A 143070-nucleotide genomic window follows, 5' to 3' on the forward strand; every position below is an offset into this window, starting at 1 on the left:
CACTTCCCGGATCCCAATAAGACTGCTCTCCCATAGCCGTCTAGCTTGGAGGGAGGTGGGAAGCTGCTCCTCCTGCTGCTGCTAGGGCCTAAGCTCTCCCTGCTGCTCCAGCTGCTCCTCTGGCTGGGCCAGACACCCCCCATTCTCTGTTACCTGGTTCCTGGACCCCCCCACTCTTGGGAGCTGCTACTGCTGCAACTGCAGTCCCGGGGGGGGGGCTGCTAGCCCACTCCCCAGAGAGGAGGAGTGAGGGACCCCAGCCACTGCTGTTGTGGATACCACCACCACCATCTGAGAGGGGTCCTTTCTGCCTGCCTGGATCACCACCTGGAGTTCCTGAACCTGCTGCTGCTACTGCTGCTGCGGAGTCTGCTGCCTGGAGCTGCTGAAGCCCCGAGGAGAAGAAGAAGAGGACCATCTACCAGTGGGGGAGCACCTAGAAACTTTGCAGACCACCGTGGAGGGGGCCCTCAGACTGAGTAATTTTCAAACTGTGCTCTTGTGGTGGGGGTCTTGACTGTGTTTTCAGGGACACAGGGGGTGTGGTGTGGAGCTGCCCCCTAATCCATCTGTGTGTCCCCCCCCAACCCCTACTACAGCTACCACCACCACTGCCCCCTCCACCACCCCCACTGGCTGTATAACATCTGCCTCAGCTCCTGCCTCTGGACTCAGCTGCTTGCTTAGCTTACCATGCCCTATTTCCACCCTTTGGGCCAGAAGCAGCAGCCAGCTTAAAAAGACTTGTGCAAGCGCACATGGGCACATGTGCCCCCCCGGACTGCCTACCCTCCAGCTTTGCCCTTTATTACCTGCCCCATTTGCCACTTGCTTTGCCTCCTCTTTTGCTCCAGCCCCCCTTACTAGCTTCAGTTTGTTTGCCTGCCCCCCGCATTTCCTTCTGCAGCCTTTGTTTATTTGCCCCGCCCCAGCCTCTGAAGCTAGCCCCTTGGTTTCCCTGTTCTACCCCCAGACCGCTTAGCCCCTCGCTCCATGTGCCCATGCCCCCTCCCATGCGCTTGTGCAACTCCCCATTTCAGTTGCAACCCTCTTCACTGCACTTTCAATATTGTTGAATCCTGCCCCCCATAGTGCACCAAGAGGAGCCGGAATTTCCACCTTGTGTCGGTGACTGACCCCTAACCCCTGATTGCCCCCCGTCCAGCCCACCCCTTTTGGCGCCCTCCTCCTGCAGCCTGCAGCCTAGCGGGGAGGAGTGGTCGACCTGCTTCCCCTCTCCCCTCCTCCTTTTGGTGTCCTCCCTTTCCTCCTTGCTCATGATGGCAGGGGATGAGACGGGTGAGACCTCTCCAGTAGCCCGAGCTCCCCCTCCCCCGCCTGCCCCTCCGTCACCCCCCCAAGCTTCTACCTCTGCTGCCAAACCATCTGCCATCGCCCCCGCTGGGGCACCAGCAGCGACGGGCACCGGGGTGACCTCCACTGCTGCCACGTCTCTCACCCCCTCAGATTTGGGGGGAGCCCCCCCAGCCGGCGGGAAGGGCCAGGGGAAGAAGAAGGGGAAGGGCCCCGCTAAAAAGACCAGGCCCTCCATGGCAGGGGCTGCCCCCAATGCCCCGGCCCCATCTCCAGCTGGGGCGCCCCTCCCCGCTGTTCCCTCCACCAGCTCTGCAGGTGTCCCTCCCCCGGCCCCCAGAGCATACGCCCAGGTGGCGGCAGCCCCCCCGCCTGCCGCTACATCATTTCTCCAGCCCACCGCCTCCGCTACCATCTATAGCGGCCGGGGCCCCTTTCCCACCATGACCAGGAAGCACGGCGTCCGTTGCCTCCTGGTGCCCGCCTCACCCCACGTGGAGACCTATGTGCGGGCGTTGGCGAGGGTGGTGGGGCCCACGGCCACTGTGGCGGCCTCCAAAATGTATGGCAAGGTCGTCTTCTTCCTAGAATCGGAGGCCGCTGCCCAGGAGGCGGTGGAGAAGAGCCTGGCGGTGGGGGGCGTGTTCGTCCCCTTAGAGCCGCTAGAGGACCTGGGCGTCCGCCTGGTCCTGACCTCCGTCCCTCCCTTTCTGCCCAATGCCGCCCTGTTACCCGCCCTTTCTACCCTGGGGAAGCCCATCTCTGTCATCAGCCCTCTCCCGTTGGGCTGCAAAGACCCCGCCCTCCGTCACGTCCTCTCCTTCCGCCGGCAAGTGCAGCTTCAACTGCCGCCGGCGGCACGCGACGGAGAGGCACTCGAGGGGTCCTTCCTAGTCCCCTACCAGGGGGCCCATTACACGGTGCATTATTCCACCGGGGAGGCCCGGTGCTACCTCTGCCGGGCGATGGGGCACGTCCGGAGGGACTGCCCCCTGGCCCGGGAAGAAGGGCCATCCAGGATCCCCGAGCCCCGGCAGGGCACCGGCCCCGTCATCGCCAACGCCCCTGGCTGCCCGGCACCCGAAACCGCCCCTCCTCCTTCCCAGTCCACCATTGCTCCAGCTCGGGCCCAAGGGGCACCTCCCGCACTATGCTCAGACGAGCGGGAGAACCCCGCCCCCGCTGTTTGCAATCTGGCGGGGCCTGTGGAGGAGGGTGCGGCAGGTACACCGCCCTGCATGGGAGAGGACCCGCCCCAAGGGGAATCTTCCCTCCCTTGTTCTGCCCCACCGTTACCTCCCTGAGCCATCGCCTCTGCCCCCTGACACAACCCCTGCTAGCCAGCCCCCGGATGATGCCATGGAGGGCTGGGCCTTAGTCAAGGGGAAGCGGGGCAAGCGGAAGGCTCGAGCTCCGCTCCTCCCATGTGACGCGGAGGCCCCCCGGAAGACCAGGAAGGGGGGCACCGATGCCGAGCCTTCCGCTCTACCCACGGGTGTGTTCCACCCATCAGAGCCGGCTGGGGAAGACGTGGCAGCACTGGAAGACGGTATCTCCCCTCCACGGGAGTCCCTCCCCTCCAAGACCCCCGAGGCACCATCTGAAACCCCAGTGTGCCCCGAAGTAACCATCGCGTCAGGTGCCGGCGGGGAGAATCCCGGGGTAGCGGAAAACAATTTCCCCTCTATATATGAGGAGATCGAGGCCCTGGGTCTGACCCCGGTCACCCAAGGGGAGGAAGATCCTATGCCAGCGGGCCTCGATCTGGGCGACTTCTTTCCGGCCCCCTTTTCCCCATACTCCCTCCCCGTAACAGTTGCTTCTGCTCCCACCTCCGAGGAGCCCCTGGACTCCTCCATCAACCCGGCTGCAGAAGGCATCCTGCTGAGAGCCACCGAGCCAGTTGAGGCGATGGCCAGTGCCACGCGGCTGGAACCTGAGCCACCAGGGGCATCCCTCGCTGGTGAGGAGCATTCGACCTCCTTTCCGGGAGAGGACCCTACAGAAGAAAGTCCACCTCCTGATGCCGTGGCTGCCAAATCCACCAGACAGCTTGCGCCCGGCATCGGTGAGAGCCCTCTCCTGACCCAGAATCTCACCTCTACCCCTGCCCCTGCCCTTCTCCCGCCCACCTCCCGAGATATTATTGCCACCCCTGGGACAGTCTCCTTCCCCTTTCCAACAGATGACTCCCAGGGAATGGCCTTTGTGTTTGCCCGTCCCGACCCACCAGGGGCTGCTATCCTCCCTCCGCCGCCCCCTATCACCCCAGCATTCAGGTCAACCCATCAAGAGCCCCGTCGGGGGTCTGCACCCTGTCTGCCCGTCCCGCTGGGCCAGGGGGCTGTACCAAGGGCCCCATCGGGAAGCAACCAGACCGAAACCCCAGCCCCCCATGCGCTGCGAGAAGAGTTGCGGGAGTTCCTAGAAGACGTCCGTGGCTCCCGCAACAAAGTCCAGCTTGCCCTCCAGCGATGGGGGGACTTTAATCAAATCCTCCGGGCCGCAAGGGCCCTCATGGGGGAGGGGAAAAGGACCGGGAGACAGGGCGCCGCAGCCTACCAGCGGGTCCGCCACTTCCGTGACTCCTTACTCACCTACGGGGTGGGTCACGGACTGCTACGCGGCCCGCCGGGAGCCACGAGCATTCCTGCCGGCGAGGATCCCCCCCAGCCCTCCTCATGGCACCCTTTACCATCGCAACATTGAACACCCGTGGCTGTAAGATGGGTCTCCGCAGGTCCCAGGTGCTCTCCTTCCTTCGAGAGGGGAGGTACTCTGTGGTTTTCCTGCAGGAGACCCATACGGATCCGACCGCCGAAGACAGCTGGCGGCTGGATTGGGGAGACAGGGTCTACTTTAGCCACCTCACAGTTCATACGGGTGGAGTGGCGACCCTGTTCTCCCCCGACCTACGGCCCGAGGTGCTGGGGGTCGCCGAGGCTGTGCCGGGTCGCCTGCTGCACCTCCGGGTCCAAATGGAGGGGCTCGTAGTCAACCTCGTCAACATCTATGCCCCAGCAGCGAGCCCAGAGCGGCTGCAATTCTATCAGCAGGCATCCGCCTTCCTCGGCACCTTGGATCCTCAGGAGTGCCTGGTCCTGGGAGGGGACTTTAACATCACCCTTGAGGAACGGGACCGCTCGGGAACCGAGCAGAGCCCGGCCGCCGTGGCCGTCCTCCAGGAGATAGTCGAACACCACTCCCTGGTGGACGTCTGGCGCGACCACCACCCGGATGACGCTTCCACGTTCACCTTTGTCCGGGTGGAGGCCCATCGGTCGCGCCACTCCCGGTTGGACCGCATTTATTTATCACGCTTTCATCTTTCACGAGCCCACTCCTCCAGCATCCGGCCGGCCCCATTTTCTGACCATCACATAGCCACCGTGACAGCCTCCCTCTGCGCGGAGAGGCCGGGGCCGGCCTATTGGCATTTTAACAACAGCTTGCTGGAGGATGCGGGCTTCGTGGCGTCCTTCCGGGAGTTCTGGCTGGCCTGGCGAGGGCAGCGGCGTGCCTTTCCCTCGGCACGGCGGTGGTGGGACGTAGGGAAGGTGCGCGCCCGGCTCTTCTGCCGTGACTACACCCGGGGCACCAGCCGACGGAGGGATGCGGCGATAGAGCAGTTGGAACGGGAGGTCTTAGAGCTGGAGAGGCGTCTGGCCGCCAGCCCCGAGGATCCACCCCTCTGCGGAGCGTGCCGGGAGAAGCGGGAGGAGCTCCGGAGCCTCGAGGACCATCGGGCCCGGGGTGCCTTTGTTCGATCCCGCATCCGTCTCCTTCGGGAGATGGATTGCGGCTCCCGCTTCTTCTACGCCCTGGAAAAAAAGAGGGGGGCTAAGAAACATATCATCTGCCTACTGACTGAGGATGGCACCCCCCTCATGGATCCGGTGGAGATGTGCGAGAGGGCGAGAGCCTTCTACGCAAGCCTTTTCTCCCCGGAGCCGACCGATCCTAACGCTTGCAGAGTGCTGTGGGAGGAGCTCCCGACGGTCAGCGTGGGCGACCGAGACCGGCTAGAGCTGCCCCTCACTCTGGCCGAGTTCTCGGAAGCCCTCCGTCGCATGCCCACCAATAAATCTCTGGGCATGGACGGGCTGACCGTGGAGTTCTACCGCATGTTCTGGGACGTCCTGGGCCCAGACCTAGTCACCGTCTGGGCCGAGTCTTTGCAGAGCGGGGTCCTCCCTCTTTCGTGCAGGCGAGCTGTGCTCGCCTTATTGCCAAAGAAGGGGGACCTCCGCGATTTACGAAATTGGCGTCCCGTCTCGCTCCTCAGCACGGACTACAAAATCGTGGCAAAAGCCATCTCCCTGAGGCTAGGGTCCGTGCTGGCGGACATGGTCCACCCAGACCAGACCTACACCGTCCCGGGCCGCAGCATCTTCGACAACCTATATCTGGTCCGGGACCTATTGGAACTTGGGTGTAGGGATGGTCTGTCGTTCGCCCTCCTGTCCTTAGATCAGGAGAAGGCGTTCGACAGGGTGGATCACGGGTATCTCCTGAGCACTCTGCAGGAGTTTGGATTCGGACCCAGGTTTGTGAATTTTCTCCGGGTGCTGTACGCTTCCGCAGAGTGTCTGGTAAGGCTCAACTGGACCCTGACCGAACCGGTCAGCTTCGGGCGAGGAGTACGGCAGGGGTGCCCCCTCTCAGGCCAGCTGTACACTCTGGCGATCGAGCCCTTCCTCTGTCTCCTCCGAAGAAGGTTGACAGGGTTGGTGCTGAGGGAGCCGGAGCTGCGGCTGGTCCTGTCGGCGTACGCTGATGACGTGCTCCTCGTGGTCCAGGACCCGGGCGACTTGGTGCGGGTGGAGGCTTGCCAGCCCATCTATTCAGCAGCCTCCTCTGCGCGGGTCAACTGGGTCAAGAGTTCTGGCTTGGTGGTAGGGGACTGGTGGCAGGCGAGCTCCCTCCCACCCGCGCTTCAGGCCATCCAGTGGAGCACGGGTCCGCTGCTCTATCTGGGCATTTACCTTTCTGCCACGCATCCCTCTCCGCCGGAGAACTGGCAGAATTTAGAGGGCGGGGTGATAGAGCGGCTCTGGAAATGGACAGGACTACTCTGGTGCCTCTCCCTTCGAGGGAGAGCGCTAGTGCTTAATCAACTAGTCCTGTCCATGCTCTGGTACCGGCTCAACACCCTGGTGCCGGCCCCGGCTTTCCTGACCAACCTGCGGACATCGATTCTGGAGTTCTTTTGGTCAGGACTGCACTGGGTCCCTGCAGGGGTTCTCCATCTACCTCTGGAGGAGGGAGGGCAGGACCTAAAATGTCTGCTTACTCAGGTCCATGTCTTCCGCCTCCAGACCCTGCAGAGGCTCCTTTATGGTGCAGGTAGTCCGGCGTGGAGCATACTGGCGCACGCCTTCCTGCGCTGCTTCCGAGGGCTCCGATACGACCAGCAGCTCCTTTATCTCCATCCGAGAGGTCTTCCGCGAGACCTCTCCGGGCTGCCGGTCTTCTACCAGGACCTCCTCCAGACCTGGAAACTCTTTACAACGAGCAGGTCCGTGGCGGCCACCGTGGGGGCAGATCTCCTCGCGGAGCCCCTGCTACACAACCCCCAGCTCCGTTTGCAGGTGGCGGAGTCCCGCTCGGTGCGCCAGAGGTTGGTCCTGGCAGAGGTCACAAGAGTCGGAGACCTCCTGGACTATGACCGGGGAGACTGGCTGGATCCCCTAACCTTCGCTCAGCGCATGGGGCTTTCCAGACCTTGTACTCCCCGGCGCATACTTCAGGAGGTGAAGGCCGCTTTGCTGCCCGCTGCTCGGGTTTATCTCGACCGGGTCCTGCACGAGGGCACACCCTGCCCACCCACTACCCCAGGCCCGCTGGACCTTTTAATTGGACCCCTGCTCCGTGGACCCAACAGATCCCTTCACCCCTTCACTAGAAGCCGGCTGCACGAGATGCAGCCGGTCTGCTTTCAAACCGCGCCAAGAAAACATCTCTACATGCTCGTGCTCCACACCCTTCATGCCCGCACCCTCGTGTCCCGCCCCGATACAAAATGGCGGGACCTCCTGCCACCTTCGGAGGGTGAGGAGCCCCGGTGGGCCAGCCTATATTCCACCTTAGTCCCAAGGCCCGCCGGGGATGTCTGTTGGTGGCTCCTTCACGGAGCCGTGAGCACGGGCGTGTACTTGGCGCGGTTCACCACAATCCCAGACACCTGCCCCTTTTGCGGCGTGAGGGATACCCTGGCACATGTCTACCTGGAGTGTGCCAGGCTGCAGCCCCTATTCCGGCTCCTCACCAATATTTTATTACGTTTTTGGTTGCACTTCTCCCCTCACCTTCTCATTTATGCACTCCCTATCCGTGGCCCCACAAAGTCACGGGATCTCCTGGTCAACCTCCTCCTGGCCCTAGCTAAAATGGCCATCTATAAAACCAGAGTGAGGAGGTTGGCCGATGGAGTCTCCTGTGACTGTGGGGCCTATTTCCAATCCTCGGTCTGTTCACGTATCCGGGCAGAGTTCCTCTGGGCGGCGTCCTCTGACTCCCTTGACGCCTTTGAGGAGCAGTGGGCGCTGTCCGGGGTTCTCTGCTCGGTGTCCCCGTCCGGTTCCCTTCTTTTGACTCTTTGACCGCACTCCTGTCCCTGTTATTTTATTAGTTGTCCCCCGGAATTTTTTGGGTATCTAGGTCCTGTGGATCCCCCTTTTAGGCTGGGGGGGATCCTTTAGCAGTGGACGGGCTTTGCCCGCCCACTTCCCGGATCCCAATAAGACTACTTTTCTCTAGCCATCTGGCCTTGCCCTGTCACAGTATTGAAATGATGCATTGAACTACACTGGAGTGGGGGTTACACGTGCCTGGGTACTGTACAGACACCCTCATGTTGGTCTAACTGTTCTCTGCCTTGTGGCTTTCACCCCCTCCCCTGGTGCTCAAAGGCCATGTCAGACTCTCCAGTCCTCTTCATGGTCACATGGAAACAGAGCCAGCCCATAACCTCGCTACATCCTGCCCCACACACCCTGAGCCCGCTCCACCTGGTCGGCTCCCCACCCTCCACAAGACGGCGACATCACACAGCTTAACATGGAAGAAGAGGGTTTTAGGTACAGGCACTTTTCTTGTAAATTACCTTCACCCCTCCCCCTTAGTCTTAATTTTTCACTAAACCAGCATCGTAAGGCCGAGGCGAGAAAGCCAGAGCAAGAGGCCCTGGGCTAGCAAGAGGTAGCCCATGTTCTGGAGCACACGGCCTGCTGTGGCCTGCACAGCAGTGTGGTTGGTCAATCTCTTTTGTTTTAGTGTTAACAAAGTTCATCTTGGTGTATGACTCTATACTAGTCACAACAGACATGGTGAATCACATTTGTGGGTCTGGGTCTTGGACCCTCCCTTCTATGGGGAAGCGTCACTGACTTACCATCCACGCAGACACAATAACAGCATCAAAACAAGCGCAGGTGTGTCGGTGTGTGGGTGGGGTCGGTGTGTGGTTGTGCGTGTGCGTGTATGTGGGTATGCAAGCAGGGGTGCGTGCATCTGTCTGCCAACCAGTGGGGCCAGCGCTCCCAGATGGATTGGGTGAGGTGATTTTGGCCCCTGCAGCAAGAGCTGTCACCTCACCTCTGCCCGTCTCCTGCCCAGCAGCTGCTTCTGTCCTCCAGCCTCCAAATTAGTCCTATCTCACCAGTTCCCACATCAACTCTGCCCCCCGACCCATCTCTGCTCCCCCTGGGGCTCTTCACCCCTTCTCCCAGGCTTGAGGGGGCTGCAGCAGAGCTCCTGACCCTATTCCCAAGCCAGGTGTTGCAGGAGGGAGAGGGGGAAGAAGCGCCGTCCTGTCCCCAGTGCTCACAGGGGGAGAAGGGGCAGAGCTACCCTTAGCGGCTGGGCTCGTTAGCTCCCCTGCCCCCATGAGAACAGTGTGGGCTCCTGAAGGGTGGGGAGAGAACTCTGCCTGTCTTCTGCAGCAGCCCTGATTGGCTGCTCTACCCCAGGAGGCGGGACAGTGGGGCAGAATGAAATCCCATCACTGCCAGGCATTGTGAGACCCAGGCACGCAGCGCTATAAAGCTGTTCACAGCTCATCTCCCGGCCTCACAGCGATCCCAGGCTGCTCCGGGATCACTCCCTTGGTTTCTAAAGCCAAAGGGTTAAATGTCTAGGTACCAAACCTGTGTGTAGATCAGCCCCAAATCTCTGGGGGGAAATGGAGCACATGAAGGCCCCTGCATCCCTCGGTCTGCTGGGGAAATGGAGGCCAGGGCTGCACAGCTCGCAGCAAATGGGATTGCAGAGCAATCAGGGGGTGAAAACCCGCTTGCTGCACTGGAGAATAACAGGTCATTTGTCAGCGATTCCAAGGCTAGCAGGGACCATTGTGATCATGTAGTCTGACCTCCTGTATAGCACAGGCCAGACAACTTCCCCCAAATAATTCCTGGAGCAGAGCTTTGAGAAAAACAGCCAGGCCTGATTTAAAAATTGTCAGAATGGAGAATCCAACACTTGGTAAATTGTTCCAATGGTTAAGTACTTTCACTGTTACTAATTTACACATTATTTCCAGTCTGAATTTGTCTAGCTTCAGCTTCCAGCCATTGAATCGTGTTAGACCTTTCTCTTCTGGACTGAAGACCCATTATTAAATATTGTTCCCCATGTAGGTACCTATTAAACACACACATCAGAAGCAGGAGCAGCAAAAGCTCCCTAAAAGTGGGGGGCCACCTGTGCCCAAACTCTGGCTCCCCATGCTGCCCCCAAGACCCTGCCCCTGCCCTGCTTCTTCTCCCTGAGCTCCTGCCCTTACACTGCCCCTTCCCCTGAGGCTCCAACCCTCACTTGCTTTTCTCTGCCCCTCTCCCCTGTCTCTCGCCCTTACGGCTGGTAAAAAATAAAAATAATGGGGCCATGGACCCTGGGCACCCCCTGTTCTGGTGCACCGATCACAAGTTAGTCTCATCCAATACTTGTGCATCGGTACTGTCAGTGAAGGGGCATTCTGGAGGTAGCTCTTGCTGTGTTTGTTGAAACACTGGAGATAAACCTAGAAGTGTAGGAGCTCTGAAAAGAAAGCCCTCTGGCCAATTCCGAACTACCCACACTGAGCATCACCTACCCAGTCTGATCTTTTCCCTTTCAATGCTTTAGGGCACTGTCCTGGGCATTTTAGAACAAATCCTACATCACGCCAGTGAAAGCACTGGCATCTAGTGACTGCAGGGCGGACAGCAGCAGCTTTCAATCGGGATAGGTTAGAAAACTTCTCAAAAATACAATGAACTCCCCAAAGGTGACAGATCCATTGGGCAGATAAGGGTCTGAGAGCATTAGATCAACTCCTTTTTGGGGGAAAGGGGTGCAGATGGGGGGGGTTGCAGTTCGCAGCCTGGAGGAGGAAGAAGCCACAGGATCCAGGGACTAGCAATCTACTCCCCCAACCCAGGAAAGTTCAGCTAAGTAGCAGCCTGGGGTAGTGCAAGCCCAAGGCTTTGGCCTGGAGAGGCATAGCAGGAGCGTCCACCAGGTGCAGAACGGGGTGTGTGAGCAAGGCAGAGGAGCCCCAGCCAAGGGCCGTGGACTCAAAAAAGCTCAGAGGAGGAGCTGTGTGACTCTTATGTGTGTGTGTGTGTACACACACACACACACACACACACACACACACACACACACACAGAGCTGTGTGCCTGTCTTAAAGTACCAGTGAGCCAGCTGGAGCCCAGCTCAGGGGCTCACTCGTTGGCCATGGTGGGGAGCCCTCAGCCCTTTATAGACAACTGATAAATCCATTGGCAAACTTTGCAGCACATGAGCAGCCAGCTGGCAGGCGGGTGGCAGGGGCTGGTGGAGACGAGGTGCATGCACATGAGTGGCTAGGCTGGGGGAGGGCCTTGGGGAAGGGGCCGGCTGGCTCGGCCGGCTGGCGAGGGTGGGCTGGGGGCAAGAGGAATGCCTGCATGAGAGGCTGGCCGGCTGGCTCACAGCAGGTGGGTGGGTGGGGTCTGCAGAGAGGAGGTGCAGAAGCAGTGGGTGGAGGGGGTCTCCGGAAGGGGGCGAACAGGCACGAGTCATGGGCAAGGGGGACAAGCGGGGCTGGGGTGGAATGTGGGCAGGGCTTCCAGGGGAGGAGGCTGAGCGGGGTGTGGGCCTTTGGGGTCTATACTTAGATTTCATGGTTCTATGCTGAGATTTCACCAATAAAGTATCACGTGTGAATGTCTCAGGCACTATAACAGCCTTAACTCTGTCTGTCTTGCCACCCAGGGGAGCCCACCTTTGTGATAGATGGTCCCCTACACCAAAGATCACAGCAATATTTATGTTAAATCCTATAACAAACCATCTATAGAGTTCTTAACTAGGGGAAGGAAATGAGAGAGTTCTTTACAAAGTTAAAGCAGGTAAATACACACACAAATGAGTTACAGTCTTAACTGGCAAAGGGTAACAGAAGCTTCTATAATAAGCAAGCTATATATGTCTCTTGGGCTAACCCAGGCTAAACACTGGGGAGCTCTTGCTTATGCCTAGAAACCCTGGTCCCCAGAGTCCAAGCAGCATCGAGATACAGTTTCCCTGTGTCAGGGAATAATTCATTTGCACAACTCCTCTGTATGAGGCGAGAGCAATCAACAAAGTCATTGCCCGTTGATGTTCCACGACAGTTAGTCTAGTGTCGCTGGGCCGGCTAGGCTGGGCAGGAAATAAGACCTTTTGTTGGAAGCCAGAATTTCGCTCTCATTCACGTCTCTCTCCTGACTGGTGACTCCCAGGTCTGGCGGCTCCCAGGGCAAATGCTCAGCTAGTACCTCACAGAGTGGGCTACAGCGGTTACGTGAAATTAACGCAGACAGCAACTCACAAGTGCTCAATTTGCCCGAGTAGCCCAGGCTTGGTGTCCCTACTCAGTGGCTACACCTGGCTCCCAGCATCTCCTTTCGCTTCCACCACGGCCAAGCTGGAGAGGCCCAGTGGCAGGGCACTGCACCAGGGACTGCCCCTGTGCTCAGCCAGGCTCCAGCTGAGGTGCCTTGGGGGGCACCGTCGCAGTGCCCACAGATGGGCATCGCTTACCAGAGGCACTTGCCAGGAGGGCTAGACAGAGAGACGTGTGCAGGAAAGCCATGCTGGGTCAGAGCTCACAGCTGTGCCAGGCTGCCCAGAGCCATGCGTTTTATACCCTCTGGGCACCCTGGGACTGCCCGTCACACACGGAGCAGGGCTAAACCCAACGCGCATTTTCATACTGTGAATGCTATTGACACACAGGTGATCTGGAGTAATGTCTGCCTGGATTTGACACTAGCCAAGTGAGGCATGGGCAGAGGTGGATTAGAGGTTGGTGGGGCCCTGGGCCAGAGCAAGTGGGGCCCCCCCTCACCCCTTCCACCTGCCCCCAAGCCCCAACCCTACTCCTCAGCAGAAGCGCCGGGTGGGTGGGTCAGTCAGGGTGTGCCCATTTTTCCTGGGCACGGGCCCCATTGGCCCAGTGGCTAATCAGACACTGGGCATGGGGACTTTGGCATAAGCTGGTGCCTGCTTTGCCAGCAACACACCAGGTCCCTGAGCACTCAAGTCCAGCAGAGCTGGCTCGGCCTTGAGAGTTCACAGTCCCTGGAAAGAAGGCACCACCAACACCTGCTCCCGCTGGCCAGCATGAGACCCTCACAGGTGCACTGGACATGAGCCAGGGAAAACCAGCCCAACGCCAAGGCTGCTCTGAGCTGGCCTCTGCCAGAGACACTCTGCGCCTGCCAGGGGCCACGCCGGCTGTTGGGGCATGTCTGAGTGAGTAGAGCTATAACTGTCCTGGTGGAGGAGATCTGTGCTCGTGCCAGGACTATGTGCCAGGCCCAGTCAGGGCAGGGGCTGGCCAGGCTCCCCCCTGCAGCTCGGCCAGGCACGAGCCCTGACCCAACACTCACAGCTCTGCAGCTGTCCCTCGGTCCCAGCCCCATGCTAGTCCAGCCCTGGGCGCCCTCCCATCTCTGCCAATGCCTCTCAGACCCACCCTGCCTGCCCCATGCTAGTCCAGCCCTGGGCTGACCTGATGGGACTCTGCCAGTCATACCCCATGTGCCAAACTGAGGGCTAGGCTGAGACTCCACCAACTCATTTCCCATGTGTCCTAAACCCCATGTGAGGTGTCGGGTGGCAGGAGGGGGTGGGGGTGGGGCTGGGAAGGGGCAGCCTGCCACCAGCTGTGCACCTTCACTCCGATCCCTGTTTTTCATTAGTTGTCCCCCGTAATCAGTTGGTCCCTGAGTCCAGTGGCCCTCCCGCTAGGCTGGAAGAGGGGCCTTTAGCAGTGGGTGGGCTTGCGCCCGTCCACTCCCCAGGTTTTTCCAATAAGACCAGCTGTGCACTCTCTCGCCTGGATGCACACCCCCTGCCAGCCGACACCTGCTCCTAGCAGCGCACCCAGGGCAGCGGGTGCAAGGAGATGCTATATTTGGCCTGTCACTTTCCGCTCAAGGCCTGGGTGGAGCAAGCGGGACAGATGCCCAGCCCTGCTCCACGTGTGACAGGCAGTCCCAGGGTGCCCAGAGGGTATAAAGCGCATGGCTCTGGGCAGTCTGGCACAGCTGTGAGCACTGACCCAGCATGGCTTTCCTGCACGCGGCTCTCTGCCTGGCCCTCCTGGCAAGCGCCTCTGGTAAGCGATGCGCATCTGCGGGCTCTGCGACCGTGCCCCCAAGGCACCTCAGCTGGAGCCTGACTGAGCGCAGGGGCAGTCCCTGGTGCAGTGTCCTGCCACTGGGCCTCTCCAGATTGGCCGTGGTGGAAGCGAAAGGAGATGCTGGGAGCCGGGTGTAGCCACTGAGCAGGGACACTGAGCCTGGGCTATGCAGGTAAATGGGCCAGCGAACTGCCAATCTGCCCCTTTGGCCTGTGTGGAGACAGCTCCGTGGGACCCCCATGGGGCAGTGCTAGGTACTGCTGCCCTGTTAGCGCCAGGGGACCTGTGGCAGTCCCCGGGCAGCACCTGTTCACACAGACAAGGTGTCCTCAGCCTGGCACTGCCTGGGTGCCAGCTGCCCCCCTCCCAGCTGCACTCCTGTCCAAGAGGACACTGCCAGAGGGGCTCCCCTGCTCTGCTCAGCCAGCTGCCAAGGGGACCAGCCTTCCTGTTGTGACAGCAATACCTACTGTGCACTGAGCCCCACGGCTGGGGAGACTGGCACGGCCCCTCTGACCCAGCCAGGACCCCCACCGCCCACGGGTGGTGCACCCAGACCCCTCAGTGACTGCCAGCCCCATGGGCGGTGCGCCCAGTCCCTCAGTTACTGCCAGCCCCATGGGCAGCTTGCCCGGACCCCTTGGTGCCAGACCCACAGGCAGTGCGCCCTGACCTCTCGGTGACCGCCAGATCCCAGACCCCTCAGGGAGCTCACCCAGATCACTCGGTGACCGCCAGCCCTCAGGTGACTCACCCAGACCCCTCAGTGACCACCAGCCCCACGGGCAGCTTGCCCAGCCCCCTCGGTGACCGCCATCCCCCAAGTGACTCACCCAGACCCCACAGGCAGCTCGCCCAGCCCCCTCAGTGACCACCAGCCCCCAGGTGACTCATCCAGACCCCTCAGTGACCACCAGCCCCCACAGGGAGCTTGCCCCTGCAGATTGGGACTGGCCTGAGCCCAGCAGTGGCTGCTGAGCAAGCTCCCTAGACGCTGAGCAGGGCTGGTTTTCGATCTCCAGGCTGTGGGGTCCCCGCAATCAGACCAGTCATGAGCAACTTGCAGAGAATCGTCAATGGGGAGAACGCGGTGCCCGGCTCCTGGCCTTGGCAAGTGTCCCTGCAGGTAACGCTCACTCCTCATGGTGGCCCTGTGCCAGGCAAGGCAAGGACAGGGGCCTGGGCACCAGCTCAGAGCCCAACTGCCCCAGTCTGACATGCTGCGCAGCACAGACCTCACCCAGGGCCCTGCTGGGCAGCGCTGGCTTGCAGGGTCTGGGCTGGGTCAGTGCAGGAAGCCCCCAGGCTGGACTGCCCCATCACTGTTCTAATGGCATGGGTCAGAGGGGAGGACCCGAGCACCCCAGCCTGCATGGGGCTGGCGTTGCTACTTGCTCGAGCCCTGCCTGCCCCCTGCCCAAGCCCTGTCCCCCCTCCCAGGGGCTGGTATCACGGTCCCCCTCCCCCCGCATGTTCCTCTGCATCCCGCTTGTTTGACAAAACTGATCAAGGAATTTCCCACCCTAAATAAGATGCATTCAAAGGGTGGGAAATTCCAGCTGTCAGGGTTAAGCTATGGGATCAGCTCAGGCCGGGGTCCCCCGGGATGGTCAATGGCCTGGCTAATTCACAGGCCAGTTCATCCACTCTGGAATTAGAGCTAAAAAGTGCTGCCCAGGGCCAATGGAGCAGGACCAGCAGGTGCTTGGGAATCTCCCATCGTAGCAGGGCCTTTCGTGGTCCTGGCCGCATCTTAGGAAGAAATCCAAAGCAATTTGGCTAGTGCAGATACAAGCCCTGCCTGCAGCACCCAAGCCTGGGAAGTGGCACCGCCAGGGCGATCGCTTGGAAAGCCCCGAGCGTGCAGGGCCCAACTAGCGCACCCATTGCATTGTGCCCTCCAGCTGGGCATGCTCGGCTAGGCTGGGACAGCGCCGCTAGGAGGGAGGAGTGCTAAGCAGGCATTTGGCCCTGGGCCTGGCGGGGTCCACGATGGCTGCAGTGGGATCCCCAGGAACCTGCCATGGCCTGTGGGGACCGGGCCGTGATCCCAGGGACTGCCAGGAAGGAGGAATAATGGAGGGAGCTGGGCCCCATGCCCAGGGGCCGGACGCTGCTCCCAGCCTGCAGGAAGCTCTGGATGGCATTTTGGTTTGTGGTGGTGCCAGCGACCCAGAGGCAGAGCCTGCCAATGCCAGGCTAAGTGCCAATCTGCAGTCAGGCAGCTCAGGGCCCCCCCCGGGCCTGGAGTGCTGGGCAACATGCCAGGGTGAGTCCCTCAGCCCATCCCAGGCTCCCTCTCCTCCGCGCCATTCTCATTCCAGACCAGCACCAACTTCCACTTCTGTGGTGGCTCCCTAATCAACCAGAACTGGGTGGTGACAGCTGCCCACTGCAAAGTCAGGTAAGGAGACGGTGCTGCAGGCCAGGCCAGTCGCTGGAGCCGCTCTGCGTTGGCTGGTGCCACAGCTCCACCGGGGCACAAGGATAGCCCCAGTGAGCGAGACCCCCCAGCTTCCCCACACCCAGTCCCAGCAGGGCAGCGGGGCACCTTGGGCTAAGCAGAGCAAGCCGGGGGCCTGGGGGAGCTGGGCGCAGAGATAAGACCAAAGGGCAGGGGTAGGATCATGGCTCTGCTCTCCAGGTGAGCAGAGGGTTCCAGAGCTGGGGCATTGCCGAGGGCCTGGCAAGAGGAAGGGGCGGGAAGCTGGGCCGCTAGCCAGGGGTGAGGTTGTTTTCCTGGGAAGAATGGAGCCGAAGAGCCCTTCCTGCCAGTTCCCTACTGCCAACCCAGGGCCTGAGACCCAGACGCTGCTGCTCCATCCACAGTTAACAAACACCCCTGCGGAGGAGGGGCCATGGGTGGGGCCCCCCACTCCACCATGGCTGAGCGTCCCTGGTGCCATCTCCTCTGGCTGGACTCTGGGCCCCTCTGGGGCTCAGTGGAGGAGACGCTTGTGCCACAGGGCAGCTCCCCTAGGCTGGGGCAGGCAGAGGTGGCCACTGGAGGGCCCAGGGGATCCTGGTGCAAGTGAAGGTTACTAGGGCAAATCCCTGGGGGTGGGCTCAGCAACCCCTCCCCAGGTGTCCAGCCCCACTGGCTCTCTCCCTTGCAGAGCCGGGACTCACTTTGCTGTCCTTGGGGAGTACGACAGAAGCTCTGGAGCTGAGCCAGTCCAGGTCAAGACCATTGCCAAGGTGAGTTGCCACTGAACACCATCTGGGGTGCTGCAGAGAGGGGGGCAAGATATTGGGCAGTCCCACAGAGCCCAGGGGCAGGCACCCCAGTTCTGTGCCTGGCGCTGGGCCCTGGTGGGGGAAGAAAAGGGGCTGGCAGAAGCAAACCCCCTTCCCAGCATCGCTTGGCAGTGGCATGGCCAGCATGGGAGCCCATTCTCCACAGAGCAGGGATGGGTGTAGGGACAAGTCACGTTCCTTGCCCAGCTCCGCCCGGGGCTCCCTGGGCGACCCTGGGCCAGGCTCTCTGTGCCTCCTGGAGATGGGCCCGTTCCCAGGTGATGGGAGCCCAGGAGGCCCTGGCCTGGAGCGAGCCCTTGGGGAGTGCAGCCCAGTCCCTCGTACTCACCCAGGCCAGTGCCGCGGGAGCCCTGGGAACGGGCAGTTAGCGAGGTGAGGGGGGAGCTGCCTGGAGGCCCGGTGCCCAGCTCAGCACTGTCCCTCAGGGCAGCACCGGGGCAGGCAGGAGCCAGCAAGCGAGTGGGGTGGGACTGCATTGCCCCTAGGGTGACCCTAGCTTCCTCCCCCCGCCCCTGGTGCTAAGGGCTGCTTGTCCCTCCTCCATCCAGGTGATCACCCACCCCTATTGGAAGGCCAACACCATGAACAACGACATTACCCTGCTGAAGCTCTCCTCCCCCGCCCAGCTGGGCACCCGCGTGTCCCCCGTCTGCCTGGCCACAGCCAGCGAGTCGCTGTCGGCCAACCCCACGTGCGTCACCACTGGCTGGGGGCAGACCAGCGGCACCGGTACATATGCACAGCCCCTGGGGGGGGCTACTGGGGGTCAGACATGGGGAAGCTTGTGCCTCATGCCCACCCATATGGGCTTCATGCAGCACCAAGCGCGGGGGCACCAGACCAATGCATGGCAATGAAACCAGCGGGCACCACAGCGCCTGGCCTGGGGCCCGGCAAGGGCTCTGCTGGGGGTCTACCTGGAGCTGAGCGAAGGCAGGGGCGGACGGGTCCTAGGCTGCCAATGCTGCAGCATCCAGCCACCCGCACCGCTGTGTGCTCAGGGCCCGAGGGGTCCAACCGCACCCCACCCCAGCCATGCCACAGAGAGCCCAGTAGGGGGCAGCCCAGTGCAGGGGGCATCCTGCCAGGGCAGGGCAGGGCAGCCAGCAGCTACTTCGCTGTGTGTCTGTGTCTGGCTGTCTCCACACCTGGCCCTGATCGGGGGTTTGTTTCCCAGCGAACGGTGGGGCCGTCCGGCTGCAGCAGGTGGCCCTGCCCCTGGTCACAGTGAGCCAGTGCCAGCAATACTGGGGCAGCCGCATCACCAGCTCCATGCTCTGTGCTGGGGGGGCCGGTGCCTCCTCCTGCAAGGTAAAGATCTGTAATGTCACCCCTACAAGGGGTGTTAGGCACAGGGCAGGGTGGGTGGGGGAGGGGAAGGATGCAGGCCAGGGTGGGTAGAGGATGGGGGAGGGGCACAGGCCAGAGTGGTTAGAGGATGGGGGAGGGGCACAGGGCAGGGTCAGCAGAGGAGAGGGGGAGGGGCAGAAGAGGGGGAAGGGCATAGAGCGGGATGGGTGGGGGAGGGGCACAGGGCATGATGGACATAGGAGAAGGAGGGGGGAGATGAACAGGTCAGTCTCAGTAGAAGAGTGGGGAGGGGCACAGGGCAGGGTGGAGTGGTGGGGGGAGAGGCAAAGAGCAGGATGGGGAAGGGTACAGGGCAGGGTGGATGGGTGCAGGGAGGGGTACAGGGCAGGCTGGGCGGGAGAGGGGGAAGGATCTCTCCAGAGGCCCTCGTCACCACTCAGCTAGCACCCCAGGGAGCCCTCCTCCTGCCAGTGCCCAGGCACTGCCTCTCTCTTGCACCACGCGTCATCCCTGCTCTCTCGCCAGGGGGACTCGGGTGGCCCACTCGTGTACCTGAAAGGGGGGGCCTGGACCCTGATTGGGATCGTCTCCTGGGGAAATGGCAACTGCAACGTCCGGACACCCGCCGTGTACGGCCGAGTCAGCGCCTTCCGCACCTGGATCGACAGCGTCCTGGCCTCCAACTAATGCCTGGCTGGGCAGAGCCGCCCAGGGCCCCGACACCTTGCCGCAGAGCGCCAGGGAGCATGGGCAGTATTGGCCTGGGCCAGCGGGCAGCCGCTCGGGGCCCTTGGCTGAGAGCCCGGGACTTTCCCCTGCAGGCTCTGTACAAAGGAATAAAGGGTCTGTTCTGTGCAGCCGGTGGTTTGTCCAGCTCCTCTGTGCTCAGCCCCTGCAGCACCAGGGGTGTCCTGGCTCCCCATGCCCAGCCCCACGCTGTGCAGGGAGGGACCAGGTGTGTGAGGAGCCTGGGGCAATGGAGCCAGCTGGGGGGGGGGTGTCTCAGGAGAGACCAGATCCTCTGCCCTCTCTGACAGTCCCAGCGCATTGCCCACACGCCCTTCCCCCCGGGGAGGTGGGGGGGGGGTCATCAGTCCCAGCGTGTTGCTCACACATCCTGTCGGGGGGGGGGGGAGGCTGACTGTCAATTGGCTGTGCCATACAGATGCCCCCCCTGCATGCTAGGGGGCCAGCCCAATGGGCCCTGCTCAAGTTCGGCCCCCATACTGCCATGCCAGGGAAGCTCCAGCAGATAGGGTTTGCCCCAGGGGAGAAGAGAAATGGTCTGTGCAGGCCAGGGCCCTCTGTCCAAGTGACTATGCTCCCTGGAAAGGCTGCTTTGCCCACTGCCCAGGACGGGATGGGGGCTCGGTGTGAGGCAGTCGCTTTGGCAGCTGTTCATCTGCAGGCCCAGCTGGATGCAGCAGAGCACCAAAGTGGGGGTGCATGGCCAGAGCTGGCTGAAGGACATGGGCCCTGGGCCATGCTCTCAGGCTTAAACTCCATCCCCACACCCTCAGGGCAGCCTGTCTACACAGGCCTTCTGGCCCCACCTCTGAACCCCAAGCCTCTAGGCTCCTCTCTGGTACCAGCCGCCCTTGCTCCAGCTCTGCTGAGCTACTGCCTGGCTTGTGAGCCACCCTCACCCCTCTGCTCACAGCAGGTGCAAGTGGGGGGCCCAGGGCAGGAAAGGTCACTGTGCCGAGTAGATTCCCAGGCAGTGCCCAGCCCAGCTCTGGGCAGCTCAGCCCATATGGACCCACTGGAGAAAGAGGGAAAGGGCGAGCTAAAACAGGAGTTCGGGATCCCACTAGGCTGCCACGTACATACAGACAGCCCCAGGGACATCGGCTCAGTACGGGAAAATAGAGCCCCCCAGCCCTGCCCCTTTGTCAGCTCCGCCATGCCCCTGGTGCCACCAGGAGTCTGCCTTGTAGCCCCGGGAGGCTGGTTCTCCATGGGCCCCTGGTTCCCGCAGTCCATGGGCTTCTCCAGTCCCACCTGGTAGGGGAGATGGTTTCCCAGGCAGGGGGCTGCTGGTCACCACAGGAGAGTGCCCTGAGCCTAGGGTGGATGCTCTGAGCCTACAGGGCTATGGGTGTTTGGGGGGCTTGTGGCAGTGCGTGCAGGCCAGGGGGGTGACTCAGAGGAATTAGGCAGGACGTGAGGGGGTGGGGAGGACTGAGCCAAGTGGAGGCTGGGCAGACTAGAGGGGAGAGGTCGGGACTAGGTGGAAGCACCAAGGGGCAACAGTCCTCTCCCCTCCTGCCTCTAGGGCTGCCCAGGGGCCCTGTTCCCATGCAGGAGGGGGAGGGAAATGGGTGCCCTCATCTCCCCCCCATGACACCCCTTACCCCAGCTCCCCGCTTACAATGATACCCCCCTGCAGGGGAGGCAGCACTGGCTGCTTGCAGCCCCCCAGTTCTCTGAGCACCAGGCATGTGACAATCACCAGCAGAGCCCAACCTGGTGTCACTGGCACCAAATCACAGGTCTCTGCTCTGAACAAAACCAGGGACGGGCCCCAGTTCCTAGCGCCTTCCCCTGCAACTGGAGCAGCGGGACCAGAGCCAGCCCCAGAGGAAACCCTGGTCACACACCCCAGGGTAGGGCATTTACACACCATCCCCTGCTCCCACCACACCAGGGCATTTACACAGCACCCCCTGCCCTCCCCATACACACACCTAGGCCTGGGTATTTACACAGCAGCTCCCCCCCCACACACACACACACCTGGGCCAGGTATTTACACAGCACTGCCCCCCACCAATGTCCCCCAGGCCAGGGCATTTACCCACCCCTATACACACACACCCCCCAAGCAGCATTTGCTAAAATTAACCATTTTCAAACCACCAGGCCCAGAAAACTCACATCCAAGAGGTTTGAAGGAACCACTGAGCCAGCTGGGGGACACGCCAGAGGACCAGCAGCCTGCTAACATAGTTCCCACATTTAATAGGGATGACTCAGGGCACTACAGACGGGTTAGCCTGATGTCAGTCCCATGTAACCTAATGAATCGGCTAATTCAGGACCCAACTTTCAGCCTCTGGCTCTTTGTTGATATGGCAGCCAGCTGGCCTGGGTCCCCAGAAGATAGGTCTGTCCAACAAACCTGTGATCATTGCTTGACAAGATTGCAGGGCTGGTTGGTAAAAGGAACTGTGCTGATACTGTATATTTGGGTTCCTCCAAGGCATCTGGCTTAGTACATCATGACCCCTTTGTGACACTAGCAGACCAAGTGCCAGCTCACGCCACGGCCTGAGGCCTTACTGACCATTGACAAATGCAGAGCTGGAACCCCATCTGGCTCGCCTGTGTGAAGTTAGAACAGACGGTTATAACAATGTGCATAGTCTTTATGAAATGCTAGTAGGATGCTGCATGTATTAATCCTACTTATCCTATCTGTAGCCCATGTTATCAGGTAAGGTTGAAATGTTTGCTTCATAACCATAAAAACGTTTCCTAAGCCTGTGAATGGCCCACAGTCAGGGGAGAAGCCCAAGTGTGAACACTCATTCACCACAAGAGGTGTCACCTCCTCCCCAACACAAGGTCTATAGCCATCAGACAAGCCATTGTGCACAAAAGACTGCTGACTGCTTCCCCCACCGCCTGGAAGAAGGAACGTGTCTTCATGCTGGGGGAAGACAATAAAAAAGGAGAACTTACTATTCCTATTCTGCTTGAATGCTGAGGGGCAAGGGTTTTTAAGCATAAGCGAGGAGTCCCCAGCTGCTTTGCCTGGGTTAGCCCTAGAGGATATACAGTCTGCTCATTAGAGTCTCCTACCACTGGCATCAGTGCATTTATTTATACCAGAGCCAGGACCCAGCTCCCAGCATCCTGGGGTGGGGCAGGGCAGGGTGTCCCAGCTTGGGGCAGGGGTGCTAGGACTTCCCTGTTGGGCAACAAGAGAGCAGAGCAGAGGAGCATGGGAAGATCCTTGCCCTGCAGGCTAGTAGCTACACATTGGGCTCCCTGCTGGGAATGGAAACATCAGGCCAGAGGAAGATGCCTGCTTGTGTTTAGCAGAGCTATCGAGTGAAAGGGGTGGGAGCACAGGATCGGGGCCAGCAGCTATCTCACATCATCTTCATTTCAAAACCCATAAGCTTCCAGCTTGTCATGGACTAGACAAGGCCTTTAGGCAGCCAAGTGCCTGTCAGCAGGAAGGGGTTGGGGGCCACCGCAGGGAGCAAGCTTTGGACTGGTTCCTTTAGCATCTCCGGAGCTTGGAGAATCAGGCGAGAGAGCTATCCAGCAGGACCTAGGGGCAGGAACTGATCCAATGAGACATCCTGGGGAAAGGCAGCTAACAGCTCTGAGGCAATCCCAGCAAGCAGCAATGGCCGACATACAGGTACTAATGGGGAGCAACAGAGACAGGGGTTTGTAAAGGCCTGTGTGGTGGAGGGCTGCGTAGGCAGTCGCACCGGGCCAGGGCCAGCATCTTTCTCTAGGGCTGTGCTGCAGCTCCACCTGGAATGGGGGTTCACACCTGGGCCCCCTTTACCAGAAGGAGCGACAATGGAGGGAGCCTGCTGAAGAGCAGCCGCCCTGAGCGGGGGCTGGCGGGATGAGAGATGAGGAGACAAAGAGCTCAGGGCAGAGGTGAACCTGCTACCAACTCAGGGTGTCTGCCCTTCGGCCTCCTTGGAGGCAATCAGGGTGACACAGGAGCAATAGGATCAAAGCAAGAAGGGGAGCTCCTATCTACTGGAGAATGCCCAGCCAGCCAGAGCTGCCTAGGAGAGGGCTGAGTGCCTCATGGGAAGGGCAGAAGATGAAGCCAAGACTTCGTGCTACTGGCTAGGGCTGCTCATGGACACCAGGTTATCTATTGGCAATAATGGTGAGCACCCAAAGATCTGCTGTGCACTTCCGCAAACACACAATCCTAGGTCCTGCCCAGACAGCACGAAGAGCACATTGAAGGAGACCCAACTCCATTGGCTTTCAGTGAGAGATGGGTGCCTAACTCCCTTTGAGACCTTTGAAGATCTCACCTCCGTAGGCCTTCCCTCCATTGCCAAATGCTTGCAGATCCTTGGCTGAAGACAGCCTACAGAAATGGCAACCACTATTATTTTAATGGGGACAATGCAACGTTTCCTTAAGAGAAGTAGCAAGATCTCCTCGTAAAGGGTCCCCGACTCACTACCGCACCTGGTGTGTTTGGGAGAGGAGTGGAGTGCAGGTAGGCATCACTCAGCCCCAGATACATTCAGCAACTGTAACCCCATAAAAGCCCCCTCCTTTGGGTGTCCGGCAGAGAGCAGGCCCCAGCCAGGGAATGAGGACAAAAGGTTTATTGGATACACCAGATACATTTACACATTTAACAGACTGGATACACAAAATAAATAATTCTATACACTCATTTTAACATTACAGGGTAATTACCATGGATCAGATCTCACTCTACAAGAGATTCCTTAGTGTACAAAAGGAATCAAAGGCAAATCACAGAACCAGATACTTCTCAAGACAAACAGCGCATCCTTTTGAGAGGAGATAAAGTGGGACATGATGCGAGTACCTTCAGCAGCTCCTATGTGGCAAGGGACGACCTGGCAACAAAACTGGAGCCAGCACGTCAAGACCTCCTGTCCTGAGGGCTTCCAAGAGGCATCTTTGTGTTATGAAAGGTAACAGAAAGGATCACAGCATCTTCATGTGTGCTCATGGCAGGTGTTCTGCCTATCGGGTACCTACATTTGGCCCAGATTTCTTCCACAGTCAAAAAGCAACCACAGTGCAAAGTTCTCAGAGCAGCAGCCAGCAGCTCGTCTGGTACTGAGGAGAGAATCTACAGTATGTTGTGCATAGGAGGACAGAGGGAAATGCAGATGGAGAAGGGAATATTGTCAGGCAGGCAATGGCCTCTCCTTCCAGGCACTGTTCACCAAGGGAGCGGTCAGAGCGGCAAGGGACAAAGCTGTGCTCTGGGCTCGCAGCACCACCAGAGAACGCCCTTTCTATTGCACGTCTTTGGCAACGCCCCTGCTCAATAACGCACATGTCTGACCCACAGGCACATGCCCCTGTAGCGTTAAAAGGCTGCATAGTTATCTAAGCTTTCTGGGGGTGGAGATGAATAGTTTGGACAAAGCAGCAGAAGCCTCATGATCGGGAGAGCATCAACATAGTCCACACAAAGTCTGGTACGAGGCACCAAATAGCACAGGCACTTAGTGATAGTTTTTCAAGAGATACAGATTTGGAAACTGCAAGGGCATGTGTGACACACACATACAGATGCCCACTAGGCACATGCAACAGCCCTTTCAGTGTGCAGTAAGGAGCAGTTTCTGTAATGCTTTCCAAGTGTTTGATTCTCTAGGAAGCCACTGTTGGCTCCCGTCTCTTCTAGTCGCACACTATTAAGGATTTTTAATATTACTGCAAATCAGATGAACGTGAGCTATGAATCAAAAGTCAGAGTTTGCAGGAGGACGTCATGTAAGATGTAACATGGCCTCAGCAGGGCTGCATTACCCACACACCAAGCTGGGTTGGGTGGTTGGTTTGCATAAGGGACAAGAGGGGTTATATTCTGACATGAAGCTATCTCCTTCCTACCAGACGGGTCCTGGATAAAGAGAAGGCAGGTACTGAGGAGAGATGATCTATGGGCCCGAGCTGTGACCAGAGACAGGGATGCTCCTGTTCTGGGTGGGCACTTTGGTAGCAATACAAGAATTGTTACTGATCCTGGCCCTTCCCATCCTACTGTAAACATTAATGAGGGCAGCATGCCCCTAGGAGAGTCCAGGTGCTCCCCTGAATGGGACTGGCTGGTTCTTCAAGATATTGGACCAGATCCTCCGGGTCTGTTACTGTGCAGCTCAGACATCACATAATGACTGTATTTTGGTCAGAGGTTGGCAGCGGGCAATTTCTCTTGTGCAGTGTACCCTCTGCTAGCATGAAACTGGCAGAGGTGACACAGCATCTTCCTATGCCAGCTGCTCCCCCTTCATGGCAGAGCAGAGCTCTGTCCACCTCTCCTCCCCTGGCACGAGCAGAGTCTGGCCACAGGGAACAATCTGCCCCATAGCTGTATCTTGGCATCTATGGCAAAATACTGCAGTCAACAGGGCAGCTTTAATGGGACTAGCCAAAGAGCTGGCTCCACCAAGCTGCCACTCCAGAAAGGAGCCACGCTTGTGGACTTGAAGCCCTTTTCAATAATCAGTAGGTGATGTGGGGTCTCTTTAGTGAGCCCAGAGCCGAGAAACAGTAAATTCAACATCACTCCATGGTTTTTAGGCCAAGCGCCTCACTTCATGCACATTGTTAGCCTAGATTCTGATGAAGGCATCAGAGAGAGACAGAGCCTGCTGTCCTGCCCAGATCAGCCACAATCATTTTGGAGGCCACATGAGGATATTAAAAACTCTCTTTACTGTAAGTGCTGGGTCACTAGAGAAGTGCATGTCTTTGCGCCCAGCCTCAGTCTCCCCACAGCCCTAATACAGTATGTCAGGCATCAGTATTTCAACCAAACATGTCCACATGGCAGAGCACAGAGTCCAAAATGTGGGACAAGGAGCAGGATGGAGGAGGAGGAAGGAAGAAGCAATGGAAAGTTACCAGAGAAGACATTAGAAGAACTAGACCACCCAGCCCAAAGGAGTTAGAATGTCTGCAGGCTTTTTATTCCTAAACCTGTTGCAGGAACTTCATTGCAGCTGGTTTCCAAGTCACCACCCAAAGCAGCACACCAGCACTCCCTAGCTGATCTCATCTACTTCTTAAACCTGTAAAGCTTGTGGGAGCAGAGGCCATGCCTTCATCTGTGTTTGCATAGCTCCGAGTACAATGGAGCCCTGAACCTGACAGGGGCTACTGGGTTCTACTGCAATCTGAATATTATGTAAGATATCACCATTATTTTGGAATACTTCATGAAGCAGCACTGACCTCTTCTGCATCAGCTTGGCATTTAGCTGCCTGGCGTTGCATTGGGAGGGGTCAGGAGTAGACTAATCATGGCTGCGTCCATGACCATTTTGGCTAATAGCCATTTTTTAACCCAATTATAATTTTGGCCTTCACAAGTAACTCTTCGAGTAATTTTGTATCATCTGCAAATTTTGCCTCCTCCCTATTCACCCCCTTTCCCAGATCATTTGTGAATGTGTTGAACAGCGCGGGTCCCAGTACAGATCCCTGGGGGACACAGCTCTTTACCTCTCTCTAGTATGAAAACTGACTACTTATTCCAACACTTTGTTTCCCATTTTTTAAACCATGAGAGGACCTTCCCTCTTACGCCATGACTGCATAGTTTGCTTAAGAACCTTTGATGAGGGACCTTGTCAAAGGCTTTCGGAAAGTCCATCTCCAATACATTCATAAGTGGGATCCAAAGTCGCATTCTCTGTTTGCAGCCCACCTACTGTTCTCCTTGGAAGCCCTTTGTTATTTCCACTAATGCTCCAAAATATAAAGGATCCAACGGACAGCATTCTGCAAAGCCAGATCCACATCCTGCGAAAGAGCAAGCAAGCTGAAACTCCTTGTCAGAGTGAAGAGACCATTTCACACAGTATTGCTAAGTTCCAACAGACACATGTATTTCCCTTCACTCCTTAAAGGAGCATTTCCCAGGGAATAGGGTGGAAAGCAGCAATTTGAGAGCTGGTCCCAGGAGGACAATATACTAGGTCACACCAAGTGATTGCTTCCAGTCTCAGTCTGTTTACTTTCAGCTTTCTCCTCACATCCCATGAGATTTCTGCAACAGGGCAGAACTAGTTGGATGCTGGTGTTCACTAGCAGGCAATGGAAGACTGAACAGATGTCCTATTCAGCCAGCTTCCTGCCTTTGTCCATGTGAACATTTATTTGCACTCGTATGTGGCAAGTGGCTGCTCTTCAGACCTATACCCATAACCACATGAGGAGAAGACAGCTTGTCACTCCTTAGGCACTACTCTCCTGTTTACAGGAGGAGCAAACAATGTCACGTGACTTAGGTGACCAATCACACACCAAGGATAACGAATAGCAAAGCAGCCAAAGTGAAGTTTTCGAACAACCTGTTGGCTAAAATTCGTTCCCAGGAGCAGTTTGCTGAGCAGTTACAAAGAGCACAATTGTAAAAATCAATGATTCGGGAACAGAAGGGACAAATTCATCCAATTCTCCATGTGTACAAATAATCCAACCACTTCTCCCCCAGGGAAGAGAGCATGGTTGGGCAGAAAAACCTTTTCAGGTGCAAAATGCAAATGAAACATTCACAAGCTAATGTTCTCCTGGTACAGGTGGAAAGAGGGAGTCAAGGAGCTCTCTGCCCTTCTACCCCTGCATTAGCCCCTCAAATAACCAGCTAGCTACCTTCACTATTTGTGTGACTCCACAAGCCTAGCACTCTATGACAGCAAACACTGGGCCATACGCAGATAGAGGGAAAGGCTGGGGCGGCTATCAGAGATGTCAAGTAGCGTAACTGTAACGATTCTGCTCAGACATCTGAGGAGAGCCCAGTGGCAGACAGAAATACTCCTAACTGGAATTCAGACGCTAGTGTATCACAATTTCTGTGCCAATGGTTCAAGCACACATGGCCAAGAATCATTCCCCTGCCTTGCCAGTCCAATATGCTGCTCTGCTATGGACAACGTCCAGTCAGGGGACAGAAAACTGGGCATTATAATCTGGGCAGTTTCGCCAAAGGAATAAAAAGAGAGGTGCACTCATGTTAAAGACAAGAATTATTCAATGGCTCTGACAGCTCCGTCTGATCAGATTGAGAACACGCCCCCTAGAACCTCACCAAGTCCCCTGCATACCAAACACGGAGATGCCTCACTCGTAACTATAAGGAAACGAAACGCAATGGGCTCTCTCTCTGCAAGACGATATACTGCGATTTGCCACTAGGTGTCACCCTAACTTCAGTCATATTTCACTGTCAAATGCGGGGAGAGGGGCAATTTTCACTTACTGAGCAGGAGATTTCTCTCTGGGTACACTGTGTCCCAGAGAGCTCCCAGACAAGTGAGATGCAGACCTCACCCCGGGCACAGATACACAATTACTGCGTTATTTATGAGATTATTCAATACTGGAGCAAGTGTCCCAACCTCACACTAGGCCAAAACTCAAGAATCCTAGTTAAGAGGGGAAAGAGGGAGACAGGTAAAATGCATGCAGGGACTCCTAGGCAGATTGTGGGAGAATGGGGGCAGTGTTTAACCTGTGAAATCCACAAATGAGACATTTCTGAAGGGAGAAACTCCCGAGTCTCAGGTCAGATCGAGGGAGTTGAGATGCTTGCGTGAAATAGACAAAGGCAGAGAGTCCAGAGAGTATGCAAGGCAGAATTCCAGCACAGCAGATCGAGGGCATGTGCACAGCTGCTCAAAAGCACAGCAGACTAACTGGCCTCATTAGCAGAACTATCTGCGACTGCAGCACATTTTCAGAGACAACCCAGCCCAAGCTACTTTTGTAACCTGCACTCAGCTAGTGAGATTCCTGCCACTAGCCTCTGCTGGGGTGGGAGGTTCCAAGAGGAGCTTGGACTACCTCTCCCTCCAGGAAACCTCCACTGTCCCCTCTTTGCTTACATATGGCTACTGTCTGGGCATAAGCGTGTTAGAACTAAGAGGAGGTGAGCCACCCAACTGAAACCAAGAGGTGAATGGCCAACACGATGATCTGCACTGCTCCTGTTGTGTGTGCCCAAGTGTACTCAGAGGTTTCCCCATGGAAGAGACCAGGTTGCATCGGTGAGAACTGGAGCTCTGCTTGCAAGAAGCCCAGAAAGAGTGTGGAATCATCCTGTCTCTCTTTAGAGGGACACTAATCAAACCAGCAAGAGGCCAGTTGGTCTCAGGATCGCAGCCTGCATCACAGATGCAAGGCCTGGGTCACGCCATCGTGCAATGTCACATGCACACCTGAAAGCAAGACAGACCTTGTGAGCCTCACGCTGAGTCACCAAGAACTGGCTTTGTCCAGAGCGGATACGACCTCTATAAAGGAATTTTGTTTCCCATATTAGGCCCTACATCTGCCACAAGTGATGTCACACTGGACCTTTCTGGATGATGTATCCCATGATAACTCAATTGCCAAGGAAATGGGCTCTATGGCTGCAGCGTTCTGAAGAGTAATGACTGCCAGCCTGGGGGGAAGACTCTCCTGGGTGAGACAGATGTTCCCACAGATTCTGTCCCAGTCAGGAACAGAGACGGGGAGGGAACACATTGGATTACACCAGAACTCAGCACGTGGCAACCTGGCCTTTTCTGCAGCTTCATTTATCCTACACAAGGGAGGAGAAAGCCTTTGGAAGGACTTGTGGGTAAGGCAGTGGGGTCTGGGACTCTGGAGATCAGGGTTTTAGCGCCTTCTACCATAGGGAATGACACACCCTGCACAAGGTCATGGCAGAAATGACTCTGCCTTAAGTCCAAAGAGGAAAATAAGAACCCGAGTGACCCGACAGAGCAGGGAGCGCCTGGAGTAGTGCTTCCTGAGGCCTGGCACGTGTAACCAGGGCTGATGCTCCAGGTTGAGTATCTGGTAGGAAAGGCTCCCATCCCAGTGTTAACAAGGTGTTTCTGTGGTGACATGACTGCCCCATCCCACTCCCTTGTGCACACCGTAGCCTGCCCTGAAGCTATCCAAAGGCAGGCCTGGGGTGCCAAGCAGGCCAGGCACAGGCAGAATCAGCGTGCATGGCCGAATGGGAGGCAGTGGGTAATGGCTGGGGCATTCACAGTTTTGGCCTGGTAACGGGGCACAGTTGGAACCATCCGTCAGGTCCATGGTGCAACATTAGGGTGAGAATCCAAAACCCTTAAACCCAGCAGCAAGAAGGAACGCCAGCTCGCCTCTGAGGACGCCCAGATCAGAAGGGCCCCTGCCAGCACCAACCTCTGCTTCCATTTGTCCTCGTGCTTTTTGCCTCAAAATATGTCCAAAGTGGCCTCTCCTGACACCTCCGCACCCTCCCTTTGTGCCTGCCTCAGCTGCTCTGCACTGGCTCACAAGCCTTACACTTCCCGAGACAGAGATCAGATCTTCCTGAGTGCTAGCGCGGGGGTGGGGGTCAGGGTTAGCCACGGGGTTTGCTTTAGAAAACACGTTTTTAAAAGGTGTCCTGTGAAGCGTCTTGCTCCTGCAGGATTCTCATCCTCTCTCCTCCCCACAGTTAGGAACCTGCAGTCAGGGCAAAGGGGAATTGTGACTGCAGATGATCTGTGCTCCAGGGCGCCGATACTACAATCAATCCTTAACCAGCATGAATAACCTGTGACGCTGTCACAGTCACCGGGGCCTTTGGGGGGAAACCTCTCTGCTTCATGGTCCTCACTGAGTCACAGCAATTCCAACCCTAGCTGTGCGTGTGACTCCCACCAGCATCAATGGAAAGGCATCATGAAGTCCAATATAAATACTGTCCAAGCATGTATAGGGACTTAATCTGGAATCAATAAATAACTAAAGGCAGCCAAACTCCTGGGCTGGGGAGGGGGCTTTTCTCTTTGTGGCTCCCTAATTTGCTGAGTACTTGAGGCCCTGAACTTTGACCTTCACTCTGGACCTGAATGAGCACAAGAAAGGCTTTCACTGCTCCACTTCCTGCACCAAGCTCCGAAATGCAGCCCATCCAAGTGAGGAGTGACCATTGTGGGGGGCTGGGGTGCAAAGGTTCCATTTCCCACGAGCTTCGTGCACATGTAGGGTCACTCCTGCAGGAGGAGCCTAGGTATTCCCTGCCGAGTGGGAACATTGCACACCTGCACCAGAGGAAGTGCTCCTGGGAAGACAACTGGCAGTTTCCTGTTGAGTTCTCAACCATTGTATTGCTGCTGGTAGCGCAGGTTGAGCTCCCGCAGCTCCCGTTCCCGTACCCGCCGCGACTTATTGGATTTGGTGGAACGGCTGGAGCGTGTGGACTGGGCCGATTTGGTGCTTTGGCAGCGAGAGGACGCCCTCTTGAGGAGGTTCTGAGAGATGGAGCGATGAAGGTTCTTCATGGATGAGGAGGCTGCCATGCTGACTACCCAGGGGTGCTTTAAGGCTTGAAGAGCTGTCATCCTGTCACTGGGATCCACTGTGAGCAGGCGATCAATGAAGTCCTTGGCCAGATTGGACACGCTGGGCCAGGGCTGAAAAATTAAAAGGAAATTATGAGAACACAATATTCCCCATTACTTCGTTAGACAAGCATCACCTCTCCCCGCCCAAGGAGGGCCAGCCACGCCCCTGAGTGCCGAGCACTGATTTATTTCACTTGTAGGCATCCCCAGGGCACTTCCCCTCACTCATCCATCCTCAAGTCCTGAAGTTATAAACTAGCGTGGTGTCAGGCCACAGAGCATCGGAAGCTTCTGTCAGCCCCCACCAAATGACACTGCCGAACGGGGTCAACCGCAGATCACCGTTCCTCCTCCTCTGCGGGACTCTGAGCCCCAAAGACTGAAGGCACCAGCCAGATCTTGACTTCTGTTCCCCTGCTCTGCAGGCCACTGGCCCTTACCAACAAAACACATATTTGGGCCTGGTTCTCAGCTGGTGGGAAATCAGTATGGCACCAGTGGAGCTATGGTGGAGGATGCGACCCTTTAGCTTTACATTCCATGCTAGTGGTCTGGGCCGGGGTTACAATCCTTTCAGTATGTTGTTTTGGGGGGCACAATTTCTTTAAAACTGACAAACGTACATTTCAAATAACCCTGACCCTGCTGATCCGACCCCCCTGCTACGACAGCCAGTTGCTCCGATGTGTCACACTTCAACAGAATCTCAGAAAAGCCTCCCACCATTCTGCATAGTCAGAGTCCCTGCTTCCCTGAAATTCATCTTCCCCACTTGACAGAGCCCGCTCATTAAATGTTCGTCAGCCTGGTCAGCTGAATGGTTTGTTGTGAACAAAGGCTCCTGTGAATTTAGCCTTTTTCCTGCCCACTGGCAGCGTGTGATTTCTAGAAATCTGTTCATTTTTCAGTTCTGGGGATAAATAATTTATCTGACCAAATTTCGACCTATGAGCTGTTAATGAATAACCCACGGAAAGTATCTGCTTGAGTATTAGAAATGTGGAATTCACCATTCAAACCCTGTGACTAAAGCATGCACAATTGTTTCTGTTCCCTGATGACATGGTCTAGCCTTTATACACCACTGTGCTTCCACCTGAAATTCTTTTAGTTGCTGCAGAAACAGATTGTGTTTGCTGATTAAACCAGTATTGGCCACAGGCCCAAAACATGCCTCCATGAACATAAAAAAGGAACCACATGTGATTGTCTGTCAATGCATGTTCCCATAACTCACTCTGCTCTTCTTTTCAGTCGCATACCTAAGAAATCTCAGGATAGACTGATGTAAATCAAAACTGAGGGGGTATTAATACTGCCCATGTTTGCACGCTCTCTCTCACACGGATACATACACACGCCCCCCCCCATGCAATGCAAGGCTGAAGCAGGTTACTCCCAATTTCTTATATGCACCAATGATGTATTACTTAGTCTTAGCCCTAGTCTTATTCTAGATTTTCAGATGTCACCGTCTAACATGACAATTACAAAATTAAAAATATTTGTTCATGTTTTTAAGAATAAACTTTTCTGATCTCACCCAAGGCGCCCCAATTCCTGTCACTGTTACTTTGAGTAAATTACTCTGGTTTGAATGTGTGTGAATGACAATACCTTTTGAGGTCACTCAGAGTGCCTTGTTTACTCAGATGCTGGACAGCTCCAGCAGGGAAATGACTCATCTCCCCACCCAAAGCTTTATTTCTCTGCCAAGAGCCACTACGTTTCAGCACCCAACCACAAATGCATACTGGTGGCAAGACCGCACCTTTAGGCACAGCCCTGAAAAAAAGGAAAAAAAAAAAAAAAAAAAAGAGCACGTAGCCTGCCCTGCTCCAGAAGGATTGTGACTTGGACACGCCCTCGCCAAGAGTCACAATCCCTCTCCAGCTCCCTGCCTCACAAGGAGCATCGCTAGTGACCAGGAGCTGCGCTCCACATCAGACTCAAACCTAAGACAAGGCAGGTCTTCAGCTGAACCTAGTCTTACTCCCCTGCATGCATAAGACAGAGAAGGCTCCAGGCTGTCTGTGATCTGAATACATGACCTGGGTTGACTATGTCTAAATGATAAAATAGGTCACTGGTTAACTCCAATTAGCCGACAAATCACATACACGTTCCAAAGACTGTGTTCTCAAGTCAACAGCTGACGTTGTAAATACAAGGAATTTTTGTAACTAATATCAGTAACTTAGGGGGGAAAAAAACATCCACAAAACATTGCAATTTGAAAGAAAAAAGTGTGTAACCCAGTAAAAATTCAATACCCCTCCCTTCCCAGGAAGACATGAAAGTGCTGCCATGCAAGTTTACAGCAGCACAAACACATGCAGCTACTCTTGTTTGTAGTGCTTTACGCTGTGTATTTTTTTGTGCGTGACAAAATATGGTAGCACAAAACAGACAATTTTGAAAATTCCTTGTGTGCTGGAAGGTTACGGGGACAGATGGTGGAGGAGGTAGGAAAAAATCTGAGCAGAAGTCATAGCAGAAATAAGGTGAAGGAGGCAGCGTAGCTGGCGCATGATATGGGATAAAACTGAGATCTGCGGATTCCATCAATGCGATGGCAGATCTATGAAATCGTGTGTGTGTGTGTGTGTGTCTGTCTCTCTCTCTCTCTCTCTCTCCCCCACCCCATGGTTTTTTGTCATTTTCATCACTGTAGTATTGTAAACACTATGTGATGAATAAATACACAGCAGCATTCAAGAAACACCTGGCCAGATCCCTAGCATATGAGTAATGAAATGAGCTAGACACAGTCATCACAACTAGGCCAATGCACAGACATAACTATTTGGTGTCAATACATATATTAAACAATAAAAGTAAACGTAAAGTGTGCTAGATGACCAATATATCTGTCTTCTGCTTCTCTCTCTTTCCTTATGCAGGAAAGAAGACCCCAGCTATTTTAAAACGTGGAGTCCACATACCATTCACAGTCCAACAGAATGCTCTTTATTGTGCAAAATGGCCAGAAAAAGTTTTTTAAATGTCCTGAAACTCCATAGGCCTGCTCTCTCTCCCTCGCATTAGAGATGCAAAGCCTTCAGATTATGGCTAACCTAAGTATTAGCTAATAAGAGAAACTAACAGATATTTATAGAGAGGTTAAGGCCAGAAGGGATCACCAGAGGGCAAAGGATGATACAGCAGGGGGCTAGCCTGGAAGATTCAATTCCCTGCTCTGTCAGACTTCTTGTGTGACGTTGGGGAGAGTGCCTAGAATGTCATATGGCCCATCAGCAGCTGTTTTTAGCAAGCATCTCCAATGGTCAGAGACGGGGAGGGCTCTGAGTTACTACGCAGAATTCTTTCCCTGGTGTCTGGCTGCAGGGTTTCACCTACATGCTCAGGATACAACTGATCACCATATTTGGGGTCAGGAAGAAATTTTCGCCAACTGACAAAATCTCTGAAACAAGAGGTTGAAGCTGTGATTGCTCATGATCAATGGCTGGAAAGCACTATATTTAAAAAACAAAAACAAAAACCAAAAGAACTACGGTCATTCAAGAAACCATCTTGACCAGTGACAGTGGAACAATTTGTATAGTGAGGGTGCTAAAAGCTATTAACAAAACTGTAAACCCTGTGTACAATGGAAACCACTTCAAGCCAGCACTCCTCCTAGTTCTACCATCCCTGGTATTGACTGACTGATTGCTATAAAGATCATTTATATTGTGAGCCAAAGAATATGGTCTTCCTGATGAGAGAAATTTCCTTATATCAGATGGACTCAAAATACCAAGAGAAGTTGTTCAAATTCATGTAAAGTCTTTTGACCTTAATCAGCACTGCCTGTTGCAGATATCACTGACAACAACAGGATCTTCATCCTCTCTCTTAAATGTAGGCTTACAACCAACAAAGTTTATAGCCTCTGAAAATATTGCTCCCATCTTAAGAAAGCCACTATAGTTCATTGCAAATAAATCCATTGTGCTAGGTCTTCAACAACCATACCAGACTTAAATCTATAAAGTGAGGGAAATCAATCATTAGTCGTTACACTTCACATAAGACTTGAGGAAGAAAAGGAGGACTTGTGGCACCTTAGAGACTAACAAATTTATTTGAGCAGAACTGTGGGGAAAACTTGTATAACACAATCTCATCACCATTCTGCCAGTCTCTGAACATTGTTATTAATCTTTCATTTCTGAATGAATGCTAAATTCAGCCAAAATCAAAGAAGTCTCCACACTACTCTTACCACCCAAACCCTACTCCGCCTTCCCCCCAAAACTGAGTTCAATGTATTATTTCTGCAGTTACAGATTTGCTGCACACTTTCACTCAGCTTCACTCTATTCTTTTGGTCCCCAAATTACAGCAGGACTTTTCACACTGTTCTGCAAAGAAAGGCTAAGAACCTCAGCAGAATCCAATGGCTGTTAGCAGCAATTCCCTAAGCGTGAGAAGCTGTTCCACTGCCCTCTGCCTGGGGAAAGGTGCTAGGGACCTCATTTCACATGGCATTCGGCCTTGCTCATGAGACAGACACAGGATACAGACCAGGTTCAGAGAGGAAAACTATTGCTGCTAAGGCTGAAAGACTGAAAGTCAGTGGGAAGGTAATGCCTGTACCTGCCAAAAGTCCCTGTCTATTCTGCAGGGAGAAAATGACTCTGCTGCTCTCTTGCAGCAGCCATGCCATCTCGAATCGTGCATCAAGGTAGCAATGCCATACAATAGATCACTAAATCGCAGCATGACAAAGGGAAGAGTTAAAGTCTACCTCAGCCCAATACTTCCTCTGCAGTAGAAACCTGGTCTTGGGCTCGCAGGGCTTGTGCTATTGGGCTCAAAATAGTGTAGTGTAGATGTTCCTGCTTGGGCTGGAACCTGTCCTCTGAGACACCTCCCCCCCCCCCCGCCTCGCTGGGTTTCAGAGCTCAGGCTCCAGCCCAAGCAGGAAAGCCTACACTGCAATTTTTAGCCCTGCCATGCGAGACCCACCAGCCCAAGCCAGTTGTTCTGGGCTCAGAGTCGCTGCAGCTGGGTTGGTTTTCTTGTTTTTTGTTATTTTTTGTAGTGTAGACGTTCCTTTAGAGCCCTCCCAGCTGTAACTAGTGCTGATTAAGCCTCTTTGCCTGGCTGGTGTCTATACCATTCACATATGAATCACCTTCACAAAGCACATCTTCCAAGGAAAGAGGAGCAGTTAGAAACTGCTCCATAAACACAAAATCACCCCCCCAGTGAATTCCATTCATTAAGACACGTTAGCATGAGAAGCCACAAACCAACGCAACCTGAACCCCTTCAAAGAAGGGCGTAGCATCTAGCTCTTCATTCTCCAGTCACAATAAGCTCCAGGGTCTTAGTAGGGTGCAAAGAAACACCATTCAGAAGAATGTCCAAAGAGCGAGAAAAGCTGCCCTACTAATCAGGGAGTCTGAGCTGCTCACAAAGGAATAACACTGAATTACAGATGGATAGCTAGAGTGTCTGCAAAAGTAAAGAACGTGGGTGCTAGCCAAAGCCCTGAAATACAAACACATAACACCTGCTGAACAGCAGAATCCTTGGGAACTGAGCAAGCCACCTATTATCAGCTGAAGATTCAGGACCAAGAACTAAGGTGGAAACAGGTCTAATCTTTCCTCTTATAATTTGAGGTGCCTATTTTTGGAGAGCATACAAGTGCAACTCCTCATTGAGAGCGGTTTGCTGCCCACCCTCTGTTAGAGCATGGCAAGACCCTGTGTACTCTGCAATTCTGCACCCAAGGAACTGGCAACAGAATCCACCACTTGACACAGAACTGTGCTCCAGAGTCCAATCGTCCATTAAAATGTATCTATGTTTCTAGCCATTTGGGTTCTTCTTTGCAAACCCTGGAAGCATGGGCTGAATATAATCAATGCAGTGTTGTCTTCCTCAATCTGGAGACAGCATGACACAGCAGATTTTAGAGAAGTGCAAACTACTCCACTCATCTCAGTGGGGATATGGAGGGAGCAGGGATGCTTGTGTTATGGAAGGAGAGACAGCAGATTAGGCTCACTGTATATAAGGGGGTCCAACAAGTTCATCTCTACTCTTCCGAACTCCAGCACAACAGAGCCTGTGCTCCGGGGCAGGGGAGCCGTCGAGTGCTGATCTCTGACCTGTGCCCGCCAGACCAGGTCTGGCTCTCAGAGCAGAGGAGTCTGTTCAAGCTGCACAGCGTTAACAGACACTGGAGAGCCCCTGGCCCTGGAACTCAGAATGTCTCAACCCCAGGAACCTTGGCCACCTCTCCCCAGCTGAGCTGAGCTCTGTCCCATGGGCCATCTTCTCACAGCTTCCTAACTGCAGAAGACAAAACTGTGGTTTCAGTCCCACTGGAAACAAAGAGCCAAGAAGTGGCCATCATGACGAGAGGCAGCCTCATTTTCACATGGCAAGTAAAATACCGAAGTGTACCATAGTTCAGCTGAATCAGGCTCCCAGTTGGAGGAAGAGGGAGAGGGTCTCATCAAAATACCCATTAGCCTAGGGGATGGTGCACAGTGCTGGGAGGTCAGATTTCACCTATTCCACTCACTGCTATTTATATTAGCATGCACTTCAGAGCCCTTATACAGAAAGCATGAATGGCATCAAACCAGCCATATGTTAGGAAATAGAATCTGAAAATGGATCAGATTGTGAAAAAATCCTTAACATTTCATTTTAAAATGCATTTTAACTCAAATTAACAGATTTAGATGAAAATCCACAGAAAATTCAGTATTTACAATATTTATTCATTCAATATTTATATGCTGTAAATGTTAGGAAGCTACACTATATTGTTTATACAAAACAAAGAAGTGAGAAACCAGACCCAACCTTAATATAAAGGCAGGATCATGCCTCTATAGTAATAGTGAATGCCTGCAGGGTGGCTATTTTTCTGCTCTAGCCACAGAAAGAGATGGACAAAACATGGTCTTTGTGGCTCATCGTGGCTTCTTTTGTCCATTCTTGTGAAAAGATGACCAAGTTTCTTGTGTGTAGCAAATCATGTATGTTTTTGCACGTGCACACACACGCCAGCTTCCCCCATTTTAGATTATAGCAATAAGTCAGGCCAGTGTGGGCACTTCTCAGGTGCATTACCTTGTGCTTTCAATCTCCAGAGAGCTCCTCAATAGACACTAATGCACACTCTGGCCTTGCTTACTGCTCTTCCACTGTGGAATGTCAGTCTACATTTCTTTAACTCAAAAAGGCTTTTTTAAATCAGGTCAGAGGCTGAGGAGGGTTTTATTCAATGTATCCTTCCATTGTAAAAACAAAAAGAGCAGGAAAGAGATTTTAAATCCCTTTTAAAAATGTTCAGAATAGATTTGTATCTCATTTTCAGATTCAGAGCGTCTTCAGAGTCCATCTCTTCCCACAACCCTAGCTGTAATTATCTTGTGTCCTGTAGTTCATGGAACACCACAAACCTGGCCGCGTTCAGGAGATATACCCCTTCACTTCACCATGCCCTTGCACCGTCCCAAATTCAAGCCAATCCTTTATTTCTCACAGTTAGTGCCAATCATGTCGCTCAAAGAGAAAACACTCAAGTTTATTTTTTCCCTGGCTTCAACAGCAATCTTCTTTCAATCCAAGCTGAAGCCAGAGCTAGCACAAACCTGGTCATACTTTCAGAGGTGTAAAATAAAATTTTGATCTGCATTAACACAATCACAGGTCACTTTATGTAGGTATTCATTTGCCACTTATCACCACAATGCCCGAGTCCTCCCACAAAATTAAACATACCAAAGAGAGCTGCTGTGGGAGGCCCTGGTCATGGAGGGAGAGGAGCTCACAGATAGCTAGGGTCAATCCCCTGGAGGGCTTTAAATACCAGGGCAGAGACCTTGCACATTACTTTATATGCAGTGCAGAGAGCAGTGCACTGGTGTGATGTGTTTGGTGTGACCATGCTGCGATAAAGATTGGCTGCTGCATTTTGTGCCATTGGTTGCTGTATTTTGTACCACTTTGTTCAGCTCAGCAGCAAAACTAAGATGGTCAGTGTCTAGTCCATGTCACTCTCACCCACTAGTCTAGCACTAAATTATTGTGGGTGGGCTCCTAACATTACAGGAGAAGCTTTACATCCAGCAACCAAACGGAAAACTTCCATGACAGTTTTTTAAAACATTTCTATTATATCCAGGTTTGGAAAACATTTTTAACTATCGCTACGTCTGGAGCCTAGATTACTTCATGGTGCCATCCCTTCATTTTTTTCACCCAGATTTAGGATGCCACTAAGCTCGTGTTTTACATTCAATTCCAGCTACCCCATACCCGTTCAAATAGCAAAGGGGACAGACATGGCTCTTCACACAGTAGTGAGGGGCGCTCCATCATACTCCCCCGGCTTTACTACTAGTAAAGCAGGTGAATTGCACCTTACAATGCCTGATTGGACACTCATTATTGGGATCCTAACCTGCCTCAGGATGAGATTTGGCACTTGGGACAAAGAAATAACCACACAGAAAATGTGATTTCATTTAGTTTGGCATCATCCAGGCCAAAGATACAATACAAAAAAAGGGGAGTAGGGAAATTATAAACTGCAGTTTGTGCTCTGAAAAGTGACTCTAAAATTTGCCCCACCAGGATCCATGACCCAGAAAGTCCAGATCAAATGTGTTCTAATTAGAAGCGAGACAAGGATCCCCCTGCCCCCAACCCCTTTTTTTAAAAAAAATAACCGACAGCCCTGCAAATTCAGCCTGGGGTCCGAGACTTACACTGGGCTCATGCCCATATTCTGCTCTCAGGTGCATTTCTGCCACTCCTTTATCTTCCAGAGGATTTCAGAGGTATACAGTCAATGTGAACAGTTCAATACATTAACAATTCTATCAGTGCGTGAGCCATTCTACAATCCAGCTCACTGTATCTACACACTGACTCACTAACATGAATAAAGAGCAGTAAATATTTTTGCAGAGAAATAAACAGATCCAGCAGACATACGTCTTGTGAGAGGGGGCCCGCAGATCTGCTGGACATGAATGCCCATTTTACAGTTACTTTTCAAAGGAAAACTGCATTTTAATTTTAAAATTAAAATGTGTTTGGCAGTTGATTTATAGATGACATGCATGGGGCATTTGCAAAATAAACAAATTAAAAATGTTCCCTACTCCATACTCTCTAGTGAGCCTGGACCCTGTAAAATCATGCCAGGGCCGAAGTCACTTTATTCGGCCTCAAATCACTGCACCAAAGAAACAGCAAAAAGAAAATAACTTTTCACGTTTGAATTGTTTTCAGAGTTTCATTTTTGCTGCTCCATCCCTGCCACCCTGCTCTGCCAATGCACTTCAACCCTACCCCATAGCACCCCTGCTGCCCCAGTCCTGCCACCCTGCTCTGCCAGTGCACTTCAACCCTGTCCTATAGCACCCTTGCTGTTCCGGCCCTGCCACCCTGCTTTGCCAATGCACTTCAACCCTGCCCCATTGCACCCCTGCTGCCCCAGTCCTGCCACCCTGCTCTGCCAGTGCACTTCAACCCTGTCCCACAGCACCCCCGCTATTTCCCTCTGGACTCCTGCTCAGCTCTGACAATGCATCATTATCCTGACTCACAGACCCCCACCCCTCCACACTATTCCAGGCCCCTTCCCGTCTCTGCCAATGCCACTCAATCTGGGGTTGGAGCACTGCCACCACCTAACCAACCTCTCTAGCACAGAAATGGTCTGCTTCCTAAACTCATGTATTACTCATGTTTTGTAATCTAGACAAACATCCAGCTGGTTAATGGAAACTACACAACCCACCATGTGGTGAACCAAACCAGGCCTAAGGCTAGGGGTCCAATGACAAAAGGCTTGTGCTTCAGGCCAATTCATTACCTAGCCCACTGCAGCTTGAAAGGAGTGAGCAGAACAGGGGAACAGTTCAAAAAGGTTGGAACAAAATGTTTCCAAATGAAAAGATGCAATGTGCTAAACTCTGCGCCGCACAGATTCCCAAGCATTCAATAGTAATTTGATGATGCAGGGAAGAGGGAGAAAGGGAGGATGAAAGAGGGACACACAACAGTCTTAATAATCCACAGCACTCTGAGTATGTGCAGCCATCTGGTGTGATGAACTCCTATAACCCAGATTTTTCAAATGAAAACAGTCAGCCGACCCTCCTTGCACAAGCACAGAGTATCTCAGCTAGAATCAGACACCACTGCTCTAGATTCGACAGACCACCACCCCACTGCTCCCGCAGCACTCTCCTACCTGGGCACTGGGGAAAGGAGTGATGTGTTAGAACATGTTAATACACACATTTCAGCGAACGTATTTTTTACCACTGCTTAGAACCCAGTGTGGACAAATGTTTAAAAACATGTGAGCAGGTTGTGGTTAGCCCCTATGGGGACTCTAGGTTTAAGCACCTCCCTACTCAAGTAACTCCATACCCAGTCAAGGTTCAAGGGTGGGAATCCTGGAAACAGCAATACACATTTAATTCCCTAGAGACTAGATGGTAACTGATGACTGCTGAGAAACAGACTGCTAAAGAGCTGGGGAGAGTTAGCAAAAAGACAAGCAAGGGGAGCAGCCAATGACTTAACAGGGATCCCAGATCATGACAACAATATTTACAGTAACTGAATGGGAAAATACCTTCCCAGATATGGCCCCCCCTTAGAGCTAAGCCCCTCACAATCTTTAGTACAGTTATCCCCATAAAACCCCAAGCAGGTGGGGCAGGGCTCTTATCCCTACCTAACAGCTGGGAACTGAGGCCTGGACAAACTAGCTGCTTAGCTCAAGGTCACACAGGGAGGCTGCAGCAGAGCGAGGACCTGAACTCAGGCCTCCTGAGTCCCCACACTACTGCCTAACCACCAGCCCATCCTTCTTCACTGAATAAGCTCATCGAGCAAGCACTGATCCTCTGGACTGCACATTGGCCTGGTACTAATTCAAAGGTGAAACGAGGAAGGGATGGACTGTGCGCAGTCTGAGAAGTGAGTCAGCTCCCCTTGCTATGAATCCTGTGGAAGTTAATGAATTCCACTCAGTCCTATCTAGAAGCTACTCAGATCTCCTCTATCTATGGGGCTAGGCAGTAAGGTCTTAGGGAGGCATTCACTGCTGTGAGCAATCCTGAGTCTCTGGGAGGAGCTGCACAGAGAGAACTCAGTAGCACCAGTGCCAGAGAGAGTGACAAAACTAATGCATTCACTTTACCTGAATCTGAATGCATTGCATGGTCAAACCTTGGCGAGTGTAGAAACACTCATGCTTTGAGTGCCCGAGTGCACACAGCAGGGATCTTCCCTCCGCCCCTCACCAGTCAACGGGACTACTCACATGAGTAAATGTTACTCAGTGCAAGTTTTGCAGAATCAGGTCAAACCAGTCTCTAACATTGTGCATCTCTCTCAGCAGCTACTTTAGGGTAAGCAATCCCCCCTCCCTAGTGACAGTGTGCCCTAGACTAGTAGTTACAGCTGTCTGCACTAGGTCAGGACCCTGGCGTTCTGTTCCACACACTGTAATGGACTTGCTGTGGACGCTGGTTTCCCCATTTGTAAAATGAAACAAAAAAAGAGGGGTTCTGCTCAGTTACCATCTGAAATTCTGAGTTGAAAGGTTCTGTAGAAGGGCCTATTATAACTTCTTCTTAGTGTGCTTCTTCCATGGTCAGCATCTTAATCTTGATTTCCCCCTCCCCACCCATTTCACAAGTCTAAACTTGCTTGATTCCACTGCAGTAGCCATTGGCTGGGAACTACGGCCAATGGGAGCTGTGGGGGAAGTGCCTTCACAAGTTCGAGAGCTGGGGCACGCCTGCCGGGGCTTGGGACTTCAGCCCTGTGGGAGGTATCTGCTGGGGATCCAGCCCTGCTCTGGCTGAAGCCCCGAGTCTCGGCAGGTGCACCCCGTGGGGCTGGAGCCCCGAGACCCTCCCCCTCACTGGGCAGAAGCCCCTAGCCTCACCACCCCACTGCAAGGCAGAGGTCCCAAGCTCCCCCACCCTCAGACTGGTAGATAGAGAATGTGGGGGCGGGGCTCTGCAAGCTGCACTTGAATGGTAAAAGAGCCGTATGTGACTGAAGAGCCACAGTTTGGCCACCTCTGGCATATGCACAAGGGGGCAGAGTTAAGGTCACATGGGCAACCTTAATTCTGGCATTTCTTAGCTTCCGAGTGCCTGAATTTGCAACCTTAATGTTCTTTTTGATATAGTTTTTATAGGTAATTTCCTAGATTTTTTAAAAAGCGAACCAAGAACAGATGTTCTACCATGTAGAACAGGGGTGAGCAAACTACAGCAAGGGGGGCCACATCCAGCCCTTCAGACATTTTAATCCAGCCCTCGAGCTCCTGCTGGGGACCAGGGTCCGGGGCTTGCCCCACTCCGCACATATCATAGCTCTACGCAGCTCCCAGAAGCAGTGGCATGTCCCCGCTCTGGCTCCTGTGCATAGGGGCAGCTGGGGGGGGGGGGTCTGCATGCTGGCCCTGCAGCTCCCATTTACCGGGAACCACGGCCAATGAGAGCTGGAAGGGTGGCGCCTGCAGATGGGGCAGCATGCAGAGCTGCCTGGCTGCGCCTCCGTGTAGGAGCCAGAGGAGGGACATGCCACTGCTTCCGGGAGCTGCTTGAGGTAAGCACTGCCCGGAGCCTGCACCCCTGACCCCCTTCCGCACCCCAACCCCTGCCCCAGCCCTGATCCCCTTCCCACTCACCGAACCCCTCAGTCCAAGCCCGGAGCACCCTCCTGCACCCCCAACCCCTCATCCCCAGCCCCACCCCAGAGCCCGCACCCCCAGCCAGAGCCCTCACACCCCCTCATGCTCCAACCCCATGCATCAACCCGGAGCCCTCTCACATACTCCTAACCCCTCAGCTTCACACCCCAGCCCAGGGCTCCCTCCTTCACGTCAAGTCCCTCATCCCTGGCCATACCCCAGAGCCCGCACCCCAGCTGGAGTCCTCACTCCCCATCTGGCACCCCAACCCCCTTGATCCCCCTACTGCCCTCTGAGTCCCTCAATGCCTGCCCAGAGCACCCTCCTGCACCCCCAAACCCCAGCCCCATCCCAGAGCCTGCATCCCCAGCCAAAGCCCTCACCACCCCCACATACACCCCAAACCCCCAGCCCCAGGCTGGAACCCCCTCCCGCACGCTGAACTCATTTCTGGTCCCACTGCAGAGCCCGCACCCCCTCCTGCACCCCAACCCCCAATTTCAGAGCATTCATGGCCTGCCATACAATTTCCATACCCAGATGTGGCCCTCAGGCCAAAACGTTTGCCCACCCCTGATGTAGAACCATGCTGACCCTTGCATGGATCACCAGCTGATTTTCAGATCCACAACACAGACCTGTGCACCTTGAACTAAAGGAATAACTGGTATCAATAGTAGGATGCTATCCTCTTAGTGGACAAGCCACTAGAAGGAGATGTGCCACAGAAGATTTGTCAGACACCAGAAAACTGGGAATCAGGAACCTTGGGGTCTGTTTCTGGCTCTGGCAGGGACTGTGGTCTAGCTAGTGTTTACAGATAACACAGCCAAGCATACAGCTTTGGCACATTCATTTTGCAAGGCAGCACAGCAAAATTAATTAGACTTGAATCCACTATATTAGAGACCTGGGGCAGATTCTAACTCCCCATTTGATCCCTTTTTGACAATACAGGTGCAGAACTGCCTTGATAGGAACTCCCCCAGTGCAACAGCACTGCTGAGGTAGGCAGCACTATTCTGCCTCTATCATAGCTCCGAGTGCAGGGGCACGGCAGAATTGAGATGGAAAGTGCCCAGAGAACTGGACTGCAGAAGCCCACAGTTATGTAAAGCTGCCATAAGTCAGAGCAGCCCCTGGGGCTGCTAACTTACTCTGGGGGGAGCCACACTGGCCCCAAGAGCAGCTCAGGTTCTGGAAAGCACAAAGGCGGATTCTCCCATCCCCACCTCATCATCTGAGCCTCTCAGATGCTCAGAATCCAGCCTCGGCTTCTATTCCCAGAACTGCTAGAAGTGACCTTGTGCAATCCCTCAGTTACCCCACCTGTACAATGGACAGAGTGCGACATGCCTGCCTCCCAAGGCAGGGTCATGAAGCTCTGCTCACCTATAAAGGCTATGAAGTGCACACAACCGTTAGCACCAGTCAGTGAAGAGCTGAGACTGGAACTCTCAGTCTGTGCTTGGTGCCCAGAACTCCTTCCCCAGTGGGTCACAAGAGACAGACAGAAAGGTTAGGTCCCCCAGGATCAGCCGAAGAGGGGGGAGCTGTGGGGGAGCACTACCACCAAGCCAGGGGCAGGAGCTCACTCTACTTTTAGCAGAGCAGGAAGAGCTGTACCTCCTCATAGTTTAGCCCATGCAGGGAGGCAGGGTTTAAAAAGAGCCAGCAGCACCTGCTGTGGCATTTCCCCCATCTGGTGTACCAGCTTTGGGCCTGAGAACATGCTCAGTGAGGCTGGTGTAACAGGGATTTCTGTGAGGCTAGCACATACTTAGTGCAGATGGAATACTCCCAGATTTGGTTGGTTGGTTTGGGGTTGAGGAGCCTCCTATTTTTGGAGTTATGATCCTACCAAGGTTTACAACACTCCCTCCCTGAATCGGCATTTAGGGCATGGTTTACCATAGTCAACGGTAGCCCAGCAGAGACAGGTGGGATGTTTGAGGAGGTGCAGGCCTGAAGCCAATCCTGTGCTTAGAGTGACATTTCTAAATTGGCAGTAGTGATGAAGCTTGCTTCTTTGAGGAGATGGGGACTTTGAAAGAGCCATTGCATGCGCTACCTCCATTTCTGGAGCACCACTGTCCAGAATGATCCATGAAATGAACACTAAGAGTCAAAGCAATATCTAACATTGTTTGCAAAGACTTGATATCCTGGCCCTGAGAGAGTTACTCCATTTGTTGGTACTGCAATGTCAGGACAGGCAGAAAGATTTTTATGAGCTGGAGACAGGAGTCACTGGGTAAAATTTTCTAACCTGTGTTATGCAGGTGTTCAGAGATGATCAGAATGATCACTTTGGCCTTAAAAATCTATGAGTCTCTGTCTTGCTCAGATACGGGTTCAGTCATATTAAGAAAACAAAACAAACGAAATTCACGGACAGAATTGTTTTGTTAAGATTCAACAGGGCCTTCTGCTCCCTGTATTGTCCCACAGCATGGGACAGCAGCAGACTGAGGTCACCCATTGCATGCTAGGAGATAGTCTGGGTTTTCTGAATGCAAGGGGAAGATCAGGCTTTTGGTCGAAGGGAGGGAATGCAACTCCTCTTAACTTCCTTCTTTTGGGTAAAGACAGAGGAATTTAGATTTGGGGCAAGGAGAGCTGAATAACTCAATTGCCACCACATCCCACCACCCCTTGTTGATAACTGATACCCCCCACTGCACCTCGCCCCAGTATCAGCTAATGTCCACTGGCTTCAGTGATAATATCAGCTTGACACTTCTGCTAGCATCACCAGCAATGAAACAGTTAATGCTGACATTTTATCTCAGTAGCTCCTGAGTTAAATACCACCCCACTGCCATGAACAGGTACAAGTCATAGAGCAGGGTTATTGTTTCCAGCTTGCTACAGACTCAGATTACTGCATGGGTTAACCTTAAACATATGAACTGAGTGCATCTTCACAACTACAAGGGCTAGGAAATGAAGTTATGGGTACAATAGCTATGCCTATGGAGTTGCTTTAAATCAACAGCTCTCAAACTATGGAGCAGGCCTCCCAAGGGAGCCACGAGCTGCCCACTTTTTTTTTTAAAAGAGGTCTGGCTGTCAGTGCCAGGTGGTTTGGGCTCATGCTGAAGGGTTGTGCACACACAGGAGGTGGGGATAAAGGGGACAACCAGAGCACCACCACTCGGGCTCAGGCTCTCCTCCCCACCCCCGCCCAAATCATTCACCTGGAAGCAGTAGGCTTTGGCTGTCAGCCCTGGGATGGCAGAAGCAGTACATAAGTAAGGGTGGCAATGACGTGCTAACTCTGCTGTGAAAACTGATATTGACAAATATCACTTTTCACATCGCCACCCTTACCTCTGTGCTACTGCTACTCCTGGGGGAATTCTGCAACACTGCACAGAATTTATGTCCCCCGCATATTTCTTTGCTTCCCTGCAGAAAAATGACTGTCAGGGAAGCAAAGGGAAGCCATAAGAGCGGTCTTGAGACCCTCCCCCCACCAATATGTTTCGGGTGCCCAGGGCAGCCAGCAGAGAGGTAAATCACTGTGGGGCAGGGGGCGGGATTGGGGAAAACCCAGCTGCTGGCTTCTACCCTGTGCTGGGCTCAGCTGCTAGTCCCAGCTGGGCTGGGGAGGACAGGACTTCCTCTTCCCCCACATGGCATCCGGGGCCAGGTCAGACCCACCCACAGATTTCTCCCACTGCTGCAGGAAGCTCTGCAAACACCCCCGCCACACACACACACAGTTCCTGCGCCCATTGCTCCTCAGCTTCTGGGGGAAGGATCCCTGTACAGGGAGCTGCTCCCCCATCCTCCCAACCCCCAGGCATCCATACCCCCTCATACTGAGACTTTCCCACCAAGCCTCCCCTCCACTCCTGCACTCAGAACCCTCCCAATGAGCCCCACTCCCCCTGAACCAGGATCCCCACCCACATCAAGTTTCAACCAGCTGCACCTGGATCCCCACCCCACTGAGCCCAACTCCCCCAGCATCTGGACCACCACACCTAGATCCCCCTGCCAAGCTCTATGCCCCCACACACCCAGACCCTCCCCCCTGAGCCCCAACCACATTCACCTAGACCCCCTGCAGAGTCCCATTATCATTGCATCCAGAACGCCCCAACAAGCCCCTGTGCATCCAGATCCCCCTGCACCCAGATCCCCAAATGAGCCACCTGCACCCAGATTGCCCCACACAGAACTCTCAACCCATACCTGGATCCCCTCTCCCTCCCACTAAGCTCCTCCACGCTTGGATCCTGCCCTGTTAAGCCTGCCTGCCCACACCTGATACACCTGACACAGAGAGGCAGGGCCCTGAGTGTTTCTGGGGTAGGCCTGGTCATTATGCTGTGCCAGATTGGGTGCAGCCTCACTGCTAAGTCCGTGTCCCGGGGCGTGGAGGAAAATGCACAGCCATCTCTGTGCAGGCAGTGGCCTGTGCTCCCCAAGGCCATACTGAAGCCTCCACATTTATTTGACAAATAAAATTGGCAGAATTTTGCAGAATTTTAAAGTACTGTGTGCACGATTTTTAATTTTTTACTGCAGAATGCCCTCAGGAGTATACTGTTGGCACAGCACTGCCTTCAGAGCTGGGCACCCAGCCAGAAGACACTGATCTCCGCTCTGTCTTCAGAGCTGGGTGGCGGTATATGTACTTGGGGGAAGGGGTGGAATAGATGTAAACAACTACAGACACAAAGAAGGGGGGCCCAATCAAATAAGTTTGGGAACCATTGCTTTAAAGAAAAGCTTGGTTTCTAGAGCCCAGTTCTGCTCCAAATGGGAAGGATTCTGGGGAAAATTCCACAGCTAAGAAACTACAAAGTACACTACTGCCTCATGTGCAGCAATATAAGACACAAAAACTAGCTTTCAATGCTTGTACCACTGTCCTGGATCACCACATCCCCCTTTCTGCAGCTGGCATGGCCCTGCTCCCTGGGGAGGGATTCTCATTTCCCTCCTCTGATTAAATACCCCAAAAAATTCCAGTTTAGAATAGGAGAACCTCAAAATAATCTGTGTGCTCTTATAAAGGCTTATTAACCAGGGCACTAGAGGGGACCTGTACGTGCCTCTGCTCTAGAGCCAAGCTGGAATACATAGGGTGAGGACATGCCCACAGGAGCTAGTAACATGATCCTGCATGCGATTTGTTACCTTCCTCAGAAAGAGGGAGGAACATGTCTGTGTAAACACTGTTCATCTCAGCCCTTTCACTCTAGGTAAGGCAGGGACCCTGAATGCAGGTTCTTCAGCAGCTTCCTCCTTCTACATGGTGTGACAGGGTCAGGCCAGATGGCTACAGGAGAGTAATAGAAGGCAGATATATTAGCCCCAGACTAAGTAGGTCCCTTTTCCCTGGGTAAGATAACAGGGAAGGTTCCAGAACAATCAGGAACCTTCTGAGACAATTAAGACAGGCTGATTAGAACACCTGAAGCCAATCAAGAAGCTGCTAGAATCAATTAAGGCAAGCTAATCTGGGCACCTGGGTTTTAAAAAGGAACTCACTTCAGTTTGTGGTGTGTGTGTGAGGAGCTGGGAGCAAGAGGCACTAGGAGCTGAGAGTGAGAACGTGGACTGTTGGACGACTGAGGTGTACAAGCATTATCAGACACAAGGAGGAAGGTCCCATGGTGAGGATAAAGAAGGTGTTGGGAGGAGGCCATGGGGAAGTAGCCCAGGGAGTTGTAGCTGTCGCACAGCTGTTCCAGGAGGCACTCTAGACAGCTGCATTCCACAGGGCCCTGGGCTGGAACCCGGAGTAGAGGGTGGGCTCGGGTTCCCCCCAAATCCTTCCAACTCCTGGTCAGACACAGGAGTCGTCAACCTGTACTGTGGGTTCACGAAAACAGCCAAACTAAGGGCTGACGTGAAGCTCCAAGGCGAGCAAATCCGCCAATAAGCACAAGGTAAAGGAGAAACTTTGTCACAATGGACTGACTTCCTCTTTACCCAGCCACAGGAGGCTGGATAGACACTAATCTTCAGGGACAGCAAGCCCCTCCCTGCCCCAGTTGCAGATAGGTGGAGAGCCTTCTCGGGAGACCAAGAGAGGCCTATGCGAACAGAGCACTCCATCTAACAAAAGCTATGTCTTCATGACAGAGTTAGCTGGAGTGATTGGCACTCAGCTCTGGGTGCAAGCAGCCACACTGGAGTTACTATGTCCTCACCGGTGCTCCAGTCCCTGTGTGTGTTAGGACTTGCAGAGAGGGAAAAGGGAAATCCCATGGTTCTGAGAGCTATTGTAAGCTGAGCCGCTCTATAATTCTTTCCCAGTGACCTGTAAGGGAACTTGCCTGTCCTCCTTGGCACATGCGGGGAAGCATGGTAAGATACTGGAGAGCTATCAGCAATCAAGTAGTTTACCCTGCATCCTCACTGCAAAGTGGGCAAGTTGCAAGCCTGAGCAAAAGCAGCACTCTGATTTTAGCCTCTGACCCCAAGCAGGCAAGCTAGCCTGAAACACCACCTTATGCATGCGTGGAGCTGTGTTAGGACAACCCACGTAAGAGCCACTTTAACCCTGCAATGAAGACAGACCCTAAACATGCTGGCAAGGCAAACTGCTACATGTGAATTAGTGATAATCTAGCTCTGCTGCAGTACTGGAAACTCAAACACAACAGAATTGAGCCAGGGCAAGAGAACCAGAAAGTAAGCCAGCCAGAAACAAAAGGGAAACAGCTTAGTGAAATGCAAAGGAGTCAAAACAGAACCAAAAGTTGATCGTTTAAAGCCTTTCTGTTAATAATTTAGGATGTAACACAAGGGAGGGCAGAGGTTAATGTGTTTGGGGTTTGTTTTTACCTTGACAGTGTCCCTTGATCTCTAATTCACCAGTATTACTCAGCCATTAACAGGATTTTATATGGCCCTGAGTCTCTAAGGTGCCACAAGTACTCCTTTTCTTTTTGCAAATACAGACTAACACGGCTGCTACTCTGAAACCTGTCAGAAATGAAAATGTAATTCTGTGCATTATAGCATTATGTCAATGCCCATCTCTTCTCCCTCGGTTATGACTCCTGCCCTCCCCAACCATTAAAGAATTATGTCCTGTACCATAAGCATCCAGCTTCCCTCAAGCTCCATCATTCTCAAAAAGCAAACAAAATGCCCAGCTGTTGGTCCCCAATCTCCTTTATGGCCACCCTAGTTTGCACCTGTGGTTGTTACCTCTATGGAAAGCTGTATTAATATTTGTGGAGGGGGGGAGGAGGGTCAAGAAGAAGGATGCTGCATACAAATACATTTTTCTGGTATTTTTACCCTCAATTTTCCCACTTCTCTTTTGTTCTAATAATGGCTGCTCAAAATCACATTACCTTCATTCCTGGGCTACTGTTTCTCTGCTGAATACAGTGGAAGAAATATACCAGTATGTGCCGACAATCTAAGAATAGTCTTCAGAATGGCATGAAATGGTCCAGCATCATTGCTGTTAAGATGCAACACCCATCTCAGAAGATACCTAGAGATGAGCACACTCTTCTGACCCACAGACACTGCAGGCCAAAAAACGAGTGACAGCCTACTGACTTCAGTCCTGATAAGAGGCTCGACACCATTGAGTTTGGCCCTTCACATTTAACTGGGAACCGAAACAATCTAAACCATATTTAAGAGTCTGTGTATTAAAAGAAAGGAAGGATCCATTTACAACAAAATGTATGAAGTTCAATTCCTATTTCACTTACCCTGCTGACTACCAACTTCAGGATTCTGAGTTCACCTTGCGAGAACTGGACACAGCATAAGCACCTACTGAAGTAAGTGAAGGGGATAGAGAGGACATTCCAAAACAGATGCTTGTGATGCATCACTTCTTTCAGAGAAAAGCCTCTTGAACTTGAGCAGCAGCAGTGAGTGAAGGGGAATTGATTTTTCAAATGCAGGCGTTGGTTTTAAGTCTGCACAGATACCCTTTTACTGACATAGGAGAGCATTATTTATTTACATACACAATATTCCACAGCAAAGTAGGCCCCAGGTCACAGTGTGCACCTGGCAAGTGGCTACATGATTTTCTGAGTTTGTAATTGAGCGGATGATATGCCTTTGGGAGTCCCAGATACCAGTTCCTCCAGTAGGAGACAACTGGCCACTCACTTCAGCGAGCAGGCGTGCGCAGAAAATCCTGAATTCATCTGCACTCACTGTCACTGAGGTAGTGCATTAAAAGGAAAGAAAAAGTAGAAGCTAGAAGAAGTTTCAAGAGCAGCAGAGCACAGTATGTTTGTCAGGCTGACCTCAGCATTCTGCACAAGGCTGTGAGAGGCCTATTTTAGTCCTGTTGAATGTTCCAGCTCTCCAAAGAGCACTGTGCCTCTTTAGAGGAGAGCCCTTGGTCCGCTCGCTGCTTCACTGAGGTTCTCACTGCTTTATTAAAACCACTACACGTTTTCATGATCATCTGAAATGTAAAAGCACATTCCTCTGTAAACTGATTTAGCCTTTTCCAGGAGGAGCAACTCACATGTATTTAAAAACATTTTTCTCTCACAAAAAGTTTGTCTAGGATTTTTAGAACCACGTATGCATTTCTGCACACCTTTAGGCCTTAACTGCAATCTCTACTGTAAAGTCCCTGCACTGGCTAATGCAGCTCACATAGAACAATCTCTTTCCATAGAACAATCCCTTTCTAAAGGCTGAAACAGTGGGCTAGAGGCCCATATGATCATTAGAAGCATGGGGTGATGTGCAAAGGTGACTTCAAAGGTTTTTGGCTACCCTGGTCCTGATGCTGCTCTGTGCTTGCTGTCTTCACCCTGTTGAGTTAGAACAGCATTCTGAATTTTCAAGGGGTGAAAGAAAATTTACTCCTGCTTGGAAGAAGAAAAAAAAAAATCTCCCTTATTCTAGCAAAAGGTCCACAGATCCCATAGAATGGGTGTTGAGCCCTTCCACAACTCAAGAGGCAGAAGCAGACATGTCAGTCACTGGCAGGGAAGAGGGGCACTCCCCTAGTCCCAGATAATTTGAGCTAACTCCAACAGCTTGCTCCCAACTAGCTCCTTTCTTTAGCTTGGAAGCTATTAGCAAGGATTTCTTCACATTCCCTAGTGCAGTAGGTTACTAAAATGCATCTATCCTGTCACTAGATAAGACAGTTACTAAGACACAGAGCAAAAGCTTAATGTGTTCTGAGCGAGACCCAATCTGTGAAAATTCCTCCTATTAAAAAGAGAAATGTTCAAGTAAGTTTGCATACATTTGCAGTTCTTCTTCATAATGGAGTCCTTTACAATGGGATTTACAAAGACTGTGCCCAGAAAGGGACAGCAGCAGCCAATCTGACAACTGAAATATGCATTTGGTGCCCTATTGCCAAAGCCAGCATCTGTCGAGGGTTGCACATCTAGCCTGTATAATTATTTATATTATAGGACCTAGGAGCCCTAGTAATGAACCAAGACCCCGTTGGACTAGATGCTGTGCAATCAGAAAAAAAAGATTTTTCCTGCCCCCAAAGAATTTATAATCTAAATATAAGACAAGGCACAGAGGATACAATACAGATTGATGAGTACAAAGGAACAATGGGACAGTATTGGTAAGCATGATAAGCAGTATTCTCAGTACACTGGGGGTCTAAACTGTTGTCAAGTTTTTTTGAAAGTATCACAGCAAAGGACAGTTGGAAGGAGGGTAATGAGGTAGCTTTGAAGATGTTAACAAGGAGCTCCTCCCAAGTGCGAGAGGCAGCATGAGAGAAAGTATGAAGGTGCTTGTTTGAAAATTTAACAAGTGGGCAATAGAGGCTGGCTGCGGCATGATGGATTGACTGGAAGGGGGAGTCAAAATTTTGGTAGTGAACGAGAGAGAATAGTTTGTGAAGGGCCTTAAAAGTAGGGTGACCATATGTCCCATTTTGGCCGGGCCAGTCCCTTTTTTTAAGCCCTGTCCTGGCTATCCTGACTTTTTTTGGGGGGAGGGGAGCAAAAGTGGGCATTTGTTCCATTTGCTCTGGCCAACTTGATCAGTTCACAAAAGCAAACAGGACAAATGCCCACTTTTGTGAAAAAATGGGGTGCGGAGGAATGGGGGGACAAGTGCAATGCCAGCCCCACGCAGGAGGGATGCCAGCCCCATGCAGGAGGGCAGGCAGGGCTTCAGTGAGTATTGATGCCAGCCCCAGCCCCAGCCTCGCATGGGGGGCAGACAGGGCTTGGGCAAGCAATGACACCAGCCCCACCCAGGGAGAGGGAGGCAGAGCTTGGGGGAGCAGCTTAGGCCAGCCCCGCACTGGGGTTGGGGAGGGGTGGGCTGGCCAGACCTACGCAGAGTGGGGGGGCTCAGATGAACAGCTCAGGCTAGCCTCACGTGGTGTTCTGTTTTCCCTTTGGGAAATATGGTCACCCTACTTGAAAGCGAAGGCAAGTAGCTTAAGTCTGATGGTAGAGAGAAGGGGGTATCACTGGAGTGCTTCAATGAGAGGGGTGACATCAACATGACAAGCAAGAAAAATTTAACAGAGGGCCACATGAATTTTAGGTTTTTATTTTGGGGGGGAGGGGCGGGATTGCAAGAGGGTCATAGGAACAAGAGGGAAATCAGTGGGGGAACTTGCTCAACATCTTAGACGTCTACACACAAATGCAAGAAGTATGGGGAATAAACAGGAAGAACTGGGAGGATCAGTATATGACCTAAACTGTGACTTAATTAGCATCACAGACTTGATGGAACACATTTCGCTATTGCAATATTGGTATAGCTTATTCAGGAAAGACAGGCAGGGGAAAATGGGAAGAGTTGTTCTATTATACATCAACAACACATACAATTGTTCAAAGGTCCAACAAAAGGTGAGAGAGCAGATGAAAACGTCTCTGGGTGAAGATAAAAGGGTGGGGAGGAACACAGGCGATGTCATTGTAAGGATGGATGAGACATTTCCAAAACACAAGACTGGCAGTAATGGAAGACTAACTCCCTATATATCTGTCGGAAAACTAATACAGCAAAACACAAAATGTCCATAAATTCTTGGACTATATCGGGGACAATTTCTTGCTTCTGAAGATGGAGGAAGTAACCAACAGCACAGCCATTTTAGACTTAATTCTAATAGAAAGGAATTAGGCCTGGTTTACACCCAAAACTTAGCTCGACCTAGCTACATCACTCAAGGCTGTGAAAAATGTCATGCCCAACTCTTCAGTGTAAGAACATCTGGGAGAGAATGGATAATACCTCAGTCTTTGCTGTCAACAAATGGAAAGGAACTAGTTTGCTTATGCTCAAGGAGACATGGAAAACAATTGATTACTGTCCTCTTTCTAACAGCCCTTAACGTATTTGAAGACTTATCAGATCCCCCCCAGTCGTCTTTTCTCAAGACTAAACATGTCCAGTTTTTCAACCTTTCCTCATAAGTTGCTGTTCTCTTGACTCCCTGCCAACTCTTCTGAACTCTTTTTCCCTTAGACTTGCTTCTCATGGGACCTCACCTCCCAATTCTCTGAGTTTTCTACAGTCTGCCCGTTTGAAGTCCACTGACATTATTCTGCTGTTTTCCCTCCTACCATTCCTCAGAATCACAAATACTATCATTTTATGATCACCTTCACCCAAGCTTCCTTCCATCTTCAAATTCTCAACTAGTTGTCAGAATCAAATCCAGAATAGCTGCGCCTCTAGTCACCTTCTCCACCTCCTGTAATAAAAAGCTGCTTCCATTGCACCCCAAGACCTTGTGCTCTATGGGGCTGGGTTGAGTCAGCTCTTCTCCCGATACATTACAAAGCCATGCTCCTGCATTAGTTCCAAGATAGCAGGAAAGCATGCAAGAAATCCTCCACTACCATCCCCATGCTGGCTGCCATGCCCTTCCACTTCCTCACTCTCCCCTCAGCAGCTGGCCAGGGAGGAATGAGCACAAGAGCAGCTGAGACATGGAAGAACAAGCCGCCAATGAGGTGACTACTGGCCAAACACTGCTTCTCTCCCCTACCCCTTTTATTAAGGCACTGGCCAGCCTTCTGTAACTTGCCTTGCTCTCTGTGGGGCTTAGTAAGAAAAAATAACTTCCACACATAAGCTTGGATCTGTTAGGCACTACTGTAATACAAATAAATAAATATGGACATCTGTTAAACTCACTGCAGCCACCACAAACAAATGTAGTCCATTAACAACTCTATTTCAGAGTGTTATGGGGCAGTAGATGATTCAGGGGACTGACCATGGATACTGGCAAGGTGAAGAAACTTGCCTGGCCAACTCAAGTGGTACCTGTTACATGGAGAAACGCAACACTTTCAGTCCTCAGAGTATCCAGTATCGATATGGCAGTGCTCTGGTCACACATACAGCAAAACTATTTTGTAACCAATGCTGTGTTCTGGACTTTTATATTATTGTGGCTCACTTGAGATTGTGTTCCTGAATGTAACATACTGCAGTGCTGCGGGAAGGCAAACATCTTTGTCTACACTACGAAAATACTCCGATTTTACAGAAGTCGATTTTTGGGAACAGATTGTATAAAGTCGAGTGCTTGCGTCCACACTAAGAACATTAATTCGGCGGTGTGCGTCCACAGTACCATGGCAAGTGTCGACATTCCGAGCGGTGCACTGTGGGTAGCTATCCCACAGTTCCTGCAGTCCCTGCTGCCCACTGGAATTCTGGGCTGAGCTCTCAATGCCTGATGGGGCCTAAAATTTGTCATGGGTGGTTATGGGTAAATGTCATCAGTCAACCCTCCCTCCCTCCGTGAAAGCAACTGCAGACAGTCATTTCACACCCTTTTCCTTGGATTGCCTGAGCAGATGCCAAAGCACGGCAAGCATGGAGCCTGTTCAGCTCACTGCAGTAGTTATGACCATTGTAAACACCTCATGCATTATCATGCAGAACCAGCACCTGAAAAACCAGGCAAGGAAGCGACGACAACGCGGTGATGAGGTCATGAACACAGATTTCTCTAAAACCGCGGTCCCTGGCAATTTGGAGATCATGGTGTTACTGGGGCAGGCTCATGCCGTGGAATGCCGATCCTGGGCCCGGGAAACAAGCACAGACTGGTGGGACCGCATAGTGTTGCGGGTTTGGGGTGATTCCCAGTGGCTCTGAAACTTTTGCATGCCTAAGGGCACTTTCATGGAACTTTGTGACTTGCTTTCCCCTGCCCTGAAGTGCAAGAATACCACGATGAGAGCAGCCCCCACAGTTCACAAGCAAGTAGCAATAGCCCTGAGGAAGCTTGCAATGCCAGACAGCTACCAGTCAGTCGGTAATCAATTTGGAGTGGGCAAATCTACTGTGGGGGTTGCTGTGATACAAGTACCTAACGCAATCATTGAGCTGCTGCTATCAAAGGTAGTGACCCTGGGAAATGTGCAGCCTACCCCTTAATGCCCTGGCTCATGAAGCCATACATAGGCACCCTGGACAGTAGTAAGGAGCTGTTCAACTATAGGCTGAGCAAGTGCAGAATGGTGTAGAGTGTTCATCTGGACGTTTAAAAGGTCTCTGGCGCAGTTTACTGACTCGCTCAGACCTCAGCAAAACCAATATTCCCACTGTTATTGCTGTTTGCTGTGTGCTCCACAATCTCTGTGAGAGTAAGGGGGAGACTTTATGGTGGGGGGGGGGGGAAGGTCGAGGCAAATCGCCTGGCTGTTGAATACACGCAGCCAGACACCAGAGCGGTTAGAAGAGCACAGCAGGAAGTGCTGTGCATCAGAGAAGCTTTGAAAACCAGTTTTTTGACTGGCCAGGGTACTGGTGTTTGTTTGTTTCTCCTGGATGAAACCCCACCCCCTTGGTTGCCTCTGAATTCCCTGTAAGCCACCTGCCCTCCCCCCTTCAATCACAGCTTGCTTGCAAAGGAAATAAAGTCACTATCATTTAAAAAACATGTATTCTTTATTAATTGATTATAAAAATAGGGAGATTACTCATAAGGTAGCCCGGATGGGGTGTGGGAGGAGGGTAGGAGGGAAAGAAAAGACCACTTCAAAACTTGTTGAATGACAGCCTTCTGTTGCTTGGGCTATCCACTGGGGTGGAGTGGTTGGGTGCTCAGAGCCTTCCCCCTCTGCCCAAGTTCTTGGGCATCTGGGTGAGGAGGCTATGGAACTTGAGGCGGAGGGAGGGCGTTTAAACAGGGGCTGCAGTGGCAGTCTGTGATCCTGCTGCCGTTCATGAACCTCCACCAGACGCCAGAGCACGTCCGTTTGATCCCACAGTAACCCCAGTGTTGCATCCTACCTCTGATCTTCCTGCACCACCTCTCCTCACGATCATCGGCCACTTTCCTGTACTGTGCTATTATGTCCCTCCACACACGCTGCTGAGCTCTGTCAGTGCCGGACGACTGCATGAGCTCAGAGAGCATTTCATCACGCGTGTGTTTTTTTCGCTGCCTTATCTGAGATAGCCTTTGGGACGGAGGAGGGAGGCTTGAAACATTTGCAGCTGCTGGATGAAAAAAAGGGAGTGATGTATTTAAAAAGATACATTTTACAGGACAATGGCTATACTCTTTCACGGTGAACAACACTATTCACATTACATAGCTCATGTGATTTTAGTACAAGGTTGCATTTTGCATCTTATATTGAGTGCCTGCGGCTTTGGTGTTAGAGATCACACACGCAGTGCCAGACAACAGAATTCGGCTTTCAGGTGGCCATGGTAAGCCATAGTCTTTCGGCTTCTGCAACCTTCATAACAGCAGCGCCCTCCTCTCCCATACCAAGCAAAGCACATTGAGTTGGCCATTTAATGCTGAGAGGTTTTCCTGTTAACGTGCAGCAGCAGAAACCAAACTAACCCCCCACTCCAATTCTCTGGGATGATCGCTTTACCCTTCCCCCCACCACATGGCTGGTATCAGGGAAGATCCCTACTAGCCAAACACGAACAGCTCAGCACCAATGGCGCCCCACCCCCTTGTAGCTAACTGCGGGGAGGATTTCTTTTCAGCCACAGGCAAACAGCCCAGTAGGAATGGCCACCTCTGAATGTCCCCTTAATTAAATTCCCCTATTTCAACCAGGTGACCATGAATGATATCACTCTCCTGAGGATAACATTGAGAGATAAAGAACGGATGTTGCTTGAATGCCAGCAAACACTGGGACCATACGCTGCCAGACTTTGTCATGCAGTGATACCAGATTACATGCTACTAGCATGGCATGGTAAAGTGTCCTACCATGGAGGATGGAATAAAGCTGCTCTCCCCAGAAACCTTCTGCAAAGGCTTTTAGAGTACCTCCAGAAGAGCTTCATGGAGATGTCCCTGGAGGATTTCCGCTCCATCCCCAGACACGTTAACAGGCTTTTCCAGTAGCTGTACTGGCCACGAATGCATCCCAAGTCCTCAGAGCTACTTAATCATAAAAAAACGCTTGCTTTTATAACATGTATTATAATTAAAAAGGTACACTCACCAGAGGTCCCTTCTCCGGCTTGTTTGGGTTGGGAGGGTATTTCAGTCAGGATGATAAAAAGATCCTGACTGTTGGGGAGAACAGTGTGCTCTCCTCAAGCTCCTCCTTCTCCTCATCCACAAAATCCTCAGGCATGGGGGAGAGTACCCCATCATTGGAATCCATGGACGGGGTGGGGTAGTGGTGGCGGCCCCCCCTAGAATTGCATGCAGCTCAGCATGGAAGTGGCATGTCTGGGGCTCTGTCCAGCAGTGTCCATTTGTTCTTTGGTTTTCTGGTATGCTTGTCTGAGCTCCTTAAGTTTCACGCGGCACTGTGTTCCATCCCTGCTGTAGCTTCTGTCCCTCATGGCCTCGGAGATTTTTTGAAATGTTTTGGCATTTCGTCTTTTGGAACGTAGTTCTGATAGCACAGATTCCTCTCCCCATACAGCGATCAGATCCAGTACCTCCCGTTTGGTCCATGCTGGAGCTCTTTGTCAATTCTGGGACTGCATGGTCACCTGTGCTGATGAGCTCACCTGGCCAATCAGGAAATGAGGTTCAGAAATTCCTGGGGCTTTTCCTGTACACCTGGCCAGTGCATCCGAGTTTAGAGTGCTGTCCAGAGCAGTCACAATGGTGCACTGTGGGATAGCTTTGAATTGCGTCCACACTAACCCTAATTCAAAACGTCGATTTCAGCGCTAATCCCCTCGTCAGGGAGGAGTACAGAAATTGGTTTTAAGAGCCCTTTATGTCAAAAAAAATGGCTTAATTGTGTGGACAAGTGCGGGGTTAATTCGATTTAACGCTGCTAAATCCGACAAACTCATGGTGTAGACCAGGCCATAGCTTCTGTCCTTTATCCTCTTTTAGTTATTCCTTACCCTACTCAAACATGTGCATGCCATGCAAGTCCCACTCCCAACTGATGTCTGCCAACAGACATGCAAAGCTACCATGCTGCCAAACAAGCACTGTTCCAGGGACCTTAGGAAGGACACTGTATATCAAAGTGGTTTAACGCCCATGCCATCTGTTGTTAAGGAGGGGAGGGTGCTCAGCAGAGGATAAGAGCTGGTGTGATTCACAAAGCCATCAACAGTGGTGAAAACAGATGGAGAAGGCAGACATTGGTGGGCCATTTTCCCAAGTGAGAAGAAAGTCTTTTTAAAAAGAAATACCAATGAGAGTAGGTTGTTCCTACCCATTAAGGAGGATAATGCAGCCTCTGCTTTGATGTGATAATTGGAAGAGTTTAGAAAGTACATTTCAGGCTTGATTTGATTTGATTTCCAGTTGTAAAATGTTGTAAAACATTTCAGGATCCACACACTAACAGAGCCAGGCTTGCTCTGGACAAATAGGTGCCCTGTGTCTTAGCTAAGAGTTGGCGCTGGCACACAGTTAAGGAGAAACTGAATCACAACAAGCAAAGCCTTTGTTTTATTCAGTTTAGAGAAACGTTAATGTTGATTGCCCTGCAACTGTCTGTAATTAGTACTTAATTATATCACAGCCTATACAAAAAGAAAAGGAGTACTTGTGGCACCTTAGAGACTAACAAATTTATTAGAGCATAAGCTTTCGTGAGCTACAGCTCACTTCATCGGATGCATTTGGTGGAAAAAACAGAGGAGAGATTTATATACACACACAGAGAACATGAAACAATGGGTTTATCATACACACTGTAAGGAGAGTGATCACTTAAGATAAGCCATCACCAGCAGCAGGGGGGGGAAAAGGAGGAAAACCTTTCATGGTGACAAGCAAGGTAGGCTAATTCCAGCAGTTAACAAGAATATCAGAGGAACAGTGGGGGGTGGGGTGGGAGGGAGAAATACCATGGGGAAATAGTTTTACTTTGTGTAATGACTCATCCATTCCCAGTCTCTATTCAAGCCTAAGTTAATTGTATCCAGTTTGCAAATTAATTCCAATTCAGCAGTCTCTCGTTGGAGTCTGTTTTTGAAGCTTTTTTGTTGAAAGGATAGCCACTCTTAGGTCTGTGATCGAGTGACCAGAGAGACTGAAGTGTTCTCCAACTGGTTTTTGAACGTTATAATTCTTGACGTCTGATTTGTGTCCATTCATTCTTTTACGTAGAGACTGTCCAGTTTGGCCAATGTACATGGCAGAGGGGCATTGCTGGCACATGATGGCATATATCACATTGGTAGATGCGCAGGTGAACGAGCCTCTGATAGTGTGGCTGATGTGATTAGGCCCTATGATGGTATCCCCTGAATAGATATGTGGACAGAGTTGGCAACGGGCTTTGTTGCAAGGATAGGTTCCTGGGTTAGTGGTTCTGTTGTGTGGTGTGTGGTTGCTGGTGAGTATTTGCTTCAGATTGGGGGGCTGTCTGTAAGCAAGGACTGGTCTGTCTCCCAAGATCTGTGAGAGTGATGGCTCGTCCTTCAGGATAGGTTGTAGATCCTTGATGATGCGTTGGAGAGGTTTTAGTTGGGGGCTGAAGGTGATGGCTAGTGGCGTTCTGTTGTTTTCTTTGTTGGGTCTGTCCTGTAGTAGGTGACTTCTGGGTACTCTTCTGGCTCTGTCAATCTGTTTCTTCACTTCAGCAGGTGGGTATTGTAGTTGTAGGAATGCATGATAGAGATCTTGTAGGTGTTTGTCTCTGTCTGAGGGGTTGGAGCAAATGCGGTTATATCGTAGCGCTTGGCTGTAGACAATAGATTGAGTGGTATGATCTGGATGAAAGCTAGAGGCATGTAGGTAGGAATAGCGGTCAGTAGGTTTCCGATACAGTGTGGTGTTTATGTGACCATCGCTTATTAGCACCGTAGTGTCCAGGAAGTGGATCTCTTGTGTGGACTGGTCCAGGCTGAGGTTGACCATCTAGGTGGGAGTGAGATTATGTAGGGCCTCGAAGAGGAGGATGAATCTGATGTGGTGTACAAGAAGAATGCCAGGGTATGATGTGGGGTTGGGGGTGCTTTTCAGTGTCCGTTACGAAGGAACTTAGGTGGGAGACCAGTTTTCATTTGAGACAACCAAATCTGGCAGCTAAGATGTCCTTGGACAGATGGACTTGCAAAGGTTTGCTCTACTGTTCCCTCCACCTCAGCCTTCATTACAGCTACCAGTCACAAACGCTATGAGTAGAAGTATATCAGAAAAGAGATCCAAAAAGGAACTAACAAGTAGCATGTTTAAATTAAGCACAACTCTTTCTTCATTAATGGATGCAGCTCTTGTCCTTACTTTGTTTAGTCCAATCTAGACTGTAAACTCCTCAAGGCAGGTACCTGCTACTGTGTTAGTCTGTGAGGTCCCATGCACAACTATGGCAGTCTGTAAGTAGCTTTTCCTAACCTTGCACACAAAGAAGTGCCTAGCAGATGGCAGGTTCTGCTCTCCTGAAGTTCAATAATATTAATATTGTTGATCACCTACCTTTAAAGAGAGATGTAAGTAACCACTCCACTCATGAAAATGAGAGCAGCCTTGCTCCCCCTACAGGAAGGCCAGCATCTCCAGCAAACTGGATGGATTTTTTCTTGTGTGCACTTTCAAAAGGCATTCAACAGTGTAAACAGAGAAACAATGTGGAAAATTGTGGAACAATATGAAATTCCAACAAAATCAATCAATATTATGAAGGCACTCTATGCCAACTCAAAATGCTGCAATAAAATGGAAAATGGATTAATCCATTCAGCATCAAGACAGGTGTGAGGCAGGGGTGCGTCTTGTCTCCTTTTTTGTTTATGCTAGTCACTGACTATGGATTAAAACAATGCGACAGTGATACATATGGCCTAAAATGGAACAAATCAAGGCTATTTGATCTAGACTTCGCTGATGACATTGCTCTTATCAATTAAAATGCACAAACAAAAATGCACAAACCAAGTAAAAAGTAATGGGGAACATAGGTTTGAGATACAACACAAAGAAATGTAAAGTCACATTAATGGGGACTACAGGGACAGAAATCAAAACTGAAGAACAGAAACTGGAGAAGGTGAACAATTTTATGTATCTTGGAAGTACCATCTATCAAGACAGTACTAGTTCCAAGGAAAGAAGAAGAAGAAGAATCGGGAAGGCAAATGCTGCATTTGGAAGACTCAAAAACATCTCCTTCAAGACAATACAATGTGTACAAAGCAATTTTTATTGCCATCACAACATATAGCAGTTAGACATGGCAACTTACCAAGAAAGAGAGAGAAAAGCTGGATGCATTTCATCACCAATGTCCGAGAAGAATATTGGAAATAACATATAGAGATAGGAAGACGAATGAAGTAGTCAGAAAAATGACTGGACAAGGCACCCTCTCACAAACAATCTACAAAAGACGACATCAGTGGTTGGGACATATTTGGTAAGTGTTCTTTTTCCATTCTCAGCATACCGCCCTTGAATGGAAGCCAGAAGACACAAGAAGAAAGAGAGGAAGACCGCGAACAACATGGAAACAAACAGTTCTGAATGACATCAAGCACCTCATCATGAAATGGGAAGATCTGGAGAGAAGGGCAGTTGACAGGCAAGGATGGTAAATGTGGGTAGCCCAATGTGCAGCAAAGCAAGTAATGGACTAAGGTCTAAGGTAAGGCAATTCAGATGCAAAGACTATTTAGTTATTATAGGAAGGCCCAAAGCACTCTGCAGAAAACCAGACCTAAGATCTTTGAATTCTGCAGCAGTCCAATGAAAATTCTGTGGCCAATTAAGATAAAATTACCAAATGAAAGTTTTACTGAATTAACTATAAAAATTAATAATCCAATCAGTGTAGCAGTTCCTGTGTCACTGTGATATTAATCCAATACTGTGAATGCTTCATGCACACAAAACAGGAACACGAAAAACAAACATTGGTTATAGCAACCTTTACCTGCTCCATTTAAGAGAGAGGAAATTTACAAACCCTAGATCAGAGGCTTTCAACCTGTGGTCCATGGACCCACAGAGGTCCACAGACTATGGCTAATATTTCCAAAGGGGTCTGCACCTCCATTCCATTTTTTTTGTAGGGGTCCACAAATGGGGGGAAAAAAAAAAAGGTTGAAAACCACTACCCATGATGGAGAGGACGCCAGCCTGGGGGTTACTGTTCTGTACCGCCCAAGGAACATCAGACAGCAGGGAGCAAGGAGGATTTTGGTGTCACTCTACAGAACCATGGTGAATTGATTCAAATCAACATGATTCAAATAATGATTTAAATCAAAAAGCAGGAAACCTTAATTTAAATCTATTTAAATTGTGTTTTGCTTTTTAGTAACTTTCTTAAAGAAAGGTTGATAACCATGAAAACATGTTGATTGCAATTAAGTACAACCTTTACACTAAATTTGGTGCTTCTTTTCCACTAACCAAGAGGGTACCCTATATCTGTGCACATTTATTTAAGCAATTATAAAGATTAACTTACTTTTATTCAGAGTCTTAATTTTTACCTTTCTGATGTTAGAAAATGGTGAATAATGCATTTCTTACTCACAAGATGATTAATTTTTTACTTGTGAATTAGGTCAAGCTGTAGCTGGATGGAAATTCAAATTCAATTTAAAATGCACCAAACCAGTTTTTTAAATCAAATAGCAAATATCTTACATTTGCTGGATACATAACAAAAAAGTTTATCAAAAACACACTTTTCCTTTAAAGCCAACTGATTAAACAAAAAAAGGAAGTGTAATCTGTAATTGGTGAACTGAACTGATTGTTTCTGGTCACCATCTCCTTCAAGATTTTAGAACTAGTAGATCTCACCCTCTCAACATGTTTTTATTCATAGATTGGATGAGGAAAACAAGCTTTCCTGCTTTTTCCACTCCCACTTGGTTTCTTAAATAAAAACTAGTAATTGAACAGAACCGGTTGAATAAACTGAAATAGAGATAATATTCTCTTGCATCTGCAGAAGAGGCTGCTGCTGTCAAAAGCTGGTTACACTCTTCAACAAACCATAGTTCCAGGTTCTTAGCCAAGCAGTACCAATCCACCCAAACCATCCACCTCTCCAAAGAGAAAACCCCAGAACAGGAACACCAGAGGGCGCAGGTCAGCCACCTTGCTGGCACAATCAAGCAAACCAAAAATAGTCCAAGAAGTGTTTTCAGAACAAGGCTGGGGTATGTCTTCACTGCAGTTAGACACCCACAGCTGGCCTGTTCCAGCTGACTCAGGCTCAGAGTGTGATGTAGACATTCAGGTTTGAGTGCAACCTGAGCTCTGGGACCCTCCCAACTTGCAGAGTCCTAGAGCCAAGGCTCTAGCCTGAGCATCTACACTGCAATTAAACAGCCCCTTAACCGAAGTCCGAGTCAGCTGGCATGGGCCAGCCACAGGGGGTTTTTAATTGCATTGTAGACATACCCTAAGAATTCACATGGTCTCAGATTAGACTCTGCTGGGATCCTCCTTGCAGACAGAAGGAGCTGCCCTCCAAGATTCTAGTAACATACCATAGCAGTGCAGCTTTTTGCAGTGGGAGGTTAGTAATTGGCTGACTTTGAACAGCTATCCCATCCCTGAGGTTAGTAGAGGAGTCTGATAGGTAGGGTGCACAGCACTGCCATGAGAACAAGATAAGCAAAGATGTGCTGTGCTAACAGATCCATAGGTAGATCTGCTCTGAGCCAGATTAGACAAGACAGTGCTTAGAACGCTAGGGACACCTGGAGCCTTGGCTATGCTGGCCCTCTCCAGCCTCACTCCCAGCCACAAAGCTGCAATGGTAGAAGCAACAGGGGAAATTTTAGAAAGAAAAAAAATCTTACTGCAGACCCAGCCTTAATAGGAAGAGCAGTCAGAGTACCAAACAAGCAAGATCCCAAACCATACCAAAAAAAACCACAAAGAGAAGCAGGCCAGCAGGGAGGGTTTGGACAGGAGGGAGCCATCACATTAAGACCTCTGGTGGAATAAATGAGCTAGGAAAGCTAACTGGAGGGCACAGTGCTTGTGTTTCAAATTGTATGAAGGAGTCACCACAGAGAGAGAAGGGCAAAAATCCCAAACAATTCACACCATCAGTTTTTCCTTTATAGATGTGCAACATCAAACAAGACTCATCTTCCCCCTAGGACAATCTATTCCACCCACCCAGAACACAACTACAGAAAAGGAAATTAAACTGGATTTTTATAACCTACGAAATACAAACTTTTAAGCTCCAAGCAGCCTATGTATGTTGCCTGCATTTGTACTGCCTTTTCTAAGGACTTCATCATTAGTCCATGATTAGGAGAGGAATCTCACTGAACTATGCAAACATCTCCCCAGAATTGAGAAAGCTACAGGTTTGTAATTTCTCTCCCTCGTCTGAACCTCTGGGGATGCTGGAAGTGTGTGATGTGTTTTGTTTAAAAAAAAAAAAAAAAACAAAAAAAAAAACACAAAACACATGCCTAAAGAAATTAAACCTGCATGAGCTAATAGAGCACTGGATTGATTTCCGCCTCAGTCTCATTTAAAAGCAATACTGCCCCCAATCAACAAGCCAAAGACTACACTAGAGTAGAGTTTTCTGTTCCATCACTGGGGAACTGTCCCTATGCAACCACAGACATGTGGGTGGGCCCACTGGTGTGGTGGGGCATTCCTGCTCCAGGCACACATTGCAAGTGATGATCTATCGTCAGCTTGCCTACACTCAGTCAGGCACAGATCTTTAAAATGGGGGACACTGCATCCTCCACACCATGCAGGGTAGATAAAAGTAGATTTAAAAAAAAAAAAAAAAACAAACTCGGATACTTTTATTTAAATTGGATTTTATCAATTTAAATTAAATATTTGTTTTTAAATAGACCTCTTTAAAATTAAATTTGAAGTTACGAAAACCTATGTTAAGGCCTAGACTTACTATAATTATTAAAATCATTTGAATTAGATAATACTCAAGCAGCACGTTTGCTGCTGAAGTTTTAAAGAGTCATACCACCGAACTGGTGGAAATCATTGGATAAGCTCCTGGAACAAGAGTTTGTTGACGTGCTACCAGCTTGTGACAGCCGTAGTCTCTCCACATACTGATGCCTGGCACATGTCACAAATAGCATTACCTGTTTCGGACTCCGTGGTAACTGAGAAGAAAATGTACTTGAATGCTTATGGATCCAAGTTCTAACAGATAAAGCACAAGATGGTGTACTGGTTGGTGTCTCCTAGAGACACCAAATTACACGAGGGAACAGGATGACCAACTCCTTACCTACCTGTAATGTGTAGGGAGAAAAAAAAAAAAATCTCTAAGTTCAAGGGAGATTTTAGTTTGAGTGACATATGCTAGAGGTCTCATGCTGACAGTACTAAAATATTTTTGCAATTTCTAAACATTATAGATGACAATTCCCTAACTCAACAAGTGTTGCATCCAACGCAAGGGAATTCTATATTAGACCTGGTCTTGACAGATACAAAGGAACTGACCACAGAACTAAAAATGAATGGTACCTTAGGTACAAGTGATCATGACTTGATCATAATTATAGTGTGCAAACAGAATAAAGTCCACAACAGTGATATATATACCAGGTGCTTTAAAAGGGGCAATTTCACAAAGCAGAAAACATTATGTACTTAGTCAGCTGGGAGGAAGAACTGATTCAGGAAAATGAGAATGATAATTGGGAATTGGTTAAGAACACTTTTCTAGATGCTCAAAAAAGCAACAATTGAAGAAGGCTATACTGGTTAACAATTGGCCTGGTTTAGAGGGAAAGTGAAGGCAACTATCATATATATAACAAATGTATGAAAGGGGAAGTTGCTAGTAATTAATATAAATCAGAAGCTGGGAATTGTAGAAAATTGATAAGGGAAGCAAAGAAACACAGAGAAAGTTATGGACAATGGGGATGGGGGGGGGTTAGGTACATTAGGAACAAAAAGAATCCTGACAATTCAGCACTCTCTCGTTGGAGTCTGTTTTTGAAGTTTTTTTGTTGAAGGATAGCCACCCTCAGGTCTGTAATCGAGTGACCAGAGAGATTGAAGTGTTCTCCAACTGGTTTTTGAATGTTATAATTCTTGACATCTAATCATGTTATTCCCCATGTTATTTCTCCCTCCCACCCCACCCCCCACCGTTCCTCAGATAAATAGCCTACCTTGCTTGTCACCATGAAAGGTTTTCCTCCTTTTCCCCCCCTGCTGCTGGTGATAGCTTATCTTAAGTGATCACTCTCCTTACAGTGTGTATGATAAACCCATTGTTTCATGTTCTCTGTGTGTGTGTGTATATCAATCTCCCCTCTGTTTTTTCCACCAAATGCATCTGATGAAGTGAGCTGTAGCTCACGAAAGCTTATGCTCTAATAAATTTGTTAGTTTCCAAGGTGCCACAAGTACTCCTTTTCTTTAAGTTTATAGTGTTAATGCAATATATTTAGACTTCTGTAAGGTGTTTTGCTTGGTACCACATGGCATTGATTAAAAATATAGACAGGTATCAAATTAACATGGCCCACATTAAATGGATTGAAAGCTGGCTAACAGACAAGTCTCAAAATGTAAATAAGTGGGGAATCATCCTCAAGTGGAACTGTTTCTAGTGGAGTCTCTGGGGAATCAATCAGTTCTTGGCCCTGCACGAGTTAACATTTTTATTCATGACCTGGAAAAAACAAAATCACCACTGGTAAAATTTGCAGAGGACACACAAATTGGGGTAGTGGTAAATAATGGAGAACAGGTCCCTGATACAGAGAGATCTGGATCGCTTGGTAAACTGGGTGCAAGCAAACAATATAGATTTTAATAGGGCTAAATGTAAATGAACAAATCTAGGAACAAAGGATGTAGGCAGTACTTACACAATAGAAGACTCTACCCTGGGAAGCAGAGACTCTGAAAAGACTTGGGGGTCATGGTGAATAGTCAGCTGAACATGAGCTCCCAGTATGATGCTGTAGCATGGTTCCATGAACAGGGAAATTTCAAGTGGGAGCAGAGGGGTTATTTTACCTCCATTTAGCACTGATATGGCTGCTGCTGGAATACTGTGTCCAGTTCCGGTGTCCGCAATTCAAGAAGGATGTTAATATATTGAAGAGGGTTCAGAGAAGAGCCACAAGAATGTTTAAAGAATTAGAAAATATGCCTTACAATGATAGATTGAGCTCCTTGAGTCTATTTAGCTTAACATAGAGAAGGGAGCAAATAGTTAATAATGGGCTCTTCAATCTAGCAGAGAAAAATCTAATACAGTGGTTCTCAAACTTCTGTATCAGTGACCCATTTCATATAGCAAGCCTCCGAGTGTGACCCCCCCCTTATAAATTAAAAACATTTTTTAATATATTTACCACCATTATAAATGCTGGAGACAAAGCGGGGTTTGGGATGGAGGCTGACAGCTCATGAGCCCCCATGTAATAACCTCACAACCCCCCAAGGGGTCTCAACCCCCAGTTTGAGAATCCCTGGTCTAATACAACCAATGGCTGAAGTTGAAGCTAGACAAATTCAGACTGGAAATAAGGTGTCAATTTAACAGTGAGTAATTAAACTAGCCCTTGGAACAACTTACCAAGAGTTGTGGTGGATTCTCCATCACAGACAATTTTTAAATCAAGCTTGGATGTTTTTCTAAGAGATCTGCTCTAAGAATGATTAGTGGGAAATTCTATGGCCTGTGTTATACAGGAGGCCAGACTAGATGATCAGAATGGTTCCCTCTGACCTTGGAATCTATGAACAGGAAACACAGCTTAACACAGAAAGAAACTGAGGACTTTTCAATTGAAGTAACACTTTGCCCTTCTCTAGAAGAACTCCCGCAAGGCTCTCAGAGCACTTTACAAACCACTATTCAGAAACCCTCACTCAGTTTGATGCCCATATTTTTATAATTTTTTTAAACTGCTGTTAAGTTTATGTGTAAAAAAGCAACCAACATATCAGATAGAAAAGTAAACAGCACAAGTAAAATAATTGATGGTTGAGAAAACTGAGGCATACAAGCAGTTAAGTGTTTGCCCAAGATCTCAGAGAGTCAGTGTCAGAGCCAGAAGTCCTACTCCCAGATCCTGGTCTATCCAGTAGATGGCATGATCCTTCTTGTGCTGTAAGCGTCCTGGGCAATTGAACGCTACTGAGGAGGTCAGTACAACATAATAAAAGGCCACATTTGGAACAGCATAGTTCTGATTTCATCTCAGGGGATGCTGGTGACTTCACGCTTCACTCTTCTGGTTTAGGTCGTCATCACAAAAACCCTGGATGAAATTCTAGCCCTGTAACAAACTGCCTGTTCTTTACTCCACATAGAGATCTCAAGTATGTCAAACCCCTTGGAATATTTCAAGTCTTCTGGTTAGTCAGCAAGACCAATAAGGCAAATGGAGACAAGCTGAGTGTTTAATAGGCAGCCTGTACCAATCCAGCTTTAATGGGCTCAATAACTCTTATTCAGAGACTTGGCATTATTAGAGAAGTTTGCCAAGTTACTTTTCCCAAGGCCTCTCTCATCTCCATGCCTTACTCTTTTCATCACTCCAAACAGTTTAGGAGCTGTCAAAGGAGACTGGAGTGATAGAGTAGTGATGTCAGTAGTACCTGAATGAGCTATTATGGGATACCTCTACTATTGATCTACTAATAGCCTCTTCAAACAGATCTCACTGCTTCAGGAATAGAGCTCCACTGGTAAGTAGCTATCTCTCGGACAGCAACTCCATTAGCTGGGTGTCAGATCATTTCTTGTCAAGAAAATGAAAATACTTCAAAGGCCAGCTTTTATTCCTCTTTCAATATGGCTTTGTGTTCTCTGCCTGGGATCTGAGCCCAGTCACATCTCAGAAAGTGCGTCTCAACCTTTTCTCATTCTCACTAAACCCATGCTTTTGCCACAGTCAACAAAATTCTACTGCAATCAGGGTAGATTGATTTAAATCAAAGTGATCCAAGTCACAGATTTAAATCAATAAGCAGAAACCTTGCTTTAAATCACTGATTTTAATCTTGTTTTGCATTTGTACTTTAGGTTTTTTTTTTTTTTTTTTTTTTTTTTTTTAAAAAGCACAGTTGATTCTCATTGATGGTGGAGAATTGCACCATCACCAGAAGAGGCAGGTCTATGTGATTGGGGACTAATTGCTGAGAAGAATAGATGGACCTGTAACAAGAGCTGATCCAGAGAACAGGAGGGTGTGCTGTCTGCTGGGTGCTAAGATACGGGATGTGGACCTGAGGCTGAAGAGGATCCTAACGGGAGCGGGAAAGAATCCATTGATTATCCTTTATGTGGGAACAAATGATACGGCTAGATTCTCGCTGGAATGTATCAAAGGAGACCATGCCAGGCTGGGGAAGCTGCTAAAGGAAATCAAGGCTCAGGTGATCTTCAGTGGGATTCTGCCTGTTCCTAGAGAAGGACAACAAAAGGTGTGACAAGATTATGATGCTCAACAGATAGCTCAGGCAGTGGTGCTATAAGGAGGGCTTTGGAATGTATGGCCACTGGGAAGCATTCATAGACAGAGGACTGTTCTCTCGGGATGGACTTCACCTGAGTAAGAAGAGAAATGGACTTCTAGGATGGCACAACTGATCAAGAGAGAGTTTTAAACTAGGAATTTGGGAGAGATGGTTGGGAGAGGTACAGGTAATCTCCACACCAGTTCTCTTTGAGAGGGAAGAGAACGAAGAAAGAAAGGATACAGCCATGGATAGGAGAATGGATATACGGCAGAAGGGCATTGTACATACCAGTCTAATAGATAATATTGGTGGTAGAATGTCTCTGCCCAATTGGGTAAAGGAATGTGAGCGAAGCAAAACGGCAAAAATTAAGATATTTGTATACTAATGCAAGGAGCCTAGGTAACAAAATAGAGGAACTAGGGCTACTGGTGCAGGAAGTGAAGCCAGATATTATAGGGATAATAGAAACATGGTGGAATAGTAGTCATGACTGGAGTACGGGTATTGAAGGGTATGTGCTATTTAGGAAAGACAGAAATAAAGGCAAAGGTGGTGGAGTAGCATTGTATATCAATGACAGAACAAGGAGTAATGGTCTCAAGTTGCAGTGGGGGAGGTTTAGGTTGGATATTAGGAAAAAATTTTTCCACTAGGAGGGCGGTGAAACACTGGAATGCATTACCTAGGGAGGTGGTGGAATCTCCTTCCTTAGAAGTTTTTAAGGTCAGGCTTGACAAAGCCCTGGCTGGGATGATTTAGTTGGGGACTGGTCCTGCTTTGAGCAGGGGGTTAGACTAGATGACCTCCTGAGGTCCCTTCCAACCCTGATATTCTATGAGGTAGACTGTAAAGAAATAAGAAGTGATGGAATGGATAAGAGAGACTATCTGGGCAAAAATCACATTGGGGAAGAAAGTTTCTAGAGCCTGCCCTGGGAGAGTGCTTGGGGTGTGCTATAGACTGCTGGATATGGATAGAGACCTTTTTAATAAAGTAAATACTAAGGGGAATTGTGTGATCATGGGAGACTAACTTCCCAGATATAGTCTGGAGGACAAGTGTTAATAATAAATAATAATACTAATAGGGCTCAGATTTTCCTGGATACGATAGCTGATGGATTCCTTCACCAAGTAGTTGCTGAACCGACAAGAGGAGATGCCATTTTAGATTTGGTTTTGGTGAGCAGTGAGGACCTCATAGAAGAAATGATTGCAGTGGACAACCTTGGTTCGAGCGATCATGAGCTAACTCAGTTCAAACTAAAATGGAAGGATAAACAAAAACAGATCTGTGACTAGGGTTTTTGATTTCAAAAAGGCTAACTTTAAAAAAAATTAAGGAAATTAGTTAGGGAAGTGGATTGAACTGAAAGACTTGTGGATCTAAAGGCGGAGGAGGAGGCCTGGAATTATTTCAAGTCAAAGTTGCAGAAACTATCAGAAGCCTGCATCCCAAGAAAGGGGAAAAACTTCATAAGCAGGAGTTGTAGACCAAGCATCTCAGAGAGGTGATTAAGAAAAAGCAGAAAGCATACAGAGAGTGGAAGATGGGAGGGATTAGCAAGGAAAGCTACCTTACTGAGGTCTGAACATGTAAGGATGAAGTGAGAAAGGCTAAAAGCCATGTAGAGTTAGACCTTGCAAAGGGAATTAAAAGCAATAGTAAAAGGTTCTATAGCCATATAAAGAAGAAGAAAACAAGAAGTGGGACCGCTAAACATTGAGGATGGAGTGGAGGTTAAGGATAATCTAGACATGGCCCAATATCTAAACAAATACTTTGCCTCAGTCTTTAATGAGGCTAATGAGGAGCTTAGGGATAATGGTAGGAAGACAAATGGGAATGAGGATATGGAGGCAGATATTACTACATCCTAGGTAGAAGCCAAATTCGAACATTTTAATGGGACTAAATCGGGGGGCTCGGATAATCTTCATCCAAGAATATTAAAAGAATTGGCACATGAAATTGCAAGCCCATTAGCAAGAATTTTTAATGAATCTGTAAACTCAGGGGTTGTACTGTATGACTGGAAAATTGCTAACAGTTCCTATTTTTAAGAAAGGGGAAAAAAAGCGATCCAGGTAACTACAGGCCTGTTAGTTTGACATCTGTAGTATGCAAGGTCTTGGAAAAAATTTTGAAGGAGAAAGCAGTTAAGGACATTGAGGTGAATGGTAATTGGGACAAAATACAACATGGCTTTATAAAATGTAGATTGTGTCAAACCAACTTGATCTCCTAACAGATTTTTTAGACAAAGGGAATGCAGTGGATCTAATTTACCTTGATTTCAATAAGGCTTTGATACGGTTCCACATGTAGAATTATTAGCTAAATTGGAAAAGATGGGGGTCAATATGAAAACTGAAAGGTGGATAAGGAACTGGTTAAAGAGGAGACTACAGCGGGTTACACTGAAAGGTGAACTGTCAGACTGGAAGGAGGTTACTAGTGGCAATACCGAGAAGGACTGGGATATCATACAGGAAGGTCTGGATGACCATGTAAACTGGAGTAATAGGATGAAATTTAATAATGAAAAGTGTAAAGTCATGCATTTAGGGATTAACAACAAGAATTTCTGTTATAAACTGGGGACGCATCACTTGGAAGTAACAGAGGAGGAGAAGGACCTTGGAGTATTGATTGATCACAGGATGAGTATGAGCCGCCAATGTGATATGGCCATGAAAAAAGCTAATGCAGTCTTGGGATGCATCAGGAGAGGTATTTCCAGCAGAGATAAGGAGGTTATACAAGGTATACAAGGTAGTGGTGAAACCTCATCTGGAATAGTGTGTGCAATTCTGGTCTCCCATGTTTAAGAAGGATGAATTCAAACTGGAACAGGTACAGAGAAGCGCTACTAGGATGATCCAAGGAATGGAAAACCTGTCTTATGAAAGGAGACTCAAGGAGCTTGGCTTATTTAGCCTAACCAAAAAAAAGTTGAGGTGAGATACAATTACTCTCTATAAATATATCAGAGGGATAAATACCGGAGAGGGAGAGGAATTATTTAAGCTCAGTACCAATGTGGACACAAGAACAAATGGATATAAACTGGCCATCAGGAAGTTTAGACTTGAAATTAGACGAAGGTTTCTAATCATCAGAGGAGTGAAGTTCTGGAACAGCCTTCCAAGGGAAGCAATGGGGGCAAAAGACATATCTGGCTTCAAGACAAATCTTGTAAGTTTATGGAGGAGATGATATGATGGGATAGATCAATTAATTGCCAAAAATCAGGTTTCGACTACTAGTGATAGATATGCCCAATGGCCTGTGATGGGATGTTAGATGGGGTGGGATCCGAGTTACTACAGAGAATTCTTTCATGGGTGTCTGGCTGGTGAGTCTTGCCCACATGCTCAGGGTTTAGCTGATCGCCATATTTGGGGCCGGGAAGGAATTTTCCCCCAGGGCAGATTGGCAGAAGCCCCGGGGGTTTTTCGCCTTCCTCTGCAGTGTGGGGCACGGGTCACTTGCTGGAGGTTTCTCTGCACCTTTAAGTCTTTAAAGCACGATTTGAGGACTTCAATAGCTCAGACATAAGTTAGGGGTTCGTTACAGGAGTTGGTGGGTAAGATTCCATGGCCTGCGTTGTGCAGGAGGTCAGACTAGACGATCATAATGGTTCCTTCTGACCTTAAAGTCTATGATTCATTGGCTGGTAACCATTAAAATATGATTTGCAACAAAATATAACCTATATACTAAATTTGGTGCAACTTTTTGCTAACCTGGAGGATATGCTGTAGCAATACACATTTATTTAAGAAATTATATAGCTCATCTTGCTTAATTTTTACATTTTGTATTATGCTAGAAAATGGTAAATGAGGCATTTCTTACTAGAAGTGGACTTTTTTTTTTTTTTTACTTGTGATCTTGTCACTCACTATTTGGAGGGAAATTTGAAGTCAGTGAAAAGGCACAAAAACAGCATTTTAAAGACTATTAAAAAAGTGTGCTGATACACAAGAAGAAACTACCAAAAAGTTTATCAAAATATGTTTGCATTTAAAAGCAATTGATTTATTAAATAAAGGAAGTATTATCTGTAGTTAGGGATTGTTTCTGGTCACCGTCTCCTTCAAGATTTTCAAACTAATAAATCTCATCCTTTCATACCTTGTTTTCCAGTTGATGGAACAAACAAGTTTTTCTGCTTTTTCAACTACAATTGATTTCATACCTTTGAATGAACTAGTCAATAAACTGAACTAGTTGAGTAAACTGAAAGAAAATATTTTCTCAGCACTTGTAGAAAAGATAACCAGCTTTTGACAGTAATTTAGTACATCAGTAAATTCTGATTCCAGCTGCTTAGCCAGTGACTTCCACCAGTTCAGTGATTTGACTTTGCAGCAAGCATGTACTGCTTCATATTTTTTAATTTAATTTATTGTAATAGATTAAAAACGTAGGCCTTAACACAGGTTGTCATAACTTCAAATATTTTTAAAGTAAACCAAAAAGTGCATTTAAGTTATATTTAAAAAAAATAATCAAATTTAAATCAGAAAAATCCAATAAAAAAAACGATGTTTATCCACCAGACTGGATTGTGGTTAGGATGCAGCTCCCTCCTCTCCCCCAAACATCCCTCACCACTGATACCTGTCTTTCCTCCACAGCTCCTGCTGTAAACTTCTGGCAAACACCCATACAGATCTCTCTTCAGAGTTCCCCTCTTGGGTATATGCACCCTCATTTCAGAGTCTTGAAGTCGGAATTGAGAAAAAACTGGTTGCTCCTGTCTAGTCCATCCCTGCTTTCTCTGCCTAAGGCAGATTGCTCCCTACAGTACATTCTCAAAAGTTTTGTCCAATCTAGTTTTAAATATACCAGGCAATGGGGTTCCCGTCCTTCCCCCTGGGAGGCTGTGGCACAGCCTGACAAATCTCATCAGCAGGCTCATTTCTGAGATTTTTCTTCCTTATACTGGGAGAGGAGGAAAAGAAAAGTGGGAGCTTTTCCGCCCCACAGGATGCCTGATGCTTGGAAAGAATCCAGAAAGCTTTTGGAAACCTTCCAGGCTCCTCTGAACATTTGGCCCACTTTCCCTCCACCTAGAAATCATTACCTTTCACTATGCAGCACGCTGCTAAATCAGTGCCAATATACAGCAGCATTAGAATCTATCTGTAATTCAGGGACAGAAGCTTGTTTAATCTTGTAAATCAGAGCTTTCATTTTCATTTGCTCTACAAGAACAGAAGCCAGCTGGGCAACATATACAGGATACTAACTGATGCATACCACACAGTAAAGGGGCATAGCTTTCCAGAACAAACTCCCCCCCCCCACCCCAAAAAATCACATAGGAATCATGGACTATTCATTCCCCCAACTGTGTCATTCTTGGCAGGATGGCTCCAGTAATGTGCTTCAAATTTGCCCCAACACAGAGTTAGAGAAAATATCATAGGATCTCTGATGACCACAAAAGGTCAGAATCTTGATTTTAGGTCTCATCTGAAACATGGTACCCTGGAAGGCCCAGTGCCTTCCTCCATGCTGCAGACTGTTCTTCTAGTAGTGACTCAGAGGGAGGAGTACCACTTACCAATGACACTTCCATTAGCATGTCCTTGGAGGCTACCTATGCAAGTTCTGACCCACCTTGGCAAGATCTGATCAGATCACAGCACCAGGTGATATGGCTACTGCAGGTCAGTTTAGGAAGATCACAGCTTGACAGAATAAAAACGTTATTTTTGGCGTGGGCCTGTCTTACACATGCTTACACTGTCCAAAGCATCCTCAGGGAGAATGACTTGTGTTTCTACAGACCTTTTATTCTGAAGGAGCCCAAAACATTTTATAATCTGAGCTATACGTTAGAAATCTCACTCCATCCATCACTGAAATGCCAACACCCCCCTCACATTTCTAAAAATGCCAGAACAATTGAGATGACTTGCTGTTTTTCAGACATTGTTATTTTACTGTCATTCCACAACTCTCTGCTTCAGAAACTTAGTCAAGTGTTAGCACCTCGTTCCTTTCCCACTTGGTTCCTCTTCACAAAGTCATGCTATTAGGGCAGTCTGAGCTGGAAGTACTCAGAAAGGAAGTGGTAATTCAAACAGGGATGGAGGCAGTGAGGCTGCCTCCAAATCTGGGTGCCCTCATCCCCATGTAACTGTGGGACAAGGAGTGATATAGATTCAAAGACAAAATGCCGAGCGAAGTTCAGATACCATCAAGTCCTCAGGACCTAAAGTCTAGGGGCTAGATCCATAAAGGCGATGTAGGCTCAGTGCTTCAATATCTGCCAATTAGTGGAATCCACAGCCCCAGGTTAGGGGCCCATGCTCCCATGCAATGCCTGGGGAGAATGGCATGCCTAAAAAAGGAATTCACAGAAGTCAGGATGCTGAGTGGGGAGACCCCTAAGCAGGAAATGCTGAGGAGAAGGGGTGGGGCCTCAAAAGGGAGCTAGGCACCAAACTCTGGGCTGGAGGGAGGCACCTACCTCTGCTTGGGATTCATAGCCACCAACCCACTCCTGTGGCACCAAAGCCAGGTTTGCCCTTTTTAAAGGCAAAAGAACAAGGCGATGGTCGTGTCCTCTTTATAACCAACAGTTGGGCGATTGCCATAGCATGTGGGAGACCTGGGTTCAAAGTTGCCCCTCTGCCAGATTCAGAACAGGGACTTGAAGCCAGGTCTTTCCCTTCCCAGGTGAGTGCCCTAACCCTGGGGCTATACGTTATTGTGGGATGTGTATCTCACTCTCACCTGCTGAAACTGTTCCACTATGCTGGGCCAGAAAGAGAGAGAATGACTAACACCTACTGGATAGCACTCTTAGGAGACCAGGTTCCAGTCTCTGCTCCAAGAAATATTTGACACCAAGTGGAATAGCTTCATAGGGAGAGATTGAGACATTCACCCCAGAATGCCCCTGGGATGATGTGGGGACCCTGTCTGTACAACTTGTGAATTATGGTTGACATGACGATGTTATTTTGAGATTATCATGAACATGCTGTATCATGGAAAGCCTCTGTATGTGTATCCACCATGAGCTGTCGGGATTGGGTCATGTCTTCCCCAGACCAGGGACAATAGAGAATACTTAATTATGGTGCTGTGCACAGCCAATAGATATGCTAAGGGAATTTGCTTGAGGTGGGGAAAAAAGAAAAAGACACTTCCTCTCCCTGAAGGGAGGTGGGAAAATAGAGTAGTAGAAAGTTACCAAACACAGAACAGAAGAACCAAGATATTGGTAAAGGGTATACAAACAGACTCACAGTCACACAGGGGAACTTGGGGTGCAGCACACAGGAAATCTGAGCAGGAGGAAGGAAGGGATCAGACCGACCAAGGGTAAACGAAGCAAACTGACCTAGGGCAAGATGACTTCATGTTCCAAGCCTAGCCATGTACTGCAGTAGGATAACTCTGGACAACCCAAGGGACTCTGACCCCAACCCAAAGAATGGTCTGAAATGGTAAGGAAACTGAGGCAGGGAAATGCACGCTGGGTTATTTTTGTACATAGCTGTGTATCTCTCATGATTAAGTAAAGAGCATTAATGTGTAAGAAGCAAGTGTAAAGTGTGGGATTTATAAGATTTACACCTATCAGGTGTCCCCCCGCGAGAGAGTTAAACTAACCCAGAAGGCTCACATTTTTGATGGGACACTGGGAGGAGGAGTGTAAGCTATGGGGAGCCTGAAAGGTCAGCACTATGACCAGAGTCTAAGGCACATCTCTCAGTGTGCAGAGGTCCTAGAAAAGGCACCATGAGTGGGCTCTGTTCAGACTCTGAAGTCTTAAAACACCTCGGAGAGTGGGCTTGAGTAACTTCATAGCAGTCTGGTGAGAGCCCGACCAGATCTGTGACAATCCTATAGTCCAGTGGTTAAGGCACTCACCTGGGTGTCAGGAAAGTTGGGTTCAAGTCCCTGCTCTGAATACAGGAGAGTGGGGATTTGAACTGCAGTCTTAGACAGCCTGGGTGAGAGCTCTAACCACTCTGCTACTGGATAAAGACAGCAACATCACCTCTTGCTCCTCAACAGTGTTGCTCTAAAGCAGCTTCTGAGCCCACCTACCAAATCAGACCCCTCAGAGAAGATAGGGGGCAGAATGCCCCATTTGAGGATTCCACAGAGGCTCAGACATAAAGAAGAGGTCCAGCAGCTCAGTAGTGTCAGGACTAAGGGAGCTTTGCCTACATTCACCAGCTGAAATGTATGCGCCTAGGGACTTTCGATGCCTCCAGGGTTAGGTAGCAACTGCGTGGGGTTCTAAGGATCCAAGTTTTGAACCTAAGCACCTAATGTGGCAATTAGGCAACCAAAGGTCTTTGTGGCTCCAACCAGAGGTGACCAGCTGTACAGTGCAAATAAAAACTGCATGAGAACTCTAGGAATTTCAGGAGTCAAGTCTTTCAAGACAAATATGTAGGTTGTATCTGAAACAAAGAGCAGACAGGTGCATGCTACATCTTGTTTATCCTTTTAAGCCATAGGATGGTGGGTGTAAAAAGTGAGGTACCAAATCTAATGGAGCCTAGCACGAAGCCAACCGTTAAAAAAGTCTTAACATGGCTCTAGGATAAAATTTCCAAAGGCTCCTAAATCATTTAGGTGCTTTAAGTCCCATTTTTGAAAATGACTGAGAAGACTCTGTTTCAGTGACAGCCAATAGGACTTAAATTCCTAAGTCACTCTTGAAAAGGAACTTTTGAAAATTTTACCCTGATCTTGTTTCCATCACAAAATAAGCACTCTGCTGTCCAGAAACACCACCACCACCACCACAACACATTTTGGGTCATGCCACCCAAACTCAGATACCAACCAGTGTTCTAATCAGTTAACATTCTTCCTGTGCTGTCTTGTGGGGGGGCGGAAGGCTGTTTCACTTTGTTTTTAAAAAGAAAACAAATGGGAATTTCTCTCTGAATGGGAGAGAGAATCCCCTGCAGGACAGGAGGGATTTTAATTGGTCAGAATTGCAGATCTTTGCCAATTCCTAAAAAGAGCCAGCACTGAACTACCCTGTGTAAGATTTCCAGCCTTGAATTCACCTATGGCAAATCCAGAACAGCTCAGACAGTTGTGGCACAGAAATCTGACCTGAGCCTGTTAAAGAAGTCACCGTATGGACCACTTATTGAACACAGCAAAGGGAAAAGGAAACCCCTTTCAAGACAGCCACCTTGCACTGCCTATGATTACAGGGTTCCCATCACAGCACCGATTGTCCAGACTGTCTGGAGTCCCCTTTGGTTTGACCTTTGCCACACTCACCTCCCCTGAGTAACTGTACTTTCCTTTCAGGATCTGCCGGTACAAGCGGGTTCGGTTGTCATCCTCAAAGGGCATAGTTCCACTCAGGAGGATGTACGAGATCACACCCAGTGCCCACATGTCCACAGAATTGGTGTAGGGTTTCCTGACCAGGATTTCTGGGGCGATATACTCTGGTGTCCCACAGGTGGTTTTCATTAAGCAGTCATCTCCCTTCTTCCGAGCACTTGCCAGCCCAAAGTCTGTGATCATGATTTTAGAATCCGTTCCAGGATGGTAATACAGCAAATTCTCTGGTTTTAAATCCCGGTGCGTGATGCCCAGTGTATGCAAGTACTTTACCCCATCCAACACCATCTGCAGCACTCGGGTAGCATCTCTCTCAGTAAAGGAGCCTTTGGCAATGATTCTATCAAATAATTCCCCTCCAGTGGCCAACTCCATCACCATGTAGACTCGCTCCTGGGTCTCAAACACCTCAATGAGCTGGATGATGTTTGTGTGCCGGACACGTCGCAACACACAGAGCTCTGATTCGCACACTTCCCTCCCTTCACGGTACTTGGTCTCTATCATCTTGATTGCATAAGGCTGCTTGGAAGCCTTATGTTCCACCCGCACAACACGACTAAAGCTGCCTCGGCCAATCAGGGCTTTGATGTCATACTTGGCGGTCACCCTGGGGTCAAATTTGGCACGGTACTTAGCCACCTTGTTCTTGCGGGGCTCAGGCTGCTCCATGTAGTTAGGTGGGTGGCCACCAGAATAGGGGTTCGTGTGACAAGGGGGTGAGGGGGAGCCAGCTTTGATAGCAGCTCCACCATCATCCTTGATGAAGTGCTTGTACACGTCATTTTTATGACCAGTGTAAGGCTCAACCTTTTTAACCAGATCTAACTGAACGTCTGTGGGGGGCTCGGGAAGCACTTTGCTTGTCCCACAGCCCATCACTGAATGGTGCTAATCACCCATCAAGGCATTCTCCCAGGGCGACATCAGCAGCAACCGCATCTGGGACAACTCCCACATTCGAACCTTTCAAAAAAACAGAGAGAAGAGAGCTAAGTAGTAGGAATTAGGGTAATGAAGATTTAGAACATCAAACATCATGCAAGTGACCCCTGGCTCAAGACATGGCTGTAGATGAAGGATACAGCCACACTAGCAAACAAGGTGGGTCTTACCATGCATTAGCTAACATGGTAAAGTCACTGTATGCACAAGGCAGTTATACTTTAAACACGTTAGCAGGCCAAAGTAAGCCCTAGAGGAGACCCCAACTGGGATTAGAAGAGATACCCCCATGGGTCAGTTAGTACATTCCCCAGCATTATGGTAGGCCTGAGCATAGTATCCCTAATATGATGGTATCCTCTCAGCGAGGCAAGGTGGGTGAGGTAATATCCTTCACTGGACCACTTGAATTGGTGAAAGAGAGATGCTTTCCAGCTACACACAGCTCTGCTTCGGACCTGAATAAAAAAAAGATATCATCTCACTCACACGGTCTCTCTAATATCCTGGGACTAACATGGCTACACTGCAAACAATGGAAGGTATCCTCTCTTGTCCAGCTTGGGTGCCTTACAAAAGCCTAACTCCCTACTTTATGGGCATTATTTGCAACCTCAAATTTCTGATTACAGGAATGCCACAGCTTCCCTTGGAAGTTCTCTTATACTGAACTCTTCCTAAACTTTTTCCTCATATTTAACTGGGAAAATGTATCTTAAGTCTGTTACTTCTCATTCTGTCCTTGCTGACTAGTGATAGCTGATACCTATCTTCTATATAGCATCACTCTTCCAGTAAGTCTCTCTCTCTATGCAGTCATCTCTTCTCCATGGCACGAGCCACTGAACATTCCCAACAGCTCTTATTTTCCAAATCTTTGATCTCTTTAGGTAATCTCCTCTGAACTCTTTCTGATATGCTTGTCTTTTTTAAAAAAATTGCTGCCCAGATATGAATACAGCTCTCCAGCTAAGGCATGAGCATCATTGTTTGGAGTGGAAGAAATCCCATGCTTATTTCAGATGTGATATTCTATTAAAGTAAATGTGGTTCAACAATTACCTGTACTCTCGGCTACAACTGCCCAGCCATTATCCCCTATTCTATAACAGTACATTTGATTATCCCTTCTGTACCTCCACTGCCTTCTTCACTTGGTAGGATCTCCTAGGATTCATTTCAGTCCACTTCACTCATTTACCCAGGCCAGTGTAACCTGTTTGTCCTCCCAGGTATTGGTGATCCCTTTCAGCTTTGTATCATTCTTTAATCTTATAAGTGCATTGACTGCTTCAATATATTGAATAGTACTAGACCTAGAATGACCCCTATGGAAAACCGATGATACCTTCTCCTAATATATCACTGACCTATTCATCATTACTCTATACTCTGATTTTTAAGTACTGGTATAGCCATTTTAGAAGACAGAGCCAATGAAAAATGTTTTCTGTGGAGCACTTGGTATTCACTTTTGTCATTAGTCTCTCATCTGGAATCTCAATCACAAATGCTGATGGGATGGTGTGTGTAGGATTCCGGCCTCACCTGTACCCAACGAGTTGCTGTACAGAAGGTGCATCCTCTACACCCCAGGTGCAGGACCATTTACAAAATGATTTAGGTCAGGGGTGGCCAACCTGAGCCTGAGAAGGAGCCAGAATTTACCAATGTACATTGCCAAAGAGCCACAGTAATACGTCAGCAGCCTCCCCATCAGCTCCCCCCGTCCCACCCCCAGTGCCTCCTGCCTGCCAGCAGTCCCACTGATCAGCAAACTACCTTTGCAGATTACCCCCCTTTGCAAATTACCTTTAAAGGTGACCTGAAAAGCCTTTGGTAAAAAAAAAAAAAAAAAAAAAAAAAAAAGAGATACAAGATCATAGTTACAAAGACGTAAATATACAATAATTACATGTTAAAACAAAGCCTAAGAGCCAGCTCTCTTGCCCTAACAACGAGGAGGCCTTGTGGCACCTTAGAGACTAACAAATTTATTTGGGCATAAGCTTTCATGGGCTAGAACCCACTTCATCAGATGCATGGAGTGTAAAATACAGTAAGTAGTATATATATATTACAGCACATGAAAAGATGGGAGTTGCCTTACCAAGTGGGGAGGTCAGTGCTAACGAGGCCAATTCAATCAAGGTGGAAGTGGCCTATTCTCAACAGTTGACAAGAAGGGGTGAATATCAGAGGGGAAAGTACATTTTGTAGTGATCCAGCATTTGCCTCGTTGCTGTTTATATTAGCAGATGCATAGCAGGGAGGGCAGGAAAATTCTCTGGTTTAAGTGCTCAAAGGCAGCCACTCTTACAGAGGAAACAGAGAATCCCGAACACAAGTCTTGACAGGTAGGCAAAGGAAGAACCAATTTAAAATGAAATCCATAATTATGTATAACTTTATGTCTACACATTGCTCCTGCTCCAAATGGGGGAAACAGATTTACTATTAAATAAATTCTCCTTACAGAGTTCCATTCAAAGCAATCGCTATACATGTGGCTTTCAAGTCTGTTGCAAATTAAAACGAAGCATTCACTTTATCAGAACTATCTTTCTCTTCTATCCCACCTCCAAGTCTGGGTTAGGATTAATGGTTTGATATAGCATATTGACATTTTCAGAAGCAGGCAGATATTTCTGCTGCCCTGTCTCCCATGCTGCTAGTGACATTAGGCCGTGTATGGCTTCTCTGCTATTCACTTAAAATCACATTTAGAAAGTCCTTTCTGCATGCAGATGAAGAGTCACACGACTCAGACCACAACTGCATTTCAGGCAACTGTTGGAATCACTTTTCCGAGAAGAAAAGCAAACTGCCCTCTGCCAACATCCCCCTGCAGCCAGTGGACCTGGCTCAGTGAAAGGACATTGAGAAACAGACATAACAAAGCTCAAGAAATGAACTAGCTTTAACATCTCCAGAGGCTAGGCTTCAAACTACGGTCACGAGTTAGGCAATCATCCATCCCAATCCCGATTTGCACAGCACAGAACTACAGCATAATTTGGCAGTTTATGATGTACAGAAATCCAGGACTGCAATAGCTACAGTTCAGGGTTAAAGGGGATTAGCCGAGTTGTGTATGGGAAGCCCAAAACAGGAACTGTAGGGTGTGATACAGGCCACTTCTGAGGCGCACTGACAGAGCTGTGGGGCAAAGAGGAGGATAGGACTAGAAAAAGTAGTAACCATTGCAGCTCAGGACTGTGGTATGTGAGTAACCCCATCATGGAATGGTCATCAGGCCTGAGACACAGTAGCAGAGCTTTGAGAGAGAATCTTGCACAGCCCAAGCTCAACCACTACTGTCAGCCATTCATTTTCAGGAGCACTAATTTCACCAACTAAATTAAAATAAAGTGAGAAGTAACCTTTGCTCCTCAAAGCATCAGATCCCAGAAGACTCATCATAAAGAGCAGAGCAGGATATAGAGTTTGAAAACACAAACTGTGCTTGGAGGGGAGAGTAGTGAACAAACTCTCATTCAAACCTTATCTCTGGTACAGTGCCAGTCTTCAAGGATCATCCAGCCCTACAGAGGAGAGACAGTGCTGTGGAAAAATACTTCTTAAAACCCATTTAAGTGCTACTCCAAACACCTATTGGAAGACTATTACACTGGAACAGTCTTTAAGATCAGCAGTTAAAATAGATTGGGGGGCAGGAGGAATATTCAGCCTCTAACCTAGGAAATCCCATGACAGGTCTTAATACTTTCTAATTCCAAGAGTCAAGATCTAGTGATCAGAGGCGATTTATTTTGTGTTCTTAAGAACCAAACATCACTTTTACCTTTCCACAGGAGCATGGGAAAGTTTTACTTTTAGTTGCAGTGAAGTGGAACTCGTTCCATTCATTGCGTTGGAACAGAAACTGCTCCCCACTCTGTATTCTACTACACCAGTGAAATCTGTTGCACTTCAGCAAGACTTTATGGCATTTGCAGATTAAAACAAGATGACTGGCTAGGAGTTGGAGATACTGCCTACACACATTTTGGCAATTAGCCTGATGGTTTAAAATTACTATTCTGGCTCAAAGTCTGGTAGTGGGGTGCCTGAGCATGCACAGGGGACTATGGGAAAGCTGTTAGCCTCTGTGCCTGATCACACCTTCTACCATCACCATTGGAACCTCAAGCCAATTATGGAGCACAACTGGCATGAATTGGAGCCCCAATTAGTCCTCACTCAGAAGGGGATTATGGGTAGAAAGAGGAACATTTTAGAAGGGTCACCAGGAAGTAGTTTAGGTCTAACATTCTGTTTGGAAAAAGAAACCAAAGGTTTAGAAAAATCTAATGTTTTAAAATATCAGCCAAAAAACCCAAACCTCTTCTATCTAACCTTTCCCTGGTAATATTAGAATGTCAGTTCACAGGCCATGCCCTAGGGCACAAGAACTAGAAAGGGAAACCAGCTACAGAAAAAGTGAAAATGACCTCTTGAGTTTCACTGGTCATTCTGAGTGAAGTGCCCAAAAGTAAACAAATAGCCTAATCCAGTGTTCAACCTGAAAGAATATTAAATAATCTCAGATATTATTAGTAACATGGGGTGGATTTTTTAAAATATCATCTGGCCAAAGTGCCTTTAAAGCATGTGAGGAACAGCCAGGAGCATTAAAACGCATTAGATGCACATTTCAATGTGACAGTACAATCTAGAGAAATTCTGAGAACAGTCCAGAAGAGAGAGGGACTGTATCCGTAGTCTGCATGGAAATGGTGCTGTGGAATGTTGTATTACTGAATACAGACCAGAGCAAGAAGAAACTATTGCATTAGATAACTCAGGCAATTAAGAGTGCTTTGAGTAGGAAACACATTCAGCCTATCCACATAGTTTGGGTGGTAGCTGCATGTTTTAGCCACAGTTATAATTAGCATGAGCTGGTATTAGTTTAATGCTGTAAAAGCTAACTACTGCTTTCCTCAGGCAACTCGCCCCATTAAGATCATGTGGCATAACTGTCAAACGTACTGAGGACTCACCACTTCCATTGATTCACTAAGTGTCCTCAACATCTCCAAAGCCAACCCCTACTGATTAATAAGTTATTTGGGGGTGCCCTAAAAGAAACGCTGAGACAACTGAGTAACCACGCTAAGGCTATACTGACAGGCTTTCAGTCACACAAATGAAATCAGAGACCTCCTGAAACAGAGTGAAGCAATTTAAACACTTATGACACTTTTTCAGTGATACACTAATACCAAAGTTTGAAATATCAGGATCTTTAATGCCTACAAACATTAATACGGCAAAGGAACATCCTTTCATCATACAAGTTCATCTGAAAGGCTTGGTGCTGTTGAGCAGGTGTGATGAGGAACATATCTGTGGAAATCTTTCACTCATGGACAATCCTACTAGAAGTATAATCTCAGTGGTCACTTTGCTGCCCGGGGCTGGTATTTATTGATCATCACTTCTGCGGCACCATAAATGTATACGGTGATTTATGAAGTAAGCCACACTCCGGCTTCAAAATGCATCAACCTAAGGTAGACAAGACCCAAAATATACAAGACTTAAGCATAAATCCACATGCCTGGGACACCTCACTAAATCTCATGCAACCTGAAAACGCAGGGGTAAAATGTGTGCTGTTCAGACACTTGTTACTGTCTCTTTCTTCCACTGCAAAAGTGCTTCTATGTTCTGCCATCCCTTGCCCTCTATCTGTGGCTTCCCAGTGGGCAAAGTTCAGCTTCCGTGCTAGTATCTGAAGTTGTACAGCATGTGTTGGAAGTGGGAATGTCAGAGAGAGCTCCTGGTCTTGACAAGTTGCCCTGCTTGTTTGGCATGTCTGTTAATGGCTCTAGAGACCATTGGTCATAGTTGTCCATACACTGGAGCGTGTTGTTGCTAGGATAGGAAGCTTGCCTAGACTCCATAAGAGGGATGCTGACCAAATAATGCTATATAGAACTCTGTGTAGGGCTTGGAAAATGTATCAGATATTAGCTAAAAGCAGACAAGAAAGATAAAGGTTCCTGCCAGCAAACTCCATGGACCATAGCCCTGGTGCTGGTAAGGGACACCAAAGACCATTCGGATTGGCTTTAAGTTTTTTTTGCGACTTTGTCAGGGGAGTCAGATACCACAGTGAGAGTGGTAAAAACTAACTGAACAGACTCAGCTGTTTAAAGCCAGACGGGGCAACTATGATAATCTATCCTGACTTCTCATCTAATAGGGGCTGTGCAATTTCACCCAGTAATTCCTGCAGTGGAGGAAATCATTCATCTCTTCTATGTAAGTGAACATTACTGGGCTGAGTAACTTGTTAACTATGGTTTTATCTTTTAGAAAAACATCCTAATTTAACATTTCCCTTGGGAACTGTTCCAGTGATTTGTTATTCTCACTGTTAAGAGGTTGCATCTTACTTCCACTTTGATTTTTTCCTCTAACTTCAGTTTCTAGCTATCAGATTTTGTTATGCCAGTGTCTGTTAGATTAAAGAGCTCCCAACATCACAGCTTCTCCTTGTGTCAGTATTTATATTGATCAAGTTGCCTCTGAGCACCCTAGGTTACTGAAGCTTCAATCTGTTTAAGGCTCTCATTCTAAGGTGGTTTCAGAGTAGCAGCCATGTTAGTCTGTATTCATAAAAAGAAAAAGGAGTACTTGTGGCACCTTAGAGACTAACATGAATGGATGAAGTGAACTGTAGCTCACAAAAGCTTATGCTCAAATAAATTTGTTAGTCTCTAAGGTGCCACAGGTACTCCTTTTTTTAATTGTAAAGTGGGTATTCTAGACCTCCAATAATTTTTATGACTTCTCTGAACAGACCATTCCAGCTTTTAAATATCTTTTTCAAGTATGGACACTAGAACTGAGCACAGTATGCAATATAAAGAGGTAACAGTACCACCCACCCTCATTGCTGCTGCCCTGTTTGTACCAAAGGATAGTGTTTATCCTTTTTACCATAGCATCACACTGGGAGCTCATGTTCAGTGACTTATCTCCAGTAATACCCCAAATCCTTTCCAGAGTCACTGCATTTCAGAAAACTGTCCCCTTTCCTGTAAGTATGGCCTCCATTCTTTGTTCCTAAATCCGTGACCATGCATTTAGCTGTAGTAAAACATATTTGATTGCATTTAGTGTATTTCTTTCTGGGTCCTTGTCATTATGTGCCATCCCACCAGTCTTTGCATCATTTGCATAATTCATCAGTATGATTTTATTTTCTTTTATGCCACAAATAAAATATACTGAACTGTGTTGGGTCAAGAATCATTGAACTAAGAGATTGCTAAGGTAGCCAGCACTGCTCCTGTGTTTATTTTAAATTCTCCCATACTAGGACATGTCTATGCTTGTTTTCCATATCAGGACTAACTGAACGTGAGCGATTATAAAAAAAAAAATGCTTTAAAAACAAAGTCTAGGAGTTTCTTTCATATGTCAAAAGAGAAGGAACTTCTTAAAAACCTTCAGAGAATGTTTATGGAAGGAGGTTGTGCCTAAGCCAAATGAAAGAAGACATACCTAGAAACCTGCAGAAGCACACAGTTAAAAGCATTTCATTTTGATACAGCAACCTCCAAACACCGATTGTTGCGATGTCTGGATTTGCAACTCGCCTACTGACATCCTGTTTCCCCTGCCCCTCATCTACCGCATTATGTAAAAATAGACCAGTTGCACAAACATCCATTAGAGAAAGACAGCAAGAACTGACTTATTCTTCATTTCTACCCCACACAAATCATGAATCTTTGGGACCTAGAAACAACTATCCCAAATAAATAGGAACAAAATGAGATTCTTCTGCTGTTTTCTCTCCTATTGCAAACTAACTGTCAATTACAGGCTTTTTATCCCTGCTACCCGCATGCTATTAGTGCACCGGTTGGGAGATTTAACTACAGTCCTTATCCGATGGGCCGAATCAAGGACAATGCTCCAGCTCGCCCCTCTGCTAATGCTGGTTCACATCACTCACTCAGAGCCAAACAACCGCCCCTGAACCACCATCAAGGACACGGTGGGGTCCTATCGAAAAGGTTTTGCACGGTGTTTTTACACTGGTTAGAGTCCACGTGCCAAGGAGACTCCCAGGCTGCCACAGCCACACTGTCCCCTTAGCACAGGGGGAGCTTTTGCCACCCAGCCCTAAGCTCATTTCCTGCTTTTCGGAGGGCCCCGGAGGCGCACCGGGGAAGCCGTTCCTTGCCGTGGCTGGCGGGGGGCCGGGGGGGCGCTGGTCGGGTGCGGCGGGGAGCCTCGGGGCGGACCCCGGAGCCCCAGCGGGGCAAGAGGCAGGGCTTGCGGGCGGGCCGAGCGGGGCTGTGCTCCCAGCACGCACCAGGGCCCGAGGCTGGCCCCGGGCCGGCCAGGCCCGTACTGACAGGCCGGGCGGGGGGCTCGCGGAGCGCCCCACACGGGCTTGGCGCGGCCCCGCCGCTGAGGGGCGACACGGACGGAGCGCGCCCCCTGAGGCGGGTGGATGCGGGGCCCCGCAGGGGGCGGCCCCGGGGGCCGGGCGGGCCCCGCACTCACCTCAGCCCACGGCGGCTGCGGTTCCGGCCCAGGCTGGGGGCTACGGCCCAGCGTCCGCGTCATCACAACGTCACCACTGCGCGCCGGGCACGCCCGCGGGGCGGGGCTGCTGCCGCGCCCGGCGATTGGCGGAAGGTCGGGCCCCGGGGCAGAGGTCAGAGGTCAGCCTGGCTGCCATGGGAACCGCTCGGCGGCTCGGCCCAGCCCGGCCTGGGCCCCAGAGCGAGCCGGTGCCTCCCGCGGCGGGTTCCGGGCCCCACGGGGCGATGCGCGGGCCCGGTAAGGGGGGGGGCTTGCGGGGGGCTGCTGCTCTCTCGGTCCTGGGGCCGAGCCTGAGCCCGCCCCCCAGCCCGACCTACCCCCGAGCCGGAGGCCTGGCACGTGACGCGACCACCCCCCAACGGCCCACTTCCTCCCTGAGCCGCACCCCCCCGGCCTGACCCGTCCCCAAACCCTGACACCCACCTCCTGGCCTGACTCGACCCCCAGGCCCAATTCCCCCCAACCTCACCCCCACCGAGCCCTTACACCAGACCCCCCCCCAAAGCCCCGAGATTCCCCCCCGATTCCCCCTTTGAGCCCTGAGTCTTGGCCTACCCTGACCCCACCCCTGACGTTTCCTCCCTAGCCATACCTCCCCCCCATACAGCCCGATTCTTCCCCCTCCCCCCGAAACCTGACACACAGCTCTGTCCCCCACCCTGAAATCCTCACACCACACACCCTGACAGCCCCCCTCCCCCAAACCCCACCTGTTAAAAGGCAGCTCTCAAGGTAATTCCAATATATAAATTTGTGGTATACAAATAGGAAAAGATGCTGTGGTGGTACTGAGAATTTTTTTAAGAGAATGAACAGAGTCTCCAGTTCAGGAGCTGACAGTTTGAGGAGGCAGCTGGTTTTAGATTAGATTGATCTGAGTTAAGATGCTCTGTCAATATGTATCTAATAAAGACGGCTGTTGTTACTAGCCCTGAATTAAGACTAGGGGATAACTTGAATATAAACCAACACAACATATTCCCTGACTGGGCTACATCCCAAAGGCCTTGGTTAGGGCTCCATCCAATTCCCATTGTGGTCTGTGCACATTGGCTCATGAAGGGGCTGAGCCAGTGAGACCGAGGAGAGTTTGGGCAGAGAAAATGAATGAACTCCAAGGAAGGAGTTCAGAATCTGGCTCCTGATTGTTTATTTATTAGTTTTATAGCTCCCCATCATGGCCCTCTCTAGGTGCCGCTACATAAAAGGGAATAGCATCAGTGCCTTCTAGGAGAGGAGCCAGAGTCTCTCTTCCCCAGGATTTAAACCACACACTTCTCAGAAGATCCGGTGCAGTGGCTCCTTATTGTATTATTTATAGTGCGGTTGTGCTCAAAGACCTATCAAGGCTGAGACCTCATTATGCTAGGCCTGGTACAGATGCCTTGGAAGACAGCTATTGCCCTGAAGACTCCAGAAGTAACTGAATCAGGGTTCTGCAGCTCATTGCCAGAAAGCTTGCTGGAAGAGAGGGGGCTTGCAAAGTGCCCAAATCTCAGATCCATGGTGCCAGTGCTACACCCCAGCTATTGAACAGTCTCTTTGAAGAACCCCTTCAGTGGGGCTGACCCCCAGGGGTCTTGCTCTTTTGTCAGGGTAGGCCACACAGCTTCACTGCTCCCCTAGACTGAGCTGTTGGGCTCCAGCACTGAGCTCGGGCCAGCAAATATCGACACCTGGTAGAGACTTGTATGCTCTTCGGGGACTAATGCACCCCAGACAGTATTTGCAGCGACACCTTAATTAGCCTTTTCTGAACAGAGCAGGGTTTATTAGGTGGAACACAGCATTGGAAAGCATTAGGTTAGCATAGAGAAATAAAAAAGTCAAAGCGTTGTCCATTCTAGTCAAGCCACAATTCAGCAGCCAAGCTGTAGTGAGCTCCATTGTCCGATTCCCTTTGTCAGTTCCCAGATGAGAGAGCCCCCAGCTTGCTCCAGAAGCCATCTTTATTCCCTGCTGGACATATCTGTCCTTTGTTCTCCCAGGCTGGGCCATGCTGAATTCAGCCACCAATCTCTTTCGCTGAAGCTTTCAGATGTTGTGTGTCAATTTATGAGTCATTGGAGCTTGCATTGTCTCTTTGGACCCATTGTTGACCTGGGTCAGTTTCAGCCAGTTCCTGAATGACTATGTCACATCCCTGTCTGTGTGGAATGCCAGAGACATATCTATGTCTCATAGTCTGCCCTGAGAGCAAACAATCCTTTCCCCACACTGGGTAGCAATGTAACATCATGGGGGAAAACTGAGGCACACATAGGATTCATAAAAATATTCCCACTTTGTGGCATCTCTTCCTCCTACACGACTGAACTAAGCAGGTCAACTTTAGCCAGTGACCAGGGGACATTCAAACCACAAATGTTATACATAGATGCCACAGCATATTTCTCATCTTGGTAGCTAACCTACCAAGCACTTCCAAGATTCTTACACTTTCTAAATCAACCAAACTTAAGTTTCCAGTACCAAGTTCAGAGCAGTTTCATATCCTCCCATAGGTCTGGTCTGTAAGGTGATACTAGCAGGGGGCACATGGAGAGTTTTCATGCTGCCCCATACCCTTTTGCCACCCCAAAAACAGGGTTTGAAACTGAATGAAGTCCTGACCATCTTCTAGTGAGTGATGAGGGCAGTAACCCCACATTCCTCCATGTGTCAGCCATTTTGGCTGCACCGTGGGATGTCCTGACCCCTTGTTTGGGGTAGGAGGTGACCCCTTGAGTATTTGGGGGGGGGAGAATCAGTGTACATTTGTCCCCCTGCAAGGTGAGTCAATCCAGCCTTATTTCTGGGGCTCTGGTGATGCAGGCCCCCTCTGGAGTTGTATCTCAATGAGCAAGTGCAAGGAACCCATTTCCCCTTTTGGGGCTAATCTGTTTCTTCACCCCCAGGACAAGAATCTCCCCCTGTCCCAGTGGGTTCTGATTCTGGATCTCTTGGTTAAGAGAACCCCACATGGCCATGGCCATCCTCTGACCAGATGTCCATTACCAGTAACAGCCTTCCAGATGCTTTACCCTTTTCTGGGGCTTCTCTCACCCCTGGACAGGGGGCAACCATGTCTGGCAGTTCTCCTTCCCTGCCTATGTCTCCCCACGCTCAGCGGAGGACTCAGCTCTATCTCTGCTTCCCCAGTGAGGGTTGGCTGTGAGCTTGCTGCTGTAGTCACAGCATCAGGGAAATTACACCTGAGGCCATGTGACTCATCTCCCATGTAGATTTGATACAGTCATTCCTCAAAAGGATGTCAGAGCTGATATCCTGGAGAACCTCAGGTACCAGCCACCCCGATCCTTCCTGTATCTGCTAGAGGTCTGAGCCATAGGCAGGGGAAATGGCTTAACATTTGGAACCTTAACCCAGGGTTTCATATCCTTTCAGCATTCAATGGAGTTTTACCAATCACACTTTGACAAGGGTTTTCTTTGTCCCAGAATCTCTCCGCCCCATGAATGTCTTCCCATTAACGACTCCCTCCCTCTCCTACTGGGGATCAGAGGAGTCTGAGCCCAGGAGAGCACAACTAGACGTATACTGGTGCCTCGAGTGGGAGCCAGTCTGCCAGCACACTGTGCTCCAGAGGAACTGGCTGTGTGACTGCTGTCCCTCAGAAGTTCACACTCTGAGCCACAGGTTGCTTTCTTCATTGGACAGAGCGGGAGCAGCTCTTCTGTCCTAGGTAACCCTCATTTCATCAGCCATTAGGCATTTTGCCTACTTATGCCTAATTTCCTACAAGTGCTGCATCTCAGGGCTTTGGGATCTCTTACATGTTATATACCCCTGGTTTGGGTTTACTCAAATCCCACTGCTGGGCTCCCCTGGTGACCACCTGGGGTTTATGCAGGAGCCAATCCTGAGCCCTGTCCACCTGTAACCAACCCACTCGCAGGAGCCACTAACTGTCACCTGAGTGCAGAGGCTGGGGTTCCATGACGGACAAACAAGGGCCATGCGATGGAATTAATTGTAGCACCAGTTTGTGGACACTGCTCCTAGGTGCAGTCAGCTGCACAGGGCTCTGCCCCAGCAGGGACTGAATGAAATGCAGGGCCAGGATTTTTAATAGGGCTGGGAATGTTCTGACCATTACGGACACTTGTAGGTATCTGGGCAAAGGCGATTCAGAGTTCCTGGGGCAGGAAAACCTCTTTCACTCAAATCCAGTACATCACAGGTGGCCAGTTATGAAATTAGAGGCTTCTGCTTTTCTTTGGAGCAGTAGGCTGGAGGAAAGACACAGGACTAGCTGGACTACTGATCTGATCCAGTCTGGCAAATCCTGTGGTTCATGTGTGTGTGTGTGTGACATACCAGGGTCCAAGTCAGACCAGTGGCAGGGGGGGACTATGTCCCCCATGCCCCGCAATCTTGGGTGCCTTACAATGCCTTGCTGAAGTAGTTCCCACCTCGGCAGCTCTCAAACAGGCTTCCAGCCTGTAGATCATACCCTGTGTATAACTGCAGCCTGCCAGCTACACCCTGGCTCTCACCAGCCTGGATTATCCTGCAAGGTGACCCCAACACACCCCTACTCCCACATCTTTCCCAAGAAATGGATGTCCTACACTGCCCAACCCTCTCCTGGACAGTACAAATATATTCAATCCATTATTCATTTAGGGGAACAATATGCCAGTTTATTACCTTAAATAGTTACCCAGACACTTCAGTTTAAAACACACTAGATTAGATAAACCAGTAAAACAAGTTTGTTAACTACAAAGCAATTTTAAGTGAGTACAAACAATGAGGCATAAAAGTCAGAAATGGTTACAAGAAAAATAAAGAAAAACACTTACTAGTTTCTACTTAAGACTCTATCTTAGTTGCAAAGCAAATTTTCTCACCACATGCTTCCAACAAGGTTACTGACCAAACTCTTCAAGTCAGAACTCCTCCCACAGAGTCCAACAGCTGTTTCTTTTTGTCTTCTCAGGTACAGAGAATGGGGAGGAGAAAGGGTGCCTTGGGCTGTTTGTCTCTCCTTTTTATAGTTGCTGTCCCCCTCTTGAAAAGCATTTCCAGCTGAGACCCAGGAAACAATCAGTCTATGTGGAAGGATGTTCCCTGCTGTTTTTTTCAGCTGTTGGAACTTCTTTTGTTTTCCCTTCCTCCTTTATGATTCTGTTTACTGCTTAAATGCCAATTAAGGCAAGCACACATTCCTTCCTTTGTTTAGGACAGACCTGACTTCTGCCTGGTCAGGGCTGTGGGTTTTGGAACAATACTTTTGTACAAAGATTATTACAGTAGTGTGCACGGTGTCAATAAAGGGGTGTATTCCAGCACATCAATGAAGATATATTAGTGCTGTGTCAATGGACTGCTTGAGGGGGCTGTCAATCACAAGTCTGATTTCCTCTCGGGTAAAAGAACTAGTAGTGATCGCGTAGTGCTGTGCTGATCAGATCTGTGCATCACACTGACGCTACACATATTAAAGTGTCTCTGGTACAAATGAGCAGCATTCCATATTACGTCAAAGCGCTTTACACCTCGCCTCCCTGAAAGGTTTAAGGAATTATTGGCCCACAGTTCTCCTGCGGCCCCTGTTCTGGTCCTGTACTTGGAGCAGGAATGAGGAGGAGATGGTTTTAAGCCCTGTTTGTGCCCCATGTGCCATAAGACCATCTAGGCCCTGCCCTGCCCCACTGGAAATTAGAGCAGCCCCAGCTAGTTCATGCTCTGGTTGCAGTGGCCCCCTAGTGCTGTACACTAGCTGCAATACAGCACACTGCTGCCACTCTCCCTGCATCCGAGGCTGCGAGGAGGGCTGGCATAGCCAGGGTGCAGTCCCCTTATACTGAAGGAAGTCCCTGGGAGCCTCTTCATGCTACTGACGCAGTATGGGGGCACCGGGGTGGAAGGGAAAATGGAGCCCATGGTGCGTGGTCAGATGAATCTAGATGTGCACCTGTAAGGGAATCTGGGCTGACTCGAAGGGACTGTTTGGGTAGCATTTGAACCAACCCCAGGAGAATTCTGACCTGCTGGATCCCACTGCCTGCCACTGAGATGCCCTCTGCTGCACGGCAACGCAGTGCCAGCCGGGCGCATCGGCAGGTAGAAAATGTGGGCAACAGCCCTGTAATGAGCAAGCTCAAGGTCACCGCCTGCACAACAGGGTGGCGGCCTAGAGGGATGGATTCATGTTCAATTAAATCTGCTTAAAAAAAGCAATCCAACTTTACACATGCCTGAGTGGGGAACTATTCCAGAAGCCGAGCTTAGAACAGTATCGTTGGGTGCCAGCGTGGGGGCCTGGGATTCACCTCCTGTGCCGGAGGAGAGTCTGGATCAACCATTCCCTGCCCATGTTTGGAGCCGTGGGGATTTAGGCAGCCTTTTTCAGCACAGCAGAGATCCCTGAGCCGTCACAGAACAGGGCCAGCTTCAACCTGCTGGAGTTTTCCAGGGCTACTTCGCCGCCATGACACTTCGTCATCAAGATGCAATCTGCAAGGGTAGCCTGCTTAAACATCATCTCTCCACAGGCTGGAGGAGCAGCGAGATTCCTGCCTAAATGTGCTGGTATCCACCATACCATGGGCGTAGCAGCCCTATTCCCTGCATCCAATGCCATGGAAAAGGAGACCCCATGTGAGCCAGTGCACTGAGGTAGCACAGCAGCATCAGAGGTGTGCAGAAAACACACTGGTGGGAGTTCTGCCTTTTTGCGATGGCTCTTCTAGGAGTGGGTTGCCTGATAGACAAAAGCAAAGCTCCGAGAGGAGCCCTTGGTGCCTCAGGCAATTAGCAAGAGGCTACGGAGCCATTTGTCTCCTGCTCCGGGACCCCAGGCCTTGCCAGGTTGACGATGACCTCACCGCTTTGCCTCCTGATGGTCGGATGTAGGGTTAATGTCCTACCCTTTTCAGCTTGCCATGGAATCATTGCAGGGAGGTTGTGAAGGCTGCCTTCCAGCGTGATGGTCTTCACACACAGTGGCATGCCGTGGCATTGTGATGAGCCAGCTTAGCGTCCTGGAGAGGAGGCCATCCCAAGGCTATTGCAGGTCCTCATCACAGTGACATTAGCAGGGCCCTTGAGAAGGACCAGTCAGGCCATGAAGACTGGAGGTCCCTCTGGGCAGAGGCGAAGAACATGGTGGGGGCCATGGAAGGGAAACCTGCCCTGCCCCTGCTGTACCTGTCATGAGGATGACACGTGGGCTTCATCCCCTAGAGCTCCCAACCCAGCAGCAGGAAATCCTGGGCAAATAGAAGAAGGATTAAAAATTTGACAGCATAAGATGGGGAGGGCGGTGGTGTCTGTGACTACTCGGGCCTCACGTCCCTGCATCATGTGTGGCCACCTCTGTCACCCAGCTGCCTAGAATAGTCTCACCATCTGCTTTCCAGCCTCCTGACAATGGACTAGCCCCCGACTTCCCGCTGTGTGTACGTGTGCGTGTGCATGTGCATGCGCACACATATATAAAACTCAGGTTTGGCCCTTAGAAAAGAGACAGGGAGATAATGTCTGCAAAGCATTTAATCTTCTGCCCGAAGAACAGCAGAGAGCAAATTAGGATCGACTCCATTTAATTTGCCTTGATGGGCAAAATCTGGAGAGCAGCCATTTCTAGGCATGAAGAACAAAAGCAGAGCACGTAAAGTAGGTCACAGAAGTTTCATAACCAGTGAGAGGGGCTTTCACCATGTGCCTAGTGTACCAGGGATACCCAATGCCCAGCAGGGATGAACCCACAGCTGGTTTCACATGCAGCACCATGCCCCTGCCCCCTCCCCCACAGCCTGGGGCTTGGAGCTAGCAGGGCTCTGCACTGGTAGTCAAGGCAGGGAGGACACTTACCTGCCTCCGTTTGGGGAGGAGGTCAGGCTCTATTTCAGCCAGGGGCAGATTTAAGGGGAAAGGCTGCTGGGCAGATGCCCTGTGCGGGGCCTGCCAATATCATCCAGTGTGGGGACAGGGCTGGGGGAGGCCGGGCAATGGACAGGAGGAAACATAGGTCCGTTTTTGCCCTGCACTGGTGCATGCTTTTCTCCTTCATCCCATTGTCGCCTTGCAACTTGTCCTGGCTCGTCCCTTCCCCCATGTGCCCCTACTTAGCTCCCAGTCACCCCAGCCCCACTCTGAGCTCTCAGCCTCCTCCCCTTCTTGGTCTCTGAGCTCCCCATGCACAGACACCACCCAGACTCCCCTGGGTCAGGTGTCTTGGCTCCCTCAGCCCCCTGCAGTAGGGTATTCCTTCCCCCCACCCCCGTGGCCCCTCAGCCCCCTCCTTCAGCCCAGCAGCCTGGGGGTGGGAGCAGGTGAGGAGCATTTAGCAGCTTAGCTGGTGGGAAAAGGCCAATTAGTTTTTTAGATCAATTTTGGGGATTTTTTATTTAATTTCCCACCATTCTTGTTTTGTTTCAGAGTTTGTTTGTTTGTGTGTTTGTTTTTCAAATCACATGTTCAGGAGAAATGTTTCAGTTTTGAAACCCCTGGCCAGAATTGTTCTGGTGTCATCTTGGTAAAACAGAAAAGTTCATCCAAAATGAACAGTAAAAATAATAAATAATAATAATACCAACCTCCTCCCAGAGATGGGCAAAGGGACTGCTGAGCAGGGTGAGGCAGGGCCAGGAGGAGCCCCACTGACACCCAGCCAGCTCCTACAGATCTGTGGGCTTCAGCCCTTTCTGTACATTAACGGGGACGAGGCCCATAGGGCATTTGCTGATCTGCAGCCCATGATTTCTGTGCCCACCTGATGGGTCTCCGAGGGGTAAATTAGCAAAGCAATTCAGCCTTTAGCAGCTGCTGGAGACTGACCCCCTGCCGTGGGATAGGGTATTAACCTGTTTGAACCCACATCCTCATCAGGAAACTAGAGCCAGGATATAGGAATTAGTAGTAGCCCTGTATGTCTCCCCTCTCTGTCACAGCTCCCACTGCCGCTAACCAAAGCTCATCCCCAACACAGCCTCTCCCCCTTGGAGCCCCCAGCCAGGGGAATCTAGAATAATTTGAATGGCCTCTATTGATTGTACACTGCTATTCCACCCCGATACACATGGGCCAGTGTTAGCATATTAGCCTGTCTCTTATCCTGGGAGAGAATTTGGGGGTTGATTTTTGATACTTTTATATCCTGACCAATATGTGTAAACAGACGCTGTGTGTTGCTTCTGCCTACCCAGATGGGGTTTAGAGCACAATGAGGAGAGAGAAGAAGGAGAGTTAAAGTGTTGCTTAGTATGGTGGGAGTTCAATATATGAGTGTGCACTTGAAGGGCCTCGACTCCTATCTCAAGGGAAGGTCAAGCAACCAGTCGGGAGGGACAAGTGGGGATGGGTGGGGAAGCATAAAAACACTAAAAAGCCAGAGAAAAGGGGACCCTGGCTGAAACATATCTTCATGCCTTACCCCTCCCAGGCAGTACAAAGGAGGTGGTACCGAAGCCCCCAGACTTACAAACCCCCAAAATGGAACATGACCATAGATTGTAAGGAGTGGGCCCAAGGGCATGCACTGCAGGTATAACTATGCCTGCTAGGAAAGGAAACAGGTAATACTCTGCAGTGTACGGAGCTGCAGATATGCTTGTTTGAGCAGGGGTGGGCAAACTTTTTGGCCCAAGGGCCACATCGGGGTTCCGAAACTGTATGGAAGGCCAGGTAGGGAAGGCTGTGCCTCTGCAAACAGCCTGCCCCCCAGCCCCCTATCCGCCCCCTCCCTCTTCCCGTCCCCTGACTGCCCCTCTCAGAACCCACAACCCATCCAACCCTCCCTGCTCCTTGTCCTCTGACTGCCCCCTCCCAGGACCACTCCTCCCTAACAGCCCTCCCCCAGGACCCCACCCCCTATCCAGCCCCCCCGCTCCCTATCCCCTGACTGCCCCAACCCCCATCCACCCCTCCACCCCTAGGGACTCCACCCCCTATCCAAACCCTCTGCTCCCTGTCCCCTGATTGCCCCCTGGGACCCTCTGCCCCTTATCCAACCCCAAATTAAGACTGACAGGCAGTACCCCATACCCTTCCAGAATGCAAAGGGCGCCTATGCCTACAACAGTGAAAACCAGGGCCTACAGTCCCACCCCACAACTTTAACTCTGCCCCCTGCAGCTGGCAAGTGCCCCTGTGGATGACTATGCTTCAGCCAGGTCTGCCCTGTAACAAACCAACAGGAGGAAGGAGAGAGCTTTTGGGCAGAGTGCTGCCTGGAAGGAGAATTGGAACTCTGAGCAAAGAAACCACCTCCTGCTGTTTGAGTCCTACTGTGTTCAGGGAAACAGGACTTTGTAAATAAACAGGATTGTATCAAAAGAATTTCTTCCCCAATAGGAAAACCTCAAAAGACCCCAAATTTTGGATAACTGATCTGGTCAAAAGGTGTAACAATATCTTCTGACAAATATAAAAAGGGCCTTTTGACTAAAATTTGTCCATTGCCTGACACTGTTTTTGGAACACTTATTTAAATAAACTACAGCATTTTGAGGGATAAAATTGATAGTGTGAATCTGTGGTTGTTTAGATTGGATCAATTATTGTAGACAGCTTAAATTTGTTTTCTGAGTTTATTTTTCATGATAAATTGAAGTCACTGTTTTGTTTGCAGCCAGTATCATGTTGACCTTATGCCAGTCATTAGAACACGGCTCTCTAGTATGGGCACATTTCCTGGTGCTCAATAACCCCTTTGATCATGCTGACATTGGTGAAAGTCAAAGCTTCTTGCTTTTCTTTGATCACACACAGTCCCACTGTTGAGGAGAGCAACATACACCAAGAGCTCATTACCCTAATAATGTTGCTTTCTTTTGCCTTCCCCTTATTTAATGCTAATTTTCCTTAACACTTCTAAAGCAAAATCTGAGGCTGCAAGTGAATTTTAGAGCACTTTGAAATATCAACTCTTAGACCAGAAACTTAGCTCAGAGCAAAACTCCCAGGTGAAGCCGCTGCAGGCAGAGAGCAATTAAGTGCACAACTCACTGCCTCCAAAAGCTGCCAAGTACAGGGTTTGAATTCACAGTATCCAGGTAACTCCTAGGCTATGATTTGTCACCTTGAGCCCCCAACTTCCTCTAACCGCAGCTTGTCTGCAAACACTCTGGCTTGAACACAGCCCCTACCCAACTGCACAGTGCAAATTCTTTTCTCTGGCATGTTTCATAGATTCATAGATACTAAGGTCAGAAGGGACCATTCTGATCATCTAGTCTGACCTCCTGCACAGTGCAGGCCACAGAATCTCACCCACCCACTCCTATGAAAAACCTCACCCATGTCTGAGCTATTGAAGTCCTTAAATCATGGTTTAAAGACTTCAAGGAGCAGAGAAGCCTCCCTAAAGTCAACCATGCCCCATGCTACAGAGGAAGGCGAAAAACCTCCAGGACCTCTCCAATCTGCCCTGGAGGAAAATTCCTTCCCGACACCAGATATGGCGATCAGCTAAACCCTGAGCATATGGGCAAGATTCACCAGCCACATACTGCAGAAAATTCTTTCCTGGGTAACTCAGATCCCATCCATCTAATATCCCATCTCAGGGGATTTGGCCTATTTCCCCTGAATATTTAAAGATCAATTACTTATCAAAATCCCATTATTCCATCATACCATCTCCTCCATAAACTTATCAAGTAGAATCTTAAAACCAGATAGATCTTTTGCCCCCACTGCTTCCCTTGGAAGGCTATTCCAAAACTTCACTCCTCTGATGGTTAAAAACCTTCGTCTGATTTCAAGTCTAAACTTCCTGGTGGCCAGTTTATACCCATTTGTTCTTGTGTCCACATTGGTGCTGAGCTGAAATAATTCCTCTCCCTCTCCTGTATTTATCCCTCTGATATATTTATAGAGAGCAATCATATCTCCCCTCAACCTTCTTTTAGTTAGGCTAAACAAGCCAAGCTCCTTAAGTCTCCTTTCATAAGACAAGTTTTCCATTCCTCGGATCATCCTAGTAGCCCTTCTCTGTACCTGCTCCAACTTGAATTCATCCTTTTTAAACATGGGAGACCAGAACTGCACACAGTATTCTAGGTGAGGTCTCACCAGTGCCTTGTATAACGGTACTAAAACCTCCTTATCCCTACTGGAAATGCCTCTCCTGATGCATCCCAAAACCGCATTAGCTTTTTTCACAGCCATATCACATTGGCAGCTCATAGTCATCCTATGATCAACCAATACACCAAGGTCCTTCTCCTCTTCCGTTACTTCTAATTGATGCGTCCCCAATTTATAACTAAAATTCTTGTTATTAATCCCTAAATGCATAACCTTACACTTCTCACTATTAAATTTCATCCTATTACTATTACTCCAGTTTACAAGGTCATCCAGATCCTCCTGTATAATATCCCGATCCTTCTCCGAATTGGCAATACCTCCCAGCTTTGTGTCATCTGCAAACTTTATTAGCACACTCCCACTTTTTGTGCCAAGGTCAGTAATAAAAAGATTAAATAAGATTGGTCCCAAAACCGATCCCTGAGGAACTCCACTGGTAACCTCCCTCCAACCTGACAGTTCGCCTTTCAGTAGGACCCGTTGCAGTCTCCCCTTTAACCAATTCCTTATCCACCTTTTGATGTTCATATTGATCCCCATCTTCTCCAATTTAACTAATAATTCCCCATGTGGCACGGTATCAAATGCCTTACTGAAATCTAGGTAAATTAGATCCACTGCATTTCCTTTATCTAAAAAATCTGTTACCTTTTCAAAAAAGGAGATTAGGTTGGTTTGGTACCTTTTGTAAAACCATGTTGTATTTTGTCCCATTTACCATTGACTTCAATGTCCTTAACTAATTTCTCCTTCAAAATTTTTTCCAGGACCTTGCATACATGTTAACTTAGCTTGAGCCATATTGTCAAGCCAAAAGAATGAGGAGTACTTGTGGCACCTTAGAGACTAACAAATTTATTTGGGCATAAGCTTTCATGGACTAGAACCCAAAATTGTCAAGCCAGTTTTCAAACAGGGCTTCCCCAAAGGGACAGTGGGTGTCAGTTGCTAGCAGAGCTCAAACCTGAGCAGGTGGTCTCAGTACGGCAAGATCAGAGCTACAGTTTGACTCCTACATGTCCACACAAAAACCCTTGTAAGAACCATTACATTTTTGTCATGTGATTTTAAAGGGGCGGGTGGCTATATCTCAGGAAATTCTTGCTCAAATAACCTCAAATTTGGGCCACTAATCCTACCCCAAATCCCCAGGAGGCTCAGGAAAGTTAAAGAAAATCCAAGTAAACATGTGGATTTGAGAGTACTTAGAAAAACTGACTGTTGAACAGTAAGATGGTTTCAACTGTAGCTAGTGGTGCGCCATCATAATCCACACCTCCTTTTCCCCTGGCGGGAGGGCTGAGGCAGCACTGGGACTTATATAGCAGGGTCCCCTGAGCAAATCCCTTTGAAACCCATTGGCTTGGAGAAAGAAGAGGCAAACTAATTGCTCTGTGCTTCCTCCAGGCCTCTGGGGCCCTGGCTTTTCCCCACTCATGCCAGCTTGGATATGTTGTTTAAATGCTGCACACAGCACAGGAAGCCAGGACTGCTATAAATAATCATTGATGTTAGAGCGCCCACTAAAATGTGCCGATTACTGTCTAGACACAGGAAGACACTCTCATTGCCCTGAAGAATTTACAATTTAAAATCCAGGAGGTCTGTTTCTAGCTGTGGGCAAGTCACTGCTTTGTGCCCAAACTTGCCCACTAGTCAAATGGTCAGGTCACAAACAAGACGAGGAAAGAGAGAGCCCCCCAGTTTTCACTCCAGCCATCACTGCATGTCCACTATGGAGACAGCAGTTTGCACTCACTGCATGCCCTCTTATGTATATTATTATTTCATCAAGCGCCATCAGTGGGCAGTTTTCATTATGTCTATCTAAACACAGCAGCTCTCCGTAACAGTTCCCGGTAACTCCTACACATGGGTCACCCTCCCACTCAAACTATTCAAAACTGGCCAATGCTTAAGTGCATCCCAATCCGTAACAAGCAAACCCTGGTGCGCAGAGTGGAGTGTGCGACCGAGTGGGTACACGTTACACGACTGATTCTGAAAGCAGCAGAGCGAGCTAGCCAACCCAAAGAGGATCTGCTTTGTCTGGACAATTAGTCCCCCAGTGCCTGGGCCCCATTAGCAAGCCTGGCTCTTGTAAGATCCACATACTGCACAGGAGCCTTTTTTCAACTTTGACAATGGAGTCACAGAAGTTCAGGTCTCCTATTACATAGATCCAGCCATAGCCCCTTCAGTTCCAACTTGCTCAGATTCCCCAGTGTTGAATCCCAGGGTTCAGTATACCCTGCATCACTGTTCAGGCTTCTTACATCATTCGCTTTGGGAGCGAGATGCTGAGGGACGTTGCCTAGCTGCTAGGTGCATAAGGAGTGCCGTGCTACAGAGAGTGGGTTGGGCTGCTCATCGACATTACCAGCACTGCCTACCCCAGAGACCAGGGGTGGGGCACCCAAAATCATCACTTTGTCTAGAAAATCCAGAGGTTTTTAAAAATCCCACCCTTTGGACTCTGGTTCTTTGGATTCTGGTTTCGGAGCCTTTAGGTCACAGTCTGGGCCTGTTTTCAGGGATTTTCCCCCCCGCAATCCTGAGGGCAAGAAATATCCTTCTTTTTTCGAATGCAAGCGGAGAGTGTCCACTAATCCGCTGACTCCAGGTCGTTACGGACAAACACAACTACAGTAACTCCTCGTTTAACGTTGTTCTTTTGTTCCTGAAAAGTGTGACTTTAAGCAAACTTTAAGCAAAGCGAATCTAATTTCCCTATAAGAATTAATGTAAAGGGGGGGGGGCTAGGTTCCAGGGAAATTTTTTTCACCAGACAAAAAATGATATGTATATGTACACACACATACACACACAGTATAAGTTTTAAACAAACAATTTAATACTGTACACAGTAATGATGATTATGAAGCTTGGTTGAGGTGGTGGAGTCAGAGGGTGGAAGAGGGTGGAATATTTCCCAGGGAATGCCTTACTGCTAAATGATGAACGGGTACTCGGCTGAGCCCTCAAGGATTAACACATTGTTGTTAATGTAGCCTCACACTCTACAAGGCAGTAGGAAAGGAGGGAGGGGAGACAGCATGGCAGAGAGAGACATGCCTTGCCCCTTTAAGTACGCTGACACCACTCTAAGTACATTGCCTTTTTAAGTAGATCAGGAAGCTGAGACAGCAGTTGCAGTCAGCAAGCTCCCGCCTCCTGAGCCCTGTCATGTCCGTCTGTCCTCCGCTCTATGGAGATGGGGTAAGCGGGGGGCAGGAGCAGGGGGGAGCAGGCAAGCAGGAGGCTCCCGGAGCAGCTCCAAGGCAGAGGGCAGGAGCAGCACACGGCCTTGGGGGGTGAGACAGCTGAACTGCTGGCAGTTGGTAGCCTGCTGGGTGGCTGCCCCACAGGGAACTTAGGGGAGTGGGAAACTGATGGGGGGCTGCCAGTCCACCCTGGATCCAAGCCCCCCTAGCTCGCTCCAAGGGGCTGCTCTTCCTGCAAGCAGTGGACAAAGCAGGCGGCTGCCAAACAACATTATAAGGGAGCATTGCACAACTTTAAACGAGCATGTTCCCGAATTGATCAGCAACATAACAATGAAACAACGTTAACCGGGACGACTTTAAGTGAGGAGTTACTGTACTGTGGTGCTTGTGATAAAATGGTGGCTCTCTGCTGACTGTGTGGGGGTGGGCTTAGCCAGAGAGGAAGGGTGGCCCAATGGTTAGGGAACTGCTGTAGAAGACCTGGGCTCAGTTCCCACCTCTGCTGCCACAGACTTCCCAAGTCACATGGCTCATGTGATACAAGTAACACTGCTGAATCCGTCTGCCCACACTCTGCTCCTATCGGCAGGCACGGGTCATCTGTGGAAGTCAGGGACAAGAACACGCAGCATTGCTATTGCGATGGATGCTATTTCCAGACCGTCAAAGATTTAGTTCACTCTTAGAGTGGAGTGAAACTCAGACTTTCCGTCCTGCAGGAAATTCTAACATTTCAAAGTTTGTTTTCATCCTGAACAGAGAGGAAAAATATCAAATTTTTCATGGAACCAAAAATTCTGAAAAGTTTCCCCTCAGAAATGTCAGAAAGTTTCACATCAGCATTTCCGATCGAAGCGAAACGCCTCCTGGTTCCCAGCCCAGTGCACCTTCGCCTAAGCTAAAAGGCAATTTGAGGGGGGAAAGCATGAAAATAATAATGAGGCTCCATCTCATTTGGTCCCTGTTTGGAGCAGTTATGTGCGACATGCCAAAGCGAGCACTCTAAATATCGAGCTCTTCCTAGAACAGTACTAATCAGAGCTGCCCACTAAAGGGTATTGCACTGGTGCTATCTGGCAGGAGACCAGGCTAGCGTGTGACCTGGGCTGGCAGCTCCCAGGAATGCTCTTCTTTTCATACCCTGTCTTTGGGTCCCTCTTGATTTCATAAATAACAGAACTTTGGCTCCAGTTTTCAGACTTTGCAGAGTGGCCGGTTAGAGGGGCTGCCATGCAGCTGAGCCAGGGATTCTGGAGCTTGAGGGTCCAGGCCCTACTTCAGTGCACTCCCCTGCACCCACCCCGACAGCCTCAGGACAGTGGGACCCTCCTCCTTGGCAGGTGGGTGACAAAACCCATCTCACGCATCCCAGTTTGGCTCTCTCTGAACCTGCTTCAGAGCCTTGCTGTGCTGCTGGAAGAAGGGAGTCAGGAAAACTCCTCCTGTGACTCCCCTCCAATGCTCCCCCAAATCCACCACAGCTGGGGAGCTCTGTGCTGTTTGTGAGAGGGGGCTGCACGTGCCCACATTGCTCCATCTCATTAGCATAACTCCGCCTGTGCCAGCTTGACAGCATCTCATTAGCATAGACATACCCAGCTGGATCCCACCCTGAAGGAGCATTTCTCTAGGGCATAGAATAGAAACTTTCAGGCTCTTCACCTTCCCACAGAGCCTCAAGCATGGAGCATGTGCGAAGAGCAGAGAATCATGGAGTCAGGACTCCTGGTCCTGACACTGGATAAGTCAATTCACTACTCTGTGCCTCAGTTTCCCCATCTGTAACTTGGGGGCAATGATCCTGACATGCCCCGTTCATCAGTGTTTGTAAAGGTCCTCAAGCAGGAGGTGCCAGAGGAGGACAGGGGGTGTTGCCATCAGGGGGGTTTGTCCCAGACCTTGTCTGCCTGCCTTTGTGGGGTGTGTAACCTGGCCAGTGTGGCTCCTTGGGCTCGCTCTGCTGAGCCTCCTGCCACACTTGCGCCAGCCTTGCTGGGGCCCAGATAAACAACCACCCATGGCTGGGAGCAGCCCGTGCAGCCGGCAGCTGATCCTCTTAGCCCAATCCTGCGGGGATACAGCGCTAATTCACCCTTAAACACAGGATTGTCGGACATGGTAAATGAACGAAGCAGCAGCTTATCTGCCCCATCGGCTGCCTGAACAACAGTGAGCGCGCAGGGGCCTGCTGAAGCAGGAGGGGGCTCACCCCAGGTGGGCAGCCCAGCCCTCAAGGGGTGCCGGGGCAGCAGTGAGCAGAGCGGATGCGTGGAACACCCTTCCCACCCAGCTGGCTGGGTGCCAGCCTGTGGGTCATGCAGCAGATGGCTGGGTAGAGCAGGGAGCTTTGCCCCTCCCAACTCCTTCCCCACCCCAGGCAGAGTCAAAGGAGAGGGAGAGTCGCCCCTGGCCAGGGAATCCTGCCCATCCCTGGCTGGGCGCCACCCAGCCTTTCAGGGGATCAGAGTATTAGGATAAAGGGGCTGGGACTGGCCCCAGGAGAGCCTCAGATGCATGTCCCACTCCCCGAGTTCCCCAGCTTAGCTCTCGCTGGCTTCTGGCTGTGCTGGGAACAAGGGACCCTGCCTGCACAGACTCCAGCCTCACACCTGGCTCTCCTGCCCCCCGTAGGGGAAGGTGCCCGGGGCCAGTAGCATGTAGTTCAGTGGGTCTGGGCCACCTGCCCAAGAGCAGCTGTAACAACAGGGCAGCCAGGGGCGGGGATGGATCCATGATGGGTTCTAGAGAGCAGCGGGGGCCAGTCAGAGCAGGGGATACCGGGGGAAACCAGGGAGAGCAGACATGGGGCAGCAGAGGGGGGAAGGGCAGGACATCGGTGGGTCTGGTCCTGTATGAGCCAAGGGGCAGGAATCTGCAAGTCCCTACAGGCTAGCTAGAAGGTGCATGTGTTTGGCAAGGATCTGAGTGGGTTGCAGGGGAGATTCACTGTAACATACCAGTGTGAACAGCCCTGTCTTCCTGAGATGCTACAATAATAAACCGGAGCACGCAGCCCGGCCTTCCTGAGACACCCTACAATAACAAACTGGTGTGAACAGCCCGGCCTTCCTGAGACCATATAATAACAAAGCTGTATGGGGCAGCTCTGTGGGTGTGGGTGTGTCTTCCCTCAGTGAAACCCGTTTACACTAACTCCGTGACTCCTGTCCTGATCGTTGCCTGGATCAGTCGCTGTAGGGGCATCAGCCTGTGGCACTAAGGGAGGATGGCTAATGCCTGTCCAGCCAGGAGCTCTCTCAGCAGCATCCCCCAAATGCCCTCCGTCCGGCAGCTGGGCCCCGTGCTGCACTCACTGGCGTGGCGCATTAGCTAGCCCTGGAGCTGTCGCCTTTCGCAAGGGCACAGGCCCGACACAGCTGGCTGCTATATTGAGCTGTGCTCAGCCTGGTGTGTCCCCCAGGCTGGGTTGCGAGATGGAAACAGAGGGCCCTGGGCTCCAGCTCCAGGGAGACGCCAGCTCTGGTCTGTGCTGTTCAGCAGGGGAAATGCTGAGCTCTAAGCTGCACCCACCGGGCCCAGGCGCAGCCTCAGCCCTGCATTCAGGGACCCACCCACAGGCACAGAGTGCCCAAGCCCAGGTTTAACTGCATGGTGACACCATCCAGCCGGTGGCTGAGCTCCCTCACCTCAGCCTGGGCCAGGGAGAGGAAGGCTGGCCCAGCACTGGGCTCAAGGCTCATTATGTCTTAGGGTGAGGCCCTTAGCTCTCTGAGCCTCAGTTTCCCCATCTGTACAATGGGGTGACCAGCCCTGCTCTGCCTCCCGGGCCGTTGTGCGGATAAAGATATGAAGGGCTGGGACGTACTCAGACAGTACTGTAACATGGCGGGGGGGGGGGGGGGAGAAGACATACCTGAGCTCCAAAGTCAGGTCAGGCCCAGCCCCTCAGCCACTAACGCTGCAGGGGCATGGGGGGCACAGCTGGGCTTTGGCCCTTCACAGCAGGGTTACTTGGGCCACTGCTTTGTGCTCTCACCCAGGGCCAGTGCCCGCCCAGCACAGCCCACAGGCTGCTCCCCGGAGAGTCAAACCCAGGCCCAGCAATGGCAGATGGCGCGCTGCCCAGGGCTGGCAGCAGAACCTCCCTGTTCATCTCCTCCCTCCTAAGAGCACAATTGGGCGTGGGTCCTTGTGGCTGCCCAGATGCAGCTTGTGAATCATCATCACCGGGCTCAGCTTGACCATTTGCTAATTAACCCAACCCAGCGTGCCAGGGGCCAGGTTTCTGACATGAAACTGCTTTAACCATCCATCCTGAGCTCGGCACAGGTGACTCACCCACCCCTGTCTAGCCCTCTAGGAGCCTTCCTGGCCAAACAGCTCAGCATTAGCCTGAAAATGCAAAGGGCCCTCCTCCTATTCCAGGCTGCAGCAAGGTGCAAAGCTCTGCGAGCCAGGCTGCACTACTTCTACATTGCTTGTTTGTTTCAAATCTCTGCTCTAGGAATTATTTTGGGGACATTCGCTGGCCTGTGTCATCCAGGAGGGGTCAGCCTAGAACTAAATAGTTCCTTCTGGCCTTGGAATATATGAATCTCCCAGTGCTTCACCCACTGCTAAAATGTAGCCACCTCTGGGGTGGAGTGCAGTTGTCACGCTGAGCCAGCTGCACTGCTGTGCATGGCGCTGCTTGTAAGAGGTGAAGCAAGGCAACTGCTCAAGCTGGGAAGAGGGGGTGATTGCAGGCAGGCCCTAAGGGCCAAGTTGGCACTTAGCCAGGACACTGGGGCTCACACCTTGCCCCTGGGAAAGGCTCTGCTACAGGAGAGCAGCCTGTTGCAGTGCCAGGGGCCCCACGCACCTGCCAGCAATGATGGCAGATACAAACTGCTCCAAGGGACCCATTTAGCCTCCCTGCTGTAGGGGGGGGGCAGGGCCCTGCGGGCAGGCACAACAATGGCTGGTGTGTGGCATCAGCAGTGCCAGGAGCACTTGGCTGGGAGCAGGGGTGCATGTGAGCTTGCCTCCCTAGGCAGACTGGTGGGAGACCTTGGCACAGGACCTGGGAGCCACGGACTTGCACAGCCGGGCCCTGGTTGTGCTGGGGTCTGGGGAACACCAGCAGCTCTCACTGGGCACCCTCTGCTCGGGGGCAGATGGCAGCATGGGCCTCACATGCACGTTAAACGTGATCACACTTCTTTACTCCCCGGCAATGGGGGTGCAGGACTAGAGGGGCCCTGGAGAGCAGAAGCTCAGGATTGACAGTGCCCAGGGGGGTAGGGATGAGGGGAGCAGTGGGGAGCTACCAGGTCTGGGCCTGCCCCATCGGTGATGTTGCTGTGAAATGAGAGCAGGCCACCTCCTGCTTCACTCCCCACCCCCAGCCCCATGGGGAAGGGCTCCCTGTGACTGGGAGGCAGGAACTCACCTTGGCTATTAACAGGAGGTGTGGCACTGAGGGGCAGGCGCCCGAGGCTGGGTGCACACCTGCCCAGGAGAGGCAGGGCACCGAGGCACCTCAGTGCTGAGCTCTGCGACCTGCAGGGCCATGGGGGGAGGGGAGGCCAGGCTAAGGGAGCACGGCCCTCCCATACTCACCTTGCAAGAGAGGAGCTGACAGCTCCCCCCATCCACAGCCAGTGCCCTCCAGCCCCACTGTAGCAGCAGAGAACAGGGCCTGTCATAAATATAAAGAGAAGGGTAACCACCTTTCTGTATACAGTGCTATAAAATCCATCCTGGCCAGAGGCAACATCCTTCACCTGTAAAGGGTTAAGAAGCTAAGGTAACCTTGCTGGCACCTGACCCAAAATGACCAATGAGGGGACAAGATACTTTCAAATCTGGAGGTGGGGGGAAAAAAGGCTTTTGTCTGTCTGTGTGATACCTTTGCCGGGAACAGATCAAGGATGCAAGCCCTTCAACTCCTGTAAAGTTAGTAAGTAATCTAGGTAGACAATGCATTAGGTTTTCTTTGTTTTGGCTTGTAAATTCGCTGTGCTGGAGGAAATGTGTATTTTGCGAAAATAGGAACTCCAAGTGGTCCTTTCCCTGTTCTTTGTCTAAATCACTTCGAGGTGGAGGCATACTGTTCAAGGACAAGGCAAAGTTTGTGCCTTGGGAAGGTTTTTAACCTAATCGGGTAAAAATAAGCATAGGTGGTCTTTCATGCGGGTCCTCACATCTGTACCCCAGAGTTCAGAGTGGGGAAGGAACCCTGACATGCTGGCAGAGCAGTGGTATCATTTTGAACCAGAGATCATTTTGAACCAAAAGCACAGACCTGAAGAGGTTTGGTTTTTTTAACTGAAAGCAGTTAGAGTTTTTTCTGCCCCTTTGCCTGGAGGCAGAGGTGTTATTGGTTTTAACAAAAGGATTTTTCTGTAGGCTGGGAACAGCTATCAGAGACAAAGGTATCAGGTTACAGCACAGCAAATTTTACAAGCCAGGTTTTTCTTTCTTCTTTCTAACTTTCGGGTATAGCTAGGTTAAAAACAGAGAGGCTAGGATGACAGAAAGCAATGCCCAACTGAAACTGGAGTTAGCCAGACTGGAAGCTAAAGAGAAAGAAAAGGAATACCAGAGACTGGTCGAATTAAAACGGCTCAATAAGGAGGTAGAGGAGGCTGCCCACTAGACAGCTATGGAGGCAGCGAAAGAGGCAGAGAAAGCCCAGGAGGTTGCCCACCAGAGAGCTATGGAGGCAAAAGAAAAAGAAATGGAGGCAAAGGAAAAATAAATGGAGGCGAGGGAAAAAGAGAGGAAGCATGCACTGGAGATAGAGAAGGCAAGAGCTTAGGAGAATATACAGAATAACCCCAACAATCCTTCCCCAACAATCCACAAATGGGAGCAACTATGTCCACAGTATGATGAATCCAGTGATATTGCTGAATATTTTCTCACCTTTGAGAGACTGCACACTTCATAAAATTCTTGACGCTCACAAGATGACCACATTGGTCGCAAAACTGACTGGAAGAGCTCTGGACATATTCAATAAGATGCTTATTGATGAGGCTTCTGACTATGAAAAATTCAAGGATTTGGTTTTAAAACAATTTCAAGTTACACCTGAAACTTACAGAGTAAAATTTCGAACCCTTAAGAGAGGGCCTGGATTAAGTAATATGGCTTATGTAAACCAGATGACATATCTGTTTGATAAATGGTTCAAAGGACGGGATGTAACTAGTTTTGGAGAAATGCGGCATTTAATGATACAGGAGCAATTCCTGAATATGTCCAAGAATGATATAAAACAGTGTTTATGGGATAAGAAAATGGACTCAGCAGGAAGTCTTACTTCTTATGCTGATCAATACAAGCAGTCCCAGACCGACATAGAGGCGGTACAAACTGGAAAAAACGGGTGGAGGGAGGAGAGAGAAACAACCCTGGTCACAGTTTGAGCGGATACCAGAAGAGACACTCTCAGACCACACCCTACTACCAGGGGCAACCCAAAGCCCCAAATATACCACAGGAAAAACCCCAGAAAACTTAACATCTCACCAAACCATTCTCCAGCAACCCACCTCACCCCAGTGACCAGTCAGCTGGGTGGTGTTTTAAATGTAACGAGCCCGGGCATGTAAAGGCCAACTGCCCCAAGAACCCCAACAGATTACAGTTCATTGCACCAGGGTCCCACCAAAGGGTCCTCAGGCCCAGATGCCTCCCAGATACCCTCAGAGCGGAGGGAAACTGAGTGTGGGTGGGAAGAATGTTACAGCGTGAAGGGACGCTGGAGCACAAGTGTTGACTATCCACGCTTCCTTAGTGGACCCCAATTTAATTGACTCAGAGGTCCAAGTGATGATTCAACCCTTCAAGTCCAACTCTTTTGACTTGCCTACAGCCAAGTTGTCAGTCCAGTACAAGGGCTGGTCAGGAACATGGACTTTTGCAGTCTATGATGATTATCCCATCCCCATGCGATAATCCCATCCCGATGGAAGACTTGGCCAATCGTGTGAAGCTAGCCAAGAGGGTGGGAATGGTCACCCACAGCCAGGCTAAGCTAGCTCTCACACCTACCTCTGTTCTGGAGACTTCTACCAGGACCCGGTCAGGGGTGATGGAACCGGACCCCATGCCAATGTCTGCAACAGCAGTAGTGGATCCAATCCCACAGACCCAGACAGAGCCAGTCCCAGAACCGGAACCAGCGGAACAACCAGTACCGGAACCATTGCCAGCACTGAATCCAGTGCTTGTAACCCCAACACCAGAGGGCCCCACAGAACCTGCACCGGCAGCAGCAGATAACTCTACACAAGAGGCTCAGCCAGAGCCTGAACCCCAACATAGTGCACCAGCGGAGAGCGGTTCACAGTCAACGGAAACAGCCCCATCCCCTACATCGCTTCCAGAGGGGCCAAGCCTAGATCCACAATCCAATGAGGAACTGATGTCTCCAGCATCAAGGGAACAGTTCCAGACCAAACAGGAAGCAGATGAAAGCCTCCAGAGAGCTTGGACGGTGGCACGGAGCAACCCACCTCCTCTCAGCTCTTCTAATTGATCCAGGTTTGTTGTAGAAAGCGGACTTTTATACAAGGAAACTCTTTCTGGTGGACACCAGGAAGACTGGCATCCTCAGAGACAGTTGGTAGTTCCAACTAAGTACCAGGTAAAGCTTTTAAACTTAGCCCATGATCATCCTAGTGGCCAGGCTGGAGTGAACAGGACCAAAGACCATTTGGGAAAGTCGTTCCCCTGGGAGGGAATGGGCAATGATGTTTCTACCTATCTCCGGTCTTGTGAGGTATGCCAAAGAGTGGGAAAACCACAAGACCAGGTCAAATCCCCTCTCCAGCCACTCCCAATCATTGAGGTTCTATTTCAGCAAGTAGCTGTGGATATTCTGGGTCCTTTTCCGAAAGACACCCAGAGGAAAGCAGTTGTGACAGGGTCGGGCCAGATGGCTACAGAAGAGTAATCCTACTGGGATCCGGGAAGTGGGTGGGCGAAGTCTAAGCCTAAGAGGGGGATCCACAGGACCTGGACACCAAATAAATCCGGGGGACAACTAATGAAATGACAGGGACAGGAGTGTGGTCAAAGGGTCAAACAAAGGGAACCGGATGGGGACACCGAGCAGAGAACCCCGGACAGCGCCCACTGCTCCTCAAAGGCGTCAAGGGAGTCAGTGGACGCCGCCCAGAGGAACTCTGCCTGGATACGTGAATGGACCGAGGATCAGAAATAGGCCCCACAGTCACAGGAGACTCCATCGGCCAACCTCCTCACTCTGGTTTTATAGATGGCCATTTTATCTAGGGCCAGGAGGAGGTTGACCAGGAGATCCCGTGACTTTGTGGGGCCGCAGATAGGGAGTGTATAAATAAGAAGGTGAGAGGAAAAGTGCAACTAAAAATGTAATAAAATATTCATGAGAAGCCGTAATAGGGGCTGCAGCCTGGCACACTTCAGATATGTGTGTGCCAGGGTTTCCCTCATGCCACAAAAGGGGCAGGTGTCTGGGATATAGGTGAACCGCACCAAGTACATGCCCGTGCTCAAGGCTCCGTGAAGGAGTCGCCAACTGATATCCCCGGCGGGCATCGGGACCAAGGTGGAATATAGGCTGGCCCACTGGGACTCCTCACCCTCCAAAGGTGGCAGAAGATTCCGCCATTTTGTGTCGGGGCGGGACACCAGGGTAACGGCGTGAGGGTTATGGAGCACGAGCGTGTATAGATGTTTTCTTGGCACAGTCTGGAAGCAGACCGGCTGCAGCTCGTGCAGCTGGCTCACGGTGAAGGCGTGGGGGGGCGGGTCGGTTGCGTCCACAGGGCAGGGGCCTAATTAAAAGGTCCGGCGGGCCTGGGGAAGGGGGTGGGCAGGGCGTGCCCTCATGCAGGACCCGGTCGAGATAAACCTGAACAGCGGGCGGCAAAGAGGCCTTCACCTCCTGAAGTACTCATCGGGGAGTACAAGGTCTGGAGAGCCCCATCCGCTGAGCAAGTGTTAGGGGATCCAGCCAGTTTCCCCGGTCGTAGTCCAGGAGGTCTCCGACTCTTGTGACTTCTGCCAGGACCAACCTCTGGTGCACCGAGGGGGACTCTGCCACCTGCACGCGAAGCTGGGGGTTGTGTAGCAGGGGCTCCGCGAGGAAATCTGCCCCCTCGGTGGCTGCCACGGACCTGGTCGTTGAAAAGAATTTCCAGGTCTGGAGGAGGTCCTGGTAGAAGACCGGCAGCCCGCAGAGGTCTCGCGGAAGACCTCTCGGATGGAGATAAAGGAGCTGCCGGTCGTATCGGAGCCCTCGGAAGCGGCGCAGGACTACCTGCACCATAAAGGAGCCTCTGCAGGGCCTGGAGGCGGAAGACAGGGATGTGAGTCTGCAAACACTTCAGGCCCTGTCCTCCCACCTCCAGAGGTAGACGAAGAACCCCTGCAGGGACCCAGTGCAGTCCTGACCAAAAGAACTCCAGAATCAATGTCCGGAGGTTGGCCAGGAAACCCAGGGCCGGGACCAGGGTGTTGAACCGGTACCAGAGCATGGACAGGACTAGTTGATTCAGCACCAGCGCTCTCCCTCGAAGGGAGAGGCACCGGAGTAGTCCTGTCCATTTCTGGAGCCGCTCTGTCATCCTGCCCTCTAAATTCTGCCGGTTCTCCAGTGTAGAGGGATGCGTGGCAGAAAGGTAAACACTGAGATAGAGCAGCGGACCCGTGCTCCATCGGATGGCCTGAAGTGCGGGTGGCAGAGAGCTCGCCTCCCAGCCGTCCCCGACCACCAAGCCAGAGTTCTTGACCCAGTTGACCCGCGCAGAGGAGGCTGCTGAATAGATGGCCTGGCAAGCTTCCCCCCGCGCCAAGTCGCCCGGATCCTGGACCACAAGGAGCACGTCGCCGGCATATGCCAACAGGACCAGCCTCAGCTCCGGCTCCTGCAGCACCAGCCCCGTCAACCTCCTGCGGAGGACACAGAAGAAGGGCTCAATCGCTAGAGCATACAGCTGGCCCGAGAGGGGGCACCCCTGCCGTACTCCTCGCCTGAAGCTGACTGGTTCAGTCAGGGTCCAGTTGAGCCTGACCAGACACTCTGCGGAGGCGTACAGCGCCCGGAGAAAACCCACAAACTGGGGTCCGAAGCCAAATGCTTGCAGCGTGCTCAGGAGATACCCGTGATCCACCCTGTCGAATGCCTTCTCCTGATCCAAGAACAGGAGAGCGAACGACAGACCATCCCTACACCCGAGTTCCAAAAGGTCCCGGACCAGATATAGGTTATCAAAGATGCTGTGGCCCGGGACAGCATAGATCTGGTTTGGGTGGACCACGTCCACCAGCACGGACCCTAGCCGCAGCAAGATTGCTTTTGCCACGACTTTGTAGTCCATGCTGAGGAGCGAGATGGGACGCCAATTTCGTAAATCGCTGAGGTCCCCCTTCTTTGGCAATAAGGCAAGCACGGCTCGCCTACACGAAAGAGGGAGGACCCTGCTCCGCAAAGACTCGGCCCAGACGGTGACTAGGTCTGGGCCGAGGATGTCCCAGAACATGGGGTAGAACTCCACGGTCAGTCCGTCCATGCCCGGAGATTGGTGGGCATGCGACGGAGGGCTTCCGAGAACTCGGTCAGAGTGAGAGGCAGCTCTAGCCGGTCTCGGTCGCCCATGCTGACCGTAGGGAGCTCCTCCAAGAGCACTCTGCAAGCGTTAGGATCAGTCGGATCCGGGGAGAAAAGACTTGCGTAGAAGGCTCTCACCCTCCCGCACATCTCCACCAGATCCATGAGGGGGGTGCCATCTTCTGCCAGAGGGCAGGTGACGTGTTTCTTGGCCCCCCACCTTTTCTCCAGGGCGTAGAAGAAGCGGGAGCCGCGATCCATCTCCTGAAGGAGACGGATGCGGGATCGAACAAAGGCATCCCGGGCCCGATGGTCCTTGAGAGCCTGGAGCTCCTCCTACTTCTCCCGGCACGCTTCGCAGAGGGGTGGATCCTCGGGGTTGGCGGCAAGACACCTCTCCAGCTCTAAGACCTCCTGTTCCAACTGCTCTATCGCCGTATCCCTCTGTCGGCTGGCGCCCCGGATGTAGTCACAGCGGAAGAGCCGGGCGCACACCTTCCCTACGTCCCACCACCGCCGCGCCGAGGGAAAGGCACGCCGCTGCCCTCGCCAGACCAGCCAGAACTCCCGGAAGGACGCCACGAAGCCCACGTCCTCCAGCAAGCTGTTGTTGAAATGCCAATAGGCCGGCCTTGGCCTCTCCGCGCAGAGGGAGGCCATCATGGAGGCTAAATGATGGTTAGAAAATGGGGCTGGCCAGATGCTGGAGAAGTGGGCTCGTGAAAGATGGAAGCATGATAAATAAATGCGGTCCAACCGGGAGTGGCGCGACCGATGGGCCTCCACCCGGACAAAGGTGAACGTGGAAGTGTCATCCGGGTGGTGGTCGCGTCAGACATCCACCAGGGATTGGTGTTCGACTATCTCCTGGAGGACGGCGACGGCGGCCGGGCTCTGCTCGGTCCCCGAGCGGTCCCACTCCTCAAGGGTGATGTTAAAGTCCCCTCCCAGGACCAGGCACTCATGAGGATCCAAGGTGCCGAGGAAGGCGGACGCCGGCTGATAGAATTGCAGCCGCTCCGGACTCACTGCCGGGGCATAGTTGTTGACGAGGTTGACTACCAGCCCCTCCATGCAGACCCGGAGGTGCAGCAGGTGGCCCCGCACAGCCTCAGCGACCCCCAGCACCTCGGGCCATAGGTCGGGGGAGAACAGGGTTGCCACTCCAGCCGTACGAACTGTGAGATGGCTAAAGTAGACCCTGTCCCCCCAATCCAGCCGCCAGCTGTCTTTGGCGGTCAGATCCATATGGGTCTCCTGCAGGAAAACCACAGAGCACCCCTGCTCCCGAAGGAAGGTGAGCACCTGGGACCTGCGGAGACCCATCCTACAGCCGCGGGTGTTCAATGTTGCGATGGTAAGAGGTGCCATGAGGAGGGCTGGGGGGGATCCTCGCCGGCAGGGATGCTCGCGGTTCCCGACGGGCCTCACAGCAGTCCGTGACCTACCCCGTAGGTGAGTAAGGAGTCACGGAAGAGGCGGACCCGCTGGTAGGCCGCGGCGCCCTGCCTCCCCATCTTTTTACCCTCGCCCATGAGGGCCCTTGCGGCCCGGAGGATTTGATGAAAGTCCCCCCATCACTGGAGAGCAAGCTGTACTTTGTTGCAGGAGCCATGGACATCTTCTAAAAACTCCTGCAACTCCTCTCGCAGCGCATGGGGGGGGGGTGGTTACGGTCTCCTGGTTACTCCCCGACGGGGCCCTTCGTACAGCCCCGTGGCTCACCGAGACGGGCAGACAAGGTGTGGACCCCTGACGGGGCGCCTGATGGGCTGGTGCAACTAGGCCTGCCTGGAACTCTGGGGCAATAGGGGGCGGTGGAGGGAGGATAGCAGCCCCTGGTGGGTCGGGACAGGGAAACACAAAGCCTGCTCCCTGGGGGTCATCTATTGGAAAAGGGAAGGAGACAGCCCCAGGAGCGGCAATAACATCTCGGGAGGTGGACGGGATAGGGACAGGGACAGGGGCAGGGTTAGAGGCGAGATTCTGGGCGGGGAGAGGGCTCTCAGCGGTGCTGGCCACAGACTCTATGGTGGATTTGGCAGCCACGGCATCAGGAGGTGGACTATCTTCTGTAGGACCAGCCTGTGGTGGGGCCGGGGCATTGGGGGCAGCCCCTGCCATGGAGGGCCTGGTCTTTTTAGCGGGGCCCTTCCCCTTCTTCTTACCCTGGCCTTTCCTGCCGGCTGGGGGGCGCCCCCCGAATCTGAGGGGAGGGGAAGGACATGGCAGCAGTGGAGGTCACCCCAGTGCCTGTTGGTGCTGGTGCCCCAGCAGGGGCGGTGGCAGGTGGTTCGGCAGCGGCAGTAGAGGCTTGGGGGGGTGACGGAGGGGCAAGCGGGGGAGGGGCAGCTCAGGCTGCTGGAGGGGCCCCACCTGACTCGTCCCCCACCATCATGAGCAGGGAGGGAAGAGGAGACACCAGAAGAAGGAGGGGAGAGGGGAAGCAGGTCGACCACTCCTCCTTGCTAGGCTGCAGGCAGGGGAGGAGGGCGCCAAAAGGGGTGGGCTGGACGGGGGGCAATCAAGGGTTAGGGGTCAGTCGCCGACACAGGGTGGAATTCCGGCTCCTCTAGCTGCACTAGGGGAGGGGGGAATACAACAGCATTGGGGGTGCAGTGAAGAGGGTGTAAACTAAAATGGGGAATAACAAGCGCATGGGAGGGGGCATGGGCGCATGGAGCAAGGGGCTAAGCAGGCTGGAGTTAGGGCAGGGAAACCAAGGGGTTAGCTTCAGAGGCTGGGGCAGGGCAAACAAACAGGCTGAAGAGGGAAAACGGGCGGGGCAGGCAAACAAACTGAAGCTAGTGAGGGGCCTGGGGCAAAAGGGGGGGTAAAAGCTGCAAAGGGTAAATGGGGCGGGTAGCAAGGGGAAAAGCAGTGAGGTGGGCAGTCTGAGGGGGAGGGGCGGGGGGGCCCGTGCGGCCACCTGCGCTTGCACAAAGTCAGTTTGGGCTGGCTGCTGCTTCTGGCCCAAATGGTGGAATCAGGGTGTGGCAAGCCAAGCAAGCAGCTGAGTCCAGAGGCAGGAGCTGAGGCAGATGGTATACAGCCAGTGGGGGTGGTGGAGGGGGCAGCGGCGGTGCTGGTGGTAGTGGTGGAGGTTGGGGGGGACACAGTTGGATCAGGGGGCAGCGCCACACCACACCCCCTATGTCCCTGGAAACACAGTCAAAACCCCCACCACAAGAGCACAGTTTGAAAGTTACTCAGTCTTAAGGCCCCCTCCATGGTGGTCTGCAAAGTCTCTAGGTGCTCCCCCACTGGTAGGTGGTCCTCTTCTTCTCCTCCTTGGGGCGTCAGCAGCTCCAGGCAGCAGACTCCGCACAGCAGCAGCTCCAGGAACTCCAGGTGGTGGTCCAGGCAGGCAGAAAGGACCCCTCTCGGGTGGTGGTGGTGGTGTCCACAGCAGCAACGACTGGGGTTGGGATCCCTCACTCCCCTCTTCTGGGGAGCAGGCCAGCAGCCCCCGCCCCACCAGGGGCTGCAGTTGGAGCAGTAGCAGCACGCAAGGGTGGGGGGTCCAGCAGCTTACTAGCAACCAGGTAGCAGAGAAGGGGGGTGGTGTCTGGCCCAGCCAGGGGAGCAGCTGGAGCAGCAACAGCAGTAGCCATATTGGGATCCAGGAAGTGGGCGGGTGAAGCCCGTGCACTGCTAAAGGATCCCCCCTCAGACTAAGGGGGGGGTCCACAGGACCTGGAAAGCCAAATAATTACGGGGGACAACTAATAAACAATGGGGACAGGGGTGCGGCTAAAGGGTCAAACAAAGGGAACCGGACCAAGCAGAGAACCCCGGACAGCTCCCACTGGTCCGCAAAGGTGTCAAGGGAGTCAGCGGACACTGCCCAGAGGAACTCTGCCCGGAGACGTGAACCGACAGAGGATCGGAAATAGGCCCCACAGTCACAGGAGACTCCATCGGCCAACCTCTTCACCCTGGTTTTATAGATGGCCACTTTAGCCAGGGCCAGGAGGAGGTTGACCAGGAGGTCCCGTGACTTGGTGGGGCCACGGACAGGGAGTGCATAGATAAGAAGGTGAGGGGAAAAGTGCAACCAGAATCTTAACAGAATATTCGTGAGGAGCCGGAATAGGGGTTGCAGCCTGGCGCACTCTAGGTAGACGTGCGCCAGGGTTTCCCTCACGCCGCAAAAGGGGCAGGTGTCCGGGATTGGGGTAAACCGCGCCAAGTACATGCCCATGCTCCCGGCCCCGTGAAGGAGCCGCCAACTGATATCCCCGGCGGGTCTCGGGACCAGTGTGGAATAGAGGCCGGTTCACCGGGGCTCCTCACCCTCTAAGGGTGGCAGGATGTCCCGCCACTTTGTATCTGGGCGGGACGCGAGGGTGAGGACGTGAAGGGTGTGGAGCACGAGCGTGTATAGATGTTTCCTTGGTGCGGTCTGAAAATGGACAAGCTGCAGCTCATGTAGCCGGCTCACGGTGAAGGGGCGGGGGGGCCAGTCGGGTCCACGGAGCAGGGGCCTGATGAAAAGGTCCGGACGGCCTGGCGTGGAGGATGGGCATGGCAAGCCCTCCCTTAGGACCCGGTCGAGGAAAACCCGAGCAGCGGGCGGCAAAGTGACCTCCTGAAGTACACGCAGGGGAGTACAAGATCTGGAGAGCCCCATGTGCTGAGCGAGCGTCAGGGGATCCAGCCAGTCTCCCTGGTCGTAGTCCAGGAGTTCTCCGACCCTGGTGACTTCTGCCAGGACCAACCTCCGGCGCACCGCGGGGGACTCCGCCACCTACACACAGAGCTGGGGGTTGTGTAGCAGGAGCTCCGCGAGGAGATCTTCCCCCACGGAGGCTGCCACGGACCTGGTCACTGCGAACAGTTTCCAGATCCGGAGAAGGTCCTGGTAGAAGACTGGCAGCCCGAAGAGGTCTTGCAGAAGACCTCTCAGATGGAGATAAAGGAGCTGTCGGTTGTATCAGAGCCCCCGGAGGCGGCGCAGGAAGGCGTGCACCAATACGCTCCACGTCGGACTACCTGCACCATAAAGGAGCCTCTGCAGGGTCTGGAGGCGGAAGACATGGACCTGAGTGTGAAAACACTTCAGGCCCTGCCCTCCCTCCTCCGGGGTAGATGGAGAACCCCTGCAGGGACCCAGTGCAGTCCTGACCAGAAGAACTCCAGAGTCAACGTCCGGAGAGCGGCCAGGAAATCCGGGGCCGGGACCAGGGTGTTGAACCGGTACCAGAGCATGGACAGGACTAGTTGATTCAGCACCAGCACTCTCCCTCGAAGGGAGAGGCACCGGAGTAGTCCTGTTCATCTCCAGAACCGCTCTACCACTCTGCCCTCTAAAGCATGCCAGTTCTCCGGCGGAGACGGATGCGTGGCAGAAAGATAAACGCCAAGATAGAGCAGTGGACCCATGCTCCACCGGATGGCCTGAAGTGTGGGTGGGAGGGAGCTCGCCTGCTGCCAGTCCCCTACCACCAAGCCAGAGCTCTTGTCCCAGTTGACCTGGGCGGAGGAGGCTGCCGAGTAAACGGTCCGGCAAGCCTCCACCCGCGCCAAGTCGCCCGGGTCCTGTACCATGAGGAGCACATTGTCGGCGTACGCCAACAGGACCAGCCGCAGCTCCGGCTCCTGCAGCGCCAGCCCTGTCAACCTCCTACGGAGGAGACAGAGGAAGGGCTCGATCGCCAGAGCATACAGCTGGCCCGAGAGGGAACACCCCTGCCGTACTCCTCGCCTGAAGCTGACTGGTTCGGTCAGGGTCCAGGTGAGCCTGACCAGACACTCTGCGAAGGCGTACGGCACCTGGAGAAAACCCACAAACTGGGGTCCGAAGCCAAACGCTTGCAGAGTGCTCAGGAGATACCTGTGATCCACCCCATCGAACGCCTTCTCCTGGTCCAGGGACAGGAGGGCAAACGACAGACCGTCCCTACCGAGTTCCAACAGGTCCCGGACCAGATACAGGTTGTCGAAGATAGTGCAGCCCGGGACGGTGTAGGTCTGGTCTGGGTGGATCACGTCCGCCAGCACGGACCCTAGCCGCAGTGAGATGGCTTTCGCTATGACCTTGTAGTCCGTGCTGAGGAGTGAGACGGAACGCCAATTTCGTAAATCGCGGAGGTCCCCCTTCTTCGGCAATAAGGCGAGCACGGCTCGCCTACACGAAAGAGGGAGGACCCCGCTCCGCAAAGACTCGGCCCACATGGTGACTAGGTCTGGGCCGAGGACGTCCCAGAACGTGGGGTAGAACTCCACGGTAAGCCCGTCCATGCCCGGAGATTTATTAGTGGGCATGCGACGGAGGGCTTCCGAGAACTCGGCCAGAGTGAGAGGCAGCTCTAGCCGGTCTCGGTCACCCATACTGACCGTCGGGAGTCCGTCCCAGAGTACTCTGCAAGCATTAGGATCGGTCGGATCCGGGGAGAAAAGGCGTGCGTAGAAGGCCCGGGCCCTCCCGCACATCTCCGCCGGATCTGTGAGGGGAGTGCCATCCTCCGCGAGGAGGCAAGTGACATCCTTCTTAGCCCCCCTCTTTTTCTCCAGGACGTAGAAGAAGCGGGAGCTGCAATCCATCTCCCGAAGGAGGCGGATGCGGGATCGAACAAAGGCACCCTGGGCCCGGTGGTCCTCAAGGGCCAGGAGCTCCTCCTGCTTCTCCCAACACGCCCTGCAGAGGGGTGGATCCTCAGGGATGGCAGGCCAGACACCTCTCCAGCTCTAAGACCTCCCTTTCCAACTGCACTATCACAACATCCCTCCGTTGGCTGGCACCCTGGGTGTAGTTGCGGCAGAAGAGCCGGGCGCGCACCTTCCCCATTTTCCACCACCGCCTCACCGAGGGAAAGGCACGCCGCTGCCCTCGCCAGGGCAGCCAGAACTCCTGGAAGGACGCCACGAAGCCCGCATCCTCCAACAAGCTGTTGTTAAAGTGCCAATAGGCCGGCCCTGGCCTCTCCGCACAGAGAGAAACCGTCACGGTGGCTAGGTGGTGATTGGAGAACGGGGCCGGCCGAACGCTGGAGGAGTGGGCCCGGGAAAGGTGGAAACGGGATAAGTAGATGCAGTCCAACCGGGAGTGGCGCGACCGATGGAACCTCCCCCCGGACAAAGGTGAACGTTGAGACATCGTCCGGGTGGTGGTCGCGCCAGAAGTCCACCAGGGAGTGATGGTCGACTATCCCCCGGAGGACATCCACGGCGGCCAGGCACTGCTCGGTCCCACTCCTCGAGGGTCATATTAAAGTCCCCATCCAGGACCAGGCACTCGCGAGGATCCAAGGTGCCGAGGAAGGCAGACGCCTGCTGAAATAAACGCAGCCACTCCGGGCCCGATGTCGGGGCATAGACATTGACAAGATTAACCACAAGCCCCTCCATATGGACCCAGAGGTGCAGTGGGCGGCCCGGCACAGCCTCGGCGACCCCCAGCACCTCGGGCCGTAGGTCGGGGGAGAACAGGGTTGCCACGCCAGCCGTACGAGCTGTGAGATTGCTAAAGTAGACTCTATCCCCACAGTCCAGCCTCCAGCTGTCTTTGGCGGCCAGAACCGTATGGGTCTCCTGCAGGAAAACCACAGAGTACCCCCGCCGAAGGAAAGAGAGCACTTGGGACCTGTGGAGACCCATCCTACAGCCACGAGTTTTCAACATTGCGATGGTAAGAGGTGTCATGAGGGCTGGGGGTGATCCTTGCCGGCAGGGATGCTCGCAGCTCCCAACGGGCAGCGCAACAATCCGTCCACCTACCCCGTAGGTGAGGAAGGAGTCACAGAAGATGCGGACCCGCCGGTAGGCCACGGCGCCCTGCTTCCTGGTCCTTTTACCCTCCCCCATGAGGGCCCTCGAGGCCCGGAGGATAAGATGGAAATCCCCCCATCGCTGGAGAGCGAGCTGCACCTTGTTATGGGAGCCACGAATGTCCTCGAGGAACTCCCGCAGCTAGAGGTCCCTCCAAACCTCTCTCAGTTCCTTTTGTGACTCTAGTGTCTCTCGGTCCTTGGTTTTTGTTGAGTCAGCAATTCCCAGGCCAGAAAGTATCCTCGTGACCATCTAGTCTGACCTCCTGTATAGCACAGGCCAGAGACCTGCCCCACAATCATTCCTAGAGCAGATCCTTGAGAAAAACGCCAAGCTTGGTTTAAAAATTGTCAGTGATGGAGAATCCACCACAACCCCTGGTAAATTGTTCTAGTGGTTAATTACTCTCACCATTAAAAAATGACACCTTATTTCCAATCTGAATTTGTCTAGCTTCAACTTCCAGCCGTCGGCTCATGTTAGACCTTTCTCTGCCAGACTGAAGAGCCCATTATTAAATTTTTATTCCCCAAGTAGGTACATAAAACTGTGATCAAGTCACCCCATGTCTTTGTTAAGCTAAATAGATGGAACTCCTTGAGTCTATCTCTCTAGGGCGGGTTTTCCAATCCTTTGATTATTTGCATGGCTCTTCTCTGAACCCTCTTCAGTTTATCAACATCCTTCTTCAGTTGTTCGGCACCAGAGCTGGACACAGGTTTCCAGCAGCGGTCACACCAATGCCAGATCAGAGGTCAAATAACAGCTCTACCGCTGTACCCGGCTGATGCATCCCAGGGTGGTATGAGCTCTGTTGGCCAGAGTCTCACACTGGAGCTCACATTCAGCTGATCATCCACTCCCATCCCCAAATCTTTCAGATATGGCTGACGTTCTTTGTTCCTAAATGTACACATTTACACTTAACCATATTAAAATGCATATCGTTTGCTTGTGCGCAGTTTACCAAGTGATCCAGATCGCTCTGTGTCCGTCACCTGCCCTGTTCATTATTTTCCACCCCCCAATTTTTGTGTCAGCTGCAAACTTTATCAGTGATGATTTTGTTTTCTTTCCAGCCAGATTAGAGTCAACAGAGCAGCTTTTAACACATCCAGACCCGGCTCAGTCTCAACTTCCTAACTGGTGGGATGTTGGCAAAGGCTCTAAGGTGGAAAAACTGTCAGCACCTTAGGGCAGGTACAATAGAATGGGAGAAGGATTAACCAGGTAGCAGCTTGGGACTTGCACATCTTCACCTTTCCAAGGTGGACAACATGTGCCTTTCAGTCTCTGAGGAATAAGTCTGCATAGAACATGGCTCACAGCCTGGGTGCCGGGTTTCAGCCCCAAGACACTTCTGCTGGAGCGGTTCTGGGTTCTCCCTCACCCCACTAAAACAGCACTGTTCTCTCAGGTTGGAGAACGTCACAGCAAACCTGATGGAAGATTGAGGGGGAGGGGGAGTTTGGTAGGGGTAAGGGGGGGTGGAGCTATGCACCGGGATGGGACAATCAGGAGGGGAAAGGGAGACTGGGCAGTGAATTGGGGGGGGGAAATCATGAGAGGAAGAGGTGCTGACTTTTCCCCCTACAACAAAATTGCAATGGAAAATCTGCTCGGAGTTCAGGTGACCAAAGCCAGGTTTTGACAGCACCCTAGGGAGCTGGATTCAGAAAAAGCTACCAAACCTAAGCTGGGTCCCTGCGGGCACCACAGCTCACTGCCCTGCAGCAAGTCACAGGCTGGGCTATTGCGATCTTGGCACTCTGTGAGCAAGACACTTAAGCCAGAAAAACAGAGTCCCCCTGCAAACCTCACCAGCTGCTTCTCCTAGCCCCTGCTCTCCTGGGGACCAGCCAGCCCCTAACCCCAACTGCCCTACCCTTGCCCCATTCACTAGGAGCCCCTAATGCTGCCGTATTTCTCTTCTTCCAAGCAAAGCCAAGCACTGGATGATTCCCAGAGGAAGGAAAGCTCTAGCAAAGTCCTGCCTCATTCAGCACAGAGTCAGCAACCCAGGAGCACAAACTCCCCCCGTCCCACCCACATGGGTCCTGCACAGGTCTGTGCCTGTGGAAAGGCCCCATCGATGTTGTGGGGAGGGGGGGAAAAATCACACATTGGCTCTCTCAAGGTTCCTTCCCCACTCTGAACTCTAGGGTACAGATGTGGGGACCTGCAAGAAAGACTCCCTAAGCTTATTCTTACCAGCTTAGGTTAAAAACTTCCCCAAGGTACAAACTTTGCCTTGTCCTTGAACCCTATGCTGCCACCACCAAGCGTTTAAACAAAGAACAGGGAAAGAGCCCACTTGGAGATGTCTTCCCCAATAATATCCCCCCAAGCCCTACAACCCTAAGAGAGCTTTAAACTAGGATTTTGGGGGGGATGGTTGGGAGATGTCCAGATAATCTCCACGCCGGATTTTAGCATTGAGAGGGAAAAAAATGAAATAAAAAAGGATACAGCCGTGGGTAGGAGAATGTATATAAGGAGGAAGGCAGTGTGGATACCAGTCTAATAGGTTATACTGACTGTAGAATGACCGTGCCTAATAGGGTACAAAATGTGAGTGAGGCCAAACAGCAAAAATTAAGATGTTTGTACACCAATGCGAGGACCCCAGGTAACAAAATGGAGGAACTAGGGCTACTGGTGCAGGAAGTGAAACCAGATATTATAGGGATAACAGAAACATGGTGGAATAGTAATCATGACTGGACTACAGCTATTGAAGGGGACGTGCTGTTTAGGAAAGACAGAAACAAAGGTAAAGGTGGTGGAGTAGCATTGTATATCAATGATGAGGTAGAATGTAAAGAAATAAGCAATGCAATGGATAAGACAGAGTCTGTCTGGGCAAAAATTACATTGGAGAAGAAAACTAGTAGAGCCTCCCCTAGGATAGTGCTTGGGGTGTGCTATAGACCGCCAGGATCTAATTTGGATATGGATAGAGCCCTTTGTAATGTTTTTAATAAAGTAAATACTAATGGAAACTGCGTGATCATGGGAGACTTTAACTTCCCAGATATAGACTGGAGGTTCAGTGCTAGTAATAATAATAGGGCTCAGATTTTCCTAGATGCGATAGCTGATGGATTCCTTCATCAAGTAGTTGCTGAACCAACTAGAGGGGATGCCATTTTAGATTTGGTTTTGGTGAGTAGTGAGGACCTCATAGAAGAAATGGTTGTAGGGGATTGTCATAAATATAAAGAGAAGGGTAAACACCTTTAAAATCCCTCCTAGCCAGAGGAAAAATCCTTTCACCTGTGAAGGGTTAAGAAGCTAGATAACCTCACTGGCACCTGACCACAATGACCAATGAGGAGACAAGATACTTTCAAAGCTGGAGGGAGGGAAAAACAAAGGGTCTGTCTGTCTGTCTGTGTGATGATTTTGTCGGGGACAGAACAGGAATGGAGTCTTAAAATTTAGGAAGTAATCTATCTAGATATGCGTTAGATTCTGTTTTCTTTAAATGGCTGAGAAATTAGACTGTGCTGAATAGAATGAATATTCTTGTCTTTGTGTCTTTCTTGTAACTTAAGGTTTTGCCTAGAGCGATTCTCTATGTTTTCAATCTAATTACCCTGTAAGATATTTACCATCCTGATTTTACAGAGGGGATTCTTTTTACCTTTTCTTATATTAAAATTCTTCTTGTAAGAAATTGAATGCTTTTTTTCATTGTTCTTAAGATCCAAGGGTTTGGGTCTGTGATCACCTATGCAAATTGGTGAGGATTTTTATCAAGCCTTCCACCGGGAAGGGGGGTGCAAGGTTTTGGTGAGGATTTGGGGGGGAAAGACTTTCCCAAACAATGTTTTCCCAGTAAACCCAGTCAAACGTTTGGTGGTGGCAGTGGAAGTCCAAGGGCAAAGGGTAAAATAGTTTGTACCTTGGGGAAGTTTTAACCTAAGCTGGTAAAAGTAAGTTTAGGAGGTTTTCATGCAGGTCCCCACATCTGTACCCTAGAGTTCAGAGTGGAGAAGGAACCTTGACAGGGATAAGCTTGGTTCAAGTGATCATGAGCTAATTCAGTTCAAACTGAACGGAAGGATTAACAAAAATAAATCTGCAACTAGTGTTTTTGATTTCAAAAGGGCTGACTTTCAAAAATTAAGGAAATTAGTTAGGGAAGTGGATTGGACTGAAGAACTTATGGATCTAAAGGTAGAGGAGGCCTGGGATTACTTTAAAATCAAAGCTGCAGAAGCTATCAGAAGCCTGTATCCCAAGAAAGGGGGAAAAATTCATAGGCAGGAGTTGTAGACCAAGCATCTCAGAGAGGTGATTAAGAAAAAGCAGAAAGCATACAGGGAGTGGAAGATGGGCGGGATCAGCAAGGGATCTACCTTATTGAGGTCAGAACATATAGAGATAAAGTGAGACAGGCTAAAAGTCAAGTAGAGTTGGACCTTGCAAAGGGAATTAAAACCAATAGTAAAAGGTTCTATAGCCATATAAGTAAGAAGAAAACTAAGAAAGAAGAAGTGGGGCCGCTAAACACTGAGGATGGAATGAAGGTCAAGGATAATCTAGGCATGGCCCAATATCTAAACAAATACTTTGCCTCAGTCTTTAATAAGGCTAAAGAGGATCTTAGGGATAATGGTATCATGACAAATGGGGATGAGGATATGGAGGTAGATATTACCATATCTGAGGTAGAAGCAAAACTCATACAGCTTAATGGGATTAAATCGGGGGGCCCAGAAAATCTTCATCCAAGAATATTAAAGGAATTGGCACCCGAAATTGCAAGCCCATTAGCAAGAATGTTTAATGAATCTGTAAACTCAGGAATAGTACCGTATGATTGGAGAATTGCTAATATAGTTCCTATTTTTAAGAAAGGAAAAAAAAAGTGATCCGGGTAACTACAGGCCTGTTAGTTTGACATCTATAGTATGCAAGGTCTTGGAAAAAATTTTGAAGGAGAAAGTAGTTAAGGACATTGAAGTCAATGGTAAATAGGAGAATATACAATATGGTTTTACAAAAGGTAGATCGTGCCAAACCAACCTGATCTCCTTCTTTGAGAAAGTAACAGATTTTTTAGACAAAGGAAATGCAGTGGATCTAATTTACCTAGATTTCAGTAAGGCATTTGATACCGTGCCATATGGGGAATTATTAGTTAAATTGGAAAAGATGGGGATCAATATGAACATTGAAAGGTGGATAAGGAATTGGTTAAAGGGGAGACTACAACGGCTCCTACCGAAAGGTGAACTATCAGGCTGGAGGGAGTTCCTCAGGGATCAGTTTTGGGACCAATCTTATTTAATCTTTTTATTACTGACTTTGGCACAAAAAGTGGGAGTGTGCTAATAAAGTCTGCAGATGATATAAAGCTGGGAGGTATTGCCAATTTAGAGAAGGACCGGGATATCATACAGGAGGATCTGGATGACCTTGTAAACTGGAGTAATAGTAATAGGATGAAATTTAATAGTGAAAAGTGTAAGGCTATGCATTTAGGGATTAATAACAAGAATTTTAGTTATAAGCTGGGGACGCATCAATTAGAAGTAACGGAGGAGGAGAAGGACCTTGGAGTATTGGTTGATCATTGGATGACTATGAGCTGCCAATGTGATATGGCTGTGAAAAAAGTTAATGCGATCTTGGGATGCATCAGGCGAGGTATTTCCAGTAGAGATAAGGAGGTTTTAGTACTGTTATACAAGGCACTGGTGAGACCTCATCTGGAATACTGTGTGCAGTTCTGGTCTCCCATGTTTAAAAAGGATGAATTCAAACTGGAACAGGTACAGAGAAGGGCTTCCAGGATGATCCGAGGAATGGAAAACTTGTCTTATGAAAGGAGACTCAAGGAGCTTGGCTTGTTTAACCTAACCAAAAAAAGGTTGAGGTGAGATATGATTGCTCTCTATAAATATATCAGAGGGATAAATTATTTAAGCTCAGTACCAATGTGGACACAAGAACAACTGGATATAAACTGGCCACCAGGAAGTTTAGACTTGAAATTAGACGAAGGTTTCTAACCATCAGAGGAGTGAAGTTTTGGAATAGCCTTCCAAGGGAAGCAATGGGGGCAAAAGACATATCGGCTTTAAGATTAAACTGGATAAGTTTATGGAGGAGATGGTATGATGGGATAACGTGATTTTGGTAATTAATTGATCTTTAAATATTCATGGTAAGTAGACCTAATGGCCTGTGATGGGATATTAGATGGGTGGGATCTGAGTTACCCAGAAAAGAATTTTCTATAGTATCTGGCTGGTGAATTTTGCCCATATGCTCAGGGTTTAGCTGATCACCATATTTGGAGTTGGGAAGGAATTTTCCTCCAGGGCAGATCGGAAGAGGCCCTGGAGATTTTTCACCTTCCTCTGTAGCATGGGGCATGGGTCACTTGATGGAGGCTTCTCTGCTCCTTGAAGTCTTTAAACCACGATTTGAGGACTTCAATAGCTCAGACATAGGTGAGGTTTTTCGCAGGAGTGGGTGAGTGAGATTCTGTGGCCTGCGTTGTGCAGGAGGTCAGACTAGATGATCAGAATGGTCCCTTCTGACCTTAGTATCTATGAATCTACCCCCTTTCCTGGGGCGGGCTTGATAAGAATCCTCACCAATTTGCATAGGTGAACTCAGACCCAAACCCTTGGATATTAAGAACAATGAAAAATCAATCAGGTTTTTAAAAGAAGAATTTTAATTAAGAAAAGATAAAAGAATCACCTCTGTAAAATCAGAATGGAAAATACCTTACAGGGTAATCAGATTCAAAACATAGAGAATCCCTCTAGGCAAAACCTTAAGTTACGAAAAGACACAAAAACAGGAATATACATTCCATTCAGCACAGCTTATTTTACCAGCCATTTAACAAAAGGAAATCAAATGCATTTCTAGCTAGATTACTATTAATTTAACAGGAGTTGTGAGGCTGCATTCCAGATATGTTCCTGGCAAAAGCAGCACACAGACAGACCAAACCCTTTGTTTTCCCCACCCCGTCCAGATTTGAAAGAATCTTGTCCCCTCATTGGCCATTTTGGGTCAGGTGCCAGCGGGGTTACCTTAGCTTCTTAACCCTTTACGGGTGAAAGGGTTTTGCCTCTGGCCAGGAGGGATTTTATAGCACTGTATACAGAAAGGTGGTTACCCTTCCCTTTATATCTATGACACACACCCCCCATATTGCAGATAGGGTGAAACACTGGCTGTGATTTCTTCCTGGAGCTCTAGGAGAAAATAGAGTTAATAAGACACGTGCATCTCTAAGTATACTACTAACTGTATTAAGACTAACAATATTTCCCACATCTCAAGGACGATTTGGACCAGTTGATTCTGGGAAACTTTCACGGGAGAGTGCATCAGCCACTTTGTTAGAAGCTCCAGAGATGTCTTGTATGTCAAAATCAAAATCTTGGAGAGCTAAAGCCACTGTCGCGCAGGATGGTCGGTTTGCAGGTGGAAACACCATCCCCAAACGTATGGGCATAGCTTTTCCAGAGCGTAAACAATGGCGTAACATTCCTTTTCACCGATTGACCAGTGGCTTTCCCTCTCAGACAGCTTCTTGCTGAGAAATATTACAGGGTGGAATTTGTGATCTGGTCCTTCCTGCATTAAGACTGCTCCCACACCACGCTTGGACGCATCCGTGGTTACTAGGAACGGTTTGTCAAAGTCTGAGGCCCTTAGCACAGGGTCAGACATGAGTGTCGCTTTAAGCTGGTTAAAGGCCTTCTGACACTCTTCAGTCCATTTGGCTGTTTCTTTTTGGTTAAGTCTGCCAGTGGGGCAATTTGGCTGTAGTGCGGTACAAATCACCTGTAATATCTGGCCAAGCCTAAGAAGGATTGGACCTGTTTCTTTGACTTTGGGAAAGGCCACTTTTGGATAGCATCCACTTTGGCCTGTAGGGGGTTGATTGTTCCTTGACCCACCTGGTCTCCAAGGTAAGTCACTCTGTTTAGGCCTATTTGACACTTCTTAGCTTTAACAAAAAGAAAAGGAGTACTTGCGGCACCTTAGAGACTAACAAATTTATTAGAGCATAAGCTTTCGTGAGCTACAGCTCACTTCATCGGATGCATTTGGTGGAAAAAACCAACTTGGTTTTTTCCACCAAATGCATCCGATGAAGTGAGCTGTAGCTCACGAAAGCTTATGCTCTAATAAATTTGTTAGTCTCTAAGGTGCCACAAGTACTCCTTTTCTTTTTGCGAATACAGACTAACACGGCTGCTACTCTGAAACCTAGCTTTAACAGTTAGTCCTGCCTCCCTTATGCGCTCGAAGACTTTTCGTAGATGTTCAAGGTGTTCTGCCCAGGAATCCGAAAATATGGCCACATTGTCAAGGTAGGTGACTGCATATTCTCCCAATCATAGAATCATAGAATATCAGGGTTGGAAGGAACCTCAGGAGGTCATCTAGTCCAACCCCCTGCTCAAAGCAGGACCAATCCCCAACTAAATCATCCCAGCCAGGGCTTTCTCAAGCCTGACCTTAAAAACCTCTAAGGAAGGAGATTCCACCACCTCCCTAGGTAATGCATTCCAGTGTTTCACCACCCTCCTAGTGAAAAAGTTTTTCCTAATATCCAACCTAAACCTTTCCCACTGCAATGCGAGAACATTAGTCCTTGTTCTGTCATCTGCTAGGATGACCATATACAAGTTTTTGGAAGGTGGCAGGTGCATTCCGCAGGACGAAAAGGAGCACATTAAATTCATACAGCCCGACATGTGTGATGAAGGCCGACCTTTCCTTGGCGGATTGATCTAGCAGTACCTGCCAGTACCCCTTGGTTAAGTTCAAGGTCGAGATGAACTGGGCCCGTCTCAGTTTCTCCAATAGTTGATCTGTGCGTGGCATTGAATAGTTGTCTGGGCAAGTTACAGCATTTAACTTACAGGAGTCCATGCAAAAACCCCATGAGCTTCCCAAAGGCTTTCCATGGTTCCTGCCTGGAAATTAGTTCCTGCATCTGTAAGGATGTCAGAGGGCCAACCTACCCTGGCAAAAATGTCTGTTAGTGCCTGGCATACACTTTTAGACCTAGTGTTGCTTAGAGCTACTGCTTCCGGCCATCAGGTGGCAAAATCCATGAAAATCAGTATGTACTGCTTTCTTCTGGGTGTCTTTTTCAAAAAAGGACCCAGAATATCCACAGCTACTCGCTGAAATGGAACCTCAATGATGGGGAGTGGCTGGAGAGGGACTTTGACCTGGTCTTGGGGTTTTCCCACTCTTTGGCATACCTCACAAGTCCAGACATAGGTAGAAACATCATTGCCCATTCCCTCCCAGGGGAACGACTTTCCCAAATGGTCTTTGGTTCTGTTCACCCCAGCATGGCCATTAAGATGATTGTGGGCTAAGCTTAAGAGCTTTACCCAGTACTTAGTTGAAACTATCAACTGTCTCTGAGGATGCCAGTCTTCCTGGGGTCCACCAGAATGAGTTTCCTTGTATAAAAGTCCGCTTTCTACAACAAACCTGGATCAATTAGAAGAGCTGAGGGGCAGTGGGTTGCTCTGTGCCACTGTCCAAACTCTCTGGAGGCTTTTATCTGCTTCCTGTTTGGTCTGGAACTGTTCCCTTGATGTTGGAGACATCAGTTCCTCATTGGATTGTGGACCTAGGCTTGGTCCCTCTGGAAGCGATGTAGGGGATGGGGCTGTTTCCGTTGACTGTGAACCGCTCTCCGCTGGCGCACTATGTTGGGGTTCGGGCTCTGGCTGAGCCTCTTGTGTAGGGTTATCTGCTGCTGCTGGTGCAGGTTCTGTGGGGCCCTCTGGTGTTGGGGTTGCAAGTACTGGATTCAGTGCTGGCAATGGGTCTGGTGCTGGTTGTTCCACCGGTTCTGGTTCTGGGACTGGCTCTGTCTGGGTCTCTGGGACTAGATCCACTACTGCTGTTGCAGACATCGGCATGGGCTCCAGTTCCATCACCCCTGACCGGATCCTGGAAGAAGTCTCTGGAATAGAGCTAGTTGTGACAGCTTGCTTAGCCTGGCTGCGGGTGACCATTCCCACCCTCTTGGCTAGCTTCACACGATTGGCCAAGTCTTCCCCCAACAGCATGGGGATGGGATAATCATCATAGACTGCAAAAGTCCGTGTTCCTGACCAGCCCTTATACTGGACTGGCAACTTGGCTGTAGGCAGGTCAAAAGAGTTGGACTTGAAGGGTTGAATCGTCACTTGGACCTCTGGGTCAATTAAATTGGGGTCCACTAAGGAAGCATGGATAGCCGACACTTGTGCTCCGGTGTCCCTCCACACGGTGATCTTCCCGCCCACACTAACAGTTTCCCTCCACTCTGAGGATATCTGGGAGGCATCTGGGCTTGAGGACCACTGGTGTGATTCCGGTGCAATGAACTGTAATCTGTTGGGGTTCTTGGGGCAGTTGGCCTTTACATGACCCGGCTGGTTACATTTAAAACATCGTCCAGCTCACGGGTCACTGGGGCGAGGTGAGTTGGTGGAGAACAGTGTGGCAGGACGATAAGGTGTCTGGAGTGTTGCTTGGGGTGTAGTTGGGGCCTTGGGCTACCCCCAGTAGCAGGGTGTGGTCTGAGGGTGTCCCTTCTGGTATTTGCTCCAACTGTGACCAGGGTTGTTACTCTCTCCTCCCTCCACCTGTTTTGTTCTGGTTTGTCCCGCCTCTCTGGCCGTCTGGGACAGCTCATATTGATCAGCATAAGCAGCAAGACTTTCTGCTCAGTCTGTTTTCTTATCCCATAAACACTGTTTTATATCCTCCTTGGACATATTCAGGAATTGCTCCTGAGTCATCAAATCACAGATTCCTTCAAAGCTAGTTACACCTCTTCCTTTGACCCATTTATCTAACAGATTCTTCATCTGGTTTATAAGCACCACATTATTTAGTCCAGGTCCTCTCTTAAGGGCTCTAAATTTTACTCTATAAGTTTCAGGTGTAACTTGAAATTGCTTTAAAACCAAATCCTTGAATTTATTATAGTCAGAAGCCTCATCAATAGGCATCTTATTGAATATGCCTTAAAACCAATAGTAAAAGGTTCTATAGCCATATAAATAAGAAGAAAACTAAGAAAGAAGAAGTGGGGCCGCTTAACACTGAGGATAGAGTGGAGGTTAAAGATAATCTAGGCATGGCCCAATATCTAAACAAATACTTTGCCTCAGTCTTTAATAAGGCTAAAGAGGATCTTGGGGATAATGGTAGCATGACAAATGGGAAGGAGGATATAGAGGTAGATATTACCATATCTGAGGTAGAAGCAAAACTGAAACAGCTTAATGGGACTAAATCGGGGGGCCCAGATAATCTTCATCCAAGAATATTAAAGAAATTGGCACCTGAAATTGCAAGCCCATTAGCAAAAATTTTTAATGAATCTGTAAACTCAGGAATAGTACCGAATGATTGGAGAATTGCTAATATAGTTCCTATTTTTAAGAAAGGAAAAAAAAGTGATCCAGGTAACTACAGGTCAGTTAGTTTGACATCTGTAGTATGCAAGGTCCTGGAAAAAATTTTGAAGGAGAAATTAGTTAAGGACATTGAAGTCAATGGTAAATGGGATAAAATACAACATGGTTTTACAAAAGGTAGATCGTGCCAAACCAACCTAATCTCCTTTTTTGAAAAAGTAACAGATTTTTTAGATAAAGGAAATGCAGTGGATCTAATTTACCTAGATTTCAGTAAGGCATTTGATACCGTGCCATATGGGGAATTATTAGTTAAATTGGAGAAGATGGGGATCAATATGAACATCAAAAGGTGGATAAGGAATTGGTTAAAGGGGAGACTGCAACGGGGTCCTACTGAAAGGCGAACTGTCAGGTTGGAGGGAGGTTACCAGTGGAGTTCCTCAGGGATCGGTTTTGCGACCAATCTTATTTAATCTTTTTATTACTGACCTTGGCACAAAAAGTGGGAGTGTGCTAATAAAGTCTGCAGATGATATAAAGCTGGGAGGTATTGCCAATTTAGAGAAGGACCGGGATATTATACAGGAGGATCTGGATGACCTTGTAAACTGGAGTAATAGTAATAGGATGAAATTTAATAGTGAGAAGTGTAAGGTTATGCATTTAGGGATTAATAACAAGAATTTTAGTAATAAATTGGGGACGCATCAATTAGAAGTAACAGAAGAGGAGAAGGACCTTGGAGTATTGGTTGATCATAGGATGACTATGAGCTGCCAATGTGATATGGCTGTGAAAAAAGCTAATGCGGTTTTGGGATGCATCAGGAGCGGCATTTCCAGTAGGGATAAGGAGGTTTTATTACCGTTATACAAGGCACTGGTGAGACCTCACCTAGAATACTGTGTGCAGTTCTGGTCTCCCATGTTTCAAAAGGATGAATTCAAACTGGAACAGGTACAGAGAAGGGCTACTAGGATGATCCGAGGAATGGAAAACTTGTCTTATGAAAGGAGATTTAAGGAGCTTGGCTTGTTTAGCCTAACTAAAAGAAGGTTGAGGGGAGATATGATTGCTCTCTATAAATATATCAGAGGGATAAATACAGGAGAGGGAGAGGAATTATTTCAGCTCAGCACCAATGTGGACACAAGAACAAATGGGTATAAACTGGCCACCAGGAAGTTTAGATTTGAAATCAGACGAAGGTTTTTAACCATCAGAGGAGTGAAGTTTTGGAATAGCCTTCCAAGGGAAGCAGTGGGGGCAAAAGATCTATCTGGTTTTAAGATTCTACTTGATAAGTTTATGGAGGAGATGGTATGATGGGATAATGGGATTTTGGTAAGTAATTGATCTTTAAATATTCAGGATAAATAGGCCAAATCCCCTGAGATGGGATATTAGATGGATGGGATCTGAGTTACCCAGGAAAGAATTTTCTGCAGTATGTGGCTGGTGAATCTTGCCCATATGCTCAGGGTTTAGCTGATCGCCATATCTGGTGTTGGGAAGGAATTTTCCTCCAGGGCAGATTGGAGAGGTCCTGGAGGTTTTTCGCCTTCCTCTGTAGCATGGGGCATGGTTGACTTGAGGGAGGCTTCTCTGCTCCTTGAAGTCTTTAAATCATGATTTAAGGACTTCAATAGCTCAGACATGGGTGAGGTTTTTCATAGGAGTGGGTGGGTGAGATTCTGTGGCCTGCACTGTGCAGGAGGTCAGACTAGATGATCAGAATGGTCCCTTCTGACTGTATTATCTATGAATCTATGAATATGTCCAGAGCTCTTCCAGTCAATTTTGAGACCAATTTGGTCATCTTGTGAGCTTCAGGAATTTTATGGAGTGTGCACAGTCTCAAAGGTGAGAAAATGTTCAGCAATATCACTGGATTCATCAGACTGTGGACATAGTCGCTCCCATTTGTGGAATGTTAGGTAAGGATTGTTAGGGTTATTCGGGATATTATGCTGAGCCTTTGCCTTCTCCATCTCCAGTGCATGCTTCCTCTCTTTTTCCTTCTCCTCCAGTTCTTTTTCCTTTGCCTCCATTTCTCTCCAGTGGGCAGCCTCCCTTTTGGTCCTTTTGGCCACAGGGTCACACTGGGAGCTCATGTTCAGCTGATTATCCACCATGACTCCCAAATGTTTTTCAAAGTCACTGCTTCCCAGGAAGACTTCCCCATTCTGTAAGTATAGCTACATTCTTTGTTCCTAAATGTATAAATTTACATTTAGCCATATTAAAACACATGTTGTTTGCTTGCATCCAGCTTATCAAGCAATCCACATCTCTCTGTATCAGCGACCTGTCCTCTTCATTATTTACCACATCCCCAATTATTGAATCATCTGCAAATTTTATCAGTGGTGATTTTATGTTTTCTTCCAGTTCATTAATAAACATTTTAAATAGCATAGGGCTAAGAACTGGTCTCTTTAGGACCCTCCTAGAAACACACCACTTGATGATGATTCCCCATTTACATTTTCAGACCTTTCAGTCAGCCATCTTTTAATACATTTAATGTGGGCCATGTTAATTTTATGTTGCTCTAGTTTTTTAATCTAAAATCCCTTTGTTTCCCTTGTCAATTTTCTACAATTCCAAGCTTCTGACTTATATTCATTATCAGCTTCCCTTTTCTTGCATTTGTTATATACGATTTATTTTTCTTTTTTTCATAACTGTCTTCACTTCCCCTCTGAACCAGGTTAGTTTAACGAATATGGCCTTACTCCTCGATTGGGGCTTTGCGGGCATTTAGCAAAGCGTTCTTAAACCACTCCCAGTGATCATGCACATTTTTTTCGGATTAAATTCTTCCTCTCAGCTGATTGGGCTCACAAATTGTTTTCAGCCCTGTAATTTGAGCTTTTTAAAGCACCAAGTATATATCACTCATCTGGACTTTACTCTATTTGTGCATTATAAATGTGATCAAATCATGGTCACATGTACCTCAGCTCCCATTCGTTTTTAGTTCTGTGATCTGTTTCTCTTTATCTGTCAAGAAGAAGTCTACTACAGAATTCCCCCGTGTTGGATGCAACACTTTGAGAGTTAGCAAAAAGAAAAGGAGTACTTGTGGCACCTTAGAGACTAACAAATTTATTTGAGCCTAAGCTTTCGTGAGCTACAGCTCACTTCATCGGATGCATTTTGCGAATACAGACTAACACGGCTGCTACTCTGAAACCTTTGAGAGTTAGGAAATTGTCATCTAGAATATTTAGAAATTCCAAGGATACTTTAATACTAGCAGCAAGAGACCTTCAGTGTGTGTCACTCAGATTGAAGTGGTCCATGATCATGCAGCATCTTTTCCTACATGTTGTAGATAGGTGCGTACGGAGCCGGTCATCCTGTTCCCTAGTGTGATTTTGGGCATCTGCAGATGATGCCAAATACCCCACCTTGTGCTTTATCTGTTCGGACATTGATCTGTAAGCATTCAAGATCATTTTCTTCTGAGTTATAAGTGACTCTGAAACAGGTAATGCCATTTTGGACACAGATTGCCACTCCCTTCCCCTTTGCGCACTTGATTCTTCCACTGATTTGAATATTCCCATCACGGGACCCATCCCCCTAGGTTTCAGTAGTACCAACTAGATCAAAGTTATGCTAATAAATGAGCAATTCCAATGCCTCTGGTCTGTCATCGTGGCTCCCAGAATTGGTGGAAAGGGAGAAAAACAACACACACACAGAAACCTGAATACCATAGGAGGCAGAAGCAGGCAATGGTCACGTGTCTGCTGGTCTCTGAGGCTGGAGAACCCAGTCTGAACCAGCATGCTGGAGATTCTGGGGCTGGGAGGGGGGAAACAATACAATCTGAGTGAATTTACCTATTCTCCCCGCCACTGCTCCCTGGGGGTGGGTCTCGGCTTCAGCCTGATCCCTGTCCTCTGATCCTATTCGGTTTTCTATCAAGCCCAGGCCAACTATCCACATCATGGTCAGCTCATTTCCTAGAGACAGTTACAGCTCTGGGATTTTTGTCTATTAAGCAGGGGTCAGGCAGAGTTTATAGAATTGTTCTAGAGCCACTAACACATAGGCCCCATCAGCCAGGGCAATTTACCTAATTACCTGCCCCTGTTGTTAGCCCCCAGAGGGCTGTGGTCAATCCCACCCCCTGGAATTACATACAATCCCTGGCTCACAATGATCCATAAACAAAGTTGCCGTATCTGTCACAGGGAGGATATGGCTTTTGCTTCTCACACTTGACATTCAAGAAAGCTGGTTAAACTTTAGGAGCCTTGACTCTAATGAGAAGTGAATTTGGGATTTCTCTAGCATTTTGCATGCTGTCTCACTGCACTTCGCAAGGGCTTGAGTCAGATCCTGGCAGCAAAGAGAAATGTGGCAAGTGGTGGTGGTAGCCAGGGCAGTGGATTACTCTGGTGCTTTAACTTCAATCTACAGAGAAATGAAGCACAGCACCTTCTCCCTCCAGGCACTACTGCAGCATTCATGCATGGGCTGAGCTGGGCAAGCCAGTTCCATGGCTGTACGATTTGTTGCAGAACCGTGCTCCCAAATCTAAGCTTTCATTAACAAAATACAAAGTGTCTGCGTTTGGAAGTCATGCTGGGAAGGAAATTAATGCATTTGCTGACTGCCTGAAAAAAGGAGGTGTGAAATGTTCTTATTCCTCTTAAACGTTAACTCTGAAACTTAAGGATGACAGTGTAAATGTCAACATTATTAACTTTTTCACTGCTGATTTTTTTGTTTTAAAAAGAACATACACTCAAGTAGTAAGCTTTCTCCAGCTGGTTACTGGCACAGTTACCCACACAATTTAGGGCTCTTTCCTCCCCCTCGGGGTACAATGGCTCTCTATAAATTAACGGGACCTTGTCTCAATAAAGGAGTCTATCACACAGTAAATTTTCTTAAACATGTATTTATTAACAATTGAGAATACACATGCCAAGCATCTAATGCTGACCACTCCCAATAAAGCAGACGGATGTCTCCCAATGGGCAGTCAGGATCTGATCTCATCCAGGACTCTGGCTTCCACACAGTCTAGTCATGCAGGGGTTAAAAATCCTAGCAGCTTTGGTCTTGAGCTGTATCCCGGATGAAAGGTCCAATGTGCGTGTTTCCTGACCCTCATTACATAGTTAAAATGAGGGTTTCTCTTATCTATGTCATAACCAATTATTTTACTCAAAGCATAGCTATGCAAAACTCTAACCAATTATTTTCACTATACAAAGATTCACATACCTAAGACCACCTATTCATTAGCTTTTGTTGGTTTCAAAATTAGCAAAATCTTCTCAGGTCTGCTTATCCATATGCTTATTAGTGGGATAGCCTTGCAACAGCAAAACCTTATGCTTTTTATTATCAAGAAGAAGCTGCAGACACTCAAGGCTCCCATTCTCATGACTGTGAGTATTTATCTATCCCTGTTAGTAATGCTGCAGCTGCTACATTTCTATCTGTCTGCCTACATCAAGGCCAAATTCTCCTGACTCTAGTTTTTGTTTTCAATTTATGGTGGCTAAACATAGATGGCTGCAGGTTACGCTAAGGTGACTGTGGGTCATGTCAAGTCCGGGCCTCTTGTTACAACTCAGGGAATTACGAGTTCAAACCCACACTTCTTTCCCCTTCCTTGTTAGATGAATGAAATTTCCAAATGAAGCACAAGTTAAGAGGAACTCAGCAAAGAAGTTAGTTCATTTTTGTACTGTAAGGGGCCTCCAGTAACTCCAACAAAGCTCTTGGAGATGAGCTCAGTCCAACAGCTAAAAATGCCCACTCTCTGTGGGGCTGCATGAGACGGGGTTTTAACAGGAGAAGCCCCAGACTCATCCTGCCCTCTCTGCAGCCTGGCAAAGGACCCCCCAGCAAAGCTCACCCTTCCGAAAGAAAAAGACTGACAAATTTAAGAGACTCCACCAAAGGAGGGCACAGCCGATAAAAGGATTAGAGGGTATCAGCTAGGAAGAGATTAAGGGGACAGACTCTGTGCAAACAACACAGGGGAGGGGAGAAAGACC

At 49.9% G+C, this 143070-nt stretch overlaps 2 protein-coding genes and 1 long non-coding RNA gene across 6 annotated transcripts; 2 read left to right on the plus strand and 1 right to left on the minus strand.

Moving 5' to 3' along the window:
• Nucleotides 1-13893: 13893 nt before the first annotated feature.
• CTRL (chymotrypsin like) lies at nucleotides 13894-19310 on the plus strand. Its single transcript, XM_038368545.2, has 7 exons — nucleotides 13894-13945; nucleotides 14992-15095; nucleotides 16294-16373; nucleotides 17086-17167; nucleotides 17776-17956; nucleotides 18405-18538; nucleotides 19064-19310. The coding sequence occupies exons 1-7, from the start codon at nucleotides 13894-13896 to the stop codon at nucleotides 19223-19225; spliced, it is 795 nt and encodes a 264-aa protein (XP_038224473.1). The 3' UTR covers nucleotides 19226-19310.
• Nucleotides 19311-23848: 4538 nt separating this feature from the next.
• On the minus strand, nucleotides 23849-95991 carry PSKH1 (protein serine kinase H1). 4 transcript variants are annotated; one of them, XM_043494769.1, is made up of 4 exons: nucleotides 90978-91077; nucleotides 81429-82463; nucleotides 52588-52751; nucleotides 31567-31689 (listed from the first exon to the last, which is right to left on the minus strand). In XM_043494769.1, exons 2-3 carry the CDS (start codon nucleotides 82374-82376, stop codon nucleotides 52623-52625), a joined length of 1077 nt encoding a protein of 358 aa, XP_043350704.1. In that variant the 5' UTR covers nucleotides 82377-82463; nucleotides 90978-91077; the 3' UTR covers nucleotides 31567-31689; nucleotides 52588-52622. The 4 variants fall into 4 exon arrangements, with proteins under 4 accessions (XP_038224111.1, XP_038224112.1, XP_038224113.1 ...); XM_038368183.2 differs by lacking the exons at nucleotides 52588-52751; nucleotides 90978-91077 and adding an exon at nucleotides 95876-95991 and having other exon boundaries at nucleotides 23849-31689; XM_038368184.2 differs by lacking the exons at nucleotides 52588-52751; nucleotides 90978-91077 and adding an exon at nucleotides 95828-95991 and having other exon boundaries at nucleotides 23849-31689.
• A 21881-nt stretch (nucleotides 95992-117872) lies between these two features.
• Nucleotides 117873-124349, plus strand: LOC122456335. The gene is made up of 3 exons (XR_006275205.1): nucleotides 117873-117926; nucleotides 118031-118035; nucleotides 124217-124349. It is a non-coding gene; the product is annotated as an uncharacterized LOC122456335 (long non-coding RNA).
• The last annotated feature ends 18721 nt before the right edge of the window (nucleotides 124350-143070 follow it).

The sequence above is a fragment of the Dermochelys coriacea genome, chromosome 12 (assembly GCF_009764565.3).
Source record: "Dermochelys coriacea isolate rDerCor1 chromosome 12, rDerCor1.pri.v4, whole genome shotgun sequence".
Classification (NCBI taxonomy): Eukaryota; Metazoa; Chordata; order Testudines; family Dermochelyidae; genus Dermochelys; species Dermochelys coriacea.

What these genes read in the sequence shown, in the direction of transcription:
- CTRL (XM_038368545.2), top strand. Translation starts at nt 13,894, where the DNA reads ATGGCTTTCCTGCACGCGGCTCTCTGCCTGGCCCTCCTGGCAAGCGCC. An exon ending in CTTGGCAAGTGTCCCTGCAG is followed by an intron (nt 15,096 to 16,293) that starts GTAACGCTCACT and finishes TTCTCATTCCAG; the next exon opens with ACCAGCACCAACTTCCACTT. An exon ending in AGGTCAAGACCATTGCCAAG is followed by an intron (nt 17,168 to 17,775) that starts GTGAGTTGCCAC and finishes TCCTCCATCCAG; the next exon opens with GTGATCACCCACCCCTATTG.
- PSKH1 (XM_038368183.2), bottom strand. Translation starts at nt 82,376, where the DNA reads ATGGGCTGTGGGACAAGCAAAGTGCTTCCCGAGCCCCCCACAGACGTT. An exon ending in AGTACAGTTACTCAGGGGAG is followed by an intron (nt 31,690 to 81,428) that starts GTGAGTGTGGCA and finishes TTAATTTTTCAG; the next exon opens with CCCTGGCCCAGCGTGTCCAA.